This window comes from Brassica napus, chromosome C8 (assembly GCF_020379485.1).
Source record: "Brassica napus cultivar Da-Ae chromosome C8, Da-Ae, whole genome shotgun sequence".
NCBI lineage: Eukaryota > Viridiplantae > Streptophyta > Magnoliopsida > Brassicales > Brassicaceae > Brassica > Brassica napus.
Window position 1 is genome coordinate 21825065 of NC_063451.1, and position 144179 is coordinate 21969243.

The 144179-nt window shown below is 37.7% G+C and overlaps 13 protein-coding genes and 4 pseudogenes across 17 annotated transcripts; 7 read left to right on the top strand and 10 right to left on the bottom strand.

Annotated features, from left to right (window-relative positions):
- Window positions 1-23125: 23125 nt before the first annotated feature.
- Window positions 23126-23590, bottom strand: LOC111208971 (PR5-like receptor kinase; the record flags this gene model as incomplete). Its single annotated transcript, XM_022708651.2, has 1 exon — window positions 23126-23590. A coding segment is annotated over one exon (450 nt), but the record flags the coding sequence as incomplete, so codon positions are not given.
- A 10593-nt stretch (window positions 23591-34183) lies between these two features.
- LOC106427827 (protein SMALL AUXIN UP-REGULATED RNA 10-like) lies at window positions 34184-34979 on the top strand. The gene has a single exon (XM_013868550.3). It carries the CDS (start codon window positions 34274-34276, stop codon window positions 34586-34588), a length of 315 nt encoding a protein of 104 aa, XP_013724004.1. The 5' UTR covers window positions 34184-34273; the 3' UTR covers window positions 34589-34979.
- A 12603-nt stretch (window positions 34980-47582) lies between these two features.
- On the bottom strand, window positions 47583-51203 carry LOC106427813 (annotated as a pseudogene).
- Window positions 51204-52815: 1612 nt separating this feature from the next.
- Window positions 52816-54380, top strand: LOC106427862 (3-oxo-Delta(4,5)-steroid 5-beta-reductase). Its single transcript, XM_022708067.2, has 2 exons — window positions 52816-53008; window positions 53078-54380. The coding sequence occupies exons 1-2, from the start codon at window positions 52970-52972 to the stop codon at window positions 54209-54211; spliced, it is 1173 nt and encodes a 390-aa protein (XP_022563788.2). The 5' UTR covers window positions 52816-52969; the 3' UTR covers window positions 54212-54380.
- A 5112-nt stretch (window positions 54381-59492) lies between these two features.
- LOC106427812 lies at window positions 59493-65098 on the bottom strand. Its single transcript, XM_013868538.2, has 2 exons — window positions 63674-65098; window positions 59493-63614 (listed from the first exon to the last, which is right to left on the bottom strand). Exons 1-2 carry the CDS (start codon window positions 65096-65098, stop codon window positions 59493-59495), a joined length of 5547 nt encoding a protein of 1848 aa, XP_013723992.2.
- Window positions 65099-65348: 250 nt separating this feature from the next.
- Window positions 65349-68715, top strand: LOC106427847 (heat shock 70 kDa protein 6, chloroplastic-like). Its single transcript, XM_013868569.3, has 8 exons — window positions 65349-66048; window positions 66130-66382; window positions 66478-66557; window positions 66645-66787; window positions 66879-66977; window positions 67084-67273; window positions 67447-67845; window positions 68103-68715. Exons 1-8 carry the CDS (start codon window positions 65473-65475, stop codon window positions 68502-68504), a joined length of 2142 nt encoding a protein of 713 aa, XP_013724023.2. The 5' UTR covers window positions 65349-65472; the 3' UTR covers window positions 68505-68715.
- A 222-nt stretch (window positions 68716-68937) lies between these two features.
- Window positions 68938-71777, top strand: LOC106427791 (annotated as a pseudogene).
- A 948-nt stretch (window positions 71778-72725) lies between these two features.
- Window positions 72726-77887, bottom strand: LOC106427848 (disease resistance protein TAO1-like). Its single transcript, XM_013868570.3, has 4 exons — window positions 76999-77887; window positions 75598-76717; window positions 75220-75495; window positions 72726-75110 (listed from the first exon to the last, which is right to left on the bottom strand). The coding sequence occupies exons 1-4, from the start codon at window positions 77730-77732 to the stop codon at window positions 73167-73169; spliced, it is 4074 nt and encodes a 1357-aa protein (XP_013724024.1). The 5' UTR covers window positions 77733-77887; the 3' UTR covers window positions 72726-73166.
- An 11256-nt stretch (window positions 77888-89143) lies between these two features.
- LOC106427811 (probable disease resistance protein RPP1) lies at window positions 89144-89854 on the bottom strand. The gene is made up of 2 exons (XM_013868536.1): window positions 89742-89854; window positions 89144-89645 (listed from the first exon to the last, which is right to left on the bottom strand). Exons 1-2 carry the CDS (start codon window positions 89852-89854, stop codon window positions 89144-89146), a joined length of 615 nt encoding a protein of 204 aa, XP_013723990.1.
- A 533-nt stretch (window positions 89855-90387) lies between these two features.
- On the top strand, window positions 90388-93117 carry LOC106427810. Of its 5 annotated transcripts, none has more exons than XM_022708652.2 (4): window positions 90395-90916; window positions 91469-91520; window positions 91602-91898; window positions 92369-93117. In XM_022708652.2, the coding sequence occupies exons 2-4, from the start codon at window positions 91497-91499 to the stop codon at window positions 93011-93013; spliced, it is 966 nt and encodes a 321-aa protein (XP_022564373.2). In that variant the 5' UTR covers window positions 90395-90916; window positions 91469-91496; the 3' UTR covers window positions 93014-93117. The 5 variants fall into 5 exon arrangements, with proteins under 5 accessions (XP_048622196.1, XP_022564373.2, XP_048622198.1 ...); XM_048766241.1 differs by having other exon boundaries at window positions 91473-91520; XM_048766240.1 differs by having other exon boundaries at window positions 90405-90916; window positions 91457-91520.
- Window positions 93118-93142: 25 nt separating this feature from the next.
- LOC125591901 (putative nuclease HARBI1) lies at window positions 93143-94174 on the top strand. Its single transcript, XM_048766817.1, has one exon. It carries the CDS (start codon window positions 93143-93145, stop codon window positions 94172-94174), a length of 1032 nt encoding a protein of 343 aa, XP_048622774.1.
- A 632-nt stretch (window positions 94175-94806) lies between these two features.
- Window positions 94807-97246, bottom strand: LOC106427851 (disease resistance protein TAO1-like). The gene is made up of 4 exons (XM_048766238.1): window positions 97080-97246; window positions 95695-96796; window positions 95315-95591; window positions 94807-95216 (listed from the first exon to the last, which is right to left on the bottom strand). Exons 1-3 carry the CDS (start codon window positions 97244-97246, stop codon window positions 95337-95339), a joined length of 1524 nt encoding a protein of 507 aa, XP_048622195.1. The 3' UTR covers window positions 94807-95216; window positions 95315-95336.
- On the bottom strand, window positions 94807-103433 carry LOC106427850 (annotated as a pseudogene).
- A 9127-nt stretch (window positions 103434-112560) lies between these two features.
- On the bottom strand, window positions 112561-114392 carry LOC106427374. Its single transcript, XM_013868102.1, has 2 exons — window positions 114025-114392; window positions 112561-113926 (listed from the first exon to the last, which is right to left on the bottom strand). Exons 1-2 carry the CDS (start codon window positions 114390-114392, stop codon window positions 112561-112563), a joined length of 1734 nt encoding a protein of 577 aa, XP_013723556.1.
- A 9-nt stretch (window positions 114393-114401) lies between these two features.
- LOC106427373 lies at window positions 114402-116183 on the bottom strand. Its single transcript, XM_048766818.1, has one exon. It carries the CDS (start codon window positions 116181-116183, stop codon window positions 114402-114404), a length of 1782 nt encoding a protein of 593 aa, XP_048622775.1.
- Window positions 116184-119883: 3700 nt separating this feature from the next.
- LOC111211241 lies at window positions 119884-120626 on the top strand. Its single transcript, XM_048766819.1, has 4 exons — window positions 119884-120071; window positions 120161-120188; window positions 120388-120567; window positions 120612-120626. Exons 1-4 carry the CDS (start codon window positions 119884-119886, stop codon window positions 120624-120626), a joined length of 411 nt encoding a protein of 136 aa, XP_048622776.1.
- Window positions 120627-133269: 12643 nt separating this feature from the next.
- LOC106427849 overlaps window positions 133270-144179 on the bottom strand; it is a 12901-nt pseudogene continuing 1991 nt past the window's right edge.

Here is a 144179-nt window from a genome sequence, read left to right on the forward strand (position 1 = left end):
CTCTTGGATCAGATTCAAGTCCTACCAGAGAGGCTGTCCATACCACGGATTAAATGAAGTACATCTACTCAGTACTTTCTACAGAGGCATCGCGGTGCAGTACTAGATGGCTCTTGATGCTTCCAGCAATGGAAACTTCAACACCAGGAATCCAGAGGAGGCAGTCAAGGTGATTGAAAACCTAGCATCCAGCAAAAGCACCAAGAACACTGATTTTGAGAGGAAGAGATCTGCCACCATCCTTGGAAATGATCAGATGGATGAGGTGAAGGCAAAACTGGACAGTATCCACAAGCTTCTCAAAAAGCAGGTTGGCTTTGTTGAAGATGCAGAAGCTGTAGAGGATAGAGCAGAGGAAGAAGAAGTAAACTACAATGGTGGAGCTGGATTCCAAGGAAACCAGGGTGGAAACAAAAACTCCTATGGAAATAGGAGTAACTTCAACCAAAATTTGCAGTACCAGAAACCCTACAACAACAGCTACAGCAACAACATGAATTTTGGAAGTTCCTACTACCAGAAGCCCACCGCCGCCTACTCAAGAGAGCAAGACTGAAAAGATGCTCGATAGGGTTCTTGAGGCACAACAGCGAATGATTGTGGACTTCAATGGGAAAATAGATTGTCTACACCAATCTGAACACAAAGTTTGAGACTTTGAGCTCTCATGTGAAGAAGATGGAGATACAGGTTGTGCAGACAGGAGATGCTATTAGGAGGCAAGAAGCTTCAACAAGAGGAGTAGGGGATGATGTGATGAAGCACCACGTGAATGCCATTATTGAGGATGACTTTTGGTAAGTGGTGAAGGAAGAGAAGCTGCAAGAAGGCGATTTCGAGGTAGAAAGTTTTATGAGTTTCGGCGGGTCACATTGGTGTCAATCGACACCAGACACCGAGTATTGATCGACATACACCAACTCAAATCGATCGACAGGAGTACCAGAACATCGATCGACAACGCCTACGGAGTCAACCGCGTCTTGCAATGCCGTGAATATTCTAACTCACGAGGAGTTTGCAGCAAAACACCCACATCCGCACAACCCTGACAATGTCCGAATCGATCGACATGCCAACAGCAACGTCGATTGACACTCAGAAGCTAAAATCGATCGACAACCATCACCGCCTATCGATCGACGTGCACCTATTACCTACCGAGTGCAGATGCCGAAGATAGATGTAGCACGACTTAACGCACTCAGGCCCAAACCTAAACCTTCAGAACAACCACCAGAGCCTGTCAGGACACCTTCAGATGATGGAGATGTTCCCATGGAAGAAGATAGGGTTTCTACTGGAAGAACCCTAAGGAGAAGAAAGGAAAAAGTGGTGAAACATCTGAAGAGGGGGCTAATGAATAGGAAAAGGAAAATTTCCAAAAGAGAGTCTTCAGGATTCCTCTACATAAGCCATTCGAAGAAGCTTATTACAGCCACATATTGTGGATGTTCTTCAGAGAAACCAGAGAGAAAGAAGAATACATTAGGAGAATGTTCTGTGAAGCTAGAGAAAAGATGAGGAGAAGGATTACATTGAAGAAGAAGAGTGATCCTGGGCAATTTGCAATACCATGCACAGTGCAGGGTATTGAATTTCCACATGCCTTGTGCGACACAGGAGCATCAGTCAGCATCCTACCTAGGGTTATGGCAGACCATCTGGGTCTGCCGGTGGAGCCTTCGCACGAATTGTTCACTTTTGTGGATTGTTCCCAGAAGAACTCAGGAGGAATTGTGAGAGACCTAGAGGTGCAGATTGGCAATTCCCTAGTTCCAGTTGATTTCTATGTCTTGGACATCAAATTAAACTGGAACTCTTCTCTACTACTTGGGAGAGCCTTCTTGTCAACAGTGGAAGCAGTATGTGTGGGAACCGAAATTCGCACTGTCGATTTCCGTTTAAATAAGGAAACTAGGAAAACCCTAATTTCCCAGAGGTCCCGGATATCTGCTAATACGACACGCCAAGCAATCAGAACACGAAACGAGAACTGTAATAAAATAAGAAATCGAAAAAGAGAGCAAGATAGTTCTTATTCCGAATCTGCGTTTGAGCATTTACAACAAGGTAAGTGTCTGAGCTACGAGAGCTGTCGGCGAGATTCCTAGTTTTAAAACTCTAAGACGGCAAAAACCTAATTGAGTCGCAGCTCGAATAACAAAGACGGAAAATTGCCTAAAATTGCTCTAAGTGCTAAGTTTGCTGTGAAAAAGTCTTCCTCCGTGCCTCTCGCCTAGGACTCCTTATATACTCGCTCCTAGGTTGGTTTACGCTTTTTTCTCTTCTGCCCTTAAGCCGTCATAACTTAAAAATGGAGATATTCCATTTTCCCGATCTTTCTAATTATCTTCGAATACTTCATTTTTATCCGCGGAAACTTGACATTTATCTTTCCTTGCGAACCAAGCATAAACCGTCCTACGGTTTATGGGCTTTTGGTTAAGAAATCGTAAGTGGGTTTCGAGTCACGTCTTAGGTCTATTTGGGCCGTTGTTTGACTCGAAACATTTATTACGGCTTCTTTCGATAAAAATGAACTTTCTGCGGTTTTTATCGTAAAGTTCGATTGAAGACATCAAATGACGAGAAACATGAAATGGGTTGGCTACCGTCTTTGGGAGATAGCAATAAAGAGTAGACGAGAATGCATGGATTCGTGTCGTATCGATTTTTAAGAAAGCACGGTCGCTACGTAGCGATCGAGTCGTGTGCGTGCACGTAGCGACCGAGCCGTGTACGTGCTCGGTCGCTACGTAGCGACCAGCTTTTGCGCTGGTTGCTACGCGGCAACCTTGTTCGCATCTTTTTCCGATTTTTCGTGAATGCGTTTTCTCCGCAAGATTCTTCGTAAAAGTAAATCCTTTTCTAAGATTTATTTTTTGTAAAAACGTTCATGCCGATGTTTACGGAATTTCAGACATTGATTCCGTCGTGACCGATTTTGACCCCAACAGTTAGCCCCCTAGCTCGTTAGAACCATGAGCTTCTAGCGTGAGGTTTTAGCGAGTGGCTTGGCAAGTTAGGTGAGTTAGGCGAAATTAATGGTCGAAATGGTCCGTGGTAAGTGGTCTTCTCGCTCTTCTAAAAGTAGAATGCGATAAGATTGGGGATGCGCCTTATGACGGCTGCCTACATACCCTTGTTGAAAAGATCAAGCCTTTCGTAGTTCGTCTAGGAGTTAAGGTTCGTATGACTAGTTTTCCAGCGGGACCTTTACGGTCTTGTTTTTATGTAGAGGTTATCAGGCGTGTTGCTACCGATGGCATTTTATATGGGTGTAGAAGGAAGACTACGAGTTGTCATCTCGTAATCTAAGTCTGTGTGTACTGCTATATCCGTGATCTGTTTCGGGAGTTTTCCGCAGTGTGTAAACTTACAGGATTTCTGGAGACGCTCGAATATTGGCAAAGAGACAAATTTTGGGATCTCGTATCAAGGTTTTTGATATTATGCCTAGAGATGTTAGAGACCAGTGCGCTGGGTTTAGGGCAAGACCTAGGTTTACTCCTGGTTTTAGAGGGTGCGATGACTAATTTGACTTACGTATCCCGTTTCAGTTTCATCCTGATTCCATACCGATTTAAAGTCCGCGATAAGTTCTCGCCTTATACGACTTGTATGGTTGGAACCGAGCATCTCTCCAAGGACAATGTTTAAGCCTCCTGGAAGTGCTGACCAAAACTTTTGGGTTTCTTTTATAGCGCTATTATCCTTGTGTCGGATGAACGAGAGTCATCTCTACGAGATGGCTAAGTCTGTTTAGGACGTTAAGAGTTTGTTGTGATCAACAACAAACTTAATGGTTAAAATTACCGTTTCGAGTCTTCGCGAAAGATATGTTAGTGCGTATGACTGTCTGGTCTTCCAAGAAAGTGTTTTTATCGAGGAAGGAAATTTCGTCGAAGAACGAATCTTCAGGCGTCTGCGACGTCTCGCAATGCCGAAGATTTGTTATTCTTTCGTATGCCGCGTTTCGTGCTTGAAATATTCGCGGGCTTGAAGATGTTTCGCGATGTTGCAAGGGATTAGTCTTAGCCCTGCGTTTGGGAAACATTTTGGTTTGACTACGGATGTTCGCAGCCAGAATTGTTGTCCCTGTTTGGATTTTATTTGCGATCGAGGAGTTAGGACCAAGGGGTCGCGTAAATTTGTCCCCGGAAATAGGCATCCTCCTATACCGTGCTTTGTGTGGTGTTGGCCTTCCGAGAATTCTTTCGTGTCTATTTGAGGATGTTCCGTATAACTATAGGAGCTCTGTTACGAGTTTTCCTTACGTGCCGCATTTTACGAGTAAAACACAGTGGGCTTAAAGTGAATCGTAGTATAAGGAACTTGGTTGATTTTTGACAAGTGGAACCTTTCCGTTAACTGTTTGGTTGTTAGGACTGAGTTTTGTTATGACGAATTTACCGTATGATTCCCATTTTTGGGTGGTACGATAATTGTTTGTGTAATCGTTACTTGGCATTTCAAGACAAGTTCCGGATTACCGTTTAGCCGTCAAGTTATTGGAGCGGTGGTTGCTCAATTGTTTTGGCTTTGCATGATGGCTGTGCTCAGCTTTATAGCAAAGGACGTTGTTGCCAAAGGATTAGACCATGACACTTTCGTGCTGTCAATAAGTTCAAGTCGGTTAGGATCGTCCTTAAAAGGGATGCTGTAACCTAGTTCGGCTTCGAAGGAAAGGCGTAATTGGGCGCGTGACGGATGGCGTTTATCGAGATTGATAGGCCGAGTATGCCCATGGTGGTAGAAAATGTTTTTCCACTTTAGGGTTAATTTATACGATGAAAGTTTCGTATAATGTTTCTTTTATTCGTATGGAAGTTTTTTCCTTTGTTTCCGAGGGAGATAAAGCCTAAGAAGCTCGATACAGAGCCCGTGCAGACTCAGTTGCGGGATGATTTCCTGCTCGGACGTGACCAAGCGGAATGAGAGCGGATGCCAGTGAGTCGCGGGGCTAAAGAATGAGACCTTTCAGATCGTGGCGCGAGGAAGTAAAGTTTATATTGGTCGTCCAATGTCGGATCATACAGCTTGTTTTTTTGCTAGAAGGAAAGTACTTTTTCGTAAAACCTGTTACGTTTACTTTCGAAAGTTACTTCGTACGACATGATCTGATTATACGAAGGTTTTTTTGCGTAAGTAACGGGCGACCGGTTTTTACGAATTTATTAAATTGACGCGACATATGAGATGGCAAAATAACGATGTTTCCGCAGATTTTTGAGAAACGTTTTCGCTTTTGTTTTTATTCTTCAGTGAAAGTTTCTCTGAGTCACTCATGGAGTTTTACCAAAGGTTATTTCACCGATAAATAGCGATAGACTTAGTCGACGAGCGGGGAGGACTTGTTCTCTTTGTCGTATTTTCTATTACTTTTGTTTTTAATTTTGTTTTGTTGCAAATGTTTTTGATGTTTTTCCGTGAGTCGGTTGGTTCAACGGAAAATGAGAGTGATGCTTTGATGCCTGAAGATTTCTCGTATAATGATTCTTATACGAAACTCGTTTTATCAAATCAGAAAAGATCTTTATGACTTCAGCAAATCATCGACTTTCATTCTGAAGTTTGGCAGAGGTTTTCTAAACGAATGATTGCGATGATAGATGATGTATAGTCTTTGAGAATTTTTCCAACATGGTTTGGATCAGTTCCTAGCGTTTAGACGAATCTCAGATTGTCGTTTGCTTTTAGGATGATCTTGACGAGACATCGCATTGTATGAATATTTTTTTGAAGTATGGGAGTATACGAGTATATTATACGCACCTACTCGGTCCCTTTTTTCTCGAGGAATAGAATTATCGACAGTCCGAGTCGGTTTGAAGACGACACTTGGACTGTGATTGTGGGAACCAAAATTCGCACTATCGATTTCCGTTTAAATTAGGAAAGTAGGCGAACCCTAGTTTCCCAGAGGTCCTAGATATCTGCTAATACCACACGCCAAGCAATCAGAACACGAAACAAGAACAGCAATAAAATAAGAAATCGAAAAAGAGAGCAAGATAGTTCTTATTCCGAATCTGCGTTTGAGCGTTTACAACAAGGTAAGTTCCTGGGCTACGAGAGCTGTCGGCGAGATTCCTAGTTCTAAAACCCTAAGACGGCAAAAACCTAATTGAGTCGCAGCTCGAATAACAAAAACGAAAAATTGCCTAAAATCGCTCTAAGTGCTAAGTTTGCTGTGAAAAGTTCTCCTATGCCTCTCGCCTAGGACTCCTTATATACTGGCTCCAAGGTCGGTTTACGCTTTTCCCCTTCTGCCCTTAAGCCGTCATAGCGTAAAAATTGAGATATTTCATTTTTTCCGATCTTCTTAATTATCTTCAAAATTTCGTATTTATCCGCGAAAACTTGAGATTTATCTTTCCTTGCGAACCAAGCGTAAACCGTCATGCGGATTACGGGCTGTTGGTTAAGAAATCGTAAGTCGGGCTTCGAGTCATGTCCTAGTTCCCTTTGGGCCGTCTTCCGACTCGAAGCGTTTATTACGGCTTCTTTCGATAAAGAACGAACATTCCGCGGTTTTTACGGTAAAGTTTGATCGATAACTTAGAACGGCGGAGAATCGTGAAATGGGTTCACTACGGTCTTCGGGAGATAGCATCGAAGGGTAGACGAGAACGGATGGACTAATGTCGTATCGACGTTTCGGAAGAGCTCGGTCGCTACGTAGCGACCGAACTTTGGTTCGAGCTCGGTCGCTACGTAGCGACCGAGCTCCTGCTCGAGCTCGGCAGCTACGTAGCGACCGAGCTTTGGCTCGAGCTCGGTCGCTACGTAGCGACCAAGCGGAATGGACGTTCGGTCGCTATGTAGCGACTGAGTCTTTGCTCGAACATGGACGCTACGTAGCGACCGAGAGGAGCTCGTGTTCGGTCATTGCGTAACGATCCTTTTCGGGCTTTTGTTCGATGACTCGCATTTCGTCCGTAAAGCTTTTCGTAGAGAAGAATCTATTTCGAAAAAGTATTTGTCGAAGAAGTTTTTCTACGTTTTTTTTCTTCGGGGATTTGGACGTTTACTTCGTCGTAACCGTTTTTGACCTCAACAGTGATCTGGTTGTTTGTTGAAGACTTTAAATATGTTGGTTCCGAGAGAATTGCCAGAAACGAATCTATTGTAAGACGACGCTCATGTCTCTAGTTTTTTCTCTCCTTAGGAAGCGAGCTTGATATGCGTGGCGATCGTTTCTCGATTTTTGGAGAGTTTAGATCGGTTTGCAAGATCTGGACGAACAGTTATGGGATAATATATCGAGACAGGAAAAATCACCTAAGACTTAGTTCGCTAGACTATCCACCTAGGTTTTATGTTCCCTAATGTTTTTTGGCAGTCTCAAAGGTGGTTTTATTTCTTAGTAATTTCCTACGAAAACTCCAAGTCTAATTTCAAAAATTTCAAGTCGTAAATACCTTAGTTCTCTTGAAGATGCAGTTTTGTCTCTTCTCAATTTTGCTTGCTTATTTCCCCTTCCTCTTCTTGTGTATGTTCGCCTTTTTCGATACTGGTGTTTATCCTTTGAAACTTGACATTTATCTTCCGAAGTTGACTGATACGAAGTCAATAAAAAGGTTCAACGTAATCGTATAGTTGAAGCGGCTAAGGTGTTAAGTTAACCGTTGCCGTATTATACGATTAATCTGAATCCACGCAAGAAAACTAATCTTTGCGGGTTTTTTTTATCGTAAAGTTTCAATGGTAACTCCAATCGAGACGAGACAAAAGACGTTTTGATCAAGATTTGAAGGGGAACACAAAGATGGAGGTAAGGGCGATTAGGAGCAAGCGAAGGAGTTTAGACGAGTCTTACTTGTTTTCGTCGTAAAATCTCAATGGAAAATCCAATTGAGACGACAAGAAAAGCGTTTCGATCGGGATTCAAAAGAAAACACAAAGGAGGAGCTTTTTGAGGCCTGACAGGTCGCTATGTAGTGAGCTGGAGGTCTGACATGTCACTATGTAGCGAGTAGAAGTAGGCCAAGAAGAGTCCTACTTGTTTTCGACGTAAAATCTCAACGGAAACTCCGATTGGGACGATTGAGACGAAACGAAAAACGTTTCGATGAGGATTCAAAAGAGAACGCAAAGGAGGAATTTTGTGAGGCCTGACAGGTCGCTATGTAGCGAGTGTAGAGTTGGCTTGAGCTCGGTCGCTACGTAGCAACCGAGCCGTGTGCTTGCTCGGTCGCTACGTAGCGACCGAGCTGTGTAATCGATTTGTTGCACTTCTTTTTTCCGCGATTTACCTAGGGGTTTTCTGCGGTTTTTGGGAGAACAAGTTTTACCCTTCTGAAATGTTTTCGGAAAACGTGTTTTGGTAAAACCCTTACGCATTGAGATTTCTTTTGTTCGGTAATGAGCCAAACTTACGGGGTTTGATAAGATTTATTGTTTCCCTTTATGTTTAAAAAGAGAAATCGTGAGCTCGTTTCATTGCACTTCCTGTGGCGAAAAGTCGCAGAAAAGTTTTCGATTTTCTCAAGAACTATGGCGTTTGCATAGGCATTGGCCATAGGCGCAGTGGCGGCTGGAGTTTTCTTACCAGCGTTGTTGCGAACTGCGATTTTCTCTTTCGTATTTCCAGACATTGTTTTGATCAAGCGTTTTGCGGCTATGAGTTAGAGTAATCCGTACCCCCTCCTTCTAGCGCCAAACTGTGGGAACCGAAATTCGCATTGTCGATTTCCGTTTAACTAAGGAAATTAGGAAAACCCTAATTTCCCAGAGGTCCCGGATATCTGCTAATATGACACGCCAAGCAATCAGAACACGAAACGAGAACAGTAATAAAATAAGAAATCGAAAAAGAGAGCAAGATAGCTCTTATTCCGAATCTGCGTTTGAGCGTTTACAACAAGGTAAGTGCCTGGGTTACGAGAGCTGTCGCCGAGATTCCTAGTTCTAAAACCCTAAGACGGCAAAAACCTAATTGAGTCGCAGCTCGAATAACAAAAACGGAAAATTGCCTAAAATTGCTCTAAGTGCTAAGTTTGCTGTGAAAAAATCTTCCTCCGTGCCTCTCGCCTAGGACTCCTTATATACTCGCTCCTAGGTCGGTTTACGCTTTTTCCTCTTCTGCCCTTAAGCCGTCATAACTTAAAAAAGGAGATATTCCATTTTTCCCGATCTTTCTAATTATCTTCGAATACTTCATATTTATCCGCGGAAACTTGACATTTATCTTTCCTTGCGAACCAAGCATAAACCGTCCTACGGTTTATGGGCTTTTGGTTAAGAAATCGTAAGTGGGTTTCGAGTCACGTCTTAGGTCTCTTTGGACCGTTGTTTGACTCGAAACGTTTATTACAGCTTCTTTCGATAAAAACGAACTTTCCGTGGTTTTTATCGTAAAGTTCGATTGATGACTTCAAATGACGAGAAACATGAAATGGGTTGGTTATGGTCTTTGGGAGATAGCATTAAAGAGTAGACGAGAATGCATGGATTTGTGTCGTATCGATTTTTAAGAAAGCACGGTCCCTACGTAGCGACCGAGTCGTGTGCGTGCACGTAGCGACCGAGCTTCGGTGAGAGCTCGGTCGCTACGTAGCAACCAAGCCGTGTACGTGCTCGGTCGCTACGTAACGACCGAGCTTAGGTGAGAGATCGGTCAGTACGTAGCGACCGAGCTTCGGGGAGAGCTCGGTCGCTATGTAGCTACCAAGCCGTGTACGTGCTCGGTCGCTACATAGCGAACGAGCTGTGTACGTGCTCGGTCGTTACGTAGCGACCAGCTTTTTCGCTGGTTGCTACGCGGCAACCTTGTTCGCGCCTTTCTCCGATTTTTCGTGAATGTGTTTTCTCCGCAAGATTCTTCATAAAAATAAGTCTTTTTCTAAGATTTATTTTTCGTAAAAACGTTCTTGCCGATTTTTACGGACTTTCAGACATTGATTCCGTCGTGACCGATTTTGACCCCAACAGTATGCATCTTGCAAACCAACCAATTGTGTCTAACACTCATCGATCCTAATGCCCACTATGACCCTATCCCAGTCAAGATGCCATAGACGATCTCTAGAAGAATCAATGATGCAGGAATCATTGCAGCTTGCCACTGTGGAACCGAGTACGAATCTGACTACTCGGAATCGATCGACACTCATCCAGTTACGTCGATCGACACAAACCATACGAATCGACCGACTCTTACAAAGAGAAATCGGTTGACACGTATCCACATGAGTGGGAGAATGACTACTACAACCCCACTATAGACGCTTACACAAGACAAAATATGCATACAGACGAGTATGATGAAGACTTCGAGGAGGAACGAGCCATTGAGTACAGAGCCATCCTTAATGAGGAAGATAAACTCTTACATCATTCCTCTTGGAAAAGGAATGCACCATCGTTCGACATGACAAGCTTGCCATCGATCGACACTCAACCTCAACAACGATGCCGAAAGCGAGCATCGACCGACACTGCCTACTACAAATCGGTCGACACTGATTTCAACCGTGTGCAAGATGGAGACTACTCAATTGGTAGTTGGGCAGATGAACACCACCACGAAAGCTTTGCAGTAGAAACCTACACACCAGGAGCAGATAAACTACAAGATAGTTTCATAGACGAGGAACTGCTCAACATGCAAAAGCGCGATGATACATATCAGATTCAAGCAGAAGCTGCTTGGGAAAGAACTCGATCAATCGACACTCATCACCAGAAATCGATCGACAAGCTTCCTCAACAATCGTTCGACACCAACAATACCACGTCGATCGACAACCATCCAATACCGAAAACCACAGTAAGCGAAAAAGATAAATTAGATAACCAGTATCTAACTCCAGACGAATTTGGTATTTTCAGGGACCCTAATGGCTACGCAAAAGCCATAGACGCACACTACACGTATCTCGAGAAGATATCGCAGGTATCCTTCAAACAGCCAATGGAGCAGACAATCTGTAAATGCATCAACGCAGCAACCGAGAACAGAATACTACAAAGGAGTTCTATGACACAGCTGGTGGCATAGAAAACAGCTTCAAACAACGATCTCGCCATACAACCCATCGATCGATCAACGCAGACATCCCAACGGTCGCCACACAGCCAGAATTCGGCAAAAGAGCTTATGACCTTTATGGTAACAGGAAATTCTACTGGGAAGAGAAAGATGAGTATGGAGTCTATAGAGATGATCGAGAATTTGCCAGAGATCTAGATGGACACACCATTCCTGTTCACACCAAGGATATCAGAAGACTTCTGGAAAGAACTTCATGAGATGACGAGCATACATATGGCTTCCGGAACATGCTAGCTCATTCACACAGACGAAGTTGATACCTGAGATCTACACCAAGGATGAGATCAATGAGATGTTCTACGGAGTTTGTGGTGAACATGAGAAGAACAAAGAAGCCTTACAGATGAAGCTTGATGGTGTCTACTATCCATTGAATGATAGTATAAGTTGGCTAACCACTTGCATGGAGGAGATGAAGCAAGACATAGCAAGAATTCAGAACGCGACCGACGTTGCTCGACCTCCATCGATCGACAGAAGACAACCCCAATCGATCGATAGCAGACAATCACCATCGATTGACAGACACCATCACGCATCGATCGACAACCGCTTGGCCGCATCGATCGACACCAATCCGCCACGCCCACACACTATGAAGTCTCAACCAGAATTCCACACCAGAGAAGAGGTAGATCAGTTGGTAGAAGGGATCTATAGAGCTCTGGAAACTACAGAGGAGAGGCTTAATGGGAGATATGATGACATATATTTCCCAATGGATCTTACCATCAGTGCATTGACCTCCAAGGTTGAAGCTATACAAGGGGAGTTGGTGGAGATTCAGAGTTACATTGCGCGTCGACCAGAAGCATCGATATCGATCGACAGACGAAAAAACAAATCGATCGAAACCAACCATTAAACATCGATCGACAATGATACAAACCGAGGCCGGCTAGTACCAAATACGACATCCGACATGTCCAACACACCTTACCATGGAAAAGAGATCTCAGCTGACACTTACGCCGCACTTACCAGACATCAATTCAACCTTGAGAGTCTTGGTGATAGATTGCAGAGGATTGAAAACACAACTGCAGCAATGAAGGATAAATGGCGCAGAGGGGATGAGGCAATGAGAGACTTCACTGGTACATGGTTCAACAAGCGCAAAGAAGAGATGGATACTTGTTTTCCAACAAGTCCCAGTTCTCAAAAAACACCTCCAAAGTCGAGCTAAATGACTATAACAAAGCGCTGAGTGGGAGGCAACCCACTATTAGGTAATATTTATTAAAAAAAAATTAATTATCTATTTTTGTTCGTTTTTAATAAAAATAAAACAAAAAGAAGATCGGAGTACACGATTGCCATCTGTATCGACCAACGCGAACAAGTCGACATCGATCGACATTGCCTTACCTGTGTCGACCGACATCAACATCCTTACATCGGTCGACATCTACTCTGGTCTGGTATATCGCTCCTACTTGTTACATTGAGTCCTTATGATTTATTTTTAACCATAACTCCGACTGAATTTACACTTGGGACAGTGTAGTTTAAGTCTGGGGGGGGGAGGTTTACTGATATTTACTTACTTATTAGTCTTATTAAAAATGTTTTCAAATTAAGTTATTATTGAGTCAAGAAGGGGATTATGAACTTGTAGATTTTTGGTAGATATCTAACCACTCTTTAGCATCATTCTAGACTTACTGATTGCATATAGTACTAAAAATACTAAAGTGGATCAACCTGTCAACTATCCACTCTTGCTAAGATTGTTTTGAATGAACCAAAGCTGACCTCCAACACTAAACCTGACACAACTGCTTGTCTTGGGGCTTGATAAACATGGGATCGGATTCTTCAAACAAGTCTGGAAGGTAAAGCATTGTGTATATAGATTTATCACTCTTTCTCTCTCTATTTTCGAAATATAGATTATATATATATATAAAAAAAATTGTTATTATATTAGAGATTTATTAGGAAGGAATTCGAACAGGACTTGGTGGCTACAACCATTAAGGCTTGCTTCATAAGAATTTCATAGGTAAAGGATTAGAACATGACTTGGTGGCTACAACCATTAAGGCTTGCTTCACAAATCATCCTAGGATATATGTCAAAAAGAAGTGAACAGGACATGGTGGCAACCACCATTAAGGCTTGATTCATGGAAGTCTGTCCAATCTTGGTTAATGATCTTGCATATAAGCAGACTTTGACCAAGAGAGAAAATTAGTAGAGAGAGAGAGGATAGGAACTAATGTTTACCTGCAGGTCCAGATACTTGTTTGAAAATCCTAGAATTCTGTGATCGATACTCCCAAGGTAAAGCCTTCACTTTTATTTTATGCTAAGAAATGAGGTCGGTAGAGCGGAATGAAAGACAACATTATGCTAAGTTGTTGGCTAGATGAATTTGGTTGCTAAGCTAGGATATGGTATGATGTACTTTTGTGATTAGGACTTCTTAGATGTGGATTACAATATTGTAGAGGTGATGATTCTAAGTTTTAAATCATGTGAATCCCTGCTGTTTTTCAAACCTCTTTCAGAGAGACTGCCTGTTTGTTTTGCTTGGGGACAAGCAAAAGGGTAAGTCTGGGGGAGTTGATAGACTATGGATTTGACTCATTTTCATCCATAGTTTATAGGTGTTTTTACTAATAATTATATTATTATAGAGTCTATTTATTATATTTATAAGATCAGAAATGTTTTGGAGATAAGTGATTATTTTGGAGCATTTTAGAGATATTTGGAGGAAACAGCCGAGATGACCATCGAGATCGACTATCGGTCGATATTGGAGAGCTAGAATAGATCGATACACAAGACATGGTGTCGATCGACAGTGAAGCGTGCAGGAAGCCCGTTTGGTCACAGCCAACTTGAAGCCCAAGATTTCACTATTTTACAAGATTACCCCTGACGAGTTTTTCCCCTGATTATATAAGCTTTGCCGCCATGTTATAGGAAAAAAGTATGCTTTCTTTGTGTTTCATTGTTCTATTGATAGATAGGAAAGAATATCCAAAGTTATAATTTGTAATTGGAACTCTATTGATATTTATATTATTATTCTATGAAGTTTTTATACTTAAGTGCTGCTATGAATTGCTTAGCCATGTCTGAGTAGTTCTCTTGTTAGATTTTAGGGTTTAAATAGGTTAGGAGGGATTAGCCCCAACTATATATTTCTGAGTTGTGATAATCATCTTTAGGATTGTTCATTAATGCATGTGTCTAGATTAGCTACCTAGAACATGCCCTTGGATTGATTGATAAAAGTAATAGTTTAATTCTCATCCTGAAAACATTCTAATAGAGCTATGTTTCTTGCTATGAGCAAGGCGAGAGCTGATCTAGTGAGCTTAGTAAGCATTCATTCAACCTGCGCATAAAGCTTGACTAGAGCGCGTCGATCGATATCACACTTGAATAATCAATCGACGGTGCAAAAGGTGTATCGATCGATACGCCCATTGGAATATCAATCGACACTTTCTATAGATCAATATAACGAGAGTTGAGATCATAGATCTAGTTAATAGACAACAGGTCAATGCCCGCAAGAGCCGAAAGACTTGTTGATCAAATAGTTGAGCTTTACATTATCATCATGTAACTCATTACGCATCTATAGGATTATAATTCCAATTTTTCTGAATAAAAACTCTAAGTCTAGCTATTTCTTTTTTAAGCACCAAAACCTCAAAAACCTGCTATTGAACAAACACTTGTTCATTATAAAACTGCAATTCTCTAACTCTCTGTGAATTCGATCCCTAAGTACTACAACTCGACCTCTTATTTGAGAGAGTATAAATCACTCCTTTAGGGTAATTTGAGTGGTATCAATACACCCCACAATAAAATGGAGTAGCTGAGAGGAAAAATAGACATCTCATGGAGGTTGCAATGAACATGATGTTCCATACAAGCATGCCCAAAAGCTATTGGGGAGATGTTGTCCTTACTGCATGCTACTTGATCAATAGGATACCTACAAGGATCCTTCAAGATCAATCTCCATATCAGGTACTGAACAAAACTAAACCATCCATAGAGCATATATGTGTGTTTGGGTGCTTGTGTTTTGTCTTGATTCCAGGAGAACAAAGAGATAAGCTGACGCATAAAAGAACCAGGGCAGTGTTTATTGGCCATTCTCCTCACCAAAAGGGCTACAAATTCTTTGTTCCAGAGACTAGGAGAGTCTTGATATCAAGGGATGTGAAGTTTGTAAAATCCAGAGGCTATTATGATGGAAAGAGTTGGGATGAGCTCAAAGATCTATCTCAATCAGCTTCAGATAGAGCAAAAAACCTTAGGAGAGTAATGGAGTGCCTGAGAATCTGTATGCCTTCTCTACCAAGGGTGGAACATGTCCCTGAAAATGTACCATTTACTGCACCTGATAGTGTTGAGAACACTCATCCTGATCATGAGGGGGGTTGTAGAAATGTTGAGTAGTCTACACAAGCTCAACCAGAAGAGAACTCAGTAGCTCATGATCAAGATGAGATGCCATCAAAATCAGATGCTGAGACTCAAGTAGAGACGCCAAGTGAAGGAAATGAAGCAGAACCTGAGCAGATACAACCTTTGAGAATGAGTACAAGGATCAGGAAACCTTCACACTGGATCAACACAAGAGTTTACTTCAATGCTGAAGCTGTAGCTCACTCAATAAGTGCAGTATGCTCCCTTGCTCAATATCCAGAAGAGCATCAAGTCTTCATCCGTGAATTGGATCAGGAATACATTCCAAGAACATATGAAGAAGCTATGCAACACAAGGACTGGAGAGAATCTGTTGGAGATGAGATGGGAGCCATGATCAAGAATGATACATGGTTTGAGACTGAACTTCCAAAAGGAAAGAAGGCAGTGACAAGCTGGCTTCTCTACACTGTTGGGGTCAAAAACGGTCACGACGGAATCAATGCCTGAAAGTTCCCGGAGAACCAACTCTCGATCGATCCTTGAAAATTAGACATTCCCGGAAAACGGTTTAATCAAGTAAAAGACAGTTTACGCGGATGCGAACCGAGGAACGTTGAGAAGAGGATCAGTCTGGATGAGGTCTCAATCGTAAGCAAGGACCGACTACCTCGCCCTAGGGCGACGACCGTCTCAACACGGGTCACCTTGCCCATGGGAGAGGACGACCCACACCGAGATCACCTCGCCCATGGGTGAGGACGACCCGCACCGAGGTCACCTCGCCCATGGGCGAGGACGACCCGCACCGAGGTCACCACGCCCATGGGCGAGGACGACCCGCACCGAGATCACCTCGTCCATGGGCGAGGACGATCCGCACCGAGGTCACCTAGCCCATGGGCGAGGATGAGCCGCGCCAAAGTCACCTCGCCCATGGGCGAGGACGACCCACACCGAGGTCACCTCGCCCATGGGCGAGGACCGACCTCCGGTCCTGAAACCATGCATCCTTGTCTAAGTTCCCGTAACACAATCCTCGGGCCCTTGGACGCAATACCCATGTCTCGTCTCGCTTATGATTATCAAAGAAAGACTTGGGGAAAAGTTATAAGAACTTGGTCGTCGAAACGGATTCCTGCCTGCCATATAAAACGGCTATGGTTAGCTTGAACACCAGTTGCCTTAACTATACGGGGAATTGGAATCCTTTCGGAAAAACCAACGGCTGTTTCTTAGGAAAAATCGTAAAAACATCAAAGTCCCAAAATGGCCCAAAAGGGGCCTGAACCGCGGCTAAACGGCCCACTTACGATTTTAGAACAGGATTGAGCCCAAGGCTGATATGACTGTCTATTTTTTATTCGCAGGAAAAGATAAATGTCAATTTTCCAAAGATAATCATGAAGGATGACAAAAAAAGGAAAAGCTCATCTCGCGAGGAAAAGGTACAAACCAACCTAGAAAGAGTATATAAGGAGGGCTTAAGGCGAGGAGCAAAAGAGAGCTTTTCTCAGAGCAAACTTAATACTTAGAGCAATTTAGGCATTTTTCCGTTTTACTATCGAGCTGCGACTCGACTAGGTTAGAACTTAGGTGGCTAGACTAGCGAACGTACCGATAGCTCTCGTGGCCTAGGATCTTACATGTTGTTCACGCTCAAACGCGAATTCGGAAATAAGACCTATTTGTTCTCTTTTCGCTCTTTTACGATTTATTACTTTCGACTCTTTCATATTGATTGTGTTGTGCCTGGCCCATCAGATAATCGGGACCTTCAGGGAAGACTGGGTTAGCTTGGCTTTCCTCCGACTAACAAATCTCGACGGTGTGAATTCCGGTTCCCACAGTTTGGCGCTAGAAGGAGGAGGGGTACAGATCTATCTCTCACGCAACCGCACACGCTCAGTCAGGTATGACGATCGACGCTGACAAAGACAAATAAACGCACTACGGGACTTCCGTCAATGCCAACGCTGACAGAACTCCAGCTGGAAACGTATCCACGGTCACTAAGAACGACGTGATACTGGACCAGATGAAAGAAATGTTCGCCTCCGCTCAGAAAAAGTCGGACGAACAAGGAAAGCTCGTGGCCTCTCTCGCAACACAGGTGGAAACCTTAACGGCGAAGGCCAAGAGTAAAATTCCGCACGGGGCCACAAGAGCCCGCAGCGGCAGAAGACTCGATTTCGAGACTCCGAGCGAACGGGCCACACGGGCATACAAGAATTCTTCAGGTTAGAACCCTGACGAAACAGTCCCGCCAGGTGCACAACCGACCACGGAGAATCTTCCACCTCCCGCCGGGAGCAACGAAGGAGGCGATATCGAGCGGATCAATCTGGACATAAGCGACCAGCCTGATCACTCGGACGGAGGTGCCGACGTCCATCCGAGAAGAACGCAAAGCCAGTCCGCTCGGCAGGACGTGTCGTTCGAAAGGCCCATGACAGAGGAAGAAGAAAACCTCTATTGGGTAGAGCAGGAAGAACTGGCCGAGAATCAGTCTCGGATCCACCGCAGCCAACGCCGACAGGCTCGCAAGGCTGCTAGAAATCCTGATGAGATCTATGATCTGCGCGAGTACATCGCAAAAACTGCGGCAGAAGTCAAGGCGGTAAAGTCGCAGATTCACCACGGGACAAGCGCTGCACCCGAGATCGACAGACTTCTCGTGGAAGCGCGGAAAACTCCGTTCACTGCCCCAATCACGGAAACTAACATCTCAGATCCTGGGAAAATCAAAATTCCCGTCTACGATGGCTCCACCGACCCGAAGGCGCATCTGCAGTCTTTCCAGATCGCGATGGGAAGGTACAAACTCAAGGAACACGAACGAGATGCTGGCTACTGCCTCTTCTTCGTCGAAAACCTCAAAGGAGCCGCGCTCGAATGGTTTTCTCGTCTGAAACAAAACTCCATCGGAAGTTTCCGTCTGCTCGCCTCGGAGTTTCTCAAACAGTATTCCATGTTCATGGACAGGGGAACTTCAGATGTCGACCTTTGGAGTCTATCTCAAAGAGAAGACGAACCACTCCACGAATTCATGAACAGGTTCAAGCTGGTAATGGAAAGAGTCACTGGAATCAGCGACAAAGTGGCAGTCGACGCTTTGCGGAAAACTCTCTGGTACAGGTCGAAACTCTGGCAGTGGATATCCCTTGAAAAACCGAGAACAATCCAGGACACTCTTCACAAGGCAACAGACTTCATCATGATGGAAGAAGAGATGAAAGTCCTCTCCCAGAAGTACAACCCGCAGAAGACGTCCGCGAGAAGGAAAAACCCTCGCAACGACAGGTATGTCCACCACGAGGGAGAAGATCTCTAGGGTGAGCATAATTACGCTATCAACTCCGAACAGGGAAAGACTTCCAGAAATACCTGGACCAGGAACCAGTTCAAGGATAATTCCTACTGCGAGTTCCACCAGACCAGAGGTCATTCCACTATGAACTGCAAGGTTCTCGGCGCAAGGCTTGCTGTGAAGCTCCTCGCCGGCGAAATTTTGAGGGTCACAGGGCCCATGGGCGAGGACGACCCGCACCGAGGTCACCTCGCCCATGGGCAAGGACGATCTGCACCGAGGTCACCTCGCCCATGGGCAAGGACGACCCGCGCCAAAGTCACCTCGCCCATGGGCTAGGACGACCCGCACCGAGGTCACCCCGCCCATGGGCGAGGACCGACCTCCTGTCCCGAAACCGTGCATCCTCGTCTAAGTTCCCGTAACACAATCCTCGGGCCCTTGGACGCAATACCCATGTCTCGTCTCGCTTAGGATTATCAAAGAAAGACTTCGGGAAAAGTTATAAAAACTTGGCTGTCGAAACGGATTCCTGCCTGCCGTATAAAATGGCCATAGTTAGCTTGAATACTAGTTGCCTTAACTATACAGGGAATAGGAATCCTTTCGGAAAAACCAACGGTTGTTTCTTAGGAAAAATCGTAAAAACGTTTTAAGTCCCAAAACGGCCCAAAAGTGGCCTGAACCGCGGCTAAACGGCCCACTTACGATTTTAGAACAGGATTGAGCCAAGGCTGATGTGACGGTCTATTTTTTATTCGCAGGAAAAGATAAATGTCAAGTTTCTGAAGATAATCATGAAGGGTGACAAAAAATGGAAAAGCCCATCTCGCAACGAATCCGGCCCAGGAAAAGGTGCAAACCGACCTTGAGAGAGTATATAAGGATGGCTTAAGGCGAGGAGCAAGAGAGAGCTTTTCTCAGAGCAAACTTAATACTTAGAGCAATTTAGGCATTTTCCGTTTTTACTATCGAGCTGCGACTCGACTAGGTTAGAACTTAGGTGGCTAGACTAGCGAACGTACCGACAGCTCTCGTGGCCTAGGATCTTACCTGTTGTTCACGCTCAAACGCGAATTCGGAAATAAGACCTCTTTGTTCTCTTTTCGCTCTCTTACGATTTATTACTTTTGACTCTTTCATATTGATTGTGTTGTGCGTGGCCCAGCAGATAACCGGGACCTTCAGGGAAGGCTAGGTTAGCTTGGCTTTTCTCCGATTAACAAATCTCGACGGTGTGAATTTCGGTTCCCACATACACTATCACGTATGGAGCCAATGGAAAACCAGAAAGAAAGAAGACAAGACTGGTTGCAAAGGGATATACTCAAGTATATGGTGAAGATTATCTAGACATTTTTGCACCAGTGGCCAAGCTTCACACTATAAGGATTCTCTTGTCTCTTGCTGTCAACCTTGAGTGGGATTTATGGCAGATGGATGTGAAGAATGCATTTCTTCAAAGAAAATTGGAGGATAAAGTCTACATGAGACCACCTCCTGGTCTTGAGAACATGGTGAAGCCATGAAATGTTCTCAGATTAAAGAAGGCAATTTATGGTTTGAAGCAATCTCCAAGGGCTTGGTACCATAAGTTGAGCACCACCCTCAATGGAAGAGGCTTTGAAAAGTCAGAAGCTGATCACACCCTCTTCACATTAACTAGTAAGCAAGGTATTGTGGTCATCTTAGTCTATGTGGATGACATTATCATCACTGATAGCAACAAGGAAGGTATCCTCTCAACTAAAACCTTTCTTAAAAATGTCTTTGATATCAAAGATTTGAGAGAGTTGAAGTACTTCCTTGGGATTGAGATCTGCCGCTCTAAAGAGGGGTTATTCTTATCTCAAAGGAAGTACACACTTGATATTTTAAATGAGGCATGAAACCTTGGGAGTAAAAAGGCCAAGACTCCATTAGAAGAAGGATACAAGGTGCTGAGAGAGGGGGAGTATGAGTCTACACCATTTGGAGATATCAAGAAGCATAGAAGAATGGTGGGCAAGCTCATCTATCTAACCATCACCAGACCAGATGTGTGCTTTGCTGTGAATCAAGTGAGTCAACACATGGGAGCTCCTAAGGTGCATTGTGGGAACCGAAATTCGCACAGTCGATTTCCGTTTAAATTAGAAAAGTTAGGAAAACCCTAATTTCCCAGAGGTCCCGGATATCTGTTAAACCACACGCCAAGCAATCAGAACATGCAATTAAAGACGAAAAGAAATAAGAAATCGTAAAAGAGAGCAAAAGGAGTTTTATTCCGAATCCGCGTATGAGCGTTACAACAAGATAGAAGCCTTGGCTACGAGAGCTGTCGGCGAGATTCCTAGTTCTAACAACCTAAGACTGCAAAACCTAGTTGAGTCGCAGCTCGAAATAACAAAAATGAAAAGTTTCCTAATTGCTCTAAGTGCTAAGTTTGCTCTGAGAAAAGTCCTCCTCGTGCCTCTCGCCTAGGACTCCTTATATACTGGCTCATAGGTCGGTTTACGCTTTTCCCCTTCTGCCCTTAAGCCGCCATAGCATAAAAATGGCGATATTCCATTTTTTCCGATATTCGTAATTATCTTCAAAATTTCGTATTTATCCGCGGAAACTTGACATTTATCTTTCCTCGCGAACCAAGCGTAAACCGTCATGCGGCTTACGGGCTGTTGGTTAAGAAATCGTAAGTTGGGCCTCGAGTCATGTCTTAGGTCCCTTTGGGCCATCTTCTGACTCGAAGCGTTTATTACGGCTTCTTTCGATAAATAACGGACTTTCCGCGGTTTTTACGGTAAAGTTTGATCGATAACTTAGAATGGTGGGGAACGTGAAATGGGTTCGCTACGGTCTTCGGGAGATAGCATCGAAGGATAGACGAGAATGCATGGACTAATGTCGTATCGACGTTTCGGAAGAGCTCGGTCGCTACGTAGCGACCAAACGAACGCTCGGTCTCTACGTCGGCTTGAGCTCGGTTGCTACGTAGCGACCAAGCGGAATGGACGCTCGGTCGCTAACACGCATTCGGTCACTGCGTAGCGACCCTTTTCGAGCTCTTGTCTGATGACTTGCGTTTCCTCCGCAAAGCTTTTCGTAAAGAAGAATCTATTTCAAAAAAGTATTTGTCGAAGAAGGTTTCGACATTTTCTTCTTCGGGGATTTGGACGTTAACTTCGTCGCAACCGTTTTCGACCCTAACATGCATCATTGGAATATGGTGGAGAGGATCTTAAGGTACCTAAGAGAGGCGCCTGGCCAAGGAGTATGAATGGCATGCAACAAGAGTACTGAAGTTGTTGGATATTGTGATGCTGATTGGGCTGGAGACAGAGTTGATAGGAGATCAACTACAGGCTACTGCACCTTCATTGGAGGAAACCTGGTCACATGGAAGAGCAAGAAGCAGAAGGTGGTGGCTTGCTCAAGTGCTGAGGCAAAGTACAAATCAATGAGGAAGCTCACAAGTGAGCTTATATGGATCAAGGGACTGCTAAGGGACTTGGGTATTCAGATCAACACACCAATGACTATGCATTGTGACAACCAGGCAGCAATACACATTGCATCCAACTCAGTCTTTCATGAGAGGATAAAACACATAGAAGTGGACAGCCACAAGGTGAGACAAGCAGTGGAACAGCAAGTGATTCTTCCATGCTACACAAGAAGTGAAGATCAACTAGCTGACATATTCACCAAGGCAGCTAGCAGCAAGGTTTGTGAGTTCATTCATATTAAGCTTGGACTCATAGACCTCTCTTGTCACTGATCCTCTTGCCATGAAGTGTTCTACTCTTTTTCCTTTGCTTGGTTTTTATCCCAAGTGGTTTTTCCAAGTAAAGGTTTTAATGAGGGAATGCTTCATGGTTTCCAAGCTTGACCAAGTCTCTATGGTCAAGCTTGAGGGGGAGTGTTGACGTGAAGAGAATAAAGAGCAAGAGTAAAGACATGAAGAACCTGCTTGATCATGGACAGAAAATCATGGACAGGAAAACTGAAACAAGGAAAGGTGTGAGACTGATTTAAATATCTTGCCTGAAGTCTTGGACGAATTTAAACAAGTGGAGGCAACTGGATAGAGCTGTTGGAGTGTGGAAACAAGCCAAAGTCACATGATATGCTAAGAAAGGAAGAGAGAAGAGAGTTGTCACTATCCGAAAGTAACTTCCTCAGATTTGGTCTCCATTTATTTATTCATCTCCATTTGTTTATTCATTCTCATTGTCTTATTCTCATTGCTAGATCTATTTATGTAACTATTGTATACACTAAATCAATCTAAGGAAAAATGTTCCTCAAATATTCTTGTCTCTCTCTCTTGGATTCGCTCACATATCTCTCTTAGTTCTTCACCAAAATCTATCAAATAATTCTCATAAACTCTCATTAATTCTCATAAATTTACAAACCACGCAACCACTACTGGTACATGTCCGGCTACTCTTTGATGGTACCACCATTAGTGGAAGGTTGTAACCGTACTCGACACTGGCGGTGTGGCTGTTGACTCTGCTGTTATCGATTCTAAAGTAGGCATAAGTCACTGGGGCCCAACTGTATGAGCTGGGACACTCGATCTTGCCGGATTCGCAGTCTCCAGTGGCGCAAGAGAATGTTCCGGTCGAGTCGGTGGAGCAAAGCGTCCTAGCCGAGATGAGACCGAACCATGAAGTCGGCGCGTATATGTCACGCACCTCTCCTGTCTTGAGAGCGAAGCCAGTCATGGAGACTTGTGACTGCCATGAGTAGATCACTGGCCACACAGTTTGATTGCATTTGTTCTCTATAGTAATGATACTCGTCGATAACACTCCTGTGAACAAAAATCAACATTAGAAAGAAAAAACAAGAAGTAATCTTATACAATAAAGTAGACTATGCTCTCTCCTCCTTCCTCCACCTCATCACATTGCATAGGGCATTTTGTGACACTTGTCACTTCTTGATTAAGCACTTAACGTCATCTATTTATTTTGTGGGCTACCAAATCTGTTTTATTTATCCAGGCTTTCTGATTTTATTTGACCCATTAGCTCAATAAGTAAGCCCGCCGGAGGCCCAATGTCACAACCCTAGGGACGATACGGTTGCGTATAACCATCGACGGCTCTCCTTCCTTTCTCATCCCTTCTATAGTGTAACTCATCTTAAATGACAAGAAAACACTTCCACTCAATAAGTATTCTTCAGTTGAGATGTTCCACCTTCTCTGTAAAGAGTCTACGATGTATTTTATCGGCTTCTTGCTGCAAACTCACAGTTTATGCATCTCCCAATCTTACAAATCCTCTTCAAATGAAAGCTTCCAGTCCTCCTTCCCGATTTTAAGGGTGGGCGATGTAAAGATGTTGTGGTTACACCGCTGCTTTCGTTTCTGGGACGCTTGCAATCTGAAGAAAAAAGGCGACCTAATTGGGTTCGACATGGTTCTACTTGACGAGAAGGTACTTATAAACTTGCGTTATACATTTTTCCTTTGATTGATTCCAAGTTTGCCTACTTTAATGAGCCTAGAATCCACAATGTCTAAAATTTGCAGTCAAACTTGATTCAAGATTTCAATCGCAGCACATAGGCTTAACACTTTCAAGAATCTATTCAGGGAAGGTGGATTGCATGAGCTTAGTAATTTCGATGTTTCTAGAAGCAACAACCACTTCAAGTTTTTCGATGTACATGTTTGTATTAGATTCACCAAAAATACCAACTTTGTCGAGGTATGGAGACGCCGGCAAGCATTTTATTAGTGAATTTCAGGTTTCGTAAGTATGAGTAGTAATGACATTTATTTTCCAAGTATGTATTTCTCCTAATATATCTATTTTAAAAGCATAATGATCTCTTTTTAATTCAGCCAATGTCAACAATGTTTATCAGATATTTTTGGTGAGTTGAGTGAGTATCAATACCATCTCATCTATGAGAGTCAGTCCACTCAGAATGTGATGATGGACAAGTAGGGGATCCTAAAAAAAATAGTGTTATGCTGTTGAGATTGTTTAGATGTGTGGTTTACAGTGGGTTTGATATCCCTAACCTACTTCTGCAGGACAACAAATGTGTGTGTCAGCGTATTTGACAAGGTTTCTACTATCCTACATGAAAAATTGGTTGTCTTGGATCTGGAACCAAAGGCCATGGTTGAAAGTTTGCAACCAACTCAATCCCAAAATAGTTGGAGGTATACATGTTTTGCTTAAAATTTTCATTTATAAAAACATCATAGCGTAAGTTTAATTACCTGACCACGATCTTATTTCAGATCACCTATACCTAAATACTACCTCAAGGACGCACTTCTACTTCGACAACAAAAGCGAAGCCACTAAGGTTTTTTCCAAAAAAGTAAGTAACTTGAAACAAAAGTTGATGTTCTTTGTATGATTTGTATTGTTTCAAATCATAGATTACACCACATTTCGCAGGTTACGTTGATGTGAGAAAGGATCCTCTTCTACTTCTTGCAAATATGGTGGTGTTAAGAAACTCGAGACTGACACACTCTATGTGCTTAATAGCTACGTTCTCAATTCATCCCCACATGCACTTTCACTCGCTAATGACAAATGATTTAACTCCAATCAGGTTTACCACTCATCCTACTGCATTTAAATCCCCTTGAACTTGTGTAAACTCTAGGCAATTGAGTTCGGTCTCTGATATTAAGACAATGAATGGATGTTCCTACATCTCCTGCTCAAAGTGCTCACGGAAACTGCAACGTGGATTCTATCATTCACGTGCACTGGATGCAATGATGAGAGAGCAGTTTGTATAGTAAGGCAAATGTTTGAAACCAAGTTATAAGTTAATGTATGCAGTTAAGGCATTCGGTTGCGAAAGGCATGGTTGAGTGACGCATTCTGGACTTTCAAACTTGTAGGTATTGGGTAGTGTTGTCGGTCTCACGCAGCACAAATTCAGCAATTTTTGTGGCCTTCGATGATCCAATAACCAAGCTAACCAGCGTGCATCTGAGGTTACTCAACTAATGGTATGAACATTATAATTAAATTGAGGAAACCTGGTTTTCTGTTAAGAACCTGACTTAAACATTCTTAAATGTCATTTAGACTAGACGCAGCTGGAGAAGGTCAGCGGAGTGCCTCAAAGATATTGCTGGGAGGACTTCAACTTTCCAGCTTAAGATATCTCATTTCAACTTCACCTCCAAGCACCAATCGTTCACTGTCTCCCATCCCCCGCCCCCCCCCCCCCCCCCCCCATCGTCTACCAGTTGCTAAATTTGCAAACCGGGTCAACTCCGTACACGTTTTAATGTACCGTACATATAACCATTTTAAAACAAAACTCACACCAGGGGACGGTATGCAAGATCTGTTAAGCTCTCTGTGGATCCCAACCCAGTTGTGAAAAGAAATGGTGAAGATAACAGGTTTGATATTGCTTCATTTATCGATGCTCTTCCAGTACTCCTAGAACCGCAGCCTCCGCAAAGTCATTTAGTTGTTGCCGCCGTTGATGCTACAACAAATGATGAGAAAGTCCAAGTTGTAAGAAGGCTTGCACCACCTAAACACTACAACTATGGAGAGTATGAGCGCCCAACAAATTGTCCATACGCGTTTGCAGTTTTTAGTTCGAGTCATTAATGTTGTCGTTTAGCAACTTTTTAAAAAACACAATTTCGTTTCTTTTCTGATATTGGTACTTTGGTTTATTTATTTACTTTAAAAGCATCTTTTTAAGTTGGAGAAAAGAAAAGACTGAAGCCCATCTTCAGATTTATGTTTTTATAACAATTTAATAAACAATTAAATTAGTAATTTAGGTCATAAACGAGTTTCTTTATGGTCACAATGTAATGATTTAGGCTGTCGTAACATGTTTATTTGCTGTACTTCTTTACTGGGCTAATCACACTAAGGTAGCGTCGTAGCCAATTGATATGAACTCTCAGTTTTTTTCTAACTGCAGTTGGCAAAGAAAACAGGAACTAATCACTGCATCTTACTCTTTCACCAGGTTTTTTGAAGCAAGAAACAAACATAGGAGGTTAGCAGTCACATTACTACCCAGTCTACCTTCATTGTAACTAAAATGTTTTACGCACAAAACAGTATAAACTGATTTGTTCCTGTTTAACCTGCAACATCCATTGTTGCACCCAGTCAACAAATAAGAGGCCACCCCTTAAACCATTTAAACTCCATTGCAAATCCATTCATAATATTTATTTTTCAAGTTTCATCAAACCAAGATCAACTAAAAAACAAAAGAGTGAATTTAACATTTTTTTTCTCTTTTAATTTCTAAGCTCATGTTAGCTAAAATTAACAAGATATTGATGCAAAACCATAACCCAAAAAAAGAAAAAACAATAGGATGACAACAAAATTTTTATATATAAAGTTGACTTTTTCCCTTCTTATGACATGTGGAAGGGGGGTTTGTTGACATGTGTCCTCATGTTTAATTTTTGTATTTAAATTCTTTTTCTTTTAAATTATTGCAATTTTCTCCATCAATTTCTAATTGTGTATTATCTAATCCTTCTCACACTTATTGGTCTCTAAAATTCAAAAAATAAATAAAATAATATAAATATATTTAAAATATTTAATTTATTCACACCTAAAAATAGCAAGACTTTTCATCATTTTATTATTTTTACTAATTTTTATTATTTCATTTACAAATTATATTTATTTCAATATTAGGATCATAAGATAATCAAATTAAGAATAATAAACTAGACAACCAACACATAAACTAAGAAAGCGGGCCAAAGGGAGAATAATAATTGAAAGGCCAAAGCCACCAAAAAGCAGGAAAATATATGCCTAAAACACCGGAATCACAACCAGTAGCTAAAAAGAAAGAAACACCTCATAGACTAAAAAAGAACATACAATACGGCATGCAACTGAAAAACCACAAAGCTCTGGATAGAAGGGACCAAAGCTCCAAGAGACTAACTCCGCACACAGAGACTAAACTTGAGACCAGAAATAACCTTCCAAGCCCACATAGCATACACGAACGAAAACATTATCCAAATCTCGACTGGCAAACATGGTGAAAGGGAGAGCCACCAGAGATGCGATGAAAGCTGCAAAGAGATACAAGAATAGAGAGGGAAATGGAGACGGAGCGAATCAGAAAACTATGGAGCCGTTCTCGAGCTATATATGAAAGAGAGCATAGAAGTCAGAACACCAAAAACTGGATCTCGAAAACCAAAACGAGCAGAGACTATTGACGGTAACCCAACGACGAGGAATACAAAATCAAAGACGAATAAACTCTGACCCAACCAAGGAGATGCAGTTCCTAACATCAGCTGAAATCTAAGGAAGAAGAGGAGCAATCAATATTGACTGGAACAGCCTACAATGCCGTGGGAAGAAACCGAACAACTGAAAACTCATAAACCCGATCTGCAACAAATACAATATAATCTCATAGGTGAAGAAGGCAAGAAGAACAAGAGAAAAATGTGATTCTTTTTCCGGTGATGGTGAGAAGCACCGCACACCAGATTTGTAACGAAATACATAGACGGTGAGGGCTCAAGTATAAAATATGGGGAGAGGGCAAAAAACATCTTAAAAATTATAATTTTCAAAAATATGAAAAAAATATAATACAATTTTGACGATGAAACCGTTAATCTTAGAATCAACAAATGCGTAGATGCAAAGTTATTGAAATTCAATATTAGTTTACGTTAGAGACTCATTTGACTACTAACAAGTACTATACACACAACAACACATTATTCAAAAAAAAATGCAAAATATATTAACTTATCACCTACTACATAACAAACTAAAAACATCAAATAATGATCTTAACAAATAAAAACGATAACATAATTACATTATCCAAAAAAAAAATCATGCTCTTAGCAATAATAAAACAATATTCCGCGCGAAGCGCGGACACCCCCTAGTATAAAAATAAAACAAAGAGGTTGATTGTTTGTGGTTTTTGCTTTATTTTTTGGTTTTTGCTTTTGTAGAAACCATTTTTCATCCAATCAAGTTTTTGGTTTTAGATTTTGTTTTTATAAAAACCATTTGAGTTGCCAATCAAGATTTTCAATAAATAGATTCCCTAAAATTTAGGGAAACTAGTTTTTGAAAAGATTAACCAATTTATGAAGAAAAACCAAAAACCAACTTTTGTGAGCTTTTATGAAGAAAAACGAATTTTGATTTTTTTTTGTAGAAACTACTACATTATAATTAATTAATAATTAATAAATAATATTTTCATAAAAATTAAAATTATCATAAAATATTTTGTACATTAGATATCATTTAAACAATAATGTGAAATATCTTAATTTGTGTTTCATATCTGTAAATAAATTTATAAATTTTATAAATAATATTATTTAATTTTAAAACTTAGTTATTAGTTTCTATAAATAAAACAATTGAATAATTTTAATAACTATTAGTCACATTAAAAATAACAAAAAATTATAAAAACATAATATGTTTTATTAATAAAATATATTGTATAATCCTGAATTATAAAAATTGCCATTCAACTTTAAGAAAATATAAATAATTTATATAAGAAAAATTATAATTAGTTTCAAAATTTTATGTATTTTTATTTTTGTATCATTTATAATATTTATATAAGAAAAACTATTTCTATTCAAGTTTTAAAAATTAAAATTAATTTATATAAGAAAAATTTCTAAGTAGTTTCAAAATTTAATATTTTTATTTTTGTGTAATTTTATATATATATTATGATTTATATTTTACTATAATATATTTTTTATAAAAATATAATAATTAAAATATGTTATTGTATTTTATTTTAAAATAATAATCACATCATTTTGATAAATTTCAATTGTAAAATCTAAATATTTATTTCTATTTTATTATATTATTTTAAAGTAATGTATTAGTTAATTTTTGAAAAATTTTAAAAAATACAGCAAATCCAAAAACCAAAATCTAAATCTAAAAACCAAAAACCAAAAACCAAAAGCTGAAAACCAAAAACCAAAATCTAAAAACCAAAAGCTAAAATCTAAAAACCAAAAACTAAAACTAAAAACTATTGAAACAATCATCACCAAAATAAAACTGATTCTTAAAAAGGTTATCTCATTAATTCCAAAAAGCTTTGAACATAAATCTAATATTGATATTAAAATAAAAATTGTTTAATGGCATTGTCCAAACGGAAGACACAATATACAATAATATGAAAAATGCATAAGAACAATAATAACAATATATGACTTAAAATAAAATCAGTAGATGAAAAAATCTACACCGCCAAAAGAAAAACATATCATACTCCAGTAAAACAATCTCAACAATCATATAAGAATAGTAATAACGGAAATACTGATTCACACCTAATATATTATGAAATGATTCAAAATAAAAACAAATGTTAGACAAAATACTAAATGAACCCCTCTCCAGCGCTACTATATCCGACTTACCAACTACGATTGGTAAAATACCAAAAACGCACACCTTAGACAATTTAACTAATCTCATAAAATAATTAATTCAGGTCTGATCAATGTTGGACCATGATAAAAAAAAATCAGTTACTGGATTCAAAATCATTTTAAAGACAGTCAATACGTCTACACTGAAATCCCTAATAGATTGCCACATCCATGACATTGACAAAACATGCGACGATTGTTACTACTTTAAGAGGATAAAATAATTTATTATTTTCATTCAAACAAGATAATCACAAACCAAACACATTTATTCTATTTTATTGAATCGATCAGAAAACCACTTACAATATTTCTCTTTAAGTTTAACTTCAAAATAAAGTAATATACTATTATCTTTAACCACTAACAAATGGATACAAAAACAATATTGAACTCATTAGAAAATAAAACATACAAACCCGGTGCGTAGCGCCGGAATACCACCAATTATTATATAAAAAAGGGTAATCATCGGGAAAGGAACGCCGTACCCGATATGAAGACTTGTATAAAGCAAGGATGAAAATCAATTGTAACTTCTCCGCCATTGGCTTAAAGAAAATTAGTTTTGTGATGTTTCTCTTACTGCTTCCTTTATTTAGTAGAGATTGGTATATTGGTGTAATAACAAATCAGATCTTGAAGATGATGATGAATTGAGAGTGGGGTAACGAAGACTGTGAAGGATCATGTCTACAAGTAATAACCACAACAGAAGCGCCAATTCCGGACAACCATGTATTGTTTCTTTCGTTATATTTCATTTCCACCATTAATACTCTCACAGTCTCCTTCTCCTTTGTCCCCTACACACACCATATCTTATTTTTGTTTTCATTCATTTTTGTTAAAATTCTATTTTTTTTGTTTAAATTCTATAAATACGGCAAAATCAGGTGTAGTTTTTATTTTTCTCCTCTCTTCCCTTTTCGACAACAGTTTCATTTTAACGTTTTTCATATAGTTTTAAGAAGATACAAATTTAATTATATCTCTCCCCTTTGTGTTTCAGGTGAAGCCAAACTCTAAACCTATTTTCTTATTTGTCGACCGAGAGATCTTATCTTATTTCTTTATATTTGTAGTTATTTCTTGATATATCGTAAAATCTCTAAAACATAATAAATATTTGAAAGGTTTATTTGAAAATTGAAAACAAATCTTAGGAGACTATATATTAATTCTAGACTAATCTCTTAAACTAACTTTACTAGTTGAAAGTGAGATGTATACAGTATGTAACATATACTCTCTCCGTTCCGAAATGTAATATGTTTAGAAGAAATTTTATGTTCCAATATGTAATATGTTTTCATATTTCTAGATAGCTTTAACTTTATTAAAATTTGTGTTAACCAATCAAATTTAATAGTTCTATTTTGTAATTGGTTGAATAGTTTTAATTTATAGTTTTAATAATACTTTCTAGATAAAAAAAATAATTTTTTAGTAAGCATGTTTTACCTAGAACATCTTATATTTAGGAACGGAAGGAGTATATGATAGTACCTTATTTCAAGTTCTGAACCAAAATGTTAATCAAAAGTTTATATACAGCACTAACCAATTGTTCTGCTTATTTAAAGTACCATATCGTGTTTGTTTGAATAAGCAGATGAAAAAATATTGGCTCCTTCTTGATTACTCATATGGTCATACGTACCCTATGATGTTACAGAATAGTTGTTTTTGTTACTCATCATACATATAGATCTTCATGTTCTAGTTGATGTTTTCGACTACAAGTGTAGCTTTTACTGTCTTTTTTTTTGAAACACTCTTTTACTGTCTAAAATATATGTTCTACCGACTACCGTTACAAACAAATAAGTTGTAACACTTCATATGATTAAAAAATCAATTAGATGATAAGTTAGTGTAGAGATTGCCAAAAAGATGAGTCCTTTTCGACCACCTTTAAATTTCCTCTTTGGCAGTTACATTGGATTTGATTAATGTACTCAAATTTCCGTCCAAGTAAATTTGCAATTATACATTGGATTTAGAGAAATTTCATCGGATATTTTTTTTTAAGTTTTTGTCACAAAAATTGCTTTTAAGAAAGAAAATGACTAAAATAAGTTTTATTACATTTTTATCCTAGGGTTAACTAATCTAAACTTAAAGTTTAGAGTTAAGGGGTGGGTTTTAGAAATAAGGTTTCAAATTTTTTAAAATAAAAATAAATATTAAATTTTTCAAAATAAAAATTGTTATTTTGGTCATTTTTTTTCTTGAGATCTATTTTTATGATAAAAACTAAAAAAAATGTTATTTAAGAGAATTGGCTTTGGATTTATCGCAAAGGATAAATCCAAAGGTAGGTGAAATTGTTTGAGGATGCTGATTGAATCATCAGTCATCACACTGAAATAAACAGAATTAAAAAGGTGATCAGAAAAGGACAGAAGTACGTGGAACGAAATGCATCGGAAAACGAGATGAAAACTTGCATGGATTTGATAATATCAATTAAACAAAAGATTAGGTTCAAACCTAAGCATTTGTTTTGACTTTCAAAATTTCACATGTGGACAATTTATTATCTAGTTTAGCTATATATTTGATCTTTTCCCATGTATTAATTAACTGCATTGGATAATGCGAATATATATATATATATATATATATTAAAAACAACATTTTTTTTGGTTTTTGATGATTAAAAAACAACGTTTTTACAACTGTCAAAAAAGCTGAACCAAGTTGGATTTTTAACCAAACCTACCAAAATCGATGGTAAAATAAACTATAACAAAACTTATAAGGTGATTTTCCCATTGGGTAAAAAAAAAGGATGACCGGCATTTCAACATGTCATATGAACCTGGAATAACCACGGTTATCCACTTCAACCAAGAAACTATAAAACCACGGAACTACAATTGTTTTGTGTGATTTATTCCATATTAATTTGTACATAAATAAAAAAGAAATGAAAAACAATGGGCATTAAAGTGTTGCTGGCCACTCTAATTGTAGGAAAAGACATGTGATTTTGCAAGTACGTACTTCGGTTCACACCTCACGTATACTTCGTCCGTAATCCTTTTCCAACGGAATCAATTTATGGCAAAACGGGTACATTATATATTAACGGCCACACTATATTTTATATTTACATATTAGTTGTAATAAACTTGGAAGTTTCATTAGAGACAAAATCTGAAGAAGAGTGTCTATTAAGTGAAGAGGAGACCGGTACCACTTAAATTAATTTGTAGCGTTGTGTCTAGAAAAAAATATACAAGACGGAGACAATGTAGGGCACTGTTAGTGTTATAGTCCCTACCTTATTTATAAGACTTTCAAAAAAACTTGTATGCATACCTACATCCCACATTATATTTTCTTTATAAAGTTACATAAATAAGAATTTCATTTTCTGTGTGTTTTCTTTGTTAAATTTATGTAGTGGTAAAGGAAAATTGATTATTCCTCAGTTCAGTTATCAATTGATGCAGAAAGAAAATAATACTATTGGTTACTCTGGGGGATATACATTGACCTTGTAAAACAATAATAATTAATAATCAGAAACTAGAGTGAGTAAAAAACAAGTGTTTGGATTTTTTTTTTCTTCGCTAAAAGGTGGTTAGATTTTAATGAGATTAAACTATAAATATTATATTTTACCAATAAAACAAATATTCTGATGATACTTTAGATTTATATTTTACGCGGATTGTACAGGATTACGCGGGGTTCATGGTTTGCATTGACATCAATATAAGATTGATCACCAAGGAAAACACTTCATGTGTTTCTGCATGAATTAGTCGTTGTTATGTATATAATACATATAACCTAGTCACAAATCATCTAAAAGTCAAGCGTAAACCTAAAAAATCTATGTAAAAAGAAAAGAATATCTACGAGTATATGATTTTTCTTATAAATTTAATAATCTCTTCCCGTTTCTCTCTCTCCTTGTGCCCTTATATACCCCTCCATACCCACCCACCACCTTCACATCCACACCTTTCTTCAAACAGACCAAACTCTCTCTTCTCTCGCTAGACAAGTTAGGCTTCAATAAGGTCAAATCATGGCGTTAAAGAAGTCTAACAAAGTGGCCGCGTCTCAAGCAGCATATCTAAAGAAAATCTTGAAGAGATGCTCAAGTCTTGGAAAGAAGAATCAAAGTAACTGCTACTTCAACGACGTGCCAAAGGGTCACTTCCCGGTCTACGTTGGTCAGCAACGTAGTCGCTACGTGGTCCCAATCTCATGGCTAGATCATCCTGAGTTTCAGACACTCCTCCAACTGGCTGAGGAAGAGTTTGGATTCGAGCACGACATGGGTCTCACTATCCCCTGTGATGAAGTTGTCTTTCAATCACTCATCTCCATGTTCAGATAGAACTCGAGATTATGATCCTCTTTAAGATTCTCAAGGGTTTGATCACATTGCCACACTCAAGACTCGAAGATTAAAACATTAAAATTATTACTAAGAAACTATAGAAACAAGAAATAAGGAATATATAACTATATCTTTAGTTTTTCTTCTTTGCTAAGAAGACAGAATCAAATGGCGGGCATTGCGTCAAGCATCGACTCAAGATTTGTGGCTATATTAAGACATCTAACAGTTTTTTATATAACCACTCTCTTGAAATTTATTTTTATTTTTATTTTTTTTAACAACTAAAATTTATTTATTACTTAGATTGTAACCAAATTACATAAATACATATACACCAGAGAAACAACAAATAAATAACTAAAATGATGAAAGAGCTTCCTACGAACTCGAAATCTTTGTCGCACTTTCAATATCAGATCTCTTTGTTGTATGATAATCATTCCAATTTAGATCTAAAAATATTCTTAAGTTTAGAATCCAATTTATTTATTCAACCATAAGAAATAAAAATTGAAATGACCAATTTTTAACGATTATAAAAGACTTCATATTGTTGATTCTTGGATGATGCATTCCATGATTTCAAATAAATATTTTGATACCAAATATATTGTATCAAAATATAAGTATTGAAAATAAATTTGACGGCCGACATCTTCCTACTTCCTCTTATCTCTATATCTTCTTCTTCATGTTGAAACCATGGTGGCTTCCTTGGTGGCCGGAGTTTCCATAACAAATTCGTAATGATTTGTTTTAAGCCTTGGTTTAGTGATCCAAAAACTGAACTTTTCCAAATAATTTGTTTGGAAAAGAGAAAGCCGCCGTAGTTCGAGAACAACGGAAATACACAGACAACATAAAGCTTGATGAAACCATGCTTAGATGCCAGAAGAAAACACTCCCGTAGAGAGAGACAGACACATCCAACTTTTGGAATCAGATCTGCATATGAACATGATTCGTCAACAGATTGCAGAGATACTCCACTGGTTCTGATGAAAAATTGATTGCCGCAACAATCCAAAACCAAAAGGAAGATCGGACGATTGATGATCAACAGCCATCACCATTAATAACTTGTAAGAAATGAGAAAAAGTTAAAGGATAAGAGCCACCGGCAAACGCCAGCAGCGGCCCCATAAAATTTTGGGTTGATTTCTTTGGTGATCCGGGATTTATTTTTCTTATGAATGTTTTTTGGGGTCATGTCTATTTATTTTGAATTTTGTATATTAGTTTTCGTGGGCGACTTTTCCCTTAAGTCAACGTGTAATGTTGACCGTTGGTTCTTGAGACGAATAGCTAGTTTATTTGTATTAATTCTGAATCAATAATTTTTATTTTCTTGTTTATCATATAGACATATACTATTAGTTTTCCATTCGTCTTAATGATTGATCAGAAAATACAGCACTAAATTCCTGTTTATAACAAATTAACAACTGATATTACTTGTTTTCTGTATATTTTATGTGAAACTATCAAAATAAAACACACACAAAAAGAAAAACAGCACTTCAGAAAATGTTCATCCATTTCTTACTGATGATATATATTCTCTCGGACAATAGTTTCCACTGTCTCTCAACCATAATTGGCCAAACATGAACGAGTTACCATTTGTGGTTCCAATCATCTTCTACTAACCAAAGCGTAATGATTGGTTCCACAACTCAATATCTACGAAGTCAGAGTAGAAATAAGATTGTAATCCATGTTCACTATTCGAACGATCATCAACATACTCTTTGCTCTCTTTTTTGGGATTTATTAGAAGAAAATATTTTTTTATTGGACACACATTCTTTGCTCTAATCCATGATTTCACTCCAAATGGGTAACATGAATTTCAAATCTATGTTTTTTTTTTTGAATTTTAATGTATCAACTATATAAATTGAATATTCGTGCAGACCGGTTTAGATTCATTAATTTTTGGTTTTGTTTTTAGTTTGGGTTTACTAGAAGAAATTAAGTATTCTTTTCAGTTGTGATTCTGAAAAATATTTCAAAGTTTAATTGGTTAATTTTTTATGGTTCAGTTATGTTCGTGAGTTTTCATGTAAAAGAATATATAATATATAAAAATAATGTATATATAACGTTCATCCCGCGTAAAACATGGATCTTAACGTAGTTATAAAGTATTTAATATATACAAAACGAAACACATATATGTCTAATTGAATTTTATTTTAAAAAACTAAGATTCTAAACCCTAAACCAAAGACATTCATGACTAACGACTTACATTCACTCATATATGATGAAAAAAAATTAAATTTTAGTAATTAAAAATGTTTATAATTACATGGTTTCATTTTCCTCATCAAAATACCTTTTTAGAAGTTTTTTTTTTGTCAGCAATTTTTAACTTTAATTTGATAAAATTATTTTATATTTTAGATTTATAATGTTTAACCGTGAAATCTAAAATTTTACTAAAATTTGAACGGGAAATAGAAGACTTTCCTATAAAGTCTTCCATAAGTATTTCAGGAAAATTTCTAATGCATTATATATTAGAAGATTTCTTAGGAAATCATTCGGGTAGTCTTCCAAAAATAATAATTAGGGGAAAAACTTAAATTCTACTCAAATTTAATCGAGAATTAGAAAACTTTGCTGTGAAGTTTTCTAGAAAATCTTCTAAGAACTCTTCTAAACTCCACTACAAGAAAACACAAAATTAGCGACGAAATGTAACGAAGAAAATAAGTCCTCGTAAATGTACGTTTTATTTACGAGAACCTTACGAGGAAAAAACAGATCAACGTAATTTCGTCGTAAAATAACGACAATAAAGTTTCGTCGTAAAAACGACGCAATTTAAAGTGGGTTTTACGAGGAAACAAGATTTCGTCGTAAAGTAGACGTAAATATAACGAGAAATTTACGACGAAATATTTTACGTCTACTTCGCGTCGAAATTTATGATTAATTAATTTTAACGTTCTTTTTATTTTTGCAGGTTGATTATAATGATCCAGATTACCCCACATGGTTTCGGCAACTTGCAACTCCTTCTAAAAATAAGCACACCCGTCCCATTTTAAACTTGCACCCGAAAAAAACTAATCCATAGTTTTAAAAAACCTAAAGGCAGTGCACAGCCACTAGAACATTTCTGATCAGTTTCAAATGCTATTTGGAATTGATAAGTACTCCTCTAGTGCATGTGTCTTCCTTCAGTTTTTTTTTTGTAAATTGAAACACTTTTCGTCGTAAAATCGTCGTAAATTAAAACACGGGTCTTGCTAAGTCGTCGTAAAAAACACGGGCCTTGCTAATTTCTCGTAATATTACGATGATTTTACGACGAAATTAAAAACACGAGCCTTGTTATTTCCTCGTAACAAAAGCACAGGACTTGTTATTTCCTCGCAACAAAAATACAGGCCTTGTTATTTCCTCATTAATTTACGAGGACTTTACGAGTACAACTACTTCTATAAATAAGCACATCCCTCCTATTCTAAACTTGCACAAAAAAAAAACTAAACAATAGTTTGAAAAAAAACTGAAGGGTGTGCACTGTCACTAGGACAGTTCTGATCAGTTTCAAATGCTATTTAGGATTGATAAGACTGTTCTGGTGCCAGTGCCTTCATTCAGGTTTTTTTTTGTAAATTGAAACACTTTTCGTCGTAAAATCATTGTAAATTAAAATACGGGCCTTGCTAATTCATCGTAAAAATAACACGGGCTTTGATAATTCCTCGTAAATTTACGTGGGCTTTAAGACGAAAATTAAAAAAGGAAAAAAATTTCGTCGTAAAATTGTCGTAAACAAAAACACGGTCCTTGCTAATTCTTCATAAAATAAAACACGGGCCTTACTAATTCATCGTAAAGTTACTAGGATTTTATGACAAAATGTAAGTTTGTATATATACCTGAACCGAATCACTTTCTCATTTCGTAGTCATTTCCTCTCCTTCTCCTAGCAAGGTATTCCTCTCTACTTCCTCTCTAATTTAGCTTACGTGGTTAGTTTAGGGAAATTAGTGTTGATTAGGTGGTTAGTGTAGGGAACAATTTGTAGATAGGTTTATGAAATTTGTTGATAATATAGGATGATGATTTTTAAATGTTAATTAATAATCCCGTTCCAGAGCCATCCCGCACACAAGAAGATGAGGAAGAAGTATAGAGGAGGAGTCATGACCTCTTCGAAGAAATGTATAACAACAACAACAACCCTTAGTTTGTTTTCATCTTTTTAATGTATTATATTAAATTCTAAACTTAAATATTTATAAAATATTTTCGTATGGAATTATTATTTACGTTTTTAATAGTTTTGAAATAATTTAAAAATATTTTTATTTCATTATTTTTTTGTTAAAAATAAAGAATCGAAGCAAATTCGTAACTATATTACGTCAACTTAACGAGGAAACTAAATAAATATTACCGAGGAATTTACTACGAAAGTCACGGAGATTCCTCGTAAACAACGACAAAATTTAGCGTCCACTTTACGAGGAAATGTTTACGTGCACTTTACGAAGAAATATTTTACGTGTACTTTACGAAGAAATATATTACGTGTAGTTTACGAGGAAACTGTTTACGTGTCTTTTACGACGAATGTACTGATACCACTTTACGACGAATTATTTCCTCGTAAGTTTACGACGAATTGGCGAGGAAATATACGTTACGGCAAACGATTAAACGGTTTTCGTAGTTGTTTCGTCGTAAAGCCCTGTTTTACGACGAAATAACTACGAAAACTGTCGTCGTTATTTATGCATTTTCTTGTAGTGCTCTAAATTACTAAGAGTCTTCGGAAAATTTTCTAGAAGACTTAGGAAGACTTCTTGAAAAATCCTCTGGAAGTCTTCAAAACCCTATAATCAAATAATTAAGTAAAAATACTTCTTTAAATTTAAAAGAAACTTAGAAATTGTTTAAAATCAAGTTATTAGATAGTCAGTAAACACATATAAGTCAAACTAAAAAAATTAAGATTGGAAAACCTAACACTAGAAACATATGTTGCCAAACTCTAAACCAAAAACTATAGGAGGTGATTGGTTGAACTTTAGTTGTAGAAATTTTACTGCAGAATTTAAACTGTAGAATTTTTTGATGTAACAATAACTAATGTAGCAGTAAACTTAAATGAGAAAAAGAAAAGAAAAGAAAAGAGATTAGTACATCAATTTTTTTTTTTTGCTTTAGAAAAGAAGGCTCCTAAAACCCTTTTAAATTTTTTTGGTTTTAGCTTTAAAAACTACATAAAGCATGGTTGGTAATTTTTATGGTTGTAGATAGAAACTAAAGCTAAAATCAGTTGCTACAACTCAACCAATCATTCACATCATGACTTAATCTATATTCACTCATCTAAGTTGAAAATTATTAAAATTAAATTTACACCATTTAAAAATATTTATTATAACATGATTTTGATTTTTCTCATTCAATTTTTTAAATAAAATTTATTAATTATTTTTAAGATATGATACATAAGAAGACTTCTCCTACAAAACTTTTGGAAGACTTCTCCTACAAAACTTTTAAAAGACTTCATTTTAGGCGGAAAACCTAAATTCTACCTAAAATTGAACGGAATTATGTCAAAAAACTTTTTGGGAAATCTTCAGGAAAGTCTTCTAAACCCTAACCCAATCAAATAGCTAAACTAAATAGCAAAAATAATTCATCAACCTTAAAATCAACTCATAGAGTGTTTAATATACACAAAACTAAACACATATAGGTTTATTTTATTTTCTAAAAGTTAAAATTCCAAAATCTAAACCTAAGAATAGAAACAATACTACAATATATGTTTCCAAATCCTAAACCAAAGACTATCATGACTCAATGTACATTCACTTATCTATGTTGAATACAATTCAATTTTATAAGTATAAATTTACTTCATTTAGAAATATTTATAATTACATGATTTCAATTTTTTCCATCAAATTTGTTTTAGTAAAATTTTATATTATTTTAAAAATCTACTGTACGAAAAGACTTAGTCTTCTCGAAAAAGATTTTCTTAAAAGTCTTCTCAGTCGAAAGTTATAATGATAAAAATCAGTACAAATTTTTTGTTTGGTCATAAAGTGATTGTTGTAATTTCACTAGACTTTTGGTTTATCTTTCCATTTGATTGAATTTAGTGTATATTTTTTGCATTTAAACACAGTTTTAAGTCATTTTTCCCTGAGAACAAAAATTTAATACTATCAAGCCTTGTTTCAAAAGATAAAATAAGACTACTCATAAAATAATACCATCATACTGTTTGAGTGGGGTTCGATAATTGATTTTGAGTCACTTTCATGATTTATCATATGTTCCATTTGTCTCCTTTTTTATTTCCTACCATAGAACTTAGGGGTGGACATTTTGCCCGATATCCGAAGCCGCATCCGAATCTGATCCGAAAAATCCGAACTGAAAGCAGAACCGAAGTAGCAAAATATTCGATCGGATATTGAATTAGAAGATATTGGATATCCGAACCCGAACGGATAATATCCTAACCCGAATGGATATCCGAAGATAACCGAACATATGTATAATTAACCATAAGTTTGTAGTTTACATCTCTCATTTTATATAAAATATTTATATTGATACTACATATACTTTATGTTCATATGATATACATAGAATTACAGAGAAAATGATTTGCTACTCACTTAAAATGCATGTCAAAATTTTTATTTCAAGAATTAACAAAAAGTTAAATCCAAAATTTAAAAACAATAACAAAATTAATATCTTTTTTAGATTGAAAATGTTATTTTCAAATATATTAACCATTCAATCTATTAAAAATAAAGAATTAGTTAAGTGAAAGTTATATTTTTAAATACAAAAAATTTGAGAAATGAAATTTAAATTTTTTTTTCAAACTCTAAATATCCGAATCCGATCCGAAATAACCGAACCCGAACTAAAAATACCCGAATCCGACCCGAAGTACAGAAATACCCGAATAGATTCTATACCTCTATACCAAAATACCCGAAAATCCGAAATACCGATCGAACCCGAACGGATATCCGAACGGATATCCCGATTAGAACTCATAAATATATTGGTAAATCGTAAGCCCGCCTTTAATATTTGTCAATAAGTTATACGGGTATAAGCATTTCTTAACACGTATAAGCATTAATAGGTAGTTAAACTGGGCATGCCAGAGAAATTTTGTCAAGATCGTCTAATCGACATGTGCCATAAAATTTCTACTTGAAAGACACCTTCAGTATTTGTTTTAAAATTTACTTAAAAAATAATAAAGTAAATTTTAAAACAAATACGCAAGGTGTCTCTCTCAAGGCAAAAAACAAGTGTTTCTCATATAAAAAATTACTCAGATGATGATTGTTTCCATTAGTTTTTGGTTTTAGTTTTTAATTTTTGATTTTGGTTTTTGGATTTTAACTTTTAGATTTTGGCTTTTGATTTTCAGCTTTTAGTTTTGTTTTTTGGTTTTTGTTTTTAGATTTTGGTTTTGCTGTATTCTTAGTTTTTTTTTTATAAAATAAGCAATACATTATTTTAAAATAATATTTTTTAAAAAAATTACCATTAAAATTTATCAAAATATAGTGGCTGTTATTTAAAATAAAAACATTACCATGTTTTAAATTATTTTATTTTTAAGTGTTTACTTAAATATAATTAGTAAAATATCTATAAATTATAAAAATTAAAATATTTTGAAACTATTTATAAATTTTATTACATAAAATATTTTTCGTTTTTTTGAACTTGAATGGCTATTTTTCAAATTAATATAATATATTATATTAATAAAATATTTTAAATTTTATAATTTTTAGTTGTTGTTTAGTATGTATAGTAAAATTATTCAATAATTTATTTATAGATATTAATAATTAATTGGTTACAACTAATACTAAAATTATCTATATTTATTTACATATATGAAACACATAAATTATTTTACATTAATGTTAAATGATAAAAAAATGTATGGGAATTTTATCTTTATGAAAATAATATTTACTTAATTATTAATTAATTAAAATATAGTATTTTATACAAAATAAACAGAATTTGTTTTTATATTGAAAACCCACAAAATTTGGGTTTTGGCTTTTCTTCACAAATTGGTTGAAATTTTGAAAAACTAGTTTCCCTAAATTTTAGGGAATCTATTTGTTAAAAAACTTGATTGGCAAATGAAATGGTTTTTACAAAAACAAAAACTAAAAACTAAAACTTTATTGGATAAAAAATGGTTTTTACAAAAGCAAAAACCAAAAACTAAAACAAAAACTACAAACAATCAACCTTTATTTCTTGAAAACATATGTAAATTATATCACAAGATATCCAATAGATACTATTATATAGTGTAAAGTAAAAGATGATAACTAATTTGATTATTATTATATGTATGTTGACATATAAAATTTTAATAAATAAAATGTATAAGGGAGAGTCAATATTTTGTATAAATGTACTATCCTTTGTTTCTATAGTTTATTTTAATGAAATTGCATCATATATACACAAATTCTTCTCAAATTAAGTCAATACCTTAAATTCCACATCATTGTGTCTTTGTTGTTGGACAGAGTCAATATTTTGTAGAAATGTACTATCTTTTATTTTTATAGTTTATTTTAATGAAATTGCATCATGTATACACAAATTCTTCCCAAATTAACTCAATACCTTAAATTCCACATCATTTTGTCTTCGTTGATGGACATAAAACTTATCCCACGAAAGATAGTTTGCTAATTGCATCATTTTTTGGGAGTTTTAAGCCAATTCACTCTATTTTAATAAGATTTTTCGCATACTATGTTCTATGTATATATCTAATACTTATCATTACTATACATATATCTAATACTCGGACAAGATTTATTTTGCTCATGATATATGTTTGATTCGATATTGTTTTTATGTTAATTATTTTATTCTAGATATTTTGTTGAAACAAGTGGACAATGTATGTGTGTCTGAAAGGCCGAACATGTAAGCCATAATGTTTCTCAAATCTCGACTCTTCTCTTCCTCTTCTATACAATCCAATGAGCGCACACAGTTAACATATACGTATTCGGGTTTTGAATTTAACTACCAAACTACACAAATAGATTCCAATATATTATTCAGAAGAACACAAAACCAAATAATGAATATTTTTTTAATAGAAGGAATTTAAAACCATTAAAAAGAAGAAGAAACATTTGTCGGTACAAACTCTGTCTTGCCCATACTCTCAGTCTGCTTGACATTGATGAGCATTATCTGTTTGATATGTTTTCTGTCCTTTTTCAAACTTGTTGTTTCTTATTTTTTTTTAAATCAACTGGGATAGTTATATAATTGTTTTTTATGTTGCATGGATCACGTTACTATTTTTGTTTTTTTTTTCTCTGAAATATATACTTAATACATATAAAAAACTAGGTGTTTTCATGCACTATGTGCAGTGATAAAATTTTAAATTATATTTAAAAATAAAAATTTGTTAATATTTTAGATTTTATTATTTTAAAATAATATTTTAATAAAATATTAAATACTAATTTAGTTAAAAATAGAATTAAAATAAATAATTTGATTTATTTTAAATTATATTCAAGTTATATTTAAAACTATAATTTACATAGATTTTCATTTATTTTTTATGATAAATTAAATTACTTTAAAACAGTAAAACTGATATAATTTTTTTTATAATTATCAAAATTAAAAATTAAAATTAATTCCTAAAATTTGTAGATATCAAAAATAAACAAATGATATTACGATTAAAAATTTAATTTTTTTTAAAAAAAAGATTGTATAACATTTTGAAAATATTTTTTAATAATAAAATTTTAATGATTATAAAAATATATTTAAATACTATTTCGAAATTTTAAAATCTTTTATATTTCCCTTGTCATATTGACGTATTTGAATAAATTTATTTTAACGATGATTTATGTGTTATTACAATATTATCAAAAGTTACCAAAAATTGAAATTAACATTAAACATAGTTGTCCATGTCATTTTTAACTATAAGCCATGTCATCAATTTTAGTATGTCATGTCACTTTTTTTTTTCTTTTTTTTGGTGAAAGTGATTATGGAAATGACATGTGTAAAATCACTTCACAAATAATGTCTAGGGGATTACCATATTATCAAAAGTTACCAAAAATTGAAATTAACATTAAATGTAGTTGTTCATGTCATTTTTAACCATAAGTCATGTCATTAATTTTAGTATGCTATGTCACTTTTTTTTGCGAAAGTGATTATGGAGATGACATTTGTGAAGTAACATGGATTGTTGAAAATACATATGCAATATATACCAACGCTCTTCTGAAAGAAACTTGCTTTACTTCTCTGGTATAGTAATTTCATTGACATTATTTGTGAAGTGAGTTTAGAAATGGATCCAACGAAAAGATCTAGAATTATAAACCATTTGATGTCACTTCCACAATTTATGAGATTGTTGACATTTATAACTACATTTTTAGTTTTGCAGTTTTGGTTTAACCGACAGAATGTCTTAATTTTTTTTTTTTTTTTTTTTTTTGAAAAAGGGCATGACAGAATGTCTTAAATTTCACTAAAATTTTCACGCTCTTCGTTATCATCTCAACTCTCAAGCAGTATACAGCACTCGTTCCATTCTAAGAAGATCTATGTTTTAGAAATGTTTTTTTGCCAAAAATACATTTTTTACATTTTTAAAGTATTAATTAAAAGCAAATCATAAATTTCGGAAAACATAATTATGATTACTAAAATTCTATTAGTTTAAAGTTACGTGGAATAGTTAGTTATAAAAATAATGTATTGATAATCAAAATTTTGTATGTTTTATTAATATGTATAATTTTTTTAAACACATCTTCTTGAAACATAAGAGTATTAATTAAAGAAAAAACACCGTCAAAGTATATCAAAACTTTCAAAGTCCAAATAGAGTTTTGCGGTTTAACTAATTTTCCACCTACATGCATTTATCATTTTATCCTTGTTGACAAATATACATCTTTATCAGAGACAATTTTCTTCATCATGATGCTTTCTATGCAACTAGATTAAGCTTGCGCGGAATAAACATTATATATAAAAATTACTTTATGTATTATATGTTCTTACATATTATAAAATAATAAATATATATTGAATAATTAAAAGTCAGTAACTATTACATATATAATTAAATTGGTGCGAACATATAAATCAATTTTATTAATCCAAACAATTTTTAAAAAAATTTGATAGGATATGTAATTAAATTTAAATGATATTAACATACATAGTATATTTTTAATATTAATGTCTATTAAATGATGCTTTCTACTCATATGTTTTTTTGATCATGTGTATCTTTAATAGCAAAAACTTTAAATTACTGATAACAAAATTTTCATTGTGCGATTAATAATTTTAGTAATTTATAATTTTAAAAAAATTTATCAATGTTAGTTCAAAACTTTTATCAAAAAAAATTTATTCAAAGTAAATTTTGAAATTAAAATATTTATTTATTCAATATGGTTTATAATTTAATTTCGAATGATATATATACATATATATATATATATATATATATATATTTAAAATCTTAATGATTAATTAAATTAAACATTTATTTATATGATTTTGTAATCATTTGTATTTTGTCGTTAAAAAATTTTTAAACCATGAATCGCAAAATTTGAATGTGAGACTTTTAACAGTTTTAGTAATTTATAGTCGTTTTTTAAAATTCAAAATATAACATATAAAAAAAATCTAAATTTTTATTATATGGTTATTGTGATTTTTTTTAAATTATTTTAATAGTTTAAAATTAAACAAATTTGATAGAAGATACATTATTTTTTTATCAGATCTTTATTATTCAAAATCATTAATTGTCATATATACTTTAGTCACATTAGGCAATTCCGTAATCTTTATTTAAGGAAATAATAAATGACATTAATAATGAATTTATGATTAGTTTAATAAAAAGCTTATTATATAATTAGATGGACCAACATATTTCTCTAATAATTCTAAGAATCATCCTAGTGATGACACGTGGCTACAAAAATAAGTTGTAATGTTTCACAAATAATATATAGGGGATTAAACTTTTATTTATATGATTTTGTAATCATTTGTATTTTGTCATTAAAAAAATTTTAAACCATGAATCGCAAAATTTGAATGTGAGACTTTTAACAGTTTTAGTAATTTATAGTCGTTTTTTAAAATTCAAAATATAACATATAAAAAAAATCTAAATTTTTATTATATGGTTATTGTGATTTTTTAAATTATTTTAATAGTTTAAAATTAAACAAATTTGATAGAAGATACATTATTTTTTTATCAGATCTTTATTATTCAAAATCATTAATTGTCATATATACTTTAGTCACATTAGGCAATTCCGTAATCTTTATTTAAGGAAATAATAAATGACATTAATAATGAATTTATGATTAGTTTAATAAAAAAACTTATTATATAATTAGATGAACCAACATATTTCTTTAATAATTCTAAGAATCATCCTAGTGATGACACGTGGCTACAAAAATAAGTTGTAATGTTTGACAAATAATATATAGGGTATGAGATTTTATGTAGAAAAGACAAAACTAACTATCGGTTCTTGTTCCTCTTCTTCTCTGTTTGGCTGATCATTGTTTGTTGATAGGAATTGCGGAAACTTGTTCGGAATGTACAGTTGGTTCATGAGCAAGAGAAAAGGCATTGATGAAAGTGAGCGGAGTGAATTGTTCTTATGAATAAACATGTCTTGATCAATGCATTGTCTATTAAACCAAATAACCAAAGGATTCGCTTTTATCTCTAGAATCCAAGTTGTGCTGCTTTTACATAATCAATCAAAAACCAAATTAGTAAAAAGTAAAAACCAATCTTTGAGATACGAGTAGAATGATGTTCTGCTTTTAACTTAAGAGGGAAGAAAAAAAACCATCAGAAGTGAAATATTCTACAGTTCGTCCTTTATTGGTGTCTCTTTCTCAACGGGTTCGGCTTCAATGTTCAGACCACCATCTGATTTCGTCTTCCTCACTGGTCTCTGTTTCCTCTGCCTCGACTTCCTCTTCAGGTACTGCATCAGGGCTTATCTTCAGGCTGCTCTTGACGGAGTTGTAAATACGGCCCGCAAAGTCTTTTGGGTCGTTGAGTATGAATCCACTCTCGATCAAAGCCGTCTGGTACATGAGCTGTGCTGTTTCTTTCACACTCCCATCCTGAGAGAATTTTCGTCTCGGTCAAACTGATTTAAACCAATATAGAAAGGAATTTTGATGAGTCTAATGTTTGTTTTTACCTCTGGGTCGCTTGCAACTCTATCCTTGAGTTCTTTGATGATAGGGTGACGCAGGTTGATCTCGAGGACTCTCTTTCCACGCATGTAAGCTTGCTTCTTAGCATCTGAGAGAGTTTGTGACTGCATGATCCTCTCCATGTTTGCACTCCATCCAAACTTGGACGTTACGACTACGCATAGAGTGTCAGCCAACCGGTTGCTGATTTTGACATCGTCCACGTTCTCACCAGCGAGACTCTCTTTCCACCACTTTGTCAGATCCTTGAATGCTTCTTTCAGCTCCTTGACTTTTGAGTCTTTCCCAACCTTGAGTCCTTCTTTTGACACGTTCTGAAACTTCTTGTCCTCGTAATCCATCAGGTATTGCATCAAGTATTCATCAACGGGGTCTGTGAAGAAGATGACCTGGGAACACAAGTATTGGAAACGTGTGATGCGAGCTGCCAATCAAATAAAGAAGAATTATTCGTTTTCTATGCAAACCTCATAGCCCTTTTTGATGAGCCTCTCCAGGAATGGAGATTTCTCCAGCTGTTTCTTGCTGCTTCCTGTAATGTAGAATACGTCCTTTTGCCCCTTTTTCATTCTCTTGATGTACTGATCCAGGGAAGTCAATTTTCCATTGGACTTTGTTCTGGAATAGCAAAGTGTTAATCTTTAGCTAATAAGAAGACAGATGTGTATTAAAGAAATATAGAAAGAACTTACGTCTCAAAACGAAGAAGTTTTGCCAGGCGGTTCCTGTTAGAAGCATCTTCAATGATGCCAAGTTTAATCGACTTGCCAAAATCCTTCCAGAACTTGGTGTATTGACCCTTCTTCTCATCATTCTCACCAGACTTCTCCATGTCTGTGTGCCAACAAGTTTAGTACACATTTGGTTCGATATTAAGAAGCTTGTTATGTTGAATACCTTTTTTGTCATCATCATGGACCTCATCAGGGTCTTCTTCAGCAAGCTTGCGGATCATATCAAGTGTCTTTCGGATAAGATTCTTCTTTATTGTCTTTAAGCTGCTGTGTTGTTGAAGCATTTCTCGCGATACATTTAGAGGCAATGTGTCAGAGTCAACAAGACCCTACAGAAGTAAGCTCACATTAGGGACTCAGCTCTTGAATTTGTATTGAAGGTAAAACTTAATCTGTCTTGCAGTTAGTCATCTACCTTCAAGAAACTCAAATATTTAGGCAGAAGCTCATCAAACTCATCCGAGATGAAAACCCTCCTAACAAAGAGCTTCAAGTTCGCCTTGTTGCTGTTGTAGTAGCTCTCGTACTGATCATGAGCAGCTTTCGGAGGAACATACAACACAGCCTTGAATTCAACATCACCTTCAGCATTGAAGTGACTCCAAGCCGTTGGCTTCTCCTCAGAAAAATCCTGTATAGCGACTACGGTTAGGAAAATCCACACGAGGATCATACACCAAGTGAGTGTACAACAAGTATTATTTGCTCTCGCTTGATTTTCACCTTTGCGAGAGAGTGGTAGAATTTAGTGTACTCTTCGTCCGTCACCTCCTTTGGACTTCTCAGCCACATAGCCTTAACATCATTCAAAAGCTCCCATTCATGAACTGTTTCTTTCACCTTCTTGGTTTTCTGCTTTTTCTCACTGTCTTCCTCTTCGGCATCTTCTTCCTTCTCTTCCTCGGTAGAGGTGGTTTCTGAAACGACGTACCGTTACTAAAGACAATAAAGCAGAAAATTATAATTGCACTCGTTCATTATAACTCACCACTTTCCTCTTCCGCTGATTCATCTTCCTCAACTGGGACCTCAGTTTCAACCTCTTTGCTGGCCCAGAGGTGGATAGGGAAGTTAATGAATTCAGAATATCTCTTCACCAAATCCTAGTAGTAGACATTGATGATCATAAGCAACCACAATGAGACAAATAAACAGAGATTTTTACTTCCAAACTTATCAATTCTATTAGTCACCTTGAGTTTACTCCCCTCTAGGTACCCCCCAGCATCATCTCTAAGATGTAATCTAATCTCAGTTCCACGTCCAAGAGGCTCATTCCATGTATCCTCGGAAACAGTAAATTTACCGTCAGCCTTTGATTCCCATACATGCCTGATTACGGAAAAGAAGTTATCAGCAAATCTTTCCAGATGAAAACACATGCAAACAAGTATATTTCAAACTCTCTCCGGAATCAACTTACTGGTTGTCATCACTGTGCTTGCTTATGACTTCAATGTAGTCAGCCACAAGATATGCAGAGTAGAATCCAACTCCAAATTGTCCAATAAGGTTCAAATCCCCGCTCGATTGCATTTTCTCAACCAAGACATTAAATACATTGATTTTTTTACTGATCCGGACTGTTATAAATGACAACGTATCAGCACATACCTGAGGTTCCAGACTGTGCTATGGTGCCAAGGTTCTTGATCAGATCTTCCTTAGTCATTCCAATTCCCCGGTCTCGAATAGAAAGTATCTTCTTGGCTTTGTCTAGCTTAATCTGCAGATCATCACGTTGTTAGAGAACTTAAAGACCTCTCAAACCCCAAAGTAGTACTAACCTGGATCTCAAGCTTAGCAGTGTCACCTTCACCCAAAACGTCTTTGTCAGTGAGTGCAAGGAACCTAATCTTATCCAAAGCCTGAAGATATACAAACACAAACACAAAAACAGACACTTATAATCTCCCAATTCAGACTAGCTCTCAAAAAAAGCAATAACAAGCTTACATCAGAGGCATTGGAGATCAACTCTCTCAAGAAAATGTCCTTGTTACTGTACAGAGAGTTGATGATAATGTCCATAAGCCGAGAAACCTCAGCCTGAAACTCAAACTTCTCCCCGCTACTGCGAAGTGACTTCTTTGAGATCGATTCAGACTCCTCTGCCAATTAAACGAATTCGAAATCATCCGAGAGATTCATGAATTATTATCGAACGTATGAGACTAACCTACGAACAACATCTGAATCAGTCGATAAACCCCCGTGACCGCCGAGTTTCTTCTCCACCTTCGGTGGATCAGTAACCTCGTCGGAACTATCTTCTGCATTCGCGTGTAGCTTTCTTCCTAATGATAGAAACATTACAAAACTCGCCATTATAGCATAGAACACTTACGTATATGCGTTAGCGTTAGATTGTACCTTGATCTGGAAGAAGGAAAAGTAGGGAGAAAAGGAACAACACGGACACGATCGCCCTCTTCCTCATTGTTAAGATCGTATAGCCTCCGATACCTCTCAGACTCGCTCACTCACTCACTGATGATGGTGCAGCTCGAAGAAGAAGGAGATCCGTAAAATAGGAGATGATTCGGTTCCTGAGATGTGTCATCGTGGCAGATCCAACGGCTTAGATTTGGTGAGAAATCCACGTGGACTTTCTTATTGAAAAAAAGATTTTGAACTTGACGTGGATGTTGGACGCTTTGGATAATCTAAGTCGACAGTTATACACGTGTCGTCCTCGTTGGATGATCCGACGGCTATATTTGTTCGTAGTACACGTGGCAAGGGTTTATTGGAGGATGGGGTTTAATTTCCGTCGGGCTTCCAAAGGTAAAATGATTTCTGGATGATTCTTCTTCTACTTCCGCACGGTTATGGTTGCTAATGATTTTTTACAGTCGCTAGCAAAATCCATAGGCCAAACTGTAGTTCTTCAATAATAGAAGGTGGTTAGAGAATCTTTATTCTACTAGATAGTAACCCGTGTTTTGCGCGGGATAAGATGTCTATATTAATGTTGAAATTATATATTATGATTATGTATAACACAAGGTATACTCACTTAGATAGAACTAAAAGTATGATTGTTATTAGAGGCGAAGCCAAAGACTTTTTATAATGGGTTCACTAATATTAAAATTTAATATATGGTGTTTGTAAGTTTGAGAAGAACCTTTGAAAAATAATTTTTTATATTTCGCCTATCACGTTGTAGTAGTTATGGACTTAGGGGTTTAACACATAAAATCAAAAAAGGTGGATCAATAACATATTATAAGCAAAACAATAGCTGCGTGAAAGGAAAAAAAAAGTATAGCTCTTTTAAATTCAGAAAACATAGTTGCATAGTAAAATAAATTGAAGGTTATTTGACCCTCTAAATTGTAAAGGTTGTTCCCGATGCGACCATCACGTGAGACTTGCTGGTGGTTTGTTCCTAGAAGTTTCTTCTCATATTCAAGGTCGTCTAATGCAGAGCTCTCACGGCAGTGAAGGTGGTGACACTCGCATGCTTATATTTCTTGCTCTAGAAGACTAATACACTAAGCCGAGACGATTTACGGTGATTCAGTCTCCTCGAAACAGAGATTACCTCATCTAGCAGTAACAAAACCGAATACAACACATTTATCTAGAAATAGATTTTCAACGTTCTCTTTCAGCAATGAGAGACGGTTCTCAAGAACGTGAGTGCTCTACTAAATGCATGAAAGTAGGTATGGAGAAAAGGGTTCTTTCATTAACACTTGGTATCGTACTAAAGTTTCATCGCTTTGTCGTCTCTACGGATCTATCGACTTAAAGGTGATAGATCAGATGGGTTACCGTTTTTAACATATACGTATAGAGGAATAATGAATCTTTATTAATGCTATGATTATATTAAGAGGATTGATAAATCAACTAATCGAACTTGAAGCTGAAGGTTTATCACATAAAAGTGTTCGTCGAGAAAAGTATAGATGGTATAAAGTTCTTTTAAAGGAATGTTAGTGTGAACGCATTAAATTCACAGTTTTGGTGAGAAACGTTCTTTGCGTGACACCTAAGCATTTTATTAAATAAAAGCTTCTCGTGAAGCCACGTCATCATGTCACATTCCTTGCCAATAAATTTTTAAGGTAAGTTTTAAAAATGTTTCTAGTTTAATATACAGGGGATTAGCTGACCAACTTTAGTCGGCAAGTACACGTTTAAACTTTTATAATATATACTTTTTATTTACAAAATAAAAGGCTAAAAGACAAACCCCACACGGTTCTGTCGAGTCTACAAACACCATCCCTTACCTTCTTTGTCTTTCTTTCTTCTCTCATCACCGATCTGATCGAGAAATGAGTTGGTGGTGGGCAGGCGCCATCGGAGCTGCCAAGGTAATCCGATCTTCATTCACCCTCTCCTTACATAGTCACTAATCCAATAAAAATCTCATCTTTTTACAGAAAAAATTCGACGAAGATGAGCCAACACAAACCTACGAGAGCGTCGCACTCATCATCGGCGTCACGGGCATCGTCGGAAACAGCCTTGCGGAGATTCTTCCTCTCTCCGACACACCCGGCGGTCCGTGGAAAGTCTACGGCGTCGCTCGCCGTCCTCGTCCCACCTGGAACGCAGATCATCCCATCGATTACATCCAGTGCGACGTCTCCGACGAAGAAGACGCGAGATCGAAGCTTTCGCCTTTAAGAGACGTCACGCACGTGTTCTACGTCACGTGGACCAACCGATCTGTGGAGAGCGAGAACTGTAAGGTTAACGGCTCTATGCTCCGTAACGTCCTCCGCGCGGTTGTACCTAACGCGCCGAATCTCCGGCACGTTTGTCTCCAGACCGGGACGAAGCACTACCTCGGCCCTTTCGATAGTGTTGGCAAAGCTGTTGATCGTCACGAGGCGCCGTTCACGGAGGATATGCCGAGGCTGAAGGTCGACAACTTTTACTACACTCTTGAGGATGTTCTGTCCGAAGAGATTAAGATGAAAGAGAGTGTGACTTGGTCTGTGCATAGACCAAACACTATATTCGGATTCTCTCCGTATAGTTTGATGAACATTGTGGGGACTCTCTGCGTCTACGCAGCCATCTGCAAGCACGAAGGGTCTAAGTTAGTTTTCCCTGGGAGCAAGGAGGCGTGGGAAGGTTTCACGACGGCGTCAGACGCTGACTTGGTCGCCGAGCAGCAGATTTGGGCTGCGGTTGATCCTTACGCCAAGAACGAGGCCTTTAACTGCAGCAACGCTGATGTTTTCAAGTGGAAACATCTGTGGAAGATTCTTGCTGAGCAGTTTGGGATAGAGGAGTATGGATTCGAGGAAGGGAAGAACGTGGGGTTGGTGGAGATGATGAAAGGGAAAGAGAGAGTGTGGGAGGAGATGGTGAAGGAGAATCAGTTGCAGGTGAAGAAGCTTGATGAGGTTGGTGTGTGGTGGTTTGCTGATGTTGTGCTTGGTGTTGACGGGATGATTGATAGTATGAACAAGAGCAAAGAGTATGGCTTTCTTGGTTTCAGGAACTCTAACAACTCTTTCATCTCTTGGATTGATAAGTACAAGGCTTTCAAGATTGTGCCTTGATTCATCTTCTACATAGCATACACTTGGATGTTTATTTCTCTTGTTTCTTCTTTGTTTCATGTCTATGTTTCTCCCAAAATCTCAGTTCTGTGTTGTCTGTTTTTGAATATTCCTTTTCTAGTCTTGTAAACCCTTTGTTACCCTTTCGAAATTCTAATATTTTGGGACAGTTTTCGCATCATAACCATTACAAGTTGTAATAAAAATATATTGGACAATCCTGCAAGAGCATTAAGGTTAGGAACACCAGATTCTGTCTTCAAAATAGTGTATTGCTCGCTATGGTTCCACTAGTGGTGTCTATTAGCCGCATAGTGAAATTGTTAGCTGCTTCCAAATCATAACAATGCAAGCTGGTTAGAGAGAGTATACAACACTGGCTGTGATAAAAGTTCACTTGGAATGATCTCAAATCTTTCTCCTTCAACTTCAAAGTAAAGAGAATTTGCTTATTTTTGGTTTAACTGCAACCCGGTCTAGCCATTAGCTTGCTGTTACTAGGAGGATATAAGTTCCTTTGCTTGATTCACATGTCTTAGCATTATCTACACACATAAATCAACCAATCTATTCCATACACACACTGCTGCAACTCCTCCATCCCAAAAAGACCAAATGAAAAGCTTAAGCCATTGGTTGAGGATAATGAATCATGTAGAACACTAGACAACCAAAGTTGCACCAAACAGTACCAAAAGGCTAAGATCAAATGAAAAGCTTAAATTCCTTCTCCATTTGCATTAAAATAATTCTTCTTTTCCTGAAATGGCCTTTAATAAACAGGCCTTAATTTCTAATTTGCTTCCAGCCTTCATATTTTCAGTACCGGTACTGTACCAAGCAAGTATTTTCATTCATAGATAGCACCAGCTCTAAGACAAGGGAATATGTAATCTTTGGCGAACTCTTCTGTGAGATCCTTAACAACCAACTGAGAAGCACCACTAGCCTTAGCCTTTTGTTCCAAACCGTCCAACTCTTCTATGCCCTTCATATCAAAGCAGTTAGTGGGTTGAGAAAACATAAGTCGAATGCTACATAAAACTTCATCCCTCAACTATAATAGTCATCATTTAGCACTTATGCAGTGTAGTACCTGACCAACATCTGCGGTGTAACACACAACTTCACAACCATAGTTCTCCCTGCGAAACAAACACTTTCATGTATAAGACTAGTGGACGGATTATACAAATAGCATCAAAGCTATCTGAATTCTTGCTAGAGATCAAAATGAACTAAACATACTTAAACCATGGCACGATGACAGAGGTGTCTAAGCCTCCACTGTAAGCTAGAACGACCTTTTTCAGTTTGCCACGAAGCCTGACCGGCATCCTTTGAATGAGAAGTTTTGTCATCACAAGAGAGGACAGCTCGAATAGCTGTGCATTATTGAAGATCACAAAGTAGTTAAAACATACATGAAGCTTAATCTAACACATTAAAATTTTATCACACAGGAATAAAGAATGTCTTTTAAGTAAATGGGCAGATTGAGTGTAACACTAACTTCACATTGACTCTTGTAGGTCTCTGATAGTGTTACAAAAAAGACTAATACAACAGACCTTTGAGATCATGATTTTTATTGTATGTGATGGCAATTAATTGATAACAAGTGCAATAATGATCTGGTTTAGCTAAGCCATTGTCCATCCTTTTTTGGTACTTATAAATTGTAAAATCATTATAGCTAAAGATACCAAACCGGAAAAAAAAAATCAGCTGATACAAAGTCTCTTTTCATGCTACAAAATTTCGCAAATTGCAGTCAATTACATGTGTCATATTTTGATAACCAGATCAAACAAAAGCTGAAGAAGCTAAGCCTTTGTCCATTTTCTTTTCCTTATCCAGATAAATTTTCAAATAGCTAGCGTTAACCAAACTAAACCGGTTGATTATGAGTTTTCTAAATTGCAATAGTATTATATTGAGTCTATATGTTTGAATTTTATTAATGATTTACTAGAACGAGTTCATCCTAATACTCCCTCCGTTTTTTAATATAAGTCGTTTTAGAATTGTGCACACAAATTAAGAAAATCATTAATTTTTTATATTTTCTAAACAAAAACATCATTAATTATTTACCTAACTACAAATCAACCAATAATAAAATAGAATGTATATTATCATTGGTCATATAACATTAAGTATTAATAAGTTTTACATAGAAAACCGAAAAACGTCATATAATTTGGAGCGTAAAAAATTCCTCTAAAACGACATATATTAAAAAACGGAGAGAGTATTATACAAGGACCTAATAGGATTTTGAACGTAAAGCAAATATATGTACCTGTTGATCAAAAAAAGAAGCAAATATATATACCTAAATAGTACAATATTAACTGAAATCTTTTACTTTCTCACAAATTTTGATATTATGTAAATATATTTTTAACAATTAAACAATTTTGAAAATAATTTCCAATTTTAGTGCAGTTATTAATAAAGAACAAACTATTGAATTTGCAAAGGATGTGGAATGGTAAAAATACAAGAGAGTATGATCTAGGGAGCTAACCAATTAAGCTATTTATGCAATTGGACTGATATAGCTAAATATTACAACGTATGAAACTTACTAATTAATTTAATTTTTTCTTTTAAAACATAAACAAATCTCTTTTTTTTTTCTCCTTGTCTCTTAACTTCTTCAACGATCAAAAATGGTAGATGAACCAACACTATCGAGGCTTGTCCAAGTAAGTAATAGAAGATCCATATTTGTTCAAGAGAAGAAAGATGTTGGACAAAGGCAAGTTCAATATGTCAGATAATTTTAAAACTAAGTTTCCACAATTGAAGAAAGTCTTCCATTGGGAAGTGTACATTTGGAAAATGTATAACAATAAGTTATCTACTCTATACTTAGCTAATCTTTTGATATGTCTTTTTTTTTATCTCGTCTCTTTTTTTTTTTTTTTGATAAACCGTGGGTTTCCGGCGACCGTGGTCAACCGACTATTCCCACGAGGTCCACGGCACTCCACGTATTCTTGGGATTTAACCCTAGCCCGGATGGCCAACGCGAGTCGAACCTGCGGGGAGCGTATTGGTTCTGGACCTCAACTACCTCTAGGCCAACCGCGTTGGTTTTTATCTCGTCTCTTCTTAAGAAGACAATTTAATTTTTCATCGTAGTTTTGTTGTGCATTTGATTTCAATCGTTCATCTGTAATCTTTTTTTTCATTTTTGTTAATTATATATACTTAATTTTTTTTAATATATATGTAGAAACTAAAAGGATAAAAAGATTGTGAATTTGTAATGATCATTAATTAAAAGCGGTGATTATTAGTTGTTCATGATAAAATTGTTAGTACTTTTGTATAACAGTAAATTTGATGAAACTATCTTTACAAACAGTACTTGAAGTTAGATTATTTTATAAATTTCTAATGTGGTCCTTTCCAATTTCCATTTTCTATAATATTGGATAAAATGTGTGTAAATGATACATTTTACAATATTTGCGTAGGATTTTAAAAGTTTGGACATGTACTGAAACTGTTTTATGCAAGCCCTCAAGATGAGGTATTTTGGTTATTAGAATCAAGGGTTTTAGGTTTCACCTCTTGGGGGGTTTTGGTTTCAAATGTTTTGGTGATTAACATGTAGTTTATGGATCATGGTTCATGGCTTTATGTGAGGCTCAATTGTGTCTGTTTTCCTGACCGATCTCTTTTAAATGTGCTTTTTTAGCAAAGTGCCTGATTTGCTGATATGTCCAGCATTACACATATTGTAAACTTGCAATGGAGTGCTCAAACACATCCTACATATGATGACTTTTGTAATGCTAATGCTAAGGAGACTGATTAAGAGAGCCATGTAAATTAGTATACTGACCACTTTAACTAGTAGATGTGCCCTTGCTGAAGTTTCTTTAAATCAGAATAGATATTAAAGGAAGGGTGTGTATTAGAATTAACCATATAATATCGGTAGAGACTGTTGATCATTTCTCTGGTTTATAGGCAAACTGATGATTCATTGACCCTATAACAATAAAAATTGAAGTTTCATTCTAGTAGTTGATAAAGTGCTTATATCCTGAAGAGTAAAAGTCTTGCAAAAGATTGAATGGCCCATAGATCTTTTAATCATAATGCAATTTTGGAAAACACCTCTTACGTTAACAAAACTCTCTTCTTATTGTCTTCACTGTTAAGCAAACAAACAATAAAAAAACGTAAGATTACAATTACCTTGTTAATGAATTGTTGCGAGTTACTCCTATTATGATTATCTTTGAGAAACATATTTTTATGCAAAAGAATAGGTCTGCCTTTGTATTCCCAATGGCCCTTCTTCAGTCCATTCCTGCTTAAAACACTGGAATCACCTTTCCCTTGCAGCTGTCAGTAGCCTGGGACGAATCGGATATCCGGGCAATTTTAAGAAATCCGGATCCTTATCCGGCAGATCCATAAATTTTACTATCTTTATCCGAATCCGGGGTTCGCGGATATCCGGGTGTCGGATATCCTTCTAAAAATTATAATATCCGGCGGATATCCAGATCCGGATTTGGATCCTTAAAATAAATAAAAAATAATATTAATATATATATATATATATAAAATATTAACAATAATTTAAAAATAAAAAAATATAATGTTTTTAATTATTTCTATGTATAATATTATAAAATTTACATAAAATTATATATACTATTATAAAAATGAAAATTTATTAAATAAAATTAGTTTTTATATATAGATATTATTATTTTGAAATAATTATTAATAATATTTACGGATCCGGATATCCGAACTAAAAAATCAATATATCCGGATCTGGATTCGACTTTGACGGATCCAATATTTTATTATCCGGATCCGGATTCGGCCTCTCCGGATATCCGGATTTTCGGATCGGATCTCGGATCGAATCCGGATCTCGCATAAAAGTCTGAGGCCCCTAGCTGTGAGTAGTGCGAAATGGTACAAAAAAAAAAAAAGAGAAGTGGGTGGGCTTTACGAATCCAGCGGCCCATCCATCTTCAGTCTCCTTTTAGAAACTTCAACTGGGTCCCACTTTTTTTCCTCACTCGTGTCTCCACCTTCTCTTATCTGCTTCTCCTATTTTTTTTTTTTTTCCCAAATTGAAAACTTTATATATAACAAAAGGCTTTTACAACCATCAAGAGCATATCCGATTACGATTCCACAAACCTCCCCAACAAAAACCGTTATGATACATAACTACACAATCATCATCAACACCCACACAAGGGTGGACCAAAAGGAAATTGCCATGACTCTGTTAACTATCATATGCTCCACTTTCATTCACGTACATATGATCCAACCAACGTGGATGGCCAACCGCTACATAAGACTGCATCAGACCAAGCTGCCTGACACTCTGAGCGATGAAAGAGGCACATCTAACTGAAGCCAAAAGTCCAAACCTTAACTCCCATGCCTCGAGAGACCGGAGCTCTCTCTTAATCTCTGTAGCTTCAAACTGTAAGTTAGGCCACAAGGCGGGTTTCTCTATTGCCTCAACTATATCCCCAAAGGTTGAAAGAAAGATCACCTTATTCTTCTTCAAACTCTTCATACTTTCTAAAACCCACAACCAGATCTGTAGCTTAGCCTCATTGATCGACTTCACATCTGAGAAAGCCCTCCTACTATGTAGTAGAACTCTTCTCTTCTCATCTTTCACTATCCACGCCGCCCCCATGAACCCAAGACCTTTCGACCAGTCCATGTCAAACTCACAAAGGACCCATCCTTTGGCAATTTTCAGAGCATTACCTAGTACTCCCTTCTCTATCACACCCGCCTCCACTTGGTCCATTCCACTCTGAACTTGTTGAGCTACAAACCATACATCAGCTTCCTCTTTGGCTTTCTTTCTGATTTCATCTGCTTCAAACAATTTTCCTTCAAAGATAAAGGCGTTTCTGTTCTTCCATAAGTACCACAGGACCCACGGCCAGCTTCTGTTGATTTCAATATCGAACCTTACATCCTTACTCACCTTCAGGAGGTATGCGATGTTTTCATAGATCGAATGGTCGCTGAAACCACCCCGAGGAGAGGGGATATTGGATACCGCCCAACACTTCCTAGGTAGGTGGCAGGAAAAGAGTATATGGTTCACCGATTCCCCTTCAAAGCCACACAGCTGACATCGATCATCGCACTTCATTCCCCTTTCCCTTAATAGATCAGCTACCGGCAGGGCTTGAGACACAGCTTTCCAAACAAAAGTTCTTATCTTAGGGGCCGTCTGCACTTTCCAGATTTGAGATTTCAGGCTATTGAGGGATGGTTGAGCTTCGGCAACTTGACGTATCTCTTTGCTCTTTTCCTGGGCCGCTAGCCAATAACCCGATTTAACCGAGTAAGCACCTGATTTGTTAAACTTCCACACCCAGAAATCTTCTTTAGACGTCACCGGTTGGTTATTCAAAAGAATTTGGATGTCTGAAGGCACAAAAACCTCTTCCAATGCCTGAATATTCCATCTTCTATTTTGGAAATCTATCAGCTCCCTTACCCTCAAATTCACATTGAATGTACAGTTTTTTATCCAGGGAGCTCTCATGCCGTACCCATCCGCTTCATCTTCTACCCATTTGTCCGTCCAAACGTGTATAGAGTTTCCATCGCCAACTCGTTTCTGCAGACCTTTAAGTATCAGTTCCCTCCCAGATAACAAACTTCTCCAAGCAAAGGATGGCTTGTCACCCAGTTTGGCGTCCAAAAAGTTAGAACTTGGAAAGTATCTGCTCTTGAGGAATCGGGCCAACAAGCAGTGGGGGAAAGTAAGAACTTTCCAGGCCTGTTTAGCCAGCAACGCCTGATTAAAGGCTTCCAAGTCTCTAAATCCCATTCCACCACTCTCCTTTGGCAAGCAAAGCTTCTCCCAAGCTATCCAATGGATTTTCCTAATATGCGCATCAGATCCCCACCAGAAGTTTGCCATGGCACTGGACATATTGGCACAGATTGTTTTCGGGAGTTTAAAGACTGACATCGCAAAAACAGGCAGGGCCGATGCTGACGTCTTTAATAATATTTCTTTGCCGGCCTGTGATAGGTTCCTTAGGTACCAAGCATTCAGTCTACCATTCACCTTTCCTTTTAAATAGCCTAGCAGGTCTACCTTAGAGCCGCTAAAGCATTCCGGCAGCCCCAAATATTTGCTTGAACCTCCTTCATTCGAGATACCCAGCACCCTCTGAATCGCAAGTTTAACAGCGGGATCAACCTTAGATCCAAAGGATACGGCTGATTTCTGCAAGTTGATCGTCTGTCCTGTTGCACAGCCATACACCTCGAGCACTTGGTTCAGAGTCCTAGCTTGATTTTCAGACGCTTTGCACATAAACAAACTGTCGTCGGCAAATAGCAAATGGTGAACTGAGGGCCCCTCCTCAACAAACTTCAAGCCGTCTAGCAAGCTTAATCTTTCTGCTCTATTCAATAGGTGTGTAAGCCCTTCCGTACACAACACAAATAGAAACGGCGAGAGGGGATCACCTTGTCGTAGACCACGTTGCGGTTTGACCATCCCAAAAGGTTGATCATTCACCAGTACTGCAAAGGAAACAGAAGTGACGCATGCCATAATCAGCTTAACCCATCTGGCGTCGAAACCAATAGCCTCCATCAAGCTCCTAAGATAGCTCCATTCCACCTTGTCGTATGCCTTTGACATGTCCGTTTTCACCACCATTGTCTCAGTCATGATGCTCGGATTAGTCCGTATAGCATGAACCGCTTCATGGGCAATTGCAATGTTATCTGTAATCAGCCTCTCCGCCACGAAGGCAGATTGATTGACGGATATCAGCTCAGGGAGGATGGGCTGTAGGCGATATACCAATACCTTTGCGATGATTTTATACAGGACGGAGCATAAACTTATCGGTCGCATATCAGCCATAGTCTCGGGCTCCTGGACTTTAGGTATGAGACAGATATATGTGAAGTTCCAATCCGCCGGCATTCTCCCTGTTACAAAGAACTTCTTTACTTCAGCTGATACTCTTGGCCCTATCTCATCCCAATATTGCTGGAAGAAGAAACCCGACATTCCATCCGGCCCTGGAGCACTTGCGCCTTTTATACTGAAGACAGCACATTTGAATTCCTCATCAGAAACTTCGACGGTCATTTGCCGGTTCATTTCATCTGAAACTCTTGGTCTCATATCCTGTAGCAAAGGCTGGTAGCTTGGGGGATTAGAAGATCTGAAAAGCTCATTAAAGTAGTCGACCGCCACTTGAGCTTTTGCTGCTTCTGACCATTGCTCTACTCCATTCCCATTCTTGATTCTAACCAGTCTTTTCTTCGCTCTGTTTGCCTTAACCAATTCATGAAAGAAGTTGGAGTTTCGGTCACCATATTTAAGCCATTTTTCCATGCTTCTCTGCTGCCAGTAGAGTTCCTCTTCTTTATACGCTCTACATAGCTCTTTCTTTATCACCCTGATCGCATGCCAACACGGGTAGTTTCTTGATTGAAACCATTCTAGCCTCCTCTCCAAAATATGAATTTTATCTTTGGCATTGAAGACCCTCTGTTTCTTCCATTCACTCAAAGCACCACGACAGTCTCGAAGTCTTTTCGCCACATTTCTATTTTCGGACCCTTCCGCTGCACCTCTCCACGCCTCTATGATCTTATGTTTCACTCCCGGTTGAAACAAGAATTTTTTGTCAAATCTGAACTGACCCACTCTTCTTTCTTGATAAGCTTGAAGTTTCAGTAGCACAGGTCTGTGATCAGAGCCTCGTTTGTCCAGGAACCTCTGATTCGACCCAGGAAAAAATCTCAGCCAAGCTTTATTCCCAAAAGCCCTGTCTAGACAACATTGGATCCACTTATGCCATCTTTGCCCCGCCCATGTAAATCTGATGCCAGATGACTCTAGTTCTTCCATTCCACAAGCCGCAAGCATATCCCCAAAAGGTTTGAATGAAGCTTCAGATCTCATGGGGCCTCCCGTTTTTTCATCATTGTTGAGGATGTCATTGAAGTCTCCAATTAAGCACCACTTATCTCTTCTGGTGACCCCTATCCTGCTGATTCTTTCCCAAACAATCTCCTTCCCCTCTGAAGACGGTTCACCATATAAACATGAGAGGAAAAAACTAACCTCTCCATATTGAACCTGCATATCGATCAGATTCTTATTTGCATATTTAATATCCAGCTTGATGTCGCTTTTCCAAAATAATGCCAAGCCCCCACTCAAGCCTCTCGGATCAATTGTGAATACCCTATCATACCCGAGCCACTGCTGCAAATCCACCAAAATGTTTCTACAATTCTTAGTCTCCATTAAGAACATGATCTCCGGGAAATGAGTTCGACGTATTTCCCGGAGTCTCTGAATTGTCAGGTCTTGAGTACGTCCCAAGCCCTGGCAATTCCAGCTCAATATGCTCATTAAATATTGGGCGATCCCTTCCTCTGGATCACCTTTAGGGTTTTAGACTTCTCCGAAACTAGAAGATCCCCAACTTCAGTTTCTACCTTTCTCTTCTTACTCCCTTCCACTCTCTTATCAGCTGCTTTATCCCATAGGACTCCCTCTTCCTTTTCCGCGTTCAAAAGCAGCCTAGGATTTCTTCTTGACTTGGGAGGACGTCTACGCTGATATGTTTTCTTCTTAGTCCCGGATGAAGCACACGGTTCCGAAAAACCAGTACTAAACACCGTCGAACTAGGAGGAGAACCCATATAAATGGCATCAAACTTAGTGTCATCACTTCCACCCATTGTGATCTTTTCAGCGTTCCATCGTCCTGCTGTATCAGCTCTGATTGCAGAAGCCATAAATTTCTCCTGTTGGTTTCTGCCTTCCAAAGGCTTCTTTAATTCCTCATAGCTGAAAACTATCCCTTTCCCTCTGTCAAAGTCTTGAGAAATAATGGGAGGTGTCTCAAGTCTCAACATTGTACGCTTCAGCATAGGATCTTGTTCCACCGCAGCTACCGAGCCTCTCACTCTTTCTTGCCTCACGTATCTGTCCTCTTCGGTGGCCAACATCATATACTGTCTCATTTCATCCAGCACCTCTTTTATTATTTTCGGCTTTCCAGTAATTGAACTTATCCCCACCTGATCTTCAGTAAGAACTCCAAAAAGAGGATCATTTTCTTTTAAAACAACTTGTTTTACTTCCATCTCCTTTGAGATCCTTTGGCTTCTTACAAGAGTTTCATCTTTTCTTCTTTTCACTACCAGAGGACACACCTTTTGCTCATGGTTCAGCCTATGACAAGTAAAGCATCGCTTTTGGATCCTTTCATAGTCAAAATGGATCTTCACCGGCTTTGCTCCTTTAATGTTGACAACCCTTGACATCTTCAAAGGGTTTGCCACATTGAACTTCACTTGGACTCTTTCATAGGGTTGAGTTTGCGGTTTTGTGGGGTCAAAGATAAATTCCTTAACTTCTCCCAGCAGCTCTCCCAGCGCCATGATAGCTTCCTTTGTGTAGTAATTCATAGGAATGTTGCTAATCCGCACCCACAGCAGAATAAACTGCAGATAATCGTCTGGTGGTTCTTCAACCCACCTCTCAATCGCCAAAGCCCATTCATTGAAGGTATGTACTCCTTTCGCCAATACATCAAGTAAATCGTACTCATGGTCGAAGAAGAATTGAAAACGCTCCTTGGACAGAGCCACTCCTCGACATCTACCCTCCTTCTGCCATTTTCCAGGCATCCTCCAAATTAAAGTTGACATTTTCTGGCATTCTGGGTTTAGGATTCTACCCACCAGACTCAGCTTATTCTTCTCATTCGAACAGAACCCCGGTAGATCCGGCATTTCGAACGGTTCATCTTCTTCCTCCAGTGAAAGAGCCATCAAGGCTCTGTCCATTGCCGCCGACATCGGTAAAGATAATCTTCGAAGCTCCAATCAGACTAAAACCAAAGACGTTCACCCGATTGATTGCCCCAAATCCGATCTAGCTTTTTCCACGATCAAAGAACACTCGATCTTATCTTCACTTTTACTAAAAAGAACGTAGAAAGAACCACAAAGTGGTTGAACTGCTTCAGGAAAACGTGTTTTTCTTTCTTTTTCAGGGACCCACGTACCACTACTTTACTCCAAGTTGAGAGAATCTTAAGCCCATTCTAGGGAAGCCCGTGTTGAAGGATGTGTATTTTGTTTTTATCTGCTTCTCCTATATCTCCTCCTTCCTTTACATAGGGTTTTCTCTCCAATCTCCTTTCCTCTCTTACTTCCTCCATTCTCGGAAAATGGCTTCATCCGCCGCCCAGATTCACGTCCTCGGCGGAATCGGATTCGCCACCACATCCTCCAAGAGAAACCTCAACGCTAAACCCAGCTCAATCCCCAGAAGCGCCTTCTTCGGCACCAGAACCGGTCCCTTGTCCACCCCCACCTCCACCTTCCTCAGAATAAACACTAGAAACTCCCCCGGCGGCTCCAGATACGCTGCAGGTCCGGTGCGTGTAGTTAACGAGAAGGTCGTCGGAATCGATTTAGGCACGACTAACTCGGCCGTAGCTGCCATGGAAGGAGGCAAGCCGACGATCGTAACCAACGCCGAAGGCCAGAGGACGACTCCCTCCGTGGTGGCCTACACGAAGAGCGGCGACCGCCTCGTCGGGCAGATCGCGAAGAGGCAGGCGGTGGTTAACCCCGAGAACACGTTCTTCTCGGTGAAGAGGTTTATCGGGAGGAGGATGAACGAGGTCGACGAGGAGGCGAAGCAGGTTTCGTATAGAGTTGTGAAGGATGAGAATGGGAATGTTAAGCTTGAGTGTCCTGCTATTCGTAAACAGTTCGCTGCGGAGGAGATTTCGGCTCAGGTTTATTTTCCAGTGTCTCTGGTTGTTGTGGAGGGTTTCTCTCTTTTTTTTTAATTGGTTTAGGGGTTTGGGTGTGTTTAGGTTTTGAGGAAGCTTGTGGATGATGCGTCGAGGTTCTTGAACGAGAAGGTTACCAAGGCTGTTGTTACTGTGCCTGCTTACTTTAATGACTCTCAGAGGACAGCTACGAAAGATGCTGGTCGTATTGCTGGGTTGGAGGTTCTTCGTATTATCAATGAGCCCACGGCTGCTTCGTTGGCTTATGGGTTTGAGAGGAAAAGCAACGAGACGATTCTGGTCTTTGATCTTGGAGGTGGTACCTTTGATGTCTCAGGTACTTGGCATAATATTATCTTTTGGTTTCTACTTTTTTCTATATATTGGCACCTTATAATATGTATTTTTTTTGTTATGTTTCGTACTATGCAGTGCTTGAGGTTGGTGATGGAGTGTTTGAAGTGCTTTCCACTTCTGGTGACACTCATTTGGGTGGTGATGACTTTGACAAGGTGAGTTGAATGTTTATTCAAGCCGCTTTGAATCTGTCTACTCTTTCTTTTGTGATTTGCTTGATAGATTTAAGTTCTGCAATGCAGAGAGTTGTTGATTCGCTTGCTTCAAATTTCAAGAAAGATGAAGGCATTGATCTTCTGAAAGACAAGCAAGCACTTCAGAGACTGACAGAAGCAGCAGAAAAAGCTAAAATCGAGCTTTCCTCGCTGACTCAGACAAATATGAGGTACGGTTATTTTTTGTCGCCCAGTTTTTTTTTTGCTTATGTACACTTTCACAAGCATGTGGTTTCTGATTGGTATGAATTCTATGCCCAGTCTGCCATTTATCACAGCCACAGCTGATGGGCCTAAACACATAGAAACAACCCTAACACGTGCCAAGTTTGAAGAATTGTGTTCAGACTTACTTGACAGGTAACGACCATCATTCCTCATTTCCCTCTTTTTTTACACAGTTCTTATGGCAAGTAGTCATGGAGGCTCCCGTTGATCATTCTTAATCCATTTATCTATCTCGTAGGTGTAAGACTCCCGTTGAGAATTCCCTGAGGGATGCTAAGCTAAGCTTCAAAGATATTGACGAAGTAATCCTTGTTGGTGGATCTACACGTATTCCTGCTGTTCAAGAAGTCGTGAGGAAGCTGACTGGGAAAGAACCTAATGTCACAGTAAACCCTGATGAGGTTGTAGCTCTAGGTGCTGCGGTCCAGGTTTGTTTTCGTGAACTTGTACCTTACACCCTCTTTTGGTCTCGACTATTTCGACTTATGTGCAAACATAATACATTTACAGTAAACAAAGAAAGTTTGATCATTTTTCTGGCAAATAAGTTATGTTTCGCTGTAGCTAGTTCTCATCAAGCGCCTTTTTCTTTGGATTACAGGCTGGTGTTCTGGCTGGAGATGTGAGTGATATCGTTCTTCTTGATGTTACACCGCTTTCGATTGGTCTGGAGACTCTTGGTGGTGTTATGACGAAAATTATTCCAAGGAACTCCACTCTGCCTACTTCTAAATCAGAAGTCTTTTCGACTGCTGCTGATGGACAGACAAGTGTTGAGATCAATGTGCTGCAGGGTGAGAGAGAATTTGTCCGGGATAACAAATCTCTTGGCAGCTTCCGTCTGGATGGTATCCCACCGGCACCACGTGGAGTTCCACAAATTGAAGTCAAATTTGACATTGATGCAAACGGCATCCTCTCCGTCAGTGCTAGTGACAAAGGAACCGGGAAGAAACAAGACATTACCATTACTGGTGCCAGTACATTGCCCAAGGATGAGGTGCGTAGAATTTTCATACCAAACACCACTCTTCAGTTACTAACTTTCTTATTTATAGTTCCATTCTCGAGGTTTAGCCGTGATTTACTGATTATGAGATGGTAGCTGGAAGCATTGGCTGATATGCTATCGTCGTTGCAATATTGATGTGGAATAGCGTTGTACATGATCATAGGGCCTTAGTAGAAAAAAAACTTTCCTTCTGGCTAATATTGATAGTTATGGTAACAATAGGTTGGTGTGAATGAACGTTACAGGTAGAGCAAATGGTCCAAGAAGCAGAAAGGTTTGCGAAGGATGACAAAGAGAAGAGGGATGCAATCGACACAAAGAACCAGGCGGATTCTGTTGTTTACCAGACAGAGAAGCAACTTAAAGAACTTGGAGAGAAAATTCCAGGTGAAGTGAAAGAGAAGGTGGAGGCCAAACTACAAGAGCTTAAAGACAAGATTGGAAGCGGATCAACACAAGAAATCAAGGACACCATGGCTGCTCTTAACCAAGAAGTGATGCAGATTGGTCAGTCTATGTACAACCAGCCTGGTGCTGGAGCTGGGGCAGGTTCTTCAACTGGAGGTGAAGGTGATTCTTCAGCAGATTCATCTTCAAGCAAAGGTGGTGATGATGTGATCGATGCTGACTTCACTGACAGCAACTGAGAAATCCCAATTTGGATGATTGAGATGATGTGATCGATATTGACACACCGCAAATTAGAAAACGAACTTGGATGCAGGGGCCAAGCTATTTTATAAACTATGTGTGCACTTGCATCTACAATATTTTGAAAATTTAGTGTATTTTATATTTTATTTGTTTTATGTGCAAGTATGCACTGATAAATTCGAAAAAGAAAAATATTTTAAATCATCCACTGAGGAAAAAAAAAACAGTTTGCTTTGGAAAATAAATTAGCCTGATTTGGATGTGATCGTGTTCAAAATCTATATATATAAAGAAGAGTTGTCTTTTTCTTTAGGCTATCCAGCTCAGCAAGAGGGATGGTTATTCGACACGTGTCGGCACACCAAACACTCGACGAAATCAACTTTTTTTCGTTTCTTTTACGTTTTTTCATTTGAGCTTTTTGTATTTATTTACAAGCCCATGTTCTATGTGCTGTAGCAGAAAATAAAGCTCAAGTTATGTAAAGTTGTCGTCTTAGACTCTTGGCGATCTCTGTCGCACCTGCTTTGGTAAACAAATCGTTACCACCTTTACACATCTCCAGCCCTCTACAATTAAGGAGAAAGTATTCAACTCCCTTCAACTTATTCCTTCTCCCAATTTTTTTTTTATCTCTTTCAGATAACTTACAGTGGTTACTATCTATGGCCTCAGTTAATTGAAGAATACTGAACGTTCTAGATTCCTCTGGTTCAACATTCTCTGAAAGCAGAAGTTAAGATCTCCTTGCGCGGGGGAGGTTGCAGCGCGGCGGTCTTGCCTTTCTGTCTATGCTGATGAAATGGAAAACTCTTCGATGTGTTGTTCCAAGCTCCCCAACGCCTATGACGGTAATTTAAGATTACGATTAAGATTTTTTAAAATATGAATGGAATCAGTGTGATTGATGTTCTTATTGGATTGATCATCATCTACTCCGATGTTAGATCGGTCTTTTTGGAATTTGTAATTGCTTATTATTGCAAGAGGGTAATTAATAATATAATGAGATTCTGGAAAATGCAGACTTCAAAAACACCCAGAGTACATCCCTAGAAAGGCTGATCAAAAAGGCTGATGGATTTGCAGAAGTCTTTCCAGGTACATACACTTAAGCAAAAGGCTATATATCTTTTACCACACATTCTATGTCTATATCGTATGGTTCATTTGCAGAGCATAAGTACGAGAATGTTAGTAGGCTGCAACAAAGGAACCATATGTGGTATGACAAGAGATGGTGTGAATGATACCCCAGCTCTCAAAAAGGCGGATATTTGGTATAGCTGTTGCTGGTCCTAATGATGCTGCAAGAGGCGTTTTTGATATTGTTCTCACAGAACCTGGACTGAGCGTTATCATCAGTGCAGTTCTTACCAGTAGAGCCATATTCCAAAGAATGAAAAACTACACTGTGAGTCAAAATTTTCATAAAGTTTTACACAGAGACACTAATTCAAATCTTGACATCGTCTTCCTGTGTCGATTTATGCGGTTTCAAACACGATACATATTGTGGTAAGTATACTTAGTAGATAGCACAAGATTTCATTTGGTTTTGATGGTTGCAATCCTAATCTAAAGCTATTGTAACATGGTGCAGTTTGGCTTCATGTTCATTGCTCTCCTATGGGAGTTTGATTTCACGCCTTTCATAGCAATCTTAAACAATGGTGAGGTTACATTATAGAGTATTTACTGCATTTAGTAGTGATTTTTTTTTTATAAAAGCTAACAAAATCATTGCGCCTTATAGGAGCAATCATGACAATATCAAAGGACAACGTGAAGCCATCTCCACAGCCAGATAGCTGGAAACTCATAGAAATATTCTCGACTGGAGTCATGTTTCGAGGCTACCAGGCCTTGATGACTGTCGTTTTCTTCTGGGCGATGATAGACACTGATATTTTCTCGGTACATACTCTTATTCACAGTTTCTAATTCTAGGCCAGTTCAAAAAGCTAACTCTTTTGAGGGTTTACTTAGAACATGTTTGGTGTGAGACCATTGAGTCAACGTCCTGAACAAATCATGGCTGCTCTGTATCTACAAGTTAGCATCTCAGGTCAGGCTCTCATCTTCGTCACCAGGTCCCGTAGCTGGTCCTACGTCGAATCCCCTGGTCTTCTCTTACTTGGTGCATTTGTCATAGCTCAATTGGTATGTATGTATATATATAGTATAACAAATGCTTCCACTTAAATTATTTTCATGAAAACATAACAACAAGTATCATAGCCGTGTATTCTGTATACACTCTCAGGTGGCGACATTGATAGCTGTTTACGCGAACTGGAGTTTTGCGCGGATAGAAGGAGCCGATTGGGGATGGGCTGGAGTGATCTGGCTATACAGTCTCGCAATGTACATCCCTCTCGACTTGCTCAAGTTTTTTATCCGCTACGTTTTGAGTGGAAAAGCGTGGTTAAAATTTCTTGAAAACAAGGTATCCAATCAACATTAATCATATTCCGTAAGTGCTTAATCTGTGTAAAAGCTTGAGTTCTGTTTACGACAGCTCCTTCATTAATGTTGAAGTAGATGTTACAGATTTTGGCCTCTACAAATACTGAGAATTTTTTTCCTAACCTGCTTGCTTTTACTTCATTGATGCTTATCTTTCTCCAGTGATATGTGTGGTTCCTAATGTTTTTCCTGCATTTTTTTATTTGTCGTCCAGAGGCAATATTAGCTTTGTTCAGACAGCAAAGCCAAAGAACCTTGCCATTGCTTATAACTTCGCCAGAAGATTCTTTGGCACTAACCCAAATCTAGAGAGCTAGGCCAAGATGGCTACAGCGACACAAGTTGTGCAAGCCGCTAAACGCAACATGACTGATGAAACCAAGCTTAACTGCGACTTAAGAAACCCGTTTGTGATATGAAGAGGACAGAAAGATGTGTCATGCCCTTGCACCGCCCGGTTTCTACCAACCCAGGAAGAAAACGTATGTGCTGTATGTGATATTGCAGTCATTGGCGTAGACGGAACTGGTCTGCTCGCTCTGCTCTACGTTTCAAGTCCGGTGATTAATTCAGATCGGTAACTTTGAGAGTATATGGTTTTCTACTTCTGTGGATGAGGTCAAGTAAAAGTGACTTTAAACATAGAAAAAAATTGATTTGCCAGAGTTATATACATATTCCGCAATTTGTAAATTGTGAATGATGTAGCTAGGACTATAATCTACCACCTTAACTAGAACTATTAACTCTATTTAATCTATTATATATTTTGAAAATAAAAACAGTTTTGAAATGAATTCATTACGGTAGAGTAGAGGAACGTGCATACATATAAATATATATACACACAGTTGGTATTGCATAAATAAAATATACAGATATTAGCTTCCTCTTCATCTTTTTTAAAGCGTAACATATATACATCATAGATTTATGAGTATTGTATAACTATGGTAGACAGAGGGGCATCAGTGTGATGACTTCTAGACTGCTAATTGTTTCCTTAAGATTTGGCTTATTTATTTTTGTAAGATTGTTTTAATTCAACCGCAAAAATCAGTTACAATCAAACCCAATTAATTATAACGTTTTAAAAGACATTTTAAAATGGAAAGATGGCAGACTTGGGAAGTCTCATGATTAGTCCCAAGCATTCGGTTCTCGGTCCTAAGCATTTAGGATAAGAAAATTTCGTTCGTTTCTGGTTTAATTTTTTTGTCCTCGATTCGTTCAGGTAACAAAGTTATAAACCAGATAATATCCGAGATAATTAAGATCCCATTTGGTTCCGGATTTTTGGTTAATTCGGGTTAAAAAGTCATAAAATTCAAGTTTTGGATTAAATATCAGATTTTCGGGTTTTCGAATAAAAATTTAGATAATTCAGATTAATTTAAAATTGGTATGGTTTAGCAAAATTATTCTGGTAATTCAGTTTTCGGGTATTTCAGATTTTAAATAGTATTTTGAATTATTTTATTATTTTAAAACAAAATATAGTTGATATTTATAAGTCTATAAATTTTATTTTAGAAATTTGGGTTCCAGTTAGGTTCTGGTTCCTTGGTTCTAGAAATATAAGATCGCTTCGATAATTGGTAGGATCCAAACCCGAACTGAACTTTTTTTGGTTTGGTTTTGTTCTTCGGTTTCGGATAAATGTGCACATACCTATTCATTAACATATGTTCGCTTCATTGGTTTTGTATTTGATTTCCGCTATGAACCAATTATTCTCTAATCAATGACATTTAACATATTTATATAAATGCTACGTAATATCCAGTGAAAAACCTAAATATCAAATTCATATAAAAATTATAATTATAATTAATCCGTTGACTTTAAAACATAACTAATATTAGAAAACCGGCGCGTAGCGCCCGGAAACCCATAGTAAAATAATAAAGAACAAAGTTACAAAGAGTACTTCCAGAGGAAAACGCTTTGCGACCACACATAAAACATTCATCATATTGTTTTTTAAATAAGACCCAAAAGAATTGGGCGATACCTTGCGATGGAGGCTAAGATGTCATGACCAAATGTGAGACGACCGTTTGCTTCACCAACAGCAGCTCCTCGTGGATTAAAAGCACAAAAAGATACTTTTGTCTGGGAATTTCGCATTGTCAATCTCCGAATGCTTCTGTCTTACTTAGGTTTTAAAGCAATCTTCGAAGCTCTCAATAATGGCTATCATCATGAGGGACCTCCAAGATTTGAAGTATCCCGCATTCATTTATCTCCCATGTTTCGGAGTTTACATTGCCGAACTGGATCTCGAACTCAAAAACAAGCTCGGGGGAAGTCACCTCCTCTGTTTCAATCTCAACCCTGAATGTGTACAGATGCCCCGACGAAACTCGTCCTACTTTTTTATAACAAGCAGTGCGAGCATTTCCCCCAGACATGATGCTACAACAGACAGAAGCTTGTGACAAAGGTGGAAAGTTAACTCCGTCCGAATCAGCACATAATATGCAAGCCTTAAATTTGGTTGATATGCCAAGAGCCAGTTGATTCAACTTCACTTTTACGGAACTCCCACAAGATCTGTAAGTGAAGCACTGAGGCACTTTTCTACAGGGAAAGACTGCATAAGCACTGGTCCATGTCCGGCTGATGATATCTCTGGCTTCTTGATTTAGTTTGAAGCAGTTACGAAAGTTGAGCATCATATATGCATTGCGAAAGGAGGAACCTAGTCTCTCCAGGGACTCACAATTTTCTGCTTCTAGTACAAACAGCGAATCAGGAAGCGGCGGGAGTGATACCAGATTCTTCATTCCGCTTAGTACAAGGCGTGTTAGACGAGATATCCTCCCCATCCATGGATCAAGCTCTTGAATGTATGTGGGACTCTCAGGATAACTTTCCAACAAAGAGCATTCTGAGAAACTGAGTACTTCAAGAGATTCCAAGTTAATGTCATCCAGAAGAACCTCTAACTTTAAACATTTCAAAAATCTACCAACGTTTCTCATAATGGAAGGAAGCTCCACCATACTTGAACAATCATTGAGAGTCAATTCATGAAGATTATTTATAGTCTGAATTGAAGAAGGGAGCCCCATCAAACTTGAATATTCACTAAGTTCTAATTCCTGAAGACTAACTGCATTTTGAATGAAGGAAGGGAGCTTCACCAGACTTGAGCAATTTTCGAGATTTAATAATTCAAGATTAATTAAACTCCCAATAGAGAAAGGTACCTCCACCAAACTTGAGCAATGACTGATTTTTAATTTCTGGAGATTAATTGCATTTCCAATAGAGGAAGGTATCTCCACCAAACTTGAGCAATGACTGATATCCAGTTCTTCAAGCTTAGCTGCATTCCCAATACAGGAAGGTAGCTCCACCAAACTTGAGCAATAACTGAGATTTAATTTCCGGAGATTAATTGCATTTTCAATAGAGGAAGGGAGCTCCATCAAACTCGAGCAATAACTGAGATTCAATTTCTGGAGATTAATTGCATTCCCAATAGAGAAAGGTAACTCCACAAAACTTGAGCAATGACTGAGATCCAGTTCTTCAAGCTTAGTTGCATTCCCAATAGAGGAAGGGAGCTCCAGCAAACTTAAGCAAAATGTTAGATCCAATTTCCGGAGATTAATTGCATTCCCAATAGAGAAAGGTAACTCCACCAAACTTACGCAACCACTGAGATCCAGTTCTTCAAGCTTAGTTGCATTCCCAATAGAGTAAGGGAGTTTCACCAAACTTGAGCAACCATTGAGATTAATGTGATGGGGTTCCGTGACTGTCTCGATGTTCTGTGGAAGCCCCACCAAACTTGAGCAACTATGGAGAGTAAGAGATGTGAGACTAGCGATTGTTGTAATAGATGAAGGAATCTTCACAAGACTTGAGCATTCATGGAGATCAAATATTTCCAGATTGACTGCATTTCCAATAGAGGAAGGGATCTCCACCAAATTTGAGCAAAACCTAAGATCCAGTTTGTTGAGATTAATTGCATTCCCAATAGAAGAAGGGAGTTTCACGAGACTTGAGCAATATGAGAGATCCAGGTCATATAGATTAGTGGCAGTTGAGAGATCTGGAAGTTCTTTCAATCTTCTTGAATAACTCAAATCCATCCGCTTAAGATTGCTGAGCAGCTGTAAAGACAAATACTCAAAGATCAACATTGTTGATACAAGTATTATGAAAACATAAGAAAAATTGGTTAACTTGCGTAGTTATATTCAAAAATAAAATATTACTTACTTGAGTTTTTTTCCACAATTTCTCAAGCTTGCTATTCGGCATCTCTAGTTTGACTAGGAACTTTGGATTAAAACTCGAAGGAAAACATGTCATCTGGAAACTCGACCAACATAGTACTCTAAGTTTTTGGGATATGTGGTTCATACTTCGCGGATTAATGCCATCGCCATGGATTCTTAAGAACTGAAGATTAGACAATCTTTCAAAGGCTCTTTCACTTGTACATTCTATGTCTCCACAAGTCTCATCATTTATTCCTATGACGCTGCTATTGTCCTGTAAAAATACCCAATGAAACATAAATAAAGATGGTTAGTTATTAAACAAATCTCTAATTTGTAGAACTCATTCAATAAAGATATCAAAGTCACAACTTACGGCTTTATAATCACTAAGCACTTCTTCAATACCAATTGCATCATTTAAAAACTGGCGTTTCCCAGGCTCACTAACCGATTGTTCTCGCACAAGTTTTCTTCCCAACTGGACTAGCAACTCAGCCATTTTTATTTTCCCCCATTTCATAGATATGATAGATTTTTCAGCTAAGACTCGAAGCCCTTGTGTCACATCCAAAAAACGTTTTGCTAGACAGCATTCCACTATATCAACTGATTCACCATTGAAAAAGCAGGCTATATGCAGAGCCAAATGTTTATCTTCATCACATAAAGAATCATAACTAATTAAAATGCTTGCAATTTCTCCATCTCGGCCAATGTGAGTCCTTAACCTTGGTAGTGCCTCTGTCCAATCTTGCTCAGACATTCCCTGAAAATAGGATCCCATAACCCTTAGCCCCAACGGAAGATTTTCTACAAGACTCACAACTTCACAAGCAAGCTCTATGAAACCATCCTTAGAGTATCTCTGACCAAAAGCGTGCATGCAGAATATTTGCAGAGCTTCATCATATGATGGTAAATTCACCTTGTGGATATGGTTGATCCCACTTGCTTTTAAAACCTTTAGATCTTGTGTTATGACGATAATCAGACTCTCGTGACCAAACCAACTATTCTCTTTTGCCACTGCTTCCACTTGTACTGGCCGATCCACATCATCAAGGATGACAAGAACGCTCTTGTCTTTCAACCTGTCTTTGGCAATTCCCAAATGTGAAAAATTCTTGATATCCTTCTCATTGGTTAGTTGAGACATAAACTGCTTCTGTAAATCCAACTTCACACTATAGTCATCAGAACAAGCCGTTTTCGCATACTTTGTTTTGATATTATCCATAAAGACACTCAGATCGACATATCGAGAGTATCGGTTGAATATATATCTAGCAATGGTGGTCTTACCAATCCCAGGCGGACCCCAAATCCCTATTTTTAGCACCTCATGCGAATCTAGCTCTAACATTAACGGCATCAATTCTGCCATACGAGATTCCATCCCAACTAAGCCGTCAAAATCATTGGATGGTGCGGAAAGGTTCAACTTGTTCGAAACATCAGTGGCAATATCTTCAATCATCTCTGCTTCATTCTTCCTGAAGAAGTTAAGGAGATGCTCAACAGTTCGGCTATATTGTCATGAAATTTTTTCACATACTGCTATATATTCCGACATTCTCATACTTGTATGAATACTAACTATATATCAAAGAAAAAAAACAACACTAGTTCGATCTACATACTTCAACACATACACATTTTTTTTTTTAAAACAACTTTCTGGATGGTTGTTGTTTAAAAGCTAGAAATATATATACAGAGGTCGTTGATGTGTTAGAAAGATTAAGAGCAAGTGGGCATCAAGAAGAGGACGAACCAGTTTGATGAATGGAAACCTGCGATTTGAGCCACTTCGGCCAAAGCATGTTTCCATCTTCGGATCTCCTCCTCTGTTTTTCCTTCACAAGTTTTTTCAAAGACTTTCCCAAAATAGCCAGTCTGCTTCTTTACATCAGTTGGATCCACTTCGTAGAAAATGGACATCACAGTTTTACCAAACTCTTCTCTACAGTGCATGATCTCAACAAGCTCGTTCAAGCACCATGTCGAGGAAGAGTAGTTCTTCGAGAGAAATACAATGGCAATCCTAGATCCTCTAATAGCTTCTATGAGCTCAGGACCGATAGACTTACTTCTCACGATATCATTGTCAATGAATAGGTCGATTGCTTTGCTCTTGAACTCCTTGACAATGTGGCTGAGAAAGTTTGTGCGGACATCAGCCCCGTGGAAGCTTGGGAAGACATGGTGTAAGCAACTGTGTGACAAAGAAGACTGGGGGTCCAAAAGAGTTGAAGAAGAAGAAGCCATTGTTTCGTTTTCTTGATGAGATTCGGATTCTATGATGAAAAGAATTTCAGAAGAAGCGATTGATCCGTTTTCTTGATGAGATCTGGATTTTCTGATGAAATCATTTGTAGAAGAAGCCATTCTTTCGTTTTCTTGATGAGATCTGGATTTTCTGATGAAAACTATTGTACACAACAGCGCCAAGAAGCATATTGCAGCAGCAGAAGCAGCAACATTGGTAAGAGAACAAAAAGAATCCATACTAGTAAGATGAAGACAGGATCAAGATCTCAGCGCTACTTTCTAGTGAGGAGGATGAGTTAACAAAGATAGAGTCTCTTTGAAGTTTGAATATGCAAACGCATAACTGTTGACCCTATTGACTGAACAAGCAAGAAAGATAGCTTTGTGGAAACAGAGGTAGCACTTTTCCACTCGAAATTAGCAAAATCAGTGGGCCTCCTATCATGCATGATGTCGAAACCTTTTGCTTTTTTTGCTTTTTTCCTTTTTCCTTTTTTCTTTCAATGAGATAGATTTTCAAATATCTTTAAAGATAACTGAATCACCACTTATCATATTTGTTCCCCCTGTTATTACATTTAGTTATAATATAAATCGGTCTATCTTATTCTTACAGTCTAAACTCTTGGGTTGTTATGACTAAGTTTACAAACCAAACCACATTCTCGGTAATATTGATATATGTGCTAACAAATGTTAGTGTGAATGAACGTTACAGGTAGGGAAAAATGGTGCAAGAAGCAGAAAGGTTTGCCAGAGATGACAAAGAGAAGAGGGATGCAATCGACACAAAGAACCAGGCGGATTCTGTTGTTTACCAGACAGAGAAGCAACTAAAAGAACTTGGAGAGACGATTCCAGGTGGAGCCCAAGCTACAAGAGCTTAAAGACATGATTGGTAGCGGATCAACACAAGAAATCAAGGACACGATGGCTGCTCTTAACCAAGAAGTGATGCAGATTGGTCAGTCTATGCACAACCAGCCTGGTGATGGAGCTGCAGGTCCTTCCCCTGGAGGAGAAGGTGATTCATCAGCAGATTCATCGGCAAGCAAGGTGGTGATGATGTGATCGATGCTGACTTCACAGACAGCAGATGAGAAATCCAGCTTTGATGACTGAGATGATGTGATACCTTATGTTACGTGTATACACACACCAATTAACTTAATGTGCACACTACCACAATCAAATGGTATGTCGATGTAGCACTTTAGGATCGAATCCACAGAGACGATTACACTTTATCTTTATAAGATCAATATTTAACTAAAACAATGATGGGGTTTTGAGATTAAGGTATCGTAACAAGCAAGTAAAAAATTCGTTTAAGGTTTTCGATGATTAAGAGAGCTATGTTCAGGGTGATTCATTGGGATACTTAGGACCATGAGCCACACAACTATTAGGAGGACAATACGAGTCAATCTAGAACTTGAAAAACAAGATTAGATAAACCCACTGTCGTGGTGTCTACCAATTTATCAAACAATCCTAATGCCTAAACTGTCGTTTGGATCAGAAAATGATGACAAGCATTAAGCTCGGATTCAATTGGTTCACAATTTGCCTTAACATCAGCTTTCGTTGGCTAAGGACAAATCGCTTATCTATGTTTTTTCTAGCAACCTAAAACACTTTTGATGATTAGATTAAACCTATGATTAAATGATAAATGGCCAGTTTAACACAAGCAATAAGTATAACAATAAATAGAGATATCAAGGAATAACAATCCTATTTGTGTCTAGCTCATTGATCCATGATCCCTAACACCCTAAACCTAACAAGCGACTACTCAGCCATAAACAGAGAAATCGTAGAGATAATAGATGAATAAAACATGCTGAATCAATAAATAAATAAGATAGGAATCATGAATTTTCTCAAGAATGTCGAGAACTTCTCCCTTTACAAGGTATGAAATCGCAACAATGGAACTTAGGGTCTGGTTTCTTCTCAAAAACTAGCGTAGAAAAATAAAGAGAAAAAAGAAAAAAAAGATATATGGAAGCTACATTCGGCTGGGAGAGAAAACATGAAAAAAAAGAGAGAAAAGGCCAGAAAATATTCTAGGAGATGGCGAACCCTAACCATGGCGACGGCGGCGATAGCGACAAGGAGGCAAACAAAAATCCCGATGAGGACATCGAATCGGAGCAGCGCCCTGAGAGAGGGATCATCGATGGGGAGAAAAAGCAGGAAGAAGTCTCCATGGGGGCTGGGGAGCGTGACGAAGCAGTGTTCCGTTTAGATTTGGGATCTGGTGAAGGTCAGGGCACTGGGGTTCAAGCAGGATCCAGTGAGGGTATCAGCGTGACTGCTTCCAGAGAGAAAGTCTCGTACTCGGCAGTGGTGAGGGATGATCTTTCGGAGGATGATAGGTTTCAACCTATTTTTGAAGTGAAGGATGGGATTGCGGATATTTCAGTACCTAAGGAACTACTGGATGATGTGGACCCCTTATGGAAGTGCTTTGTGGTGGGTTACTTCATGAGTGATGCTCCACATATCGGGTCTATTCACTCGACTGTGAATCAGATCTGGGCATCTCAGGGTAAGAACCCCAAGATTGATGTGCAGTTTATCGGGAAGAAGACGGTGCTATTTCGTGTTGAAGATGCTTTGATGCGAAATCGTATACTTAGGAGGAAGTATTGGCACATCTCTGATGTCCCTCTGGTTCTTAATGAGTGGAATCCGGGGTCTGCTCGTGCTCTGACGGATCTGTCTGCAATGCCATTATGGGTCGACCTCGAGAATGTTCCTGGCTATCTATATTCAAAAAAGGGCATCAGCTTCTTATCACGCACTGCAGGGAAATTCGTTAAACTGCATCCGAATACGGAGAGGTGTGTTCGCATGGATGTAGCTAGAGCACTTGTTGAGGTAGATCTCCAGAAACCTTTGCCACAGAAAATCTGCTTCAAAGGCAGGGGAGACTCAGACGTCGAAGTTCGTGTCAGCTACCCTTGGCTCCCACCTTGTTGCTCTCTATGCTCGAAATGGGGGCATTTGGCTAAAGAGTGCAAGGTGACGAGGTCAGTTGTGATCTTGCAGCGTGGTAATGAGGACGCATATGTTAGTAGAGATCGCAGTGGTAAAAAGGCAGAGGTTGTTTCGGGTAAAGAGGTGGTGTCCAAACTTCTTGAAGATTTGGAGAGTATACAAACAATCAAAGGTAAAGCTGCCAATGGGGGCAGTTTGGAAGTAAACGTAAGTGCGAACCAGGTTTTGCAGTCAAGAGAAGGTAGCGACAGTCCACTGAATGGAAACTGGTCGTTGGTTGCTGTGACGAATACTATACCGTCAGTGTTGAGTGTGGGGGTTAAGGAGGTGGGAACAATGAATGGTTTCCAGGCCCTGCAGGATATTCGAGAGGAGGGGAAAATCGATGAGGAGGATGTAGAGGATGGGCATGAGGAAGACGTTGAGGAGTCAGAACTGGAGGAGGGAAAAAGCATTCAGGTAAGTGGTAAAAATGAGAAAGGGCGTGAAGAGTTAAAGAGGATGGGGTCTGTGAGTAACCAGAGAGGTAGAGGAAAGAGTTCTAAAAGGTCTATTGCAAACACTAGAGATTTGAGACAAGCAGTTGTGGCGAACCAAAACAAAAAGGCTTCCTCTCGGAGGCTCTGATGTCGTCGATCTTTGCATCGAATATGCGTGGATTCAATAAACCACGCAAACAACGAGCTGTAAAACATTGGGTGAAGGCGGAAAAGCTTTGTTTGGGATGTCTAGTGGAGACGAGAGTGCTTCAGGAGAATTTCCAGAAGATATTTGATTACACTTTTCCAGGATGGCAGTGCCTAAAAAACTATAGTCATCACAGGCTTGGTCGTATATGGGTTTGCTGGTCAGATGAAGTTGAAGTAGTTCCAGTGATGATTAGCTCTCAGATGATAACTTGTTGGATTAGATATAAAGAATCTGGAGACGTCTGCTTGAGTTCTTTTGGATATGCATCAAACACGGCTGCTGCTAGAAGAGAGCTTTGGACCGAACTGGGTACAATCTCAAGGCAAGTAGTGGATAATACAAACCCATGGATAATTCAAGGGGACTTCAATGTTACCCTATCAGCTTTGGAGAATTCTCGATTTATGGAGCAGGGGAGGGGAAATAATGCTATGAAGGAGTTTCAAGACCTCGTAGAAGAGTGTGATCTGGTGGACTTAGCTTTTATGGGACCAGTTTTCACTTGGTCTAACAACCAAGACGATAACCCAATCAGCAAGAAGTTGGATAGGGTTCTGGTTAATAGCAGTTGGTTTGCAGCGTTTCCTCATTCATTTGCTTCATTTGAGGCGGGAGGGGTGTCAGATCATTTGAGAGTCAAGACTCAGCTTAGAGCGAGTGTCCCTGGTAACATGAAGCCTTTCAAATTTTTTACGCATGTGACAACTCACCCGAGATTTCTGGAGATTGTATCTCAGGTATGGAATTCAACGGCTCAGTTGTATCATTCTATATCGGTATTGAAGTTATTCCACCCAAAGCTGAAAATGTTGAAATCTGAGATGAGGAGTCTTAATAAAGATATGTTTGGGGATCTACCTACCCTTGTGAAGTTAGCATATGATGATCTGTGTGTTAAACAGAATGAAGCTATGCAGAATCCCCACGCTAGTACCTTTGAAGCTGCATCTGATGCTTGGGAACACTGGCACCATATCTCTGGTATTGAAGAGCAATTCTTTTACCAGAAATCCAGAATTCAGTGGCTGAGATTAGGGGATAGGAATACTCGTTTCTACCATAAAGTCTGTCAAAGTAGAGCAGCGAAGAATGGCATCAGGAGATTAGTGGATGAGGATGGCCAGATCTTGACTGATCAAGACGCAATAAAACTTGAGGCGGCTTCCTATTATGAGAAGTTTCTCTCTGAACAGCATACTGATGATAGACAGATAACGCCAGAGGAACTTCTGGACATAGTGGATTATCGGTGTCCAACTGAGGTTGCTGCAAGCCTAGTTAGGCTAGTTCAAGCTGAAGAAATTAGAGAAGTGTTGTTTTCTATGCCAGCAAACAAGGCGCCAGGACCGGATGGGTTTCCAATGGAATTCTACAAAGCAGCTTGGCCGGTAGTGGGTAAAGATTTCATCACCACAGTCCAATCTTATTTCATCTTTGGCCTGATGCCCCGGAACATAAATGTGACATTGTTGTCCTTGGTCCCCAAGACTACTACTGCAGAGAGAATGAAGGATTTTCGTCCGATCGCTTGTTGTAATGTGGTGTATAAAGTGATCTCCAAGATCTTAGAGCGGCGTCTCAAAGCTACGCTGCCTCTAGCTATTGAACAGAATCAGTGCGCTTTTGTTGAAGGTAGACTCTTGCTGGAGAATGTACTTGTAGCTACAGAATTGGTTAAAGACTACCACAAACCGTCGATATCTGCTAGATCAGTCATCAAATTGGATATATCAAAGGCGTTTGATACTGTGAAATGGTCATTTGTGGAAACAACTCTTCGAGCAATGAATTATCCAGAGCTTTTCGTTACATGGCTTATGAGATGTGTCCAGACAGCAACTTTCTCGGTCTCGGTCAATGGTGAATTAGAAGGATTTTTTCCAAATACAAGAGGCATCAGGCAGGGCTGTTCTCTCTCGCCATATCTGTATGTAATAGTGAGCAACGTGCTATCGAAACTCATTAATAAAGCAGTGGCAGCAGGGAAGATTGGTTACCACCCATCGTGTCAGGAAATTCATTTGTCACACTTGAGATTTGCGGATGATATTGTTATATTTACTGATGGGACTCCAAGCTCGCTAGCGTGAGTACTTGAGGTCTTCGAAGAGTTTGCTAGTATGTCCGGCCTATGTATCAATGTGGGGAAGTCCACTGTTTTTGCAGCTGGAAGAGGGAAACATGAACTTGAGGCTGCGGCTGGTGTAGCAGGCCTCTCTGTCTCAGCACTTCCGATTACCTACTTGGGGTTACCACTCACTACGAAATTGATGTCACGTAGTGATTATGACCGCTTCTGGTGAAGATACGTAACAGAATTCTAAGTTGGACGAGTAAAGCCCTATCATACGCTGGAAGGCTGCAGTTGATAAGGTCTGTTATAGCCCCTGTTCGAAAACTCGGGCGCCTAGCCGAGTACTCGTCCGAGTAGGCGCTAGGCGAGAGCCAACCGCCACGATTTTAGCCAAATCGGCTCTACAAATCGGAAAACCGTTTAAAAATGGTAAAAAACTCGACTAGGTGCTTAAAAATCGGATTTAACCGATTAGTTTCGCGTAATAATTGAACTTGCACTGACAAATTGTGGCCCTTAAAACAAAGCTCGCTTGTCTGAGAATTATTGAGACTTTGTTCTTCTATTTATAAGCGACTCGAAGACCACTCTTCCTCGTTGTTAACCGATGTGGGACAAAATGTAAGTGTTTTTTAATTTTTTTTTAAATATTCGCACTGATAAAAAAGAAGGCAAAGACACAAATTAGGGAAATCGAACCCGCTACCTCCTAGAATAACATAACCATCTCAAGCCACTGGACTATGATGTTTCGACATTTGTTTGTCTCGTATATGTGTATATATATAAGTATGTATAAAACTTTTACTATCAGATTTGTTACATAAACATATTATAAATATATTAAATCATATTAAAAAATAGGCTCGATTAATCTCCGATTAATCTCCGAATTTTTGATAACTCGCTAGGCTTGGGGTTGCCGCCCGACTAGCGCCTAGCGTAGTTTCGAACAGGGGTTATAGCTAGTATAACCAACTTTTGGTGTGCTGCCTTCTCTCTTCCTCAGGGCTGTATCGACGAAATCGAAAGTATGTGCTCTGCTTTTCTCTGGAGTGAATCTCCAAACATAACCAGTAAAGCTAAGATTTCATGGGAGGAGGTTTGTACCCCGAAGGAAGAAGGTGGGTTAGGAGTGAGAAGAATAAAGGATGTAGTTCATGTATTCTATGTGAAACTAATATGGCGGTTGTTTAAAGCTTCAGACTCCTTATGGGCTGCCTGGGTAAGGACTTGCTTGATTCACAATGAATCTTTTTGGGATGTTAAGGAGCGGGCAGTAGGTTCTTGGGCGTGGAAAAATTTGCTGAAGCTCCGGCCTCTCGCACAAAAATTCCTACAAATGGAGATTCACAATGGCAAGTCTATTCGATTTTGGCCTAATCTGTGGCACCCACTAGGTAGATTGATTGATCTCATGGGGGATAGAGGTCCACAACAGCTAGGGGTTATGCAGAATGCTACTATAGATGAAGTTTTCGTTGGAAATGAATGGCATTTTCGCAACTGCAGAGATTCGACCATTAGAGGCCTGGCTGACCAGATTAGAGAGTATAGAATCCATCTAGTTGCTGATGTGGAAGACGCTGTACTCTGGAGAGATGGCTTAACGGAGTACCAGAGTCGATTCTCGTCTGGAGAAACCTCGAATCTTGTTCGTACGCAAGGAGATTTCAAAGAGTGGAGTAAGGCAGTGTGGTTTACCCAAGGAGTTCCTAGATTTAGTTATATAACGTGGCTGGCGGTTAAAGACAGATTAGCGACATGCAGTAGAATGAGAAGTTGGGGTCAAATACAAGGATGTATCTTCTGTGGGGAGCCTGAGGAATCAAGGGACCATTTATATTTTGCGTGTCCCTACACTTTTACACTCTGGTTGGAGGTTACTGGAACGTTGTTGTCAAATGGGGCTAGTCCTGATTGGACCACGACACTGCAGTATCTTACAGCCAGGCCGCATGACTATCTATCCTCTATACTTGTGAGGCTAGTGTTTCAGGTCTCGGTCTACTACATATGGATCGAGAGGAATGAGGGTAGACACAACCAGCGGACGCGTGCAGTAGGTCAGCTTGCGCGCATTATAGACAAAGTTGTCAGGAACTGAATCACGTCCACGAGATATCATGAGAAGCCAAAGCTTCGGGGACTCCTACATAAGTGGTTTAGCACACATAGTTAGGATATAGAATTTATATTCTTTAAGAGTATTCTTGTACATATACTCTCTATTTGATCAATAAATTTAACATTTCATCAAAAAAAAACATGGAGATTAGGGCAAATCCCCAATTAACTTGTAGTTTCCTAAAAAGTCTATGCTGCTGGAATATGCACTCGGGTTGCCCCGTTCGATCGACAGCCAATCGGACTGCTCTGCGTGAAAAAAACTCCAAATTGCACTCTTTTCTGTCATTTTTGCTCCAAGTGGTCTATCTTCTCTCATGTACAACTTCAGACCTCTAATGACTCGAAAAATAGTAGGAAGAGTCGATAAAGACTTGAAAATCAATTATAAAACATATATACAAGATGTCAAAAACACCATATATCAATACCGCAAGTTAGAAAACAAACTTGGATGCAGGGGCCAAGGCCGTCTAACAGCACGCGCAAGTGGAGCGGTCGAACAGGACCCCAAAATATAAAAATAAAAAGTTTAAGAATTTTTTAAAATATATAGATAAATTATGGTAAGAAACTTTAAAATTTTAGATATAATGCTAAATTTAGAATTTATAATTAAAAAAAAATCAGACAAAGTTATTAAATTTTAAAATTACTTGATAAAATGTATGATTAATATTTTTTTTTGAACAGGGTATAAAATTTATTTGAGACGGCCGGGCGAAGCTATTTTGCAAACAATGTGTTGCACTTGCATCTACAATATTTTGAAAAATTTAGTGTATTGTATAATTTATTTGTTTTATGTGCACCCACTGGAATTTGCAAGTATGCACTCGATAAGGAAAATTCTTTTAGAGGAATAAAAAAACAGTTTGCTTTGGAAAATAAGTTAACCTCAAAATTGGGAGATCAGACCGCATATATATATACTAGGGGTTAGCCCGCCCTACGGGCGGGGCGGGTGAATCTACAATAAAACTATTTAATATTTTAATTATTTTAATTTATTAAAAATTTAAAATAATAAATATATTTTAATTCAATATTATATTAAAAATTTTATTAAATTTTGTTGGTTTGAGTTAAAAGAACGACTAACAGATTTTTAGTGAACATAAATTATTAAATAAAAAATTATAGAAAATGTAATGATTTATATAACATGTTAGAACAATATCTATTCACCAAATTTATTTTTCTTGCATAAAATTAACCTTGAAAAAATTAATATATTTCTACACCTCAATTCACTCATCGGATTTATTTTAATAGATATGTTCATTTTTGTTCATAATAGAAAATGAAAAATACTCTTTTTATTTTCCTTAAAACTAATTTATATACACCTAAATTAGTTAAAAATAAAACATAGAGAGAGCAAACAGTAACATTTGTAGACTTATCCATCTATGTTGGTTATATTGTCTCCTTGCTGTTGACAAAAAGGAAAAAAAAAGATTGACCCCTTGCCCTTCAATTATAACAACTAACAACTTCAGTGTCAAAGCTAACTAAGACCATTGTATTTTAGGTTATCACATAGTTTTGAGAAGGTTGTAAATCAATCGTTAGGAAATGTATTAGATATTTTTAGCAACAATAAAAAAAAATGTATGGATATGTTGGCATAAAAGTTGCACGATAGCGTCACCTAATTGACAATTGTTTTAGTATTTAGTTTGATCTTTGATTTTTTTTGTGAAGAAGATGATGGAGAAGCATCAATAGTTCACAACCAAGAGAATTGCAAATATTTATTTGTATCAATCATGATTAGAGAATGTATTAATTAGCAAAAAAAAGTCAGATAATAAGCAAATGACTTTGGAGAAAATCATGAGAAAGATGAAGATAAAGATAGAGATGGTTCACATAGGAAATGACAAAAAAAAATACAGAGTTCCAGTTTCTGATTACTCTCATATCTCATCCCACCATTTGGAAGACCATTAAGATTCACTCAGAATGAACATGCGACAGTGAACTCACCAACTCAACATCACCAACTCAACATCACCAACTCAACAGTGAGATCTCCATATGTATAAAAACCACATCCTAATTTTTCTCATCCTAATCGTCGTCCACCGCACAATACCTCTGGATCTGTTAACACATCCAAGACAAATTTAAACTCAATGATATTGTTTAACTCACAAGAAACAAATGAAGAGAAGAAAGACGAATTCCAAAGCATTTTTTATGGGAAATACTTCTCTCTCGCGCTTGGGAAGATAACATTTGACTAAGCATCACTTGTCTACGTTCATCAGCTTCCCTAAACATATGTTCCAATCAGAGAATAGTTTAGCTCAACATAGAGTTTTTTTTCAGCTAATAGATAACAAACGATACACCTTTTAGCATTTTCTTGCGCTCTCTATTGATCTGGATTCTGATGATTGCATGCTTCCCCTGCACATCAGGTTAGTTCACAATGAGTCACAAAATGCAATTTTTCTCAATTGAAAAAAAAAACAGAACTGGCATACGTGAAGGTTATTAGAAATTAAAAGTTACAGTGCCATGTTCCTCTGCCTGATAGCTTCTTGTTCATGTTCTGCCTGCACAGAAGGAAGTAAAATGGGCAGATATATAAACACAAATTTTGCAAAAATCTCAACTTTGGAAGAAGAATTCGACGCGTACCATCCCGATTCTCGAGTGGGTTTGAGAATTCACCATGACGAAAAGCTACTGTCTCGAGAGTGAAAGGTCGCGACGGAGATATCAAGTGCTGGTTATCTACGCGATACCAAACAATCTTAAGCCCCCATCCCCCGATGAAAATCGAATTACATCGTCGAGATATAAATCCAATAACGCAAACAATAAAAGACAAAGAGACGAATAAAAAAAGAACAGAGATCGAGATGCCTAAACAACGGATACCATCAGCAGGTGAGGCTTACCCCGTGAGATGTTTTTCTTAGAAGGTCCTAATGGTTTTTAACGTACATCAAAATTTACAGTAGTTACTTATCCATCAAGCAGGACCAGATCGAGACCCATCGACTTTCCTCCTTTCTTGACACAAAATTTATACTACGGCCTATGTTGAGCTCTGAGAATTGGAGCTGTTGATTAGCCATTATCGGATATTGGTGAGAGAGCTTTAGGGTTGTGCCATTAAAGGCGGACCAAATAGATGATTGTGAAGACGCTCAAACCCTCTATATATACTCCATGAGCGAGCTTGAAGAAGAAGTAAAGAAGCAAGATAAAGTTGTGGGTATTGAGTTTTCAATTCCATAAAGACTGCCGTTTTTGAGTTGAATCGCTGGGAAGGGGATTTGGAACGGCGAGGGTTGATTAGGTTAAAGAAAAATCAAAATGAATAACACATGTTTTTAGGAGTGCCACGTGTCAACAAAAGCCCCATGCTTCCTGGTGATGTGGAGGGCTGAGGAGAGACCAAAGTCTCCTTTATTATATAAGATTCCAAAGGTTTGAGTTCGAAGCTACAGAGAGAACTTACACAAAAAAACGCTTAGCGACCACACATTAAACATTCATCGTTTTTTTCTTTCTCTCTAATAGGACCCAAAGAGATGGGCGATACCTAGCGATATAGGCTAAGCTGTGACGACCGTTTGCTTTACCAACAGCAGCTTCTCCTCGATTACAAGCACAAGAAGATACTTTTGTTAGGGACCCAAAGAGTAGTCTGGGAATGTTGCATTGTCATTTTCCGAATGCTTCCGTGTTCCGTCTTACTTAGGTTTTAAGGCAATCTTTGAAGCTGTCAATAATGTTTATCAGCATGAAGGGAAGGGACCTCCAAGAGTTGAAGCATCCCGCATTCTTTTATCTCCCATTCTTCGGACCTTTCTACAAGTGAATAGTCGAACTGGATCTCGAACACAAAAACAAGCTCGGTGGAAGTCATCTCCTCTGTTTCAACCTCAACCTCGAATGCGTACAGATGCCCCGGAACAACCCGTTCTGCTATTTTAAAACAAGTATTGAGATCATTCCCTCTAGACGTGATTCTACAGCACACATATGCTCTTCGCCAACATCTTAAGTCATTTTCGTCCACATCACCAGGTAATATGATGCAAGCCTTAAATTTGGTTGATGTGCCAAGAGGCATTTGAGTCAACTTCACAGTTAAGGAACTCCCAGATGATCGGTATGTGAAGCACTGAGGCACTTCTTGAGCGGGAAAGACTGCATATTCATTGGTTGGAGTCTGGATGATGAGATCTCTCGCTTCTTGATTTAGTTTGAAGCAGTTATGGAAGCTGAGACGAATATCCGGATTTCGAAAAGAGAAATCCACTCTCTCCAGGGACTCACAAATTTCTGCATCTAGTTTACGTAGCGAATCGGGAAGCTACGGGAGTGATACCAGCTTCTCCATTCCATTTAGTACAAGTTGACGTAAACCAGATAAGCTCCCCATCCATGGATCAAACTCTTCAATGTCTGTAGAGGAAGGAAGCTCCACCATACTTGAGCAATGACTGAGATTCAATTTTTTGAGATTAGTTGCATTCCCAATAGAGGAAGGGAGCTCCAACAAGCTTGAGCAACCACTGAGAATTGAGATTCAGTTCTTGAAGATTTATTACATTCCCAATAGAGGAGAGTATCTCCACAAAACTTGAGCAACCACTGAGATTCAGTTCTTGAAGTTTAGTTAAATTCCCAATAGATGAAGGGAGCTCCACCAAATTTGAGCAATGACTGAGATTCAATTTTTCTAGCTTAATTGCACTCCCAATAGAGTAAAGCCCTGTTCGTTTGCTCAGTCAACTGATCCATCTGGGTGAAGGTGAATTTTAGTGTTCGTTTAGTGTGAATTATCGGTACATCCAGATGGATCAACTGGGTGAGTTTCGAAAACTCAGCTGAACTTTAAAAAAAAAACTGGCTGAGTCTTCACCATGCATCCAGCTGCAGCTGATTCAGTCAAAAATGGTTAATGACAAAAATGACCCTGCTACATATAACCCTAAAATTTTTGTGCTTCACTCTCATCTCTCACGTAACTCTCTCTTGCGGCCAATCTTCTTCTCCTCCGACCTCTCTCCGGCGAACTCTCCGATCTCCTCATGGCGACCTCTCCGATCTCTCTCTCCGGTGACCTCTCTCTCCGGTGAACTCTCTCTCAGACTATCTCTCTCAGGCGCTCTTTCTCTTTCTCTCTCCTTCTCCGGCTCGCTCTTTCTCAGTCTCTCTCTCCGGCTCTCTCTCTCTCAGGGGCTCTCTCTCTCCGGTTCTCTCTCTCTCAGGCGCTCTCTCTCTCTCTCTATCTCAGGTGCTCTTTCTCTCTCAGTCTCTCTCTCTCTCTCAGGCTCTCTCTCTCTCTCAGGCTCTCTCTCTCTCTCAAGCGCTTTCTCTCTCTCAGGCTCTCTCTCTCAAGCGCTTTCTCTCTCTCTCAGGCTCTCTCTCTCTCAGGCTCCGGCGACCTCTCTCTCTCAGCCTCTCTCTATGACTCTCTCTCTCTCTCTCTCAGGCGCTCTCTCTCTCTCTCCGGCAACCTCTCTATCAGGCTCTCTCTCTCTCTCAGGTAAGAGTTTCTAGGATCTCTGTAATCTATATCCTATAAGTTATGTTGTGGGTTTTGTTTGTCATGTTGTTAGTTGTGTTCATGTAATACTTTTGCAATGTGTATGCTGATAGCTGTGTTCATGGGTTTATGTTTACAGTCTGAGTAGTCTTTGGCCCTGGAACTGGAAAGAAAACAGATGGTTAATGGGTTCATGGGTATGCTGTTAGCTGTGTTCATGGGTTTATGTTTACAGTCTGAGTAGTCTTTGGCCCTGGAACTGGAAAGAAAACAGATGGTTAATGGGTTCATAGGTATGCTGTTAGCTGTGTTCATGGGTTTATGTTTACAGTCTGACTAGTCTTTGGTCCTGGAACTGGAAAGAAAACAGATGGTTAATGGGTTCATGGGTATGCTGTTAGCTGTGTTCATGGGTTTATGTTTACAGTCTGACTAGTCTTTGGTCCTGGAACTAGAAAGAAAACAGATGGTTAATGGTTCATGGGTATGCTGTTAGCTGTGTTCATGGGTTCATGGGTTTGCTTACTCTTATGTTTAAAGTTTACTTTGAAGATAGTTGCAGAACCTTTGAAGAGAAACAATGACATCCATCCCTGGAACTGATGTGAGTATCTTCCCCTCTAATCTCTTATTTGATCTCAGTTTTGTCAAATACTTTTCTTATTGTCTTGAATCTTTAAATAAGAATCTTACATGGAGTGACGAACAAACACGCTTCTTTCTTCAACTAAGACTTGATGATAATCTGAAAGGAAACATAAGAAAACAGATGGTTAATGAGGCTGGGAGACAGGCGATAATAGATAAGTTCTATGAGGCATTTGGTGTAAAAATTCCATGGAGAAAATTTGGGATAAAGTACAATACTTGCAAGAAGCAGTATGAGTCTTTTAAGAAGTTGACTCGGAACAGAACGGGGCTTGGTTTTGATTCAACCGGATTCATCAACATGAGTGAGGACTGGTGGAATGAGCGATGCAAGGTACAAGTTCTATGATCCTCTTAATTTTACTGGTTCAGTTTTGATTGTATTGTTAGAACAATAATGATGTGATGATGATTCTCTGTTATGTTCAGTTTTTATCTTTCATTTTGTTTCAGTTGTTTGCGACTTAAAGTATTAAAATCAGAGTAGTGTTTTTAGTAGTTTGCTTCATGGTTAACCTATACAGTTAGCGTTGCTTTGATTTTTTCTCGTTAGCGTTAAGTGATAATCTGAATCACAGTCGGTAAGAAGAGTAAGACAGAAAAAAAAAACAAAAAGTTGATTTGTGAGAACAAGAACAGAAAGTAGGAAATATTCCACAAAAAAACTGACGTTAATTTACACCGTATAGTTTAATAAACTGTACTACATTATACAAAACTGACGTTTAACAAATCTATGGCACAAGCAACAACGCTAACGAGAAGAAATAAGTGTTCTCACTTTGATTTTTGTTCTTGTTTCAGGAGTGGCCAGGTGCTAGAAAATTTAAAGACAAGCCGATAGCAAATATGGATTTGATGGAGAAGGTATTTGGGACAGTTTATATTAGTGGAGGTGAAGGTTGGTCTGCTCAGCAAGGTGAAGATGTTTTAGACACAAAGCACTCAGATCATGATGATGAGATTGATGGTGAGGATGATGCTGAGTCAAGACGTGATATTCCTACTGAAGAAGCTGTTGGAGCTGAATCAAGGCGTGGTGTCCCTACTCAAGAAACTGATGTTGCATCTGAATCAAGAAATTTTGGATCAAAGAATGTTGGCCCCTCTTCTTCTAGGTCAAAGGTTAATAAGAAAAGATCAAGGATTGTAAAAGCAGGACAAGCTGTGGCTGATGTGATTAGGGAGAGTGTTGAGTCTAGAGACAAGATTCTTTCCCACAAGAATCATCTAATAGAGAATCATCCCGAGTTTAGTTGTAGTCAACTTCGAGCCATGGAGGTTCTTCACTCCTTGTCTGCTGTAAGGATGTGGTCTCCTCTCTACAAAGCTTCAATTAACCACCTCAAAGAAGATGCTGCGAATCGTCAGACTTTCTTGTTTTATGGAGATGATGAGAACAGGGTTCTTTATTTGGAGTTTGCAACTGGTGAAAGCAGAGATCATTGAGGAGTTGTTTATGTTTTATGTCTATGTCTTAGTTTAGTATGAACTCTAGAATGAATCATGTTTTAGTGACTGTTTATGACAATATTTTTATGAGTTTCACCCTACTGAAAGCGTCGAGTGCAACGTTTCATGAACGATTCCGAGGTACAGTGCTATGAGATTCTTCGCATGAACCAAGCAACATTTAATAGCTTATGTAAGATACTATCAGAGAAGTATCAGCTAGAAGAGACTTGCCATGTTTACTTAGAGGAGAGTGTAGCAATGTTTTTAGAGATGGCTGGACAAGATTTATCCGTACGGGCTTTAGCTGAGAGATACCAACATTCATCTGACACAGTGAATAGGAAGATAGATGAGGTTTTAAGTTCTTTGTTGAAACTTGCAGCAGACATTGTGAAACCTGAAAGGGATGAGTTTGCAAGTGCTAGTCCTATTCTAGTAGATGATCCGCGATATTATCCTTTTTTTAAGGATTGCGTAGGTGCTTTAGATGGAACTCATGTGCCGGTTCGTCCTCCTTCTGGGAATGCCGATCCATTCAGAGGTAGAAAAGGAGAACCAACTATGAATGTCTTAGCCATATGTAATTTCAGCATGAAATTCATATATGCTTATGTTGGGGTTCCTGGGAGAGCACATGATACAAAAGTGTTGACATATTGTGCTAAGGAAGAAGCTTCTTTTCCTCATCCTCCAGTTGGAAAGTATTATCTAGTAGACTCTGGATACCCAACTAGAACTGGTTATTTAGGACCTCACCGTAGAACTAGATATCACCTGGATCAGTTTGTTAGAGGAGGACCACCGACAAACAGCAGAGAGTTATTCAACCGAAAACATTCTGGCTTGCGTTCGGTAATTGAGAGAACATTTGGAATATGGAAGGCTAAGTGGAGGATTCTTGACAGGAAGCACCCAAAGTATGAGCTGAATAAATGGGTGAAGATTGTGACAGCAACAATGGCTCTCCACAATTTTATAAGAGATTCAAACCATGAGGATTGTGATTTTGCACATTGGGAAAGAGTGGAAGAATATGAACATCATGGGGATGAAGATGATCATGTTGCATACGTACCAGCTGGAGATAGAGTCATGGAAGCTATGCGAGATTCCATTACTGAAGAGATGGCGAGAGGATTTCGACTTCCATACTAGATGTAAGTTGTTTGATAAGTAGTTGTTTGATGGTGTCTTTTGAAGCTCTCTCTCTTTGGGCTTTGTAATGTGTATTGATGATCCCTTTGTGGCAAATGCTTATTCTCGTTTTTTACTTCTTCTTTGTGACTAGAAGCAAGCTGTGAAGAAGGATTTGTTTCAGTTGTTTGCTGAGATAGTTAGAGACCACAAGGGATTGGAATCAAGATGAGCTGTTATGGAGCTCACGTGTGGGTTTGTAATTTTGTTTCCCGCTTTTTTCTGTTCACTTCTAGTATGGGTTTGTAGTTTTGTTTCCTTTGGACCAATTGATAATGCAAACTCATTATCCTTTTATGTTTAAGTTTTTATTTACCATGATCTATTTAAAGTTTTTGAGACTATCTTATCTTTATTTATTTTTGGAATTGGTTTTGAGTTATCAATATATCAAAACTATTGTTGGATTTTAGTGTGTTAAAATTTATCATATATCAAACAATTGTTAGACTTTTATTTAAATATTTTAATCAAATTTGCAAAATTATAGTCATTATTTATAATTTCATTGTCTTATTTTCATTAAAATAAATTTATGAATTTTAAAACAAGAATTTTAAAATTATTTTTTTAATTGTAATTTAGATAAGATATTAAAATTAACAGGATTAATATAAATAATAATCATGATTTAAGAGTAAGATATAGATAAATTAAATACATGTCTATTTTAGTCATTTTGTCATCAACTGCATTTGGATGCAAATGTAAGTTCAAAAAAAATGAACAAACGAACGCAGCTGCATCTGAATGCTTCATCTAGATATACTTTCTAAATGTACAAACGAACAACACCCAGGTAGAGCATCTGACTGATCCATGTGACTGATCCATCTGGATGCATCTTCCCGATGTACAAACGAACAGGGCCTGAGAGAGCTTCACCAGGCTTGAGCAATGTGAGAGATCTAGGTCATATACATTAGTGGCAGTCAGAGAGATCTGGAAGCTCTTCCAAACAATCTGAATAACTCAAATCCATCCACTTGAGATTATTTAGAGTCTGTAATGACAAATACTCGAAGTTACACACATAAGAAAAAAAATGGTTAGATAGCCTAACTTAAGCAGTTGTATATTCAAAAATAAAATATTACTTACTTTTGTTTCTTCCCACAATTTCTCAAGCTTTGCTATACGGCATCTTTAGTTTGACTCGGAACTTTGGATTAAAACTTGTAGGAAAACATGTCATCTTGAAATTATGCCAAATTAGTACTCTAAGTTTTTGAGACATGTGGTTCATACTTCGCGGATTAACGCCTTTGCCAAGGATTCTTAGGAATTGAAGATTAGACAATCTTTCAAAGGCTCTTTCACTTGTCCATGTTATTTCATCAAATGTCCCAACAGTAAATCCTACGACGCTGCTACTGTCCTGTAAAACGACCCAATGAAACATAAATAAAGATGGTTAGTTATTAAATAAATCTCTAACTTGTAGAGCGCGTTAAGTGAAGATACCAAAGTCATTAACTTACGGCTCTATCATCACTCAATACTTCACCAACACCAATTGCATCAGTCAAAAATTGGCGTTTTCCAGGCTCATTAACCGATTGTTCTCGCACAATTTTTCTTGCCAGTTCGACTAGCAACTTATCCATCTCTATTGTTCCCAAAAACTTAGATATGAGAGATTTTTCAGTTAAGACGCGAAGCCCATGTCTCACATCCGAAACACATTTTGCTAGACAGCCTTCCACTATATCAAATTTTTCACCGTTAAAAAAGCTGGCAATATGAAGAAATAAACGTTTATCTTCATCACATAAGGAATCATAACTAAACTTTAAAATGCTCGCAATTTCTCCATCTCGATCAAGGTGTGCCTCTATCCAATCTTGCTCGGACATTCCCCGAAAATAGGATCCCATAACCTTTAGCCCCAATGGAAGCTTACCTACAAGGCTCACAATTTTGTAAGGAAGATCACTGAAACCATCCTTAGGGTCTTTCTGACCAAAAGCGTACATGCAGAATATTTCTAGCGCGTTATGATATGATGGTAAATTCACCCTGTGGATATGGTTGATCCCACTTGCTTTTAAAACATTTTGATCTTGTGTTGTGATGATAATCTGACTCCCAGGACCAAACCAACTAGTTTCTTTCGCCATGGCTTCCACTTGTACTAATCGATCCACATCATCAAGAACGACAAGAACTTTCTTGTCTTCCAGTCTTTCTTTGGCAATTCCCAAATGTGAAAAATTCTTGATATCTGTGACATTTGTTAGTTTAGATATAAGCTGCTCCTGTAAATACAACTTCGCACTGTAATCATCAAAGCAAGCTGTTGTCTCATATTTTCTTTTGATATTATCAATAAAGACATTCAGTTGGAAATCTTTGGAGTGTCGGTTGAACAAATATCTAGCAATGGTGGTCTTACCAATCCCAGGCGGACCCCAAATCCCTATTTTTCTCACCTCATCTGAATCTAGCTGTAAAAGTGGTTCCAATTCCGTCATCTGAGATTCCATCCCAACTAACCCGTCAAAATCACTGGATGGTGCTGAAAGGTTCAACTTGTTCGAAACATCAGTGGCAATGTCTTCAATCATCTCTGATTCATTCTTCCTGAACAACGAGATGATCAACAATTAAGTTATACAGTCGTGAAAAAAATTCACATACTACTATATATTCAGATATTCTCACACTTGTATGAATACTAATTGTAGATCAAGGAAAGAAAGCAACGCTAGTTCGATCTACATACTTTAACAAACACATTTTTAAAATATGAACTTTCATGTTGGTTTAACATTTGCACCAAAAAAAAAAACTTTCATGTTGGCTGCTGTTCAGGTCATTGATGTGTTAGAAAGATTAAGAGCAAGTGGGAGTGAAGAGGACGAACCAGTTTTTTGAATGGTAACCTGCAATTTGAGCCACTTCCGTCAAAGCATGTTTCCATCTTCGTATCTCCTTCTTTGTTTTTCCTCTACAAGTTTTTAAGAAGACTTTCCCAAAATCACCAGTCTGCTTCTTTACATGAGTTGGCTCCACTTGATAGAAAAGAGACATCACTGTTTGACCAAAATCTTCTCTTCACTTCATGATCTCCACCAGTTCGTTCAAGCACCATGTCGACGATGCGTAGTTCTTTGAGAGCAAGACAATCACAATCCTAGAGCCTTTAATAGCTTCAGTGAGCTCAGGACCGATAGACTTACTTCTCTCTATATTATTGTCAATGAATAGGTTGATTCCTTTGCTCTTGAACTCCTTGGCAATGTGGCTGAGGAAATTTGTGCGGACATCTGCCCCGTGGAAGCTTGGGAAGACATGGTGTTTCCAATTGTGAGGCAAAGAAGACGGAGGAGCCAAAAGAGTTAAAGAAGAGGAAGAAGCCACTGTTTTATTTTTTTGATGGGATCTTGATTTTTTGTAGAAAAAAATGGTACCCAAAAGCCCCAAGAATCATATTGCAGCAGCAACAAGATTGGTAAAGGAAAAATAAGAATCCATACTAGTATGATGAACAGAGGATCAAGATCTCAGAGCTGCTTTCTAGCGAGGAGGAAGATTAACAAACAGAGAGACTCTTTGTATATACCAAAACGGAACTGTTCATCCAATTGACTTAAAAGGAAAGAAAGCTAGCTTCGTGGAAACATAGGTATCACTTTTTCCACGCAATATTTTGTGGGCCAACAAAGTCAGTAGTGGATCTACCTAACATGCAGGTGTGCTAACGGAATCCTCTCAGTCAGTGCTAGTGATAGAGGCACCGGAAAGAAACCATTACTGGTGCCAGTACATTTCCCAAGGATGAGGTGCGTACAGTTTACAAACCAAACCAGACCGCTTCAGTTTGATATTTATAGAGCCTTTGTAAAAGAATGTTTCCTTTCTGGCTAATATTGATATTTGTGCTAACACATGTTGGTGTGATTGAATGTTACAGGTAGAGCAAATGGTGCAAGAAGCAGAAAGGTTTGCGAATTAGGATGACAAAGAGAAGAGGGATAAATTCCAAAGGTTGAGTTCGAAGAGACGGGCGATAAATTACAGAGTGAAAAACGCTTTGTGACCACAATATTAAACACTCAGCATTTCTTTTTAATAGGACCCGAAGAGACGGGCGATACCTTGCGATAGAGGCTAAGCTGTGATGAGCAGATGTGACGACCGTTTACTACACCAACAGCAGCTCCTTCTCGATGAAAAGCACAAGAAGATACTTTTGTCTGTTGTCACCATCATCTTCACGAACAAGCTCCGGGAATTTTGCACTGTTATTCTCCAAATGCTTCTGTCTTACTTAGGTTTCAAGGCTTGTTCCAGCATGAAGGGAAGGGACCTCCAAGAGTTGAAGCATCCCACATTCTTTTATCTCCCATTCTTCGGGCCTTTCTCTATAAGTGAATAGTCGAACTCAAAAACAAGCTCGTTGGAAGTCAACTCCCCTGTTTCAACCTCAACCTCGAATGTGTACAGATGCCCCGGAATAACTCGTCCTAGGCTTCTATAACAAGCCGTGAGAGCATTCCCTCTGGACATGATGCTACAACAAACCGATGCTTGTGACCAATGTGGATAGTTATTTCCGTCCAAATCCGCACTTAAGATGCAAGCCTTAAATTTGGTTGATATGCCAAGAGACTTTTGAATCAACTTCACAGTTAAGGAACTCCCAGATGATCGGTAAGTGAAGCACTGAGGCACTTCTGTACCGGGAAAGACTGCATATCCATTGGTCGGCGTCAGGCTGATGAGATCTCTTGCTTCTTGATTTAGTTTGAAGCAGTTAACAAAGTTGAGACAAATATCTGGATTGTCAAAGGAGCAATCTAGTCTCTCCAGGGACTCACAATCTTCTGGAAGCGGAGGGAGTGATACCAGCTTCTTCATTCCGTTTAGTACAAGTGTACGTAGACGAGATATTCTCCAGATCCATGGATCAAGCTCTCGTAAAAGTGTGGAACTATGATCAGGACAAATTTTAAACAAAGAGCAGTCCGAGAGATTGAGTTCTCTGATAGATTCAAAGTTATTTTCTTACCGAAGAACCTCTAACTTTGAGCATTTCAACAATCTATCAAGATTCAATTTATGAAAATTAATTGCATTCCCAATAGAGGAGGGGAGCTTTACCAAGCTTGAGCAACGGCTGAGATCCAATTTTTGAAGATTAATTGCACTCCCAATAGAGAAAGGGAGCTCCACCAAACTTGAGCAATGACTGAGATTCAATTTCTGAAGATTAATTGCATTCCCAATAGAGGAAGGGAGTTCCACCAAGCTTGAACAACCACTGAGATTAATGTGATTGGGTTCAGTGAATGTTTCAATGTTGTCGGAAAGCTTCACCATACTTGAGCACCCACTGAGATCAAGAGATGTGAGACTAGTGATTGTAGTAATAGATGTAGGAATCTCCACAAGACTTGAGCAGTTAATGAGAGAATTTTTTTTATATTAACTGCATTTCCAATAGACGGAGGGATCTCCACCAATTTTGAGCAAAAACTAAGATCCAGACTTTGGAGATTAATTGTATTCCCACTAGAAGAAGGGAGTTTCACGAGACTTGAGCAATATGAGAGATCCAGGTCATATAGATTAGTGGCAGTTGAGAGATCCGGAAGCTCTTCCAATCTTCTTGAACGACTTAAATTCATCCACTTGAGATTATTGAGAGGCTGTAATGACAAAATACTCAAATATTAACACTGCTGATACAATTATTGTTAAGCACATAAAAAAAATTGTTTAGACAGCCAAAGTTAGGCAGATATTTTCAAAAAATAAAATAGTACTTACTTTAGTTTCTTCCCACAATTTCTTAAGCTTGCTATTCATCATCTCTAGTTTGACTAGGAACTTTGGATTAAAATTTGAAAGAAAACATGTAATCTCGGAATTCGGCCAAATAAGTACTCTAAGTTTTTGGGATATGTGGTTCATACTTCGCGGATTAACGCCTTTGCCAAGGATTCTTAAGAATTGAAGATTATACAATCTTTCAAAGGCTCTTTCACTTGTACATTCTATGTCTTCGTAAGTCTTAACAGTAATTCCTATGACGCCGCTACTTTCCTGTAAAACGACCCAATGAAACATATATAAAGATGGTTAGTTATTAAACAATCTCTAAGTTGTAGAGCGCATTCAATGAAGATACAAAAGTCACAACTTACGGCTCTATCATCACTCAATACTTCACAAACATCAACTGCATCAGTCAAAAATTGGCGTTTTCCAGGCTCATCAACCGATTGTTCTCGCACTATTTTTCTTCCCAGTTCGACTAGCAACTTAGCCATCTCTATTGTTCCCCAATCCATATTTGTAGATATTATAGATTTTTCAGCTAAGACACGAAGCTCATTTCTCACATCCAAAAAACACTTTGCCAGACAGCCTTCCACTATATCAGCTTTTTCACAAAAAAGCAGGCTACATGAAGAAATAAACGTTTATCTTCATCACATAAGGAATAAAAACTAAACTTTAAAACGCTCACAATTTCTCCATCTCGGTCAAGGTGAGTCCTTAACTTTGGTAGTGCCTCTGCCAAATCTTGCTCGCATGTTCCACGAAAATAGGATCCCATAACCTTTAGCCCCAATGGAAGTCTACCTACAAGACTCACAACTTCACAAGAAAGCTCCTTGAAACTATCCTTTGGGTATTTCAGATTATAAGCATACATGCAGAACATTTGAAGAGCTTCATCATATGATGGTAACATCACCTTGTGTATATGGTTGATCCCACTTGCTTTTAAAACCCTTTGATCTTGTGTTGTGATTATAATCCGAGTCCCTGGACCAAACCAACTAGTTTCTTTCGCCAAGGCTTCCACTTGGACTAATCGATCCACATCATCAAGAACCACAAGAACTTTCTTGTCTTTCAGTCTGTCTTTGGCAATTCCCAAATGTGAAAAGTTCTTGATATCTGTCACATTGGTTAGTTGAGACATGAACTGCTTCTGTAAATCCAATTTCACATTGTAGTCATCAGAACAAGCCGTTGTCGCGTACCTTCTTTTGATATTATCCATAAAGACACTCAATTCGAATTCACTGGAGTATCGGTTGAATATATATCTAACAAAGGTGGTCTTACCAATACCAGGTGGACCCAAGATCCCTATTTTTCTCACCTTGTCTGATTTTAGCTGTAACAATAGTCCCATATTTACCATATGGTATTCCATCCCAACTAAGCCTTTGAAATCACTGCATGGTGCGGAAAAGTTCAACTTGTTCGAAACATCAGTGGCAATATCTTCAATCATCTGTGCTTCATTCTTCCTGAACAAGGAGATGATCAACAGTTCATTAATATAGTCATGAAAATATTGCAAGTACTACTATTCGGGTATTCTCATACTTGTATGAATATTAAATGTAGATCAACGAAAGAAAGTAACGCTTGTTCGATCTACATACTTTAACACATACATATTCTTAAAAGAATATGTTCTAAAGCTACAAATATATAGAAGTCATTGATGTGTTAGATAGATTAAAAGCTAGAGGACGAACCAGTTTGATAAATGGTAACCTGCTATTTGGGCCACTTCCGTCAAAGCATGTTGCCATCTTCTGATCTCCTCCTTTGTTTTTCCTTTACAAGTTTATCCGAAGACCTTCCCAAAATCACCAGTCTGCTTCTTTACATCTGTTGGATCCACTTGGTAGAAAATGGACATCACTGTTTGACCAAGCTCTTCACTGCACTTGATGATCTCCATCAGCTCGTTCAAGCACCATGTCGACGATGCGTATTTCTTGGAGAGCAAGACAATCGCAATCCTAGATCCTCTAATAGCTTCAGTGAGCTCAGGACCGATCGACTTGCTTCTCTCTATATCGCTGTCAATGAATAGGTTGATTCCTTTGCTCCTGAACTCCTTGACAATGTGGCTGAGAAAGTTTTCGAGGACATCTACCCCATGGAAGTTTGGGAAGACTTGGTGTTTCCAATTGGGAGGCAAAGACGAGGGAGGAGGCAAAACAGTTAGAGAAGAAGAAGCCACTGTTTTGTCTTCTTGATGGGATCTTGATTTCATGTTGAAAAATATTGTACCCAAAAGGGCGTAGAAGCATATTGCAGCAGCAACAAGATTGGTAAGCGAAAAATAAGAATCCATACTAGTATGATGAACAGAGGGTCGCAGGAGCTTTTAAATAAGGACGAAGAATTAAAAAACAAATAGACTCTTTGTATATATCCCTGTTCGGAACTACGCTAGGCGCTAGTCGGTCGGCCATCACGGGCCTAGCGAGTTACCAAAAAATCGAGGAATAAGCGGGATATACGCGGGGATTAGTTTTGAACACTGTTTTCAATTTTATAATAAGTGTATATATTATTAACTTACTTAGGTGAAAAACATCAATTGTTGATGTAGCCTAGTGGAAATTTTCCATGTTTGTGTCGGCAAGGTGAGGAGTTCGATGACTAGGAAGCGTGTTTTGCTTTTTTTTTCTGTTTTTTTCATTAATGGCATAACTGTAAATTAATCATCATCTTCTTTTTAGGGTTACGCAAACCTTTTTACAGAGCCGCCATGCTTTCTTTCTCTGATTTCTTCCATTATTTTTGTGTTTTTCTTTCTGGGCATGAAATAAATTTGAAGGTTTAACATGTATGATCCGATTTCAAGCTTTTAAACCTCAAAAATGTGAATAATATTAGTGACTCCGATTTAATGGCCGCCTACGTTGAAATCGCGACGCTTCACCACGGCCGAGCGCTTCTCCGGCCGAGTAATCGCCTGTGCGGCCGCGTTTTAGAACCATGGTATATACCAACAAGGCACTATTGATCCCGTTGACTTAGATATATAAAAGTTAGCTCCGCCGAAACAGAGGTTAAGTGGGCCTACCTGTCACGCAGGCGCACCACCATTCTTAATAAAAGATGTCCAAACCTTTTTTTTTCCCAAGAGATAGATTTTTAAATATGCATGGTGATTATTGGATCACCACTAATCATATTTTTCCAAGGATGAGGTCTGTGCAGTTTGCAAACCAAACCACATTTTTCCGTAATAACCACTACAAGAAAACAGCGGTATTGTGACGCACATTCCGACGAAAAATGAAATCCTCGGAATATCCCGAGGAATTTCCTCGGAATATACAGACGGAATTCCGAGGAAATATTAATCTGTCGGAATATTTTTATGGAATACCGAGGAAAAATGTATTCTTCGGAAAAAACTGATGAATTCTGGGGATATATTATAGCCGTTAGAGAGCTGTTGGGGGATTTTAAAAATTCTGAGGAAATTCTGACGAACTAGCCGTTGGCGTCGGAATTCCGTCGGAATTTCTTCGGGCTGTCGGTAGGATTTCAACTATAAATACAAGCACCCCTCTTCCTCTTCATTCACTTCATATCTTCATCCTCCCTCTTACTCTCTTTACACACAAATTTGATTCATAAAAAACATGTCTTCTTCAAATTATTTTCGTTCTCGGATCGATCGACCTCATTTGGATCCGAACACGAGATTGCTTACGGAAGAATACCAACGAGGTATAACCGAATTCATGGGGTTAGTTCACCGACAACCGGAAGCAAAAACATGTATGTTAAGATGTCCTTACTCTAATTGTAAAAATAGAAAGGTTATTAAAGAGTGGGATATTTGGACTCATCTATATTTGAGTGGGTTTACACGAAGTTACAAAATTTGGTATCATCATGGGGAAACTGATTATGAACATGGTAGTACTAGCGAACTTCAGCTAGCGGTTAGATTAGAAGAACCAATTAGAACGGATGTAGATTATGGTGTAGGTACTGAGCAGATGGTAAATGATCATTTTAGAGGGGAAGATTTACCCAATGCACAAGCTAGGAGATTTTATGATATGTTGGATGCTGGAAAGCAACCATTGTACGAAGGTTGCAGAGATGGTCATTCAGCTTTATCATCTGCTATAAGATTGATGGGCAATAAAACAGATTATAATTTGGCTGAAGACTGTGTGGATGCGATTGCTGATTTTGTAAAAGGTATTCTACCCGAGGATAATGCAGCTCCTGGTTCATACTACGAGGTTCAGAAACTCGTAGCTGGTCTTGGTTTATCGTATCAGGTAATAGATATATGCAGCGAGAACTGCATGATTTATTGGAGGGCGGATGAACAGCGGGTTACATGCAAATTTTGTGGAAAGCCTCGTTATAAAGATACGAGTGGAAGAGTTCCAGTGCCACATAAAAGGATGTGGTATTTGCCTTTGACGGAAAGGTTGCAGAGGTTGTATCTGTCTGAACGCACAGCGCAACCAATGAGATGGCATGCGGAGCACTCAACAGATGGTGAGATCAAACATCCTTCAGATGCATAAGCGTGGAAGCATTTTCAATCAAAGTATCCTGACTTTGCGTACGAGAGAAGAAATGTCTACCTTGGTGCATGTACTGATGGTTTCAGCCCGTTTGGCAAGAGTGGAAGACAGTATTCTCTATGGCCTGTCATTCTTACACCATACAACCTACCCCCAAACTTGTGCTTGCGACGAGAGTTTTTGGTTCTCTCGATTCTCGTTCCCGGACCAGAGCATCCTAAGAGATCACTTGATGTGTTTCTTCAGCCACTAATATATGAGTTGCAACAACTATGGGCTCAAGGTGCTGAAACATACGATGTTTCGTGTAAAGAAAACTTTCAAATGCGGGCAGTACTAATGTGGACAATAAGTGATTTTCCAGCATATGGTATGTTATCTAGATGGACAACGCATGGAAGGCTACCATGTCCATATTGTCAAGATAACACTGATGCTTTCCAACTAAAACACGGAAAGAAAACGTGTTGGTTTGACTGTCACAGGAGATTCCTACCACCTGATCATCCATATCGTAGGAGTAGGAATTTGTTTACGAAGAACAAGAGGGTGTTTGACAGTCCACCTCCGGAAATTTGTGGGAAAGATTTGAAGACACAACTAAGAGATTTTGGTGCAGAAAGGACGCCAGACGTCGGTGGACATGAGCGTTTTCCGGTAGATGCTGTTGGAGACCTACATAACTGGCAGAAAAAAAGTATTTTCTGGGATCTGCCATACTGGGAGGATCATCTACTAAGGCATAATTTAGATGTCATGCATATTGAGAAGAACTTTTTTTGACAATCTCATGAACACGATCCTTAATGTTCAAGGTATAACAAAGGATAATTTGAAGTCAAGACTGAATTTAGTCGATATATGTGCTCGTTCAGAACTTCATGTTGATGAGAATGGTAGGGCTCCTTTTCCCATATACCGACTTGATGCAGAGGGAAATGATGCGTTCTTTGATTGGATTTCAAACGATGTGGAATTTCCAGACGGTTACGCATCTAATTTGCGTAACTGTATCGACAGAAAGGAAGGAAAGTTTACTGGCTTGAAAAGCCACGATTGCCATGTAATGATGCAGCGCCTCCTTCCGTTTGCCTTCAAGGAACTATTACCACGAAATGTTCATGAAGCAATTGCAGGGATAAGTGGTTTCTTCCGCGATTTATGCACGAGATCAGTGACTCTTGAATGTATTGAAAATTTGAAGACTAACATTGCCGTGATTCAGTGCAACCTTGAGAAGATATTTCCTCCCTCATTTTTTGATGTTATGGAGCATCTTGTTATTCACCTGGCAAGAGAATTGGAACTTGGTGGTCCTGTGCAGTATAGATGGATGTATCTGTATGAGCGGTATATGTTCCATTTGAAGAAGATGGTGAAAAATTTAAGTAGGGTGGAAGGTTCTATAGTCGCACAGATGATCAATGAAGAAACTTCAAACTTTGCCGAGTACTACTTTTCAGCAGAAAATCAGACCAAAAACAGAAGACCTGCTCGGCATGATGATAGAGGCGAACGGGCAACATATCATGTTACGGTTCCAGACATTTTCACAGACGTTGGACGAAAACCAAAGGACCGTCGACTTACTGAGCAGGAGCGCAGTAATTTGAAAACATATTTGCTCACCAACTGCGAAGATGTTCTTCAATATGAGAGGTAAATAAATTAGCTTACACATTTTTATTTTAACAAGTTGAAATTTAAATCTTAATTAATTACATTATTGTCATCATATGTACATGATTTTCATGGCAGAAAAGCGGTTAAAATATAGATACGCCACAGAGGACGAACTAGAAGAAATGAAGCAGAAAGAATTTTCTGAATGGATGTTTACTTATGTAAATGCTTTAAACAAATTAAAATATCATTTATCACATATTTATACTAATTCACATTTATTGGTATAACATATATATGTGCTATTAATATAGGTGTCTGCTGGTTTGGCCAGAGGTGAAACATTTGACGATTGGATACGCGAGATGATCGTTGGACCAAAATTTGTTGTGAAGTCATATCCGAGATTTTGTACTCGAGGATATGCATTCACAACTCAAAAGAGGAGACGTTCGAGTATGACTTATGATGCTGGCGTTTGTTCTGCATCAGAAGATGATGTATACTACGGACACATACGTGAGATTTTGGAAATCAAGTATTTGGGCATGGTTGGATTGCGCTGTACTGTTTTCTATTGTGATTGGCACGACAACACTCTAGATCGAGGTGTGAGAACAGATGCATTTGGTGTTACATCAGTAAATTCGAGGCGAAAGCTGCAATATTATAATCCTTTCATTCTTGCTTCTCAGGCCGATCAGGTAATTAAATGTGAATTATTTAGAATGATTCATCATCATGTGTATTAATTTATAATTTTACTAATAATTTTTTTAATGTTACAGGTTTGTTATATCAAGTACCCCCGGGTAAGGAACATAGATGATCCATGAGTTACTGTTACAAGACTCAACCCGAGAGGCCGAGTTCAGAGAAGTTCTGAACTGGAAGACCCACTACAACCAAGCACATCCGGCAACTTAAGTGCAACAGAAGATTTAGCTGGAGTTGGTCTTGTAGTCGATTTAACCGACTTCAGAGAAAAAGTTGTCGTTCACGTAGAGGATGAACCAGTGATTGGAGAGTTTCACCAAGATCCAGATTCAGATTCATCCGGTGATGATGACTCGGAAACAGACTAGCATCAATATTTTTTTTTTAATAGAAATACCGAGGAAATTCCGAGGGAAGATAGGTTTTCCTCGGAATATCTTCGGAATAGACCTTGTCAATTTAGGGATTTGATTAGAGTCTTTTTCCTTGGAATTCCCTCGGATTATTCCGACGGAATTCAGAGGAAGATAAGGGTTTCCTCGGAATTCAGAGGAATATTCTGAGAAAATTCCGAGGAACTAGGGGTTTTTAACCGAAAACAACGTTTTGCGGATTGAATAACACGTATATAACCTTCATTAAGTGTCTTAACCAGATTATGAAGTCAAACTTTGGTGTTTTGCCCAATAACAAACATTTTTACGATTGCATGAAAGAAAACCACACAACATAAGAGAAACACTTATACACTTTAATAAACGGTAAAAGGAATACTTACAATTATTTTTGAAATTTTGTTATTTCATAGTTTATGATCATCTATACAAAGATTCCTCAATGGAATGCATTGCATTTGTATAAAAAATGATATAGGGCAAAAAAAATCGATGTTTTGAAATCCCAAACACTAGTTCCTCGGTATTTCCTCGGAATTCCCTCGGAATATTCCGAGGTAATTCCGAGGAAGTAGGGTTTTTAAACCGAAAACAACGTTTTGCGGTTTGAATAACACTTATATAACCCTTATTAAGTGTCTTAGACTGATTATGAAGTTAAAAATTTGTTCCTTACCCTATAATAAACACTTTTCCGATTGTATGAACGAAATCCCCACGAAATAAGAGAAACACTTATACACTTTAATGAACGGTAAAGGGAATACTTACAATTCGTTTTGAAATTTTGTTATTTGATAGTTTATGATCATCTATACAAAGATTACTCAATGGTATGCATTGCATTTGTATAAGAAATGATATAGGGCAAAAAAATTTGATGTTTTGAAACCCTTAACATGTGTTCCTCGGAATTTCCGAGGAACAATATAAACCAATAGAAATACATGCATAGGATATTCTTTTTCCTCTAATTAATGAAATATCCGAGGAAATTCCGACGGATATTTAAGTGTCCGTCGGAATTTCCTCGGAATATTTTCATTTAACCGGGCAAACTAGCCGCGAAATATTTCGCGAAAATTGAAATTGAAATTCCGAAGAAGTTCCGACGGAAACTATCCGTCGGACCCTAGGTTTTATAACCATGAGCCGCTTCTTCTTCCCCATTTCTCTCTTCTTCCTCTCCGACACCTCTCCCTCCTCTCCGGCGATCTTCCCCTTCTCTCCGACGATATCTCCGGCCAATCCTCTCTAAACCTACACAAATCATGTAAAAGGACCCTATCCCACTCTCTTAGGTTCTATTTGTTAGGTTTTTTGTGTAGTTTTGAAAGATTTTTGTTAGGGTGATTGGTTAGGATTGTGATTTTGTTGTATAATAGGTTTAGAATTGTGATTTGGTTGAATAATTTGTTTTGATGAATTGATTTAGAATTTTTTTAATTTTTTATTTTTTTTTTGTATTTATAAAATCGTTTTTTGTATATAAATTCGTTTTTTGTGTATAAATTCGATTTTGTATTTTACAACACGTTTTTTGTATATAAATTCGATTTTTTCGATTTTACAAAACGTTTTTTGTATATAAATTCGATTTTTTAGATTTTACAAAACATTTTTAATATCTATAAAACTTTTTTTGTGATTAAAAACTATTATTTTGGATTTAAAAAAAAAAATATATATATAATATAAATTTCTATATTTATTAAACATTTTTAATATTATTAAAACTATTTTTTGTAATTATTTAACTATTTTTTATTTATTAAAACTATTTTTATTTATTAAAACTATTTTTGTTTATAAAAAACTATTTTTATATATTTATTAAACATTTTTAATATCTATAAAACTTTTTTTGTGATTAAAAACTATTATTTGGGATTTTAAAAAAAAAAATATATATATATATATATAATATAACTTTCTATATTTATTAAACATTTTTAATATTATTAAAACTATTTTTTGTAATTATTAAACTATTTTTTATTTTTTAAAACTATTTTTTGTTTATTAGAACTATTTTTATATATTTATTAAACATTTTTAATATCTATAAAACTTTTTTTGTGATTAAAAACTATTATTTGGGATTTTTTTTTTAAAAAATTAATTTATATATTTCTATATTTATTAAATATTTTATTTTAAATTTACAGGTCTTATGATGATCAGACCCGGCCTCGACAGCGTCGTGGTCGTGGTGGTACGGGGAGCCAGTCTCGGGATTCCAGCCATTTTCAGGATTCCAGCCATTTTCAGGATTCTCCTTCGCCCCATAGCTCCTACCATACATCTCCCTCTGCTGCACCCGCTCCTGCTCCTCTCGCTCCCGCTGCTGCACCCGCTCATGCTCCTCCGGGTCCTCCGGGAGTGTTGAGTGTTGCGGAGTTGGTTCGACAGCCCGGTCGTGACCATCTTCCCTATCTCACTCCGTATCCACATGGACAGGGTCAAACATGGTAATTAAACATTTTTTTTTTTTCATTAAAATTTGATTCATTATTAAGCGTTTGTTCTTTTTATTAGGTTCAACCGATCCGGGAACGGGATCAGCGCATAGATCAACCGTATGATGTACTCGGCCCTCGACAAGGGACATCCGACTTTCACTCACTTCCCTACCGACAAGCAGCATCTGTGGTTTCGTCAGTTTGCGGTAAGTATTCTAATTTTTTACTTATATTTTTAATCTTTAATATATATTTTCTACTAATTGTGTTTTTTTTCAGCAAGAATTCAACTGGAATTCCGATGAGACGCTCTTTATCTATCACCACTTCGTCCATACAGTTATGAACAACTATGGGAAGCAGATCCACGAGTGGAAGAAGAAGCGAAAATCAACAAGGTTCGATTTAATTTATTAAACAATTTTTTAATTTATTTAACTATTTTTTTTTTTATTAAAAGGTCCCAAAGTCGATAAACAACACGGTCTGGACGGAGTTGTGTGCGCATTGGGATAAGGAAGAGACGAAAGAAACTTCTTCCACCAATTCCACCAACCGCAGGAGCGACCGTAAAGGGTAGGGCGTCTTCAAGCATAACTTGGGTGATCGCATGGTAAGTTCAGCCGTTTTTTCTTCAATTATTTAAGTTTTGAAATTTTATTTTTTGTCCATTTCTTCTAATTTCTAATGTTTCTTTAATTTATGTTTTTTTCAAGGCGGAAGAAAATGTTGGCGAGCCGGTTGATGATCTCGCCCTAATGAAGAGGGCGTATACCAACAAGAAGGCCGGCCAGATTGGTGACGGTCTTGTGAGGGAAGTGGTCACCCTGGTCCAAACTCAGGTGCAAGACGAAGTGTCTCAGCTTCAACCGAGGATGACGCTTCGACGGCTTCGACCAACTTGTCCCGGTTTCGAATCAACGAAAACGTTGAATCCGTAAGTTCTTTTTTTTTAAAAGTTCAATTCATTTATTTCTTTATTTAAATTTGGCTATTTTCTATTTCAGTCGGTTCCAAAGAAGAAGGGGCGTTTGGTCGGTTTGGGTCGTCGCACCCGGTCGGTTCCTCCTTCTTCTGCACCACCGCCCTTTGTTGATCCAGAAGTACTTACGGCTCAGTTGAAGGACAAGGATGATCGCATATCTTTGTTGGAGACCCAGATGGCGGCTCAACAGGCGGGCTATGAGGCACAGATTAGGTTGAACCAGCAAATGATGGAGATGATGCAGAGGATGTACCCGAACGAGGTGTTCCCGGACGTGCCAGACCCGTAGTTTTTTTTTTTCAAAAACTTGGAATGTTTTATTTTTATTTGTACAACTTTGAATATTAACTAATATGATTTCAATTTTAATTTTAATTTTATATTTTCGAATTTAAATTTCAAAAATTTTATTTTTTTAAAAAAATTAATTTTTTTTTAAATTCCGAGGAAATGAACCCTCGGAATATACCGAGGGACATGTTCCTCGGAATATACCGAGGGACATGTTCCTCGGAATATACCGAGGGACTCATTCCACGGAATATACCGAAGGACTCGTTCCTCGGAATTTTCCGAGGGCTCCGTTCCTCGGAAATTCTCGATGAAAATTCCGAGGAACATTTCGTCGGAACTTCCGAGGATTGGACCATCGGAAAGTCCATCGAAATATCCCGAGGAAGTTCTCCCTCGGTATATTCCGAGGAGCTTTTCGACGAACTGGTGGTCCTCGGAGTTTCCTCGGAAATTTGTTTCCTCAGATTTCCGTCGGAAAATTCCGAGGGATTTCCGAGGAAAAATGAATTTCTGAGGAGTTATTTCTGAGGACTTGCTCCGTCGGTATGTCGTCGGAATAACGTTATTTCGACGACATACCGACGATTTTTTCCCTCAGTATGTCGCTGTTTTCTTGTAGTGTATTGGTGATAACAAATGTTAAGTGTGAGTGAACGTTACAGGTAGAACAAATGGTCCAAGAAGCAGAAAGGTTTGGGAAGGATGGATGACAAAGAGAAGAAGGATGCAATCGACACAAAGAACCAAGCGGATTCCGTTGTTTACCAAACAAAGAAGCAACTTAAAGAACTTGGAGAGACGATTCAGGTGAAGTGAAAGAGAAGGTGGAGGCCAGAGCCGTGCTTCCCTTGGCCAAAAAGAAACATTGGCTTAGGGCAACATATTTTCAAAAAACACTTAATAGCATATGTTTAATTAATATTAATAATATAAAGTAATAATATATATATGCTTGAGATTAAAACTTTATAACAACTAGGTCCTCTCTCCGCCCGATGCGCGGAAAAGTGTATTGATCATCGAATTTTGATTATAAGTTTTAATATTTTTGTTTGAAATATAAGCATTGTATGTTCCAATATGTCTGAAAAATTGGTGAATATCGAGTTTACCCAATTGTTTAAAAGCCAAAAGAGTAGCTAAGTAAAATAGATAATGTAAGAAACAGATTAAGTCTTTCGTAGATCAGAAGTTGTGTTGAGGTTCATAAGAAACAAAATAGCCTGAAATTGGTTGAAAAACATAAATAAGATGGTGGACTTTTGACGAAGAAGGTGATGGAAGGGAAGAAGTTTCCGTGTTGGGGAGCCTGAAATTTATTTTTAAAAAAATCCGTGAACATAGATTAGTATTAGTTGTCAATTAATTAGATAGTAGAGTAGGAGACGTACTTGTAAGTAGTGAGGTATTCTTCATCAGGGATGGAGTTTTAGTTCTGACTCATTTCTAGTGGTATCTGGAGTACTGTATAGCAGATAGATGTGAATTAGTAGATAGATAACCACTTAGAAACCTTCTATGAGATTCTGAGTTTTAAATGTTACTTACTCTCATGAGAATTAAGGCGGTTGAAGATTTCCTTGTAGACTATGTTCTTCACTTTTTGTTTGTGTGAGTCTTCGCCTTTGATGATTTTTAGTCCTGCTTTGCTTGTTACACGTGAGAGGGCCACGTACAGTTGACCATGTGCGAAGACCGGTCTAGGAAGATATAGGATAACTTCTTTTAAGCTTTGGCTCTGGCTTTTGTTGATTGTCATTGCATAACACAATCTGATAGGGAACTGGCGTCTACGTAAAGTGAACGGTAGCTGTGTATCCCCTTGCAAGAGGATTATTCTTGGGATCAAAACTTCATTTCCAATGTGGGAGCCAGTAATTATATCTGCCTTAAGCACTCTTTCGCCTATGTGGGTTAGGATCATACGGGTACCATTACATAATCCTTTTGTTTGATTTATGTTGCACATAAGCATAATCGGGGACCCAACTTTTAGAGTGAGTTTATGGGAAGACAATCCTGGAAACTCCATGGAGTGGAGATACTCAATGGCGTATAGTGTATCATTTTGGTTAGATTGAGTTTCCGAAACCTCAAAGCTATCGTAACTGTAGTAGTCTTTTGACTCTCCGTCGGTTTTGGAGATTGTATACGCATTGATTTCATCGACTGTATCATTTCGGGGTGTTAGGATAGCTTTATCGGTGTAGGAACTTTGGGAGGCCTCTATTTGGTTGATATCACCATACGCTGCATCGACAACTTGATTTAATGACTCATCTTTAGTCTCTTGGACCAATGAGGGGTCGATGTTTACCATTTGGTCATGGTAGCCATCGTCCTCATCTTCATGTACTGATTCTGGACGACCTTCACCGACTTTGAGAAGCCAATCAGAGAACTCTTTTTCGTCCTGGTTGACTCGCATATTTATCTTCAAAGAGAACTTGTGGCAGAAGTTCCATAGATATGAATGACTTATTGAAGCTAAGACAGTATCAGCTCTACTTCCTTGTGGAATTACCGGAAGGTTCTGTCTAAAATCACCACCTAACAAAACAGTTTTTCCGCCAAAAGTTTGATCCTTTGCGTGGGGATTTTTGATAGACATTATGTCCTTCAAAGTTTTGTCAAGTGCTTCGAAGGCATGTTTGTGCGTCATAGGTGCCTCATCCCAGATTATGAGGTCCGTTTTCTCAATGAGTTCAGCGAGAATCGTACCTGGTTTGATGTTGCAGAGCTTATCTTCGGTGAGTTTCAAAGGAATATTAAAGGTGAATGAGCTGTTCTTCCGTTTGGTAGTAGCAGTGCAGATATTCCTGAAGAAGCTACCGGGAGAACGATATGTTTCCTCGAGCGAAGTCTGGATTCGATGGTTTGATAGAGGAATGTTTTTCCTGTGCCCCCTGCGCCATGTACAAAGAATAGTTTTCCATCCTTTTTATCAACAGAGTTTAATACTGATTCGTAAATCGCACGCTGCTCGGCGTTAAGCAAGTTATACTGACTGTCATGTCTGAGCATTTCTTCGGCGACATCGTAATCCATTTCTTGGTTCCACAAACTGTTCCCCAATTCTTTTAGCAAAACAGGTTTGATCTTAGGCATCTCTTTAATATCGTTTAAAGAACGGTCTTGCATGCGCATCAACTTTTCCACTTCGATTAACGTGTACTGCTCAAGGGTCTCATCGTCCAGTTCCAGATTTGAGTGGCCTAAGATCCTTTGCCTCTTGTGAAGTATGTCCTCGCTCATTGATTTCCATGAGTGCTCCCATAGTCCTTTGGGGCTTGCAACGAAGCAAGTGTTTAGAAAGGTGACAAACATATCGCGGAGTTGGTATGGGGTGGCTGTTCTAGCACCCTCCGACATACTCTCGAGCTATTCAACATCGTTGTCCAAATAGCCTCGGGCATGGCAAACTGATTTGAAGTCAGAGTATTTCACGTCGTTGAAAGTTTTCAGCTCGTCGTAACTCCTAGGACCCTTGATCTTATTAATGAGGATCCTCAAATAATATCGATCTTCTACTGATGGATGGACAACCATGATTCGTCCAATGGTTTTCCCTTTCTTACGTTCAGACCAGACTTTGGTAGTGTTGTTCCATACGAAATATTCTGGTATTTGCACATAGGTTAGCGTTCGTGCGAACTCTGACCTTCTGCATAAGACCATCCATTCAGTAAATATTGTCTTCTCAATACCTGGCTTGCGGATTACACGGCCGAGGTTATCAGTTGATTTGATTGTGATGTTATGTTCGCCTTCTAGGTGAATGATAAGCTTCTCAACTGACGGCTTTCTTTTGTGTATATGGAATGCGAAATTCCGCCACATAGACTCGCAAGCAGATACATACCAAGCATCGATATAGTCTTGGATCTCATTCCGCTGCTTCAACACTCTTTCCTTTGGCTCCCCAGATGCTGTTGTGTTAGGGGTAGAAATTGGGTTTCCTTTTTCGATAATTGCGGATGTTCTGTCAACACCCTTGGTTATGTACTTGAAAAGATACTTCACTGCACTCGTACGATTACACCATTCTACATTAATATGAGCTTTGTACTTCTTTAGCAGCTTAATGTTATGAGGTACAACGAACGTGTTGTCTATGATTACCCCATTTTTTCGCAGAGGGTCAGTTTCATTCCGGCGGCGACGATATAATACATACCCTGACTTGTCAATCGAAGTACTCCCATTATAGGGCCGAGGATACTTTTTTGTGCACACATTATTTTCCATACACGGTGACTTCTGATTAGAGACACCACATGGACCATGGATCATGTGTTTTGTTACTAAATTGTAAGCTTCCGGGTCTTCCTCTTTGTTTGGGAGCTCTGCTGAAATAATCTCATCTACTTCCTCTAAACTTGGTGTTCTGGAAGAGTTTCCAAACCACAATAATATATGTGCATGAGGGAGGCCTCTTTTTTGAAACTCTATTCTGTGGAGAGTTGCTGTGTATGGCTTGAAGAAAGTTCTTTTTTTGAAATCCTTGAGTAGCTCATCTAGCTTCATCTTAAATACCCGACATTCAATGTCTGGTCTATCATTGGGGGAGCCCCCACCGTATCTATCAAGATGTTCTTTAATTTCTTTCCAATTAGGATTGGCCGTCATTGTGATAAACAAATCTGGATTTCCATACTCTCTGCAAATAGCCATCGCATCATGGTATTTTTCGACTAAGTACCGAGGCCTGCCGGTGAAACTTGGCGGCAGTATGAACCTCTGACCGATAATTTTAGCATCGGTGTCACCCTTGCTAACAGCATCGAGTACATTACTGTTGAGTTCGGCTCTCAAAACATCTTGGTTATTCCTCGCCCATCTTAGTCGATCCTCCTCGATTGTCGTAAAAATGTCCACAGCATATTGATGGAGGAGACGATCGCCTTTAACCAATGTCATCCCTTGGTTAAGACGTGTCTGTATCTGAGCAGCGTAGTATTGACGTATGGTCAGAAATTGCCTTGTTCTTGAAGTGCCTATCTCAAGTTGTAATGGGATTTCGGGGTGAAATCCATACTCACCATATGGAAAGAGTAGAGGATATTGGTGACTCATGTATAGAGGGTGATCGTCACGTATCTGCTGAAAAGTGTCAGATTGGAATTGGACGACAATATCTCGTTCTCCAATTGTTGATGACATATCCCCTACGATAAGGCCTGCGACCTCACTCGTACTCGGAAGATCGTATTCTTTCCCTTTCCCTTTATCTGGGAGCAACCTAATACTGAATTTTTGCCCGCTGCCTTCGTAGTGGTTGCGCGCCCGTCGGAAAGCTTAGCTAAACAATTATTTTCGTCAATCATCTCGATGAGGCGCGCTAAGGTTGCTTCGTCAAGGTTACCTTCTGTTGAGGTTTGGCCCATCGCTTTTAAACAATTTTTGACTTCGTTGCCCGTATCAAATATATAAAGCTGGAGATATTCGGGGGGACGGCCCTGTCGCGGTATAAGCGAGCCAATTCTATGGTGTGTTTGACCCTGGATCCGTATAGTGTAAGGTCCAGGAGCATTCACCATACTATAATCCATTTTCATCCCAATGGAGGTGAAAGCCAGTACAGAATTATAGACTCGGATGGTATCCCGAAACCAACTATACTGACAAAGTTCTTCTAACAGGGGTGGGGGTTGATTGATTGGGGGAAGCTTTATTTGACCGTGGTTACAGCAAATTGTGAATGTCGGTTCACCTGTTTTGAAGTCTTTACCAGTGCTCTCTGAAGTCCACATTAATGCACCACATTTTGTGCATTCTACGATGGGGTTACCTTCGGATTTAGATGTGGAGCATTTATCTGTGGTTAAACGAGTTTCAATTTGTTAAGACATACTGTGTTTAATATTTTATAGTTAAAAGCGTTTAATATTTGGTAAGAGCTATAATATATATTTGATTGCCTATAATACGTAGGCAAGAAGCCATTTTGAAAAACAAATAAAGCAAAATTGCTTTTATGATTTTAGTAATCCGCATTGAAGGTTCTTAGCAACCAAAACTTGTCATCTAAATTATCTAACATTTAGCGGATTCGGTTTCTAAATTATCGCACTCATTCTCGACACTGATTTAAAATAGTAGTTTAAAATATGTACTTTTCTTCGCTGTTCTTGTTGGGTGTAAGCCATGGGATCCTCGTGGGGCATGTAGACCTACTCGTATAACATATGCAGATGAAACGTATAAGTTTTTATAATTGTTTCTTAAGTGTTTTATAGTTGACAGAGATATTTACCTTGCGGCAGGGATGACGTTCGTTTGGTTAGCAAGATGGCTTTTCTCATCCCTCGTGCGTTTTTGTGTCTCACTGGTTAAATAGTAAACAATTCAATTAAAAGGTATAAGCGTAAGACATTTACGAACAATGATGTTTATAGGCTGAAAAGATTTTATACCGTAAAGGTCACATTTATCAAATCCACCTGTACGATATAATTAGATAACTAGTGTATCAATAGTTATTGGTGAAAATATATTATTAAAATCCATTAAAACTTACAATCATAATATTTGAGTTTGAACGTCGGTGGATCGCATATCTTATTGACTACAAAATATATTCATAGTTTAAAATAGTATGCTTTTCGAGTAGAAAATATTTTATCTTCAGAGTAATAACACACCTTTGGGTTTGTTGCGTGCTCCGAGTGGACGTCCTCTTTTTCTTTTATGCGTGATCCCGGTAAAAGTTTCTGGATGAAAAGAAGTTTATGGTATCTTTTATACCTATCGTTATTTAAAATTATTTAGAAGAATGTCATGGTTCAGATAATAATGGCAAGCCTTTGTGAGGGCAAGAGAGAAGCGTATTTTAACACTTTTTGTAAATGTTGCTAAAATGTTGTATTTAATAGGTTAAATGAAACTAATACTCTAGGTGTATGAAAAATTAGAATTAAAAAAAAAAAATTTTTTTTAAAAATAACTAAATTTTAAATTTTTTAAAAAGGGTAAATAATTAAGGAAGATAAGAAAATAACGGTTTGAAGTGTTTTTGTACGAAAATTCATATTGTTTTATTTTAATCAAGATGTTACTAACTATTGTATTCATAATAAGTGGGTTTTTTCAAAATTTAATGCAGTAGTAGATTGTGCAGAAAATTATTTGTATGTTTATCATATATTTAAAATTAATATTTAGCTAAGTAGAAAATATTTCATTTAAATTTTTAAAATTTGTTGTAAGGATTTCTGAGTGCAAGATAAACACATATCGTTTATATAAATACGAAGAAATTCATTGACTATTTAGATAAATATTCTTATTTTCTTACCATGTTCTTATTAAAAGAGTTTCGTCTTATGTTTATCAAACTATATACATGTTTTTTCCTCATTAACACTAACTCTTATTATAATTGAAATAATAATATATGTGAACTGCAGCTTCTATTATATGTATAAAATAAAAGATAATTAAAAATATGTTATTTTGTATATAATTTAACACACTAATATAACAGACAATTATATTGAAAAGGTTATCATATATCTAAAATTAATTTTTGTTTAATTATTAGTTAGTTTTATTAAAAAGGTTGTTGTAATGGTTTTTAGATAGATGATATATCTATATACTATTTTCTCTTAAGTGCGGAGAAAACAATTATTATTCATAAAAATAAGAAGAAGTTCATAAGATATCCCAGTTGTCTTATCTACAAAACTTCTAATAGTAGAGTTAGGTAACTTTTTAAATATGAGTTTAAGTTTACTTATTATATAGATAGTTTTTAAAAAAATTTTTTACCACGTTCTTATTTTAAAAAGAATTATCTTATGTTTACCAAACCATATACATGTTTTTTTCTTATTACTACTAACTCTTATCAGAAAGAGATAGTCATATATGAGATTCGAGGTTCTATTATATATAGATAAGAAAAAGTTAGAAAAAATACAGTGATTTCTATAGTATACAAATAATTATACTAAAAATAATTTATGTTCTTTTAATAATTGATTACTCACTTTACCAAGTTTTCACAGATTTGTGGGGACCAGTTGCATCTCATCTATAATTCAATTTTCAATTTAATAGAACTAATGATAAATAACTATTTTTTGTAGATAACATGAGTTTCATTTATGTTTTTTTAATATGCGCAGGTCTCCACCTAGTAATTATTTATAACAACAACAAAAATGGCATCCTAAAAAATATTAAAAATCATACGAAGCTTCTCAGAGTTGCAAGGAGAAAACTGATTTTAAGGCCTTCGAGTTAACTTTGACTTGTTTAAACATGTGAAAAAAATTCATCTAAGTAATTATTTCTTAACAAAAAATATAAACTTGGCAAAGATGAAGTCACACTGACCTGATAACCTAATAAAATAAGAATTCGCATCCTAAAACAATTAAAATCATATGAAGAATTTCAGAGTTGAAAATTTTTACGCTTTTATGTTTTCATACTTATCTTGTCTCTTTGTTTTTGCCTGAGGCAAGATTCTTAGTGTGTTTTATTATCCATAATTTTCATCATGATATTGTGATATCTTGAGGGAAGCACAGATATGGTCGTCACATTCATGTGTTGGTTGAGTTTAATATGAAAAAAATAAATTTACAATTTTAAGTATAACTATGTATTTTCAGTTAATACCTTACATTATTTGGTAGAATATGGGTTTGGTTTGAATTAGTATATAAGGGAAACCCTCTAGTTCGTCGAGAGACTTCTTCTTCTTCCAAAGCTATGCAAAATTTGATCTGAATCCTTCTTTGTTCTGACGGAGGAGGAAGAGACGAAACATAGTTACTGTACTTCCTTAGAACCTGGAAGATAAAACTGATCAGACGGAATTGTAATTGGAATCAGTGATTGCTGAGTGGTTATGGAAGGAGTAGGAGGTCGGTTAGGGAGGTCCTCGACTCGTTACGGAGGACCGGCGACGGTTTTCACGGGTCCGGTGAGGAAGTGGAAGAAGAAGTGGGTTCACGTCTCTCCCTCCACCAAGAAACTCAATCACTCCTCCTCATCCGCTTCCGACGGCGCTAACGGATCGCATTTGCTGTTCTTCAAGTGGGCACCATTGTCTCGGACCGGGAACTAGATTGGTTAGGTGATTAATGTCATATTTAAATTTGAAAAGGCTTTTACTTTATGAGCAGGACTAATTGGACTATAGCTTACGTCTCTGTACAGCATGTCTTGAAATGTTTCTAAAGTTATGATTTTGTAGCAAGAAAGCTGATGATCTAGGGTTAAGACATCGGTTTGCTGATGGGTTGAATTGTCTTGGATTAGAATTGTGGAGCTTCATTCATCCAACATATTCTTGGTTGTTCGAGGGTCCTTGTGGTCCATTTGAAGTTTTACGTGTGATTAAATGGTGTAGATTGCAGTACTTGAGGAGCAGAAGAATGAAGTTACAGAAATTGAGGAAGATGATAAGGTTGAGGAAGAGGAGCAGAAGAAAGAAATTGAGCAAGACGCAAGTGCAGCAGAGCTAAGTGAGAAGAGAGCACAAGTTGAGGAAAAACCAGACATGAATGATGTTCCTATGGAAGATAATCAAGTAACACTTTTTTTTAACCTCACCTTATGCTCCCTTCCTTTTAGCCTTACCCAACTTAAGAGACAGTTGAATTAAAATTTCAAATACCAGTTATTTTCATATTAATATAATTAGCTTAGTATATTGGGAGACGCGTGAGACAATACTATCTTAAAAGGTTTGTATTTTTGTACCTGGAGTTTCGAAAGGGGGTGTTGGAGGTGGGCTCTCCATTCTTTTATAACATTTTTTTTGTTTCAAACAGGATCAATATTCGTATATCCTCTGTTTGTTAAATAATTGTCACACTTACAAAATCTTCTCGCGAGCTTCTTGGACAACCGTATAAGGAGCCAAGGTTGAACCGGGAAGGAGAAGAATAGTGTTGCAGAGCGTTTGGTAATCGAGTATGTAAACGGGAGTAGGAAGTTTAGTTTTATTTTTGCCCTGTTTTAAGGTATTGTATTATTCTGTAGGGGCATAATTTTGGAAAGATATCAGTGATGAGATATGGGAATATTTTCTTACCTTAATTTTCGAAAACACATTTAATTATTGTGTTCGACATTAATATGATTAGTGATCGCATGTTCAGTTGGGTTTCTCATTAACCTTATGGATTTTTGATATGAGAATATTCCCATACTGAATCTCGTCTCTAAGACAGTAAGATGCTAATATGTAAAAAAAAATAACGTGTTTTCCTGCAATTGCAACTCTGCCAATTCAAACTGAAACAAAACCATAGTCATGAAAAATATATCTCAAAACTCAAACTCAAAATGAAAAACCATGAGGCAGCATAGATTTGGAAACAAAAACACTAAAACTGCATCCAAATTTCCATCTCTGAGAAGACTCACGCGAGCTCTAGTCCCCATGCTTAAGGCGTTTAGCTTCCTCTAGATCAGTACCGTCACAACTTCTCTTACTCCCCTCTGCAGAACCCACATGGTTTATGAACGTTTCCTCCGATGCCGCAGTAGTCTCGTTACCTTCCGAAGACTCTGTCGCTGGTGGAGTGTCTAGAGGGAGGATTTTGGTCACGGTAAGAGATCGTGTCTTTCCTGAGAAGTTATGCTTTGTAACTTTGACACAAAATTTATGCTTCTGACCAATGGTGCTGATTAGAGCTTCAGGAACAGGCGCCTCATGGTTAACTCCTTCGTTTCCATTAGCCTGACATTCAATCAAAAAAAAGTGTCAAGCTATATACTTTTCATAGCATTGTCTGAGTAAAAGAAGACAGCGTCAAGTCAATATGTTTGAGAGCTTAAATACTAATAAAAAGCTACCTCAAAATAGCTTCTAACTAACTCTGATGCGGGCTTCCCAGTCAGCTCACGACCAACATCCCCAAGTAGCACAAAAACAGCTTGGTCACCGTTGTCATACACGGATATCTTTGAAAGATACCTGTTATGAAACAATCAGAACCTAATACCAATGAAAAATTAATTGGAAGTCAGGAGAGAGTTCTTACTGTGCCACACCAGATACGTTAACATTCTCACACTTGTTGTTTGTACAAATCAACGAAGTTGGGCCTTTGCTAACCTTACTATGGCACCCACTGCATGCAATGTAGTACCAAGAAGAACCATGCACGACATCATTGATCGTAGCCGTGCACTCAAAAAGGCATCCTGTGTAAGTGCATAAGAATATAATTTTTTTCTTAACGGTCAAAGATACAAAGATTGAGTTTACCTTTGCGGTTTCCTGCTTGATGTAGGAGAATATTTCCTCTATAGTCATTGTCTCACGTTTGGTTACTATCTCTGCATTAACCTGCTCAACAATATCGGGGTTAGCCCCCAACCTGCGACAGAGTAGAAATCATTAATTTAGTCATTCGCTGCAATGAGATAACGTGGGCAATTCATTAAGTAATAGAGAAAAGCAAAACACGTTAATATTTACCAAGCGAAGTAATCTATGGTGGGCTGGACATCGTAGTCCATGAACACCCGCGAAGACGACATCGAGGTCAAGGCAAGAGTGCCTGTGGTCATATGAGAAACACATCAAAGAACACTAACTGAATATATGTACCTGTAAAAAACCAATATTGAAGACAAAAAGAAGAACCTCCGAGAGTCTTTGTGTTAACGGTCGTGACCAGTAACACAGTGGGTGTGCGCTCGTACGACTTAAACTTCTTGCAGAAATCTCTTGTAGCCTGATCCCAAAGGTATAGCTTCATGACCGGTCCACTGTGCAAAAACGATACTAAATAGTTAAGAGGAGTAAACAGAAGTTGTTGTTTAAAAATGATGAAAGCATACTCATGCGATTGGATATGAATCAGAACACGCCTCGCCTTTGCTATCTCCACTTCGTCAAGAACTGGGGCCTCAACAATACTTTGACCATTAATCAACTTCATGTGGCCAACAACATCTATAACATTGTTCATCAATAGTGTTAGTAATTAGTTAAAGTAATTATGTTAAGTGACATTACGTGAGAAGCTAAAATCGCAAACACACAACGAATCCAATCATCGATTCAATAAAATCCGAGGGCCGAGTGCAGGGAGTATTTAAGAAACCCAAAACATCAATACAGCTAAGTCGAGATATATATATCTAAGCAGCAAGAAAGGCATAATCATACGTCTAATGATCAAGTCGAGATATATATTTATATCTAAGCAGTAACAAAGGCCAAAGATTACTTCTAATAATCTAGCAACGCAATAATCAAGCAACTACGTTAAGAATTAACGTAGGGAATTACAGAGCTTACCGTAGAGGTCTCCTTTGAGATCACAATTAGCTTGAAACTCCTCATACGAATGGAACCGGAAACTGTCTTCATCGAAAGGGATGTGACAGTCTCGAAGAACCGACAGTTCCGAGTTCCATGAGAACGACACTGTAACAGTATGATCATCAACACGAAACACAGCTTTGTTTCTGGATCCATAGAAGTTGTTGAGTTTGTAAACAAATCCTCGCTTCATATCGGGTAGATATTTTTTGATACGCCCCGGGGAAACGAATCCTTGAATAAGAGTTCCCTGCGACGAACAACATTAAAAAAAAAAAAAATTAAATAAGTGAAGAACGATAAGGATTTACTTTTTCTGAAAGGATAACGAACGATTCATTACTATACCTTTTCGTCGATGAGTAGCATCTCCATGCCGATGAGCGTCTTCTTCAGTGGGTTCCAAGCCTCCCAGAAATGGATGAGCCGAAACCGCAACTGAGATTCTTGGTGACCCAGCGAGAGATCTTTGAAGAACACGACTTTTTCGTCATAATCGGAGGAGACAATCGACTTCCCATGTGGTTTCATCGCCATCGATCGAGTTTCGAGTAATTCTAGGGTTTTGATTTGTGATCGGGTGAAAAAACTTTATATAAAGGAGCAAAGGAGGGAGATGAAACGAAACCATTAAGAAAAAATTGATTACGAAATCGAATGGAAAGAAACTGAAGGTGAAGAAGGGGATGATCAGAACTCAAGGGAGAAGATGAATCGAAATGGGGAAGAGGCGGAGAGATTCGCGATTTCGTCTCCGTAGAGCCAGGTTAGGTAGACGACAAAGCCTCAACCGAATTGAAAACTAAGACGAAGCCCATACGTGAAAAATGAAGCCCAAACCGAGCCAGGTTTGGTAGACGACAAAGCCTCAACCGAATTGAAAACCAAGACGAAGCCCATACGTGAAAAATGAAGCCCAAACCGAGAATGAAATGTTCTGATTGGCCAAATATTTTTAAGAACGTGGCAGCATAGATTTTGAGGGAATGTCCCTTTTAATATTGTGATACCAGTGGTTTGTCTGCGATTCGCGCGGGAAATGTTACTTTCGTACACACATAAACGGAAGCCAAAACACGCATTGCACCGGAAGTTTGCAAAGATCAGCTTGCTGTTCAAGAACTATATATATCTTGTTCAATCATCTGTTTCTCTGGCCGTTTGTCTGATCACTGCATGCAACGCCATATCTTCTTCACCACCTTTAACATCTTTAATTCTTGGAAGCTCTTCTTCCTTCATATCTTCTTGCTGCTCCAGTGATAATAAAAAAATTTGTTTAAACAGAATCCGTGTATCTCCAAATCTAGTTTAGCTGCTTTTACTTCTACAACTAACAAAAAGCAAAAGCCAGATGGCCTTTATCTTTTTGTTGACAGTTTTGGTTTGTCATTGTATACATCTCCTGAAGATATTTCAGTTCAGCTTTCAGCTTCTTATCTTAAAGCTCAGATTCACCTACACAATTAGATATAATTTCAGTACCAAACAAAACCATTATCTGTCTCTTAGTAAAAAGAAAAACAGAATCAAGATCAAGAGGAAACTGAGTGCTCTCATTTATTTGGATAAAATAGAATAAGCACATACATGATTATTGGTCACACTGTGGAAACTAATGAGTCGATCAGACATGAAGTTTGATGAAAAATCGTAGAACAGTGCTCAGCAACAATTGCACCTAATCCATTAAGTAAGAAACAGTTGCTGACGTTGTTCAAAAAAAAAAGAAACAGTTGCTGACATATAAAAACAGAGAACTTAACTATATTAATGGACACATATCCATCACGGAGATACGTATATAAGCTTAAACAAACTAAACCATTTGGACTAACACCAGTGATATATTCATAATGCATTCCCCATAGTATAGGGGTGCAGATGAGTTAATAAATGTGGATTGAATGTCATAACATAACTACGCAGAGTTAATTACAACGGAGAACTTGAAGGGGCTAGCACACAATAAATATGTAAAGTTTGTACAATTGTAAACAAATACTTTAAATTTAAAAAGATAATCAAGTTATCTAGATTGTTACAAAAAAAGAACGTTATCTAGATTGAGCCAAAGATTTTGTTAGTAAACACATATCGTTTCTTTAGTTTAAGCATGGAAGGAAAACATATTTGATATGGCACACTCAACAAAAGAGCAAAATGACGTATTCTCTTAGGTAAAAAAATGTTCTTATATTAGATATCTAAATTACTGGAAATACAAATAATATTTCATATTCTAAAAGTATTTATATTTCAAATTTCAATCATTAAATGAGAAAACGTAATAAGAAGATAACTAAAAGTGAAGTTACGGGTTAATAAATATTGAATTAAAATATTTAGACTAAATAATGAAACAATAAAAGATGTTAAAAATAAAAATATTAAAATAAATATATTGTCATGTCAATTTTTGCCTTCGAGTGTATCATTTGATGAAATAGTTTATTAAAATTTATTTTAATTTATATATATAAATATTAATTACTGATAATATATAAAGAAGTAGATTACTAATTTATATTATCTTTCAAAACTAATTAATATTGTAAACTCTTCGGTCCATCCTTCTTAAATTTTTATTTTTTCTCGTAATTACATAGCTATTTAAAAAAATTTCTCATAAGCAAAGGAAAAAATATTATCTGATAGCATTTGATTTTTCCTTTATTAAAACTTCACGTGTAATTTATTAGATCTTAGAAAGCTTTATATTTAATCAAGCTTATTTAAAATTTAATCTTAATTTTATTTTTAATTTTTATATTTGTTTGTTGTTGTAATCAAGATTAGTGATGCTCATACTGTTTATAGTGAAATTGCAAGACTACATAATAAAAAAAAATATTGATGATTTGTTTCAGTGCTGTAATGAATTAAACCTTGACAAAAAAAAAGTTTTAAACCTTAGCTAACCCAAATAAACCGAAATAAGAATTAAACCAAGAATTGGAAAAATGCCCTAACCCAGACATCAAAATGTCATGGTTTTCCAGGCAGAGTCTATCTAGACACAAATCTCAAATCCGAACAAAACTCTAAAGACTAACACTAAATTATTGGAAACAAAAGTGTATTCCATACACAATTTGATTCTTAGGTTTTCGCCGAGAACACATCGCACTACATATCGAATCTTTATCAAACGAACAAACAAACATTCATAGAGATCCTCACACCATAGTTACATACCAGATATCGCAAGGATTTGATTGACTTAGGACATTACGCGGCTGACGACAGGATATTTGGCTTCAAATTTCATCTTCCAGTCATTGAGAGTTTTCATCTCTTTTTAAGTTTTACCTTCGTGTCCATCTAGCTTAACATGGTATCAGATCCTGATCCACCCAGTCCAACCCGATCCATCGATCTGGTCTAAAGTTGGTCCATCGATCTTTGCCCGAGCATTCCGAGATTGACTCTCAAAGAGCCATCTCGATAGGGCGTATCAGACACAAAGTGTCCCAGATTGGATGTTAGAAGAGATTCTTAGTAATATATAAGATAAATGGGCCATTCCACTTATCACCAATTGGTTTTAAGTTGGAAGCTCTTCTAGCTTAACATTGTCATCTTCGTTCTTGCTCATCTTCCCCATGGGCCATGCTCTACTCGCGTTAAATATCGCGTAATCGTCTCTGGATCCGTAGAGAACTTTCAGGTGGTGACGTCAAATACTCTGCCATGATTGCCACGTCAATTGGCTTCGATGAATCTGCAGTTGAATTGGCTTAGATGCTCTGCCAGCGACCTCCATTTTTTTTCTCTGTGAAACGAAGATGAGAGAAATAATGGAAAGCCCAATTAGTTGTGATGGCCCATTTTAGAATCACTCGAAACAGAGAAGAAAAATACAGAAGTTGACATATGCCGAATTTTCCTTACATTGGAAGTCTGACGTGGCAGTATAGGAGAAGAGAGTCTTCTCATTTATATATATATACTAGGGTCGGTTCCGCCCGTATGTACTTGTGATCTATGTTATTATTTTTTATATAATTTTTTAATTTGTGTTTTAGGTTCACATTTGCAAAAGGTGCGTATGAGATATACTATTTTATTAATTTAAGTTATTGGTTAGTTAATTTGTAAATAATTTTTGTTTGACTTTTTGCTTCTATGATATTACCATGATTGAGTTATTATATCAGTTGAATTTTTTTTATTAAAGTATTTAAAAAAATAACATTTAGTTAATGTCAATGATTTATTATATATTAACATCTAAATAATATATTTGTTATATCTCAATTTTAGTGTTTGGCCCTTTTAAAGTAAGAAGCTTTAGTCCGTGAACTGATCCTTATATTTTGTCTTTTAAATGTTGTTTGGGTTAATATGACAATTCTTTTTGGTTTTCGTATGTGGCCCTACAAAATTAATAGTGAGTTTTTAATGGTGGTATGATAGGTAGACGATTTTGAACTTTTTTGGAATGTTTTTAGTATTGTAAGTATTAACTCGAAGGTTAAATTAACATGAAATTTTTAACTTTATTTAAAAAACCACTTAAGTTCAAAATTAACATGCAATTTAAGTCACAGCCTTAAGTTTCATATTATTCCAGTGATTTATAAGAAATATTTAACAGCCGTACTTGGAAGCTCACATAAAGATTGTCAGAGACCGTTTGTTCTCATATTCTTAAAGGGCAACAACCTGTTTAGGACCACATAAACTCATAAGTTTGACGCTAATATTTTTTTTTGTTTGGAACACAAAAAAAATACCAAACAAAAAAAATAATTTACTTACTAAAGTTGCGTTTAAAAAAAATAATGTTTGTGTTTTATTGGAAGAGGTAAGAAAAAAGTAAGAGACAGAAACTATCGCACTTGCACGTGAAAGTTTTGGTGCTATTTGAATTGAAACCCAAGTGGCATGTTTTTGTTATTTTCTCTTATTTTTAGGGTTTTAAGGATTTACTAAAAGTTAAATGAATACTGATGGTTTTCAAGACAAATTAATGGATCAAAATTAAGTTTTTTTTTATCACGAAGATTTTCAAAACATTTACAGACAGTATACAGTATATAGATTAAATGAAAATGCATTATTTAATTTGTTTTCCGTAATAAATGCAGAACTTAATAGTAAACTATTGTTCGATTCAGTAAAAAAAACTATTGTTCAAAAGAAATAATGTTTATTAATAAAAGAAATGGCAAATTACAAAACTGGCATTTACTACTTTGTATTTATATTTCTTTGAATCGGGCTTTGATTTAATATTACTAAATAACTCTATTCAATAAAGTTAACAAAAATATATGATCGGACAGTCGTAAAGAAGCTATTTACTCTATCATTTTAATATATATTTTCGTCACCATCATCTTAAAAGAAAGGCCTTGAGAAAAATCAAATGCGTCTTTATCTCTTCAGTTTTTTTTATTTATTTGAGAGCTGGTATTCAATTAAATTAAAGAAGTGTAAAATATTACATCCCCAATGGGGCAGATTCGATTGAGACTTCAAATAAGAATCCTAGTATTATAATAGCCCTGAGTTTTATATCAACGAAACCAGTTGCCCATGTTAGTAGCCCATTGGATAGAATCACGAAGAGGCCCATCAAAACCCAATCAAGTAGAGGAAAAGTCAATTCTGGAAAATACATGCACACTTTGGTTTTGTCGAAGATTGACGAAGATCCGAGAGATGGAGTGCACGAAAGAAATCATCTGCTAAATTGGTAAACCAGGAAGCATCAAGACGTAAAGTACCAAACTTGCATCAACTAAGAGGAGAGATTAGGATTAGAATCCCGAAGACCTGAGATTTTATTCCAGACAGTAGAGTCTATCAATCGCAAGACATGAGAGAATTAAGAACATAGTCTAGATATGGCATTGCCAGCTAAGGAGGAGTAAACGTCTACGAATTGAAGAACCTCGCCAATTAATGAGAGAGTTAAGAACAGAGTCCCAGTCTCTCCAGTTTTCTTAAAGTTATCTAATCTCTCTTTCTTCTCGGCTTTTGAGAGAGGATAAAAATGGCTTCAGGATTCTCTGGCGACGGTGGTGGGATGGAGTTTTACGGCGGTGCTGGTAGTTCTATCCTTGGCGATACCGGAACTGTCATAAAATCTGATAACAAATTCTTCAACCGACGTATAAGAACCAGATTCCCAGATTCTCGAAATATTCCTCGATTAGATCGGAGACTGGTTATCTGGTGGAAACAAATCACTGGAAAACGGTCTCTAGCTGATTATCAAGCAAATCTACGACAACATTTGTTTCATAATCAAGCAGCTATCAATACAGAATAATCTGTTGCCGACAATCGAAAAAACACTGTAGAAATTTACGGAATGATTTAGAAGGAAAAAGTGATGATCTTCACTGAATTGAACTCACTTATTTATAGGTGTAAATCCACAACAATTTGAGATAGGAGATGTATGGAATGAGACGTCTTGGATGAGTGGGTCGGTGAAATTAATAAAAACATTAATTGTATTTAATAAATCTAATAGAGAACAGTAACGCCGCAGTTTTTTCTCAGCGGGAGGAAGAAGAAACATGTCATAACCTAAGTCAAATAATGCTTTTCGTACAGACCAACTTTAAAAATAATAGTCTTGTTGTATGGCCCGTCCTAAGTCAAACTTCTTGGTTTTTTGGCAAGCCCAAATTAAACTTACCCCATTAATTGAAACGCATCACTTTGGAGTTGACGGACATGTGTCGAGACCAGGACACTCGACTTAATGACATGGCGCTGAGGTTTCTTCACAGGAGAGAGACCAACATTTTTTTATATATATAGATAGATATAGATAAATATATAGATATTGGCCACAACGAATAAAGAATAAAGACATTTATTAATTCATTAATAGTTTACCAATTAAAGTTGAATTTACTTAAAAAATAAATGTAATTTTAGAAAAATTAGGTTAGTTTCGGTTGCGTCCGCTAAGAAGAGTTTTTCGAAGTTGAAGCTGATAAAATTTTATCTTCGTTCGACTATGTCAGTGATTTGGCTATTTATCTATCGAAAGAACTTTTAAAAGCATTGATTTTGAAAATTTAGTCAATGAATTTGTAGAGAAGAAAGGAAGATAAATTATGTTTTAGAATTAAAAAAAATGTTTTAGAAGTGTTATTCAGGGTTTGGTTTTTAATTTACTGCTTGTATAAGACATCTTTATTAGTGAAGACATATTTTTTTATCGCTTACCTATGGTATTAGTGCTCGCACGGTTCTGGTGGAGGCCAAACTACAAGAGCTTAAAGACAAGATTGGAAGTGGATCAACCCATGAAATCAAGGATGCCATGGCTGCTCTTAACCAAGAAATGATGCAGATTGGTCAGTCTATGTACAACCAGCCTGGTCTGGAGCAGAGGCAGGAGCTGCAGGTTCTTCCCCTGGAGGTGAAGGTGATTCATCATCAAGAAAAGGTGTTGATGATGTGATAGATGCTGACTTCACAGACAGCAAATGAGAAATCAAACTTTGATGATTGAGATGATGTGATACCTCAAATTAGAAAACGAACTCGGATGCAGGAGGGAAGCTATTTTATAAACAATGTGTGCACTTGCATCTACAATATCTATTATTATAAAGTACAGTTTTTTCTTTCCTGGACGCACCACGTCAGCAGCCACATAGATAAGTCGAGTTCTCTCATGATGACACGTGTCCCGTACGGACGATACTCAGCGTTTCATTTAAACGTGTGTCTTATTTATGTTTGGGGTATCTAAAATTGGGTCTGGCTTAACTTAGGTTAATGACGACACACTTCTTCTTTCCCGTGAGATTCCATCGCCGCCTTCATGTCTATCTGTCTATCCAAAAAAACTATGAAGACACTGCTGCAAACGGTTGTCGTCCTCGATTAGATATATTTAACACAATTAATGTTGTCATTAACATCACTGACCCATTCATCTCAAGCTATCTCATTCAATACAACTCTTCGGCTCTTCCTACCCCAATGGTTGCGGATCTTCACCTATAAATAAGTGAGTTCGATAATGTGAAGTTCATCACTTTCTTCTTCTAAATGAATTTTGAGGATTCTACCTATCTTTTCCGATCGTTGAAGATTATGAAAAGTTCTAGGCTTTCATTCCCACTCGAAACTCCGTTTCCGGATATTTATAGGCGATTCCATTCCCGCTCGAAACTCCGTTTCCGGATATTTCGGGAATCTGATTCCAATACGTCGGCTGATGATTATTATTACTGGAGTTTGTGACAGTTCCGGACCACCAATGATAAGTCTACCAGCACCACTGTTAAACTACGGCCCACCATCGTCGCCGGATAATCCATATGATATTTTATATTCTCTCAAAAAGCGTAGAAAGAAAAAGAGAAATTAGATACTCGGTCTGAAGAAAACTTAAGAGAGGTAAAAGACGAAGTTGCTTTCTCTTCTGGTATTTTAAAATGACAATGACAAAAATATAAAAAGAAAGAGTAAATGGCTTTCCAACTGTCCGATCAGATATTTAAATTTACATTTTCAAGCAAATAAGAAACAAATCGTACGATGTTGAAACTCTCAGACAGACCTGCATCTGTACTAGGCCTGGGCATCCGGGTCTTCGGGTCGGGTTCGGGTCGGGTATTGTCGGGTCCGGGTCCTTCGGGTCCTAGCAATTTAGACCCATATAGGTGCCTATAACTTTTCGGATCGGTTCCGGATCGGGTCTTGTCGGGTCCGGGTCGGTCTGGGTCTATAATTTCAATACCCGTAAAATACCCAAAATTTTTGGGTATATTTCGGATCCGGGTCGGTTCGGGTATTTAGGACCTGAAATAGACCCGAAATACCCGAACTGGACCCGAAAACTCTAAAAATACCCGAAGAACCGCAAAAATACCCAAAAATTTATCCAAAATCAGACCCGAAAACCCAAAACATACCCGAATTTTACCTGAATACCCAAATTATATTTTCTAAAAATCTAAAATTTTACCAAAAACCTACAATTATACCCGAAAATCCAAACCCGAAACTTAAAAAAAAATCAGAAATACCAAAAATATATCCAATCACCCAAATATACCTAGTATATACAATTATTTGCGGGTACTTCGGGTACCCGAACGGGTCTCGGGTAGGACCCGGACCCGAACCGAGACCCGCAGGTCCAAAAAAAAAAAGACCCAATAAGTACTTAGCATGGATCCGGACCCGGACCCGAAACTGTATTTTCGGGTCGGTTCCGGTTCGGGTCCGGATAAAATGCCCAGGCCTAATCTGTACTGTTTCAGCGCAAATGTTTTTTTCTCTCATTCCACTGTTTTCTTACTTAAACCTTTCTCAATGCTTTGACATGTCATTTACGGAAACACGAGACTGACCTTATGATTAAGGCACATGGCTTTTGATCGTGGTTATGTGTCGTTGGATTTGTAATCAGTGTCTCTTTTTTTTTTGTTATGAACTCTTTTGTGTTAAACTGAGTTTAGTGTCTTTAAAAAAATTTAGAATACTAGGGGCTATGAATATCCTCTGTTTCCGTTTTTACTTTTGTTTTATTTTTTTTGTATTATGTATAATTAGCAATATTACCAGCTAATTTAGCTGATTATTCACCACGTCTCAGTTATTGATTTGCACTTTCGTAAGAACCAAACAAAAATAACTTTTACTTTCCCCCTTTTTAGAAAATATGAGAGTTCTATAATGTTTTTGTTACCTTAATTGAATACAGTTAATTAAATACACTTAAATCAAAATCCCATTCTAAGAAATAAAAAAAACAACTGTAAGTTTTCTGGATTAGTTCGAGTAATAATTCTTACATTTTTTATAAAAATAATACTTCTTCTGTTCAGAATTACATGATGTTCTACAACTCTGCACATAGATTAAAGATGTTGATGTAATGTTTATTTTAACCTTTTCGTTCGTGTTGAATGCTAAATTAGTTTTATATCATTTCAGTAAAGATCATTAATTACAAAGTTAGGAAAAGTCATATTTTATCATTTTTTATTTTTTACATGGAATTATGAGAACTTCAAATATATTGACAAAAAAATAATTTAAAACGTCAAATAAATCCGAACGGAAAGAGTAATAATCTTATAGTTAACTTATGATGACAAATACAGTGCATGATATTTTACAGTTACTACTTAGTTTTCTCATTACTAGCTTGATTCTTTCGATTGATAGACATTTACTTCTTTTGCGAACCAATAGTTCCTCTTAAATTCTGTATTTATCAAAGAAAACAAATTAATAAATGTATTTTCTGTAAATGTGCTTACTTCTTTGTAAGACAGAAGATTGTCTGTAAATCTTCGTGACAAAAACAAAAACTCAATTTGTCGCATTTTATGAACTTTTAGTAAAACTTTAAAACCCTAAAAAAGGATAAAATAACAAAAATATGGCTTTTGGGTTTCAATTCAAAGTAACACCATTTTCACATGCAAATGTGATGTCTCCCCTCTTACTCTTCCTTTACCTCTTCCAATAAGAAATTGTAAACCAGTTAAATTTACATAAAACTCTTCATAATTTTTTTGGTCAAACATAAAACTCTTTTTAATGATTTTTAATACACACAACTAAAAGAAATAGTGAATGTTAATATATTACTTTCAATTTTTAATGAAAATAAATAATGCATATTTAAATATTTATTAAAATTAAAACATTTTTTTAATAAAATATTTCATATGATTTTGATCTGAAAGAATCAAATACAGATTCATAAAAACAACTCAGTCTCTAAAACTACAAGATAAATGGCTCACTACATTGATAAGAATATTAAAAATTGCTCAGCAGATTTGACTAACTGATCTAATTCAAATACAAAAAAACAATCTGTAAGAGAAGAAGTAACTATTATACCTTTGAGGACACCCAAGAACAACAATCCAATGATATAAAAAAGAAATATTAAGAAATGCAACAAAGAAGCATGAATACCTTTGAAGGCTCCATTTGAATTTTAACTGGTTTCCTAAGATTTTTAAAATTTACACTGGTATGGATTTGGAGTCTTGGAAGCATAATAAATGACTCAAATAAGCTCAAACAAAGTAACCAGAGATGGAGAGAGAGAAAACACAGTAAATTGAGTATTCTCTTCTCTTTATGAAGCGTTTGAAACTATTTGTAACACAAATCTTCTAATTATTACTTATAAACAAACAAAATAAATTTCTATCTCACTTATATAACTTTAAAAGTCTCACATGGGATGTAATTTGCTGTTAATAATTTTTTTTTGTTTTCACCTAAAATAAGATTTAAATTATGAAATAAACATTACAATAAAACAAAAATAACCACTTAAACCCAAAGTTTTGCGAAGGAGAAAAAGCAGCGAAGAAGGATGCTTTGGACTTATCTACTCTAATATTTTCTTTTGGTGGATGGATGCCTTAATGCATTTGTGAATATCTAAGCTTACAAATATATGTCAAACAAAATAAGATCAAAGGAGATGCTATGAAAATGTTAAAATTTGCAGTTCAAATTTAATAATTATCTTAATATCAATTTTGGTACCGGTTATTTTTAATCCAAAGAGATTCTTTGAGGTTTTATTTTCAGAACTACATAATTATCTAGAAATAATGACAATAACATAGTGTAACTAATTTTGTTTTCCAAAATAATATAATTAAATAATGCTAATCTTATAATAAATTATATATCATGGAACATAAACAATTATGGATCCATTTATAAGTAATTTTTAAAATAAATTTTGCACCAAAATTATTTTAAACATTAAGTAAATAGTAAATAGTAAAAATGATATAGTGTAGTATTCTGTGTTTTTAAATAAATATTTTAGGTCAGTTCTTTTATCTGATCAAAATATGTATCATTTTATTTAACAATTATTCTTTTGTGATTTTGTAGTGATTTATAACGAGAAAGTAAATGATATATATTTTATAAAAAGTAGAAGACAAATTACTTTTTGCAACAATTTTGATGTTCAACTGACAGAAATTTTGTATAAAGCAATTTCACATAATGTCCTATACAAAATATATAATTGCATTTTTTGAAATTTAAAAAAAAAATCATGTTGAATACTTAATGAATCCACTCTAAGCGCGAAGCGAGGTCCGACTCTAATTTTGAAAATTTATTTGTTTTATGTGCACCCACTAGAATTCAGAAAAGAAAAAAAAATATTAAAATCATTCGGTAAGCGAAAAAAAAAACAGTTTGCTTTGGAATATAAATTAACCTGATTGGGGGAGATTAGGCGTATTCAAGTGCATGTTTTTTAAATAGGACCCAGAGAGATGGACGATACCTAGGGATAGAGGCAAACCTGTGACGACCGTTTGCTTCACCAACAGCAGCTCCTCCTCGATTAAAAGCACAAGAAGATATTTTTGTTAGGGACTCAAATCTGAGACAGAATAACAAAAAAAAAAAAAAGAAGTTGTACGTGTGAATCTTGCATTGTCATTTTCCGAATGCTTTGTCTTACTTAGGTATTAACTTTTAAGGCGATCTTTGAAGCTCTCAATAATGTACATCAGCATGAAGGGACCTCCAAGAGTGGAAGCATCCCGCATTTTTTTTATCTCCCATGCTTCGGAGCTTTCTGAAAGTATATAGTCGAACTGGATCTCGAACTCAAAAACAAGCTCGGTGGAAGTCATCTCCTCTGTTTCAACCTCAACCTCAAATGTGTACAGATGCCCGGGAAAAACTCCTTGTACTCTTTTATAACAAGCAGTGAGAGCATTCCCTCCGGACATGATGCTACAACAGACAGATCCCCAATCTACAGAGTCATTTTTTTCCACATCACCACATATGATGCAAGCCGTAAATTTTGGTTGATTTACCAAGAGGCATTTGATTCAACTTCAGAGTTAAGGAACTCCCAGATGATCGGTAAGGGAAGCACGTAGGCACTTCTTCAGCGGGAAAGACTGCATAATCATCGGTCCGTGTCAGGCTGATGAGATCTCTCGCTTCTTGATTTAGTTTGAAGCAGTTAATGAAGTGCAGATGACAGAAACATCGATTTCGAAAGGAGCAATCTAGTCTCTCCAGTGAGTCACAATTTTCTGCATCTAGTAGCCATAGCGAATCGGGAAGCGGCGGGAGTGATACCAGCTTCTTCATTCCGTTTAGTACAAGTTGACGTAAACCATATATGCTCTTGGTCCATGGATCAAACTCTTGAATGTCTGTGGAACTCTCATGATAACTTTCCATCGAAGAGCAATTTGAGAGATCGAGTTCTCCAATAGATTCCAAGTCGATGTTGACCAGGTTTCCAATAGAGGAAGGTAGCTCCACCATACTTGAGCAATAACTGAGATTCGGTTCTTGAAGATTAGTTAAATTCCCAATAGAGGAAAGGAGCTCCACCAAATTTGAACAATGGCTAAGATTCAGTTTTCTGAGACTAATTGCATTCCCAATAGAAGAAGGGAGCTCCACCAAACTTGAGCAATAACTGAGATTCAAATTCATGAGATTAACTGCATTCTCAATAGAAGAAGGGAGCTCCACCAAGCTTGAACAGTTTCTAAGATCCAATTTCTTGAGATTAACTAGATTCCCAAGAGAAGAAGGGAGCTTCACCAGACTTGAGCAATGACTGAGATTCAGTTCTTCAAGACTAGTTGCATTCCCAATAGAGGAAGGCAGTTTCACCAGACTTGAACAACGACCAAGATCCAATTTTTGTAGTTTAGTTGCATTCCCAATAGAGGAAGGTAGCTCCACCAAACTTGAGCAATGATGGAGATTCAAATTCTTGAGATTAACTACATCCCCAATAGAAGAAGGGAGCTTCACCAGGCTTGAGCAATGACTGAGATTCAGTTCTTCAAGACTAGTTGCATTCCCAATAGAATAAGGGAGCTCCATCAAGCTTGAGCAATAACTGAGATTCAATCTCCGAAGATTAATAGCATTCCTAGTAGAGAAAGAGAGTTTTACCAGGCTTGAGCAATGACTGAGATCAATGTCTTTAAGATCAGTGACTGCAGTTTCAAAGTTTAAGAGAAGCTCCACCAAACTTGAGCATCCATGGAGATTCAATATTTTGAGATTAATTGCATTCCCAAGAGAGGAAGGAAGTTTCACCAAACTTGAACAGTATCTGAGATCCAAGTCATACAGATTAGTGGCAGTTGAGAGATTAGGAAGCTCTTTCAAAATTTTTGAATGACTCAAATCCATCCACTTGAGATTTCTGATTGGCTGTAATGAAAAATACTCAAATATTAACACTGTTGACAATTATTATTAAATACATAAGAAAAAATTGGTTAGATACCCTAACTTAGGCAGTTATTTTCAAAAATAATTATATACTACTTACTTGCATTCCTTCCCATAATTTCTTAAGCTTGCTATTCTTCATCTCTAGCTTGACTAGGAACTCTGGATTAAAACTTGAAGGAAAACATGGCATGTGAAAATCTGGCCAAATTAGTACTCTAAGTTTTTCGGATATGTAGTTCATACTTCGCGGATTAACGCCAAGGCTGCTGATTCTTAAGAATTGAAGATTATACAATCTTTCAAAGGCTCTTTCACTTGTACATTTTATGTCCTCATAAGTCTCATCATTTATTCCTATGACGATGCTACTGTCCTGTAAAACAACCCAATGAAACATAAATAAAGATGGTTAGTTATTAAATAAATCTCTAATCTGTAGAGTGCATTCAGAGAGATACCAAAGTCACAACTTATTGCTTTATCATCACTCAATACTTCACCAATATCAGTTGTATCAGTCAAAAATTGAAATTTTCCAGGCTTGTTATCTGCTTGTTCTTGCACAATTGTTTTTCCCAGTTGGACTAGCAACGTAGCCATCTCTATTCTTCGCCAATCCATATTTATAGATATGAGAGATTTTTCCATATTAATAGATATGAGAGATTTTTTCATATTTATAGATATGAGAGATTTTTCAGCTAAGACACGAAGCCCATGTCTCACATCCGAAAAACATTTTGCTAGACAGCCTTCCACCATATCAACTTTTTCATAATTGAAAAAGCAGGCAATATGAAGAAATAAACGTTTATCTTCATCACATAAGGCATCATAACAAAACTTTAAAATGCTCACAATTTCTCCATCTCGGTCAAGGTGAGCCCTTAAGTTTGGTAGTGCCTCTGTCCAATCTTTCTCGGACATTCCCTGAAAATAGGATCCCATAACCCTTAACCCCAAGGGAAGACTATCTACAAGACTAATAACTTCACAAGCAAGCTCCTTAAAACCATCCTTGGGGTCTTTCTGACCAAAAGCGTACATGCAAAACATTTGTAGAGCTTCATTATATGATGGTAAATTCACCTTGTGGATATGGTTGATCCCACTTGCGTTTAAAACCTTTTGATCTTGTGTCGTGATGATAATCCGACTCCCAAGACCAAACCAACTAGCTTCTTTCGCCATTGCTTCCACTTGTACTGACCGATCCACACCATCACGGATGACAAGAACTTTCTTGTTTTTCAGCCTGTCTTTGGCAATTCCCAAATTTGGAATCTTGATACCCAACTCATTGGTTAGTTGAGACATGAAGTGTTTCTGTAAATCCAACTTCACATTGTAGTCATTTGAACAGGTATACTTTATTTTGATATTCTCCACAAACACACTCAGTTGGAAATCTCGGGAGTAGCGGTTGAGTATATATCTAGCAATGGTGGTCTTACCAATCCCAGGTGGGCCCAAGATCCCTATTATTCTCACCTCATCTGAATCTAGCTGTAACAATGGTCCCATATTTACCATCTGGGATTCCATCCCAACTAAGCTGTCAAAATCATTGGATGGTGCGGAAAGGTTCAGCTTGTTTGAAACATCATTGACAATATCTTCAATCATCTCTGCTTCATTCTTCCTGAACAACGAGATGATCAACAATTAAGTTATATTATTGGTTTATAGAAATTGAATTACATTTGGTTTAGTCTATTGTATATATTACATCCGGTTTGTTCCGGTTAGCTAAACAACTCAAGTGTATATAGTGACTCATTTGGTCACACGTTAATTTTAACAGAAAATATTCATATTTTGTCTTCTTCCTTCTTTCATGATCTCATCCTTTCTCCATGTTTTCTTGAGGAAGAAGTCCCTTTTTCTGTTCATCTGAGTTACTAAAATGGTATCAGAGCGTTGAGCATAGCTCAACATTGTTTTCTCCTTTCGTTTTTGGCTCGATCGAGCTCCGTTTTGGGTTTTCTCCCTTTCGGTTTGGTTTGATCGTTCTCTGTCTTCTGGGTTTCGTTTCGGATCGTTGATTTGGTTACGATGGTGGTTAATCTACGTCGCAGTCATCGTTCCAGTCGTTTTACACGTGCTGGTAGCTCGAATCCTCCCCCTGGTAGCTCCGCTTCTGCTCCGAAAGCCGTTGTAGCTCCGAATCTCGGAGATTCATTTGCTCTCGCCGCCGTGATGAACCCAGACAACGTTCACTCTCCGCTGTTTCTCCATCACGCAGACCATCCAGGCTTGCAGATTGTTTCCGTACAGCTTGATGGATCTAACTACACTCAATGGTGTTCTCCCATGAAGATCGCTCTTGATGCGAAGAACAAGATTGCTTTTGTCGACGGTTCTCTTCCTCGTCCTGCTTTGGCTAATCCTCTGTTACGCATCTGGTCTCGCTGTAACAGTATGGTAAAGTCATGGTTACTTAACTCTGTTACTAAGAAGATCTACGGTAGTATCTTATCGTTTGATGATGCCACTGAGATTTGGGATGACTTGCACAATCGCTTTCACAAGACCAACTTGCCTCGCACCTTTCAGCTGATACAGCAGATCCAAGACCTTCATCAAGGCTCTATGGATCTTTCTAGTTACTACACAACCCTCAAAACCCTATGGGACAACCTTGATGGTGCTGAACCCTCTGAGATGTGCTTGTGTTGTAACACCTTTAACTGTGTCAGTCAGCGTTCTGCTAGGGCGAAGGTCGAGAGGGGACGCATCATAAAGTTCTTGTCTGGCTTGAATGAGAAGTACTCTATCATTCGTAGTCAAATCATTATGAAGAAACCCTTACCTGATCTTTCTGAGATTTGCAACATCCTCGATCAAGATGACAGTCAGCGCCAGTTCAACTCTGTGATTGCTCCATCTGCGTTCCATGTTAGTCACGACACCACACAGTCTTCTGCACTGACCTCGTCTGCTAGCACAGCTCCTCCTAGTGATATCAACACCTCACAAGCTGGAGTTTTTGAATGCCTTTCACAAGAAGTCAAGCGCCATCTGTTCTCATTGTGGCAACACTGGTCATGTTATTGACCGTTGCTACAAGCTACATGGTTACCCTGTTGGTTGGAAGAAAGGGAAACCAAGCTATGATAAATCCAAATCCACCGCAGTGGCTGCTAGTATCTCTGCTCAACCTTCTCCTGTCTCTGGCTTGGATAATCTCGTTGGTCAACTGAACAAGGACCAGATACAGAACTTCATCGCTTACTTCAGCTCTCAGTTCCAAACTAAGCCCTCTGAATCAGCTTCTGCATCTGCAGTTCAACAGCATGACCCGTCTGGTATTTCATTCTCATCTTCCACATTTCGTTTTGTTGGTCTTTTGAGCTTTGCTAACTGCGTTACTGATCAACAAACATGGATCATTGACTCTGGTGCTACTCATCACGTTTCTCATGATCGTAGCTCTTTTACTCTTCTTGACACATCTGTGCATCCTCTTGTGAATCTTCCTAATGGTTCCTCAATTAAAGTTGGTGGAGTGGGCAAGATAGTGCTTACTAAAAGTCTGACCTTCGAGAATGTTCTATTTATTCCAGAATTCCGTTTGAATCTGATGAGTATCAGCTGCTTAACTTCAGATCTTGGTGCTCGTGTGATCTTTGACTCTGGATTGTTTGAAATACAGGATCCTTCCAAGGGGTCGATGATTGGCAGAGGTAGAAGGACCGCAAACTTGTATGTTCTGGATCTTGAAGATGAAGGTTCTACCATTTTGGACGCCTCCCTTTTTCATTCAAATGATGTTGTTGATGCCGCTGTTTGGCATCAACGGTTTGGTCATACTTCTTTTAAAAGACTTGCACTTCTCAGTGATGTACTTGGATTTTCGAAAGTTAAGAATAAAGGATCTTTGCATTGTGATATTTGTCATCGTGCTAAACAAAAGAAGCTGTCATACACCTTAAATCCCAAGCTACGTTCTCACCCTTTTGACTTACTTCATATCGACGTCTGGGGTCCCTTCTCCGAGCAAACTTCAGAAGGATACCGTTACTTTCTCACCATAGTCGATGATCATACGCGAGTCACTTGGGTCTATCTTCTCAGGTTGAAGAGTGACGTTCTTACAGTATTTCCAGACTTCATTCAAATGGTTGAGACCCAGTATTCTGCGCGAGTCAAATCAGTTCGTTCGGACAACGCACCTGAACTACGTTTTGATGCTTTATACAAAGCCAAAGGAATCATCTCATATCACTCTTGCGCAGAAACCCCTGAGCAGAACTCTGTTGTTGAAAGAAAGCACCAGCACATTCTTAACGTTGCCCAGGCACTGATGTTTCAATCAGGTGTTCCATTGAGCTTATGGGGAGATTGTGTTCTCACTTCAGTCTTCCTCATTAATCGAACACCCTCTCAAGTCATTTCCAACAAGACTCCATATGATATGCTTACTAACAAAGTTCCAGATTATTCTCACCTAAAGACATTTGGGTGCCTCTGTTATGCAAGCACATCTCCTAAACAACGCCACAAATTTCAAGACAGAGCTTGTGCTTGTGTGTTTCTCGGTTACCCCTCAGGCTACAAGGGTTATAAACTTCTTGATCTCGAAAGCAACAATGTCCTCATTTCAAGAAATGTGGTGTTTCATGAGAAATTGTTTCCTTATCTCAAACCGTCTCTACCTACTGGTTATGTGGATTTCTTTCCTCGGCTCTCTGTATCTACAGAATCCTCTGGACCTGCTTCTTGTTCTACTCCTCCGGTGATTCCTCGTGAGGTGTCTGTTCCAACAAAACGGGTCTCTAAACCACCGCATCATCTTCAGGATTATCACTGCTCATCTGCAGTGTTATCTAAGGACCACCCTATCTCCAATGTTCTGTCTTATGATACTCTCTCAGATCCGTATATGATCTTCATCAATGCACTCAATAGCATTCATGAACCCTCTTCTCACGCACAAGCTTGCAAACTTAAAGAGTGGTGTGATGCAATGGGCATTGAGATAACTGCTCTTGAAGAAAATAATACTTGGATTGTGTGTTCTCTTCCTGCAGGCAAGAAGGTAGTGGGGTGTAAGTGGGTTTACAAGATCAAACTCAATGCAGATGGTACTCTTGAAAGATACAAAGCACGCCTCGTCGCTAAAGGTTACACTCAACAAGAAGGCTTGGATTATGTTGAGACCTTTTCCCCTGTGGTTAAGCTGGCCACTGTGAAACTCCTCATTGCTGTTGCAGCTGCAAAAGGTTGGTCTCTCACTCAACTCGACATCTCTAATGCCTTCCTCAATGGAGACTTAGAGGAGGAGATATACATGACTCTCCCACCTGGTTACTCTCCAAGACAAGGGGAATCTTTCCCACCAAACGCAGTTTGTAAACTCAAGAAATCTCTTTACGGACTTAAACAGCCTCTCGCCTGTGGTTTCTGAAATTTTCTGCTTCTCTGCATCAGTTGGGTTTCAAAACTTCCTCTGGTGATCATACTCTCTTTATCAAACACTCCGGCAACGTTTACATGGCTGTATTAGTCTACGTGGACGACATAATCATCGCCAGTAGTTGTGATCATGCCACTGCATTGTTGAAGAAAGCTCTTGAAGTTTCTTTCAAACTCAGAGATTTGGGGACACTTCGTTACTTCTTGGGGCTCGAAATAGCTCGCTCCTCTAATGGGATTACTCTGTGTCAAAGGAAGTATATTTTGGATCTTCTAACAGAAACGGGTCTACTTGGTTGCAAGCCAGCCTCAATTCCTATGGATCCTAGCGTCAAGCTTTCTTCTGAAGGTGGTGATCTAATAGAAAACCCTGAAGTGTACCGTCGGCTGATTGGGAAGCTCCTTTACTTGACATTTACCTGACCTGACATCACGTTTGCAGTTCATAGGTTATGTCAGTTCACTGCGCTTCCCCGTGCTCCCCATCTTCACGCAGCCTACAAAGTTCTTCACTATCTCAAAGGAACAGTTGGTCAAGGACTTTTCTATTCTGCCAGTTCTGATCTGCATCTCTTTGCGTTCGCTGATGCTTCTTGGAGTTCTTGTCCCGATTCTCGTCGCAGCATTTCAGGTATGTGTATCTTTGTTGGCTCTGCGCTCATTACTTGGAAGTCAAACAAACAGGACACAGTCTAATGTTCATCTGCGGAATCCGAGTATCGTGCCATGTCTGAAGCCGTCCGAGAAATGATATGGTTTCGTAATCTTCTTGAAGATCTCTTATTTGCCCTGGCCCTGCTCCTCTCTATTGTGACAACACCGCAACTATTCACATTGCCAACAATGCTGTATTCCATGAATGGACAAAACACGTTGAGCGTGATTGTCATGTCGTTCGTGAACGTGTTGTCTCAGGCATGATCAAGACGCTTCATGTTCGTTCGGAGAACCAGCTGGCTGACATTCTGACTAAACCCTTATACCCGAGTCCCTTCCGACATATCTTAAGCAAGATGGAGTTCATCAATATCTTCACTCCATCTTGAGGGGGAATATTGGTTTATAGAAATTGAATTACATTTGGATTAGTCTATTGTATATATTACACCCGGTTTGTTCCGGTTAGCTAAACAACTCAAGTGTATATAGTGACTCATTTGGTCACACGTTAATTTTAACAGAAAGTATTCATATTTTGTCTTATTCCTTCTTCCATGATCTCA

Excerpts from the sequence above, each read along its gene's own strand:
- LOC106427811 (XM_013868536.1), bottom strand. The coding sequence starts at position 89,854 with ATGGTGGAGCTTCCTTCCTCTACAGACATTGAAGAGTTTGATCCATGG. Across the intron at positions 89,646-89,741 it reads GAGAAGCTGGTATCACTCCC|CTTCCATAACTGCTTCAAAC; the intron begins GTAGCTTCCCGA and ends TATTCGTCTCAG.
- LOC106427827 (XM_013868550.3), top strand. The coding sequence starts at position 34,274 with ATGGCGTTAAAGAAGTCTAACAAAGTGGCCGCGTCTCAAGCAGCATAT.
- LOC106427373 (XM_048766818.1), bottom strand. The coding sequence starts at position 116,183 with ATGTCATCAACAATTGGAGAACGAGATATTGTCGTCCAATTCCAATCT.
- LOC125591901 (XM_048766817.1), top strand. The coding sequence starts at position 93,143 with ATGAACGATTCCGAGGTACAGTGCTATGAGATTCTTCGCATGAACCAA.
- LOC106427812 (XM_013868538.2), bottom strand. The coding sequence starts at position 65,098 with ATGTCGGCGGCAATGGACAGAGCCTTGATGGCTCTTTCACTGGAGGAA. Across the intron at positions 63,615-63,673 it reads AGAAGTCTAAAACCCTAAAG|GGCTTGGGACGTACTCAAGA; the intron begins GTGATCCAGAGG and ends TGGAATTGCCAG.
- LOC111211241 (XM_048766819.1), top strand. The coding sequence starts at position 119,884 with ATGGAAGGAGTAGGAGGTCGGTTAGGGAGGTCCTCGACTCGTTACGGA. Across the intron at positions 120,072-120,160 it reads TCGCATTTGCTGTTCTTCAA|GACTAATTGGACTATAGCTT; the intron begins GTGGGCACCATT and ends CTTTATGAGCAG. Across the intron at positions 120,189-120,387 it reads GGACTATAGCTTACGTCTCT|ATTGCAGTACTTGAGGAGCA; the intron begins GTACAGCATGTC and ends TAAATGGTGTAG.
- LOC106427810 (XM_048766239.1), top strand. The coding sequence starts at position 91,497 with ATGACATCCATCCCTGGAACTGAT. Across the intron at positions 91,521-91,601 it reads CATCCATCCCTGGAACTGAT|AATCTTACATGGAGTGACGA; the intron begins GTGAGTATCTTC and ends TCTTTAAATAAG. Across the intron at positions 91,899-92,368 it reads GGTGGAATGAGCGATGCAAG|GAGTGGCCAGGTGCTAGAAA; the intron begins GTACAAGTTCTA and ends TTCTTGTTTCAG.
- LOC106427862 (XM_022708067.2), top strand. The coding sequence starts at position 52,970 with ATGAGTTGGTGGTGGGCAGGCGCCATCGGAGCTGCCAAG. Across the intron at positions 53,009-53,077 it reads GCGCCATCGGAGCTGCCAAG|AAAAAATTCGACGAAGATGA; the intron begins GTAATCCGATCT and ends ATCTTTTTACAG.
- LOC106427851 (XM_048766238.1), bottom strand. The coding sequence starts at position 97,246 with ATGTCTCTTTTCTATCAAGTGGAGCCAACTCATGTAAAGAAGCAGACT. Across the intron at positions 96,797-97,079 it reads GGTTACCATTCAAAAAACTG|GAAGAATGAATCAGAGATGA; the intron begins GTTCGTCCTCTT and ends CTCGTTGTTCAG. Across the intron at positions 95,592-95,694 it reads TATTGAGTGATGATAGAGCC|GACAGTAGCAGCGTCGTAGG; the intron begins GTAAGTTAATGA and ends GTCGTTTTACAG.
- LOC106427847 (XM_013868569.3), top strand. The coding sequence starts at position 65,473 with ATGGCTTCATCCGCCGCCCAGATTCACGTCCTCGGCGGAATCGGATTC. Across the intron at positions 66,049-66,129 it reads CGGAGGAGATTTCGGCTCAG|GTTTTGAGGAAGCTTGTGGA; the intron begins GTTTATTTTCCA and ends GGGTGTGTTTAG. Across the intron at positions 67,274-67,446 it reads CTCTAGGTGCTGCGGTCCAG|GCTGGTGTTCTGGCTGGAGA; the intron begins GTTTGTTTTCGT and ends TTTGGATTACAG.
- LOC106427374 (XM_013868102.1), bottom strand. The coding sequence starts at position 114,392 with ATGTCGGAGGGTGCTAGAACAGCCACCCCATACCAACTCCGCGATATG. Across the intron at positions 113,927-114,024 it reads ATGCTCAGACATGACAGTCA|GGGGCACAGGAAAAACATTC; the intron begins GTATAACTTGCT and ends TACATGGCGCAG.
- LOC106427848 (XM_013868570.3), bottom strand. The coding sequence starts at position 77,732 with ATGGATTCTTTTTGTTCTCTTACCAATGTTGCTGCTTCTGCTGCTGCA. Across the intron at positions 76,718-76,998 it reads GGTTTCCATTCATCAAACTG|GAAGAATGAAGCAGAGATGA; the intron begins GTTCGTCCTCTT and ends TAACTTCTTCAG. Across the intron at positions 75,111-75,219 it reads AATTGTGGAAAAAAACTCAA|CTGCTCAGCAATCTTAAGCG; the intron begins GTAAGTAATATT and ends TTGTCTTTACAG.